This window comes from Accipiter gentilis, chromosome 11 (assembly GCF_929443795.1).
Source record: "Accipiter gentilis chromosome 11, bAccGen1.1, whole genome shotgun sequence".
Lineage (NCBI taxonomy): Eukaryota > Metazoa > Chordata > Aves > Accipitriformes > Accipitridae > Astur > Astur gentilis.
Genome location: NC_064890.1, coordinates 28,542,405 through 28,686,583, shown reverse-complemented (window position 1 = coordinate 28,686,583; position 144,179 = coordinate 28,542,405). Strand labels below are relative to the sequence as shown.

General features: G+C 39.2%; 1 protein-coding gene across 1 annotated transcript; it reads right to left on the bottom strand.

Annotated features, from left to right (window-relative positions):
* Positions 1-25,080: 25,080 nt before the first annotated feature.
* TFEC (transcription factor EC) lies at positions 25,081-117,885 on the bottom strand. The gene is made up of 9 exons (XM_049813561.1): positions 117,813-117,885; positions 117,492-117,616; positions 65,764-66,015; positions 63,381-63,476; positions 44,581-44,695; positions 43,659-43,715; positions 39,239-39,314; positions 31,669-31,816; positions 25,081-30,055 (listed from the first exon to the last, which is right to left on the bottom strand). The coding sequence occupies exons 1-9, from the start codon at positions 117,883-117,885 to the stop codon at positions 29,675-29,677; spliced, it is 1,323 nt and encodes a 440-aa protein (XP_049669518.1). The 3' UTR covers positions 25,081-29,674.
* Between the last annotated feature and the right edge of the window lie 26,294 nt (positions 117,886-144,179).

Below are 144,179 nucleotides of genomic sequence, written 5' to 3'. Positions count from 1 at the left end.
TCACGTGTTTGACCTGCCTATACTACTAGTGAGTTTAATAACATTTCTTGTTGTTTCATCGCCTCCAATGCACTTCCATTGGCAGTGAGCGGGAGGTGTGAGTGGGCAGCTGGCGGATTGGCATCCCTCTTTACCAGGGCTGGATCACGCCGAGGCTACAGCACTAAGCCGAAATACGCTGATGCTCCCAATTGCTAGTTAGGTTGCCTGAGGTTTCACTGGTGTGAGTGGGTAATTAAAAGAAATTTTAGAAGGCAATTTTAACAAAAATGCTGGTGCACAAAAGGCCTTGGCCTCTGGCTCTGAAGGAGGGTATTAGTGTTACCGATCAAGATCTCCAACGTTTTATTACATTGCAGTCTGCTTAGGCAGAAGATCTAATCTCTGAGTTTCCCTGACCTTGTGATCTTTTACCTCAAGTGAAAGTCTGTGTTCCATTTTAGAAATGTAAACATTATTAGTGCATATATGAAAGACCACCTCTGCTCTGCAATGGAAGATAAATAAATCCAGAAGAAAAGACCAAGGCCTAGGCTGAACCAGCTGCATGTGGTGTGAGCAACCAAGTTACCAGAAAGAAAAAAAAATTGTCTTTATTGGATTATACGAAAACAAAGGATGGAGAGAGTTAAACTAAGAACATTGAATAGTTAAAAAATGTTTTATCAAATTTAACTTAGATACTGCTTTCAAAAACCTCAGCTGCTGACTTCACACGTAAATATATGTTCAAATTCTACAGTTTTTTTACATATGTATCTGTCTATATAAAATCCTGTGTCTGGCCTGTCCTATATTAAGAAGTTTATTGATATTTCTTACTGCTTCATTGCCCACCAATACATTGCCACTAATGTAGGTGAGAAGTACATATATGTCTATGTACATCTATTTAGCTATCTACCTGTCCATTTACTGTAATGTAAATCTAATGACTGACCTATTTTTCTAATAGCTTTTATTTCTTTACTCTCTAAATGCATAACAGTATACAAATTCTGCTCAGCTGCTCCCCCACCGCCCCCCCGCCCCCAAATAATTAAAAATTCACAAACAAAAAAATTCCTTAAATGAGAATATCTGATCCCCCAAACAAGGGGAAACCACAGTCTCTCAGAGGAGCTGCACCATCAGGGGACAGGGTCTTTACAGAGGCCGCTCACAGAGAGCAGGTCTCCCCCAGCATCCTACACCTGGAAGGAGATGTTTGAGGAGAAAAACAAAGGTGTCTCATCTCCCTTCGCTTCCATGCAGGCAGCACAGTTCCACCAGCGCAGTGCAGACGTGTCAGCATTGCATTGCTGCTTTCTTCTTATCCAGATGCAACTGCCATCCCCAGAGGTCTGAAGGAGTTGACGTGAGTTGGTGAAACAGGCCCTTGGCCGGAGAAGCTGCTCTGCTGGCCGTGCCCCTTCCCGTCAGGGTGAGGAGCCCTCACCGTGCACAGCTCTGCAGCTCTCACGCTGGCCGTGGCTAGGTCATCGCTCAGCTCAGCTCTGCCAGCCACACCGGGTACTCTAGATGTAAGCCAGAAAGACATCGGTGATGGAAGTATCCGTGATTTTTCACATGTAACAACTCTTCCTAAGGACCTCTCATTCCTCATTTTTCTGATACTCATCCCCAGTTGCATTGCACTTACAGTGCTCGTTGATTTTTGAGCAATGCTGTAATGACTCCTAGCCATTAAGTTAAAAAATACCTGCAGTTTTATACCACGCTCATCACCATAACTGCCTGGTGACAGTAGCCCAAATCACTGTCTGTTCCACTAGTTTGGCCAAACATCTCAGCTTGGATTTACGGCACCAGTTTGCAACAGATTTACAGGATCCTTTTTTCAGTTACGCTGGGAAACACCCAGAATACTGTAAATACTGAGGACACACGAAGGCACCTCAGGTGACTGACACACTCCAGATAGTATATATATAGCGTACAGACCTTGTTCAGTGCCGCTTAATACATTTCTGAATGTATCATTCTGATATTGCCTCAATTTTTGTAAGAATTGTTTAGGTCCAAGTAGCATTTGTATATTTAATTATGTCACATATCCTTGGTGCTTTTAGATTCAAAACTAATTAGACAACATATTTCACCAGGGTATCTTTCTTCCACCATACAAAGCTCTGCTAATAAAAGGCATCAGCTTGGGAACCTGAGAATGGAAAAATTGTTTTGGATTGAGTTTCTAACTTTTTTCACTTGAGAAATGTTAGCAAATTGCCAGCTGAAGTATGGATCTGAAGAACAGGAAAACTGACACAGTGGCTATCCTAGCTTATTTATTAGCTTCCTCCTCTGTTGTGGAGGAGGAAAAAGTAGCAATGCTGCTGTGTAAATGCAAAAGATTGCCAGCCAGGTAAAGACAGAGCATTTCTGTTTCCAAAAAGGTTAATTCCATAAAATATTTTACTCTTCCAAGTATTCTCTGGTCACTGGCAAGAACCAGAAATGTTGTGTCTCTTGCATGTCATATTAATGAAGCCAAAAGCTTTGTGTGTAGAGCGGTGTGTGCTCTGAAATAGTTTGAAAGCTTAGCCCTGATACCCTGTGGTGCCAATTGAAACTGTGGGAGGAAAAGCAGGCCACTCTCCAGTTTTAAAACCTGGAAATGTTTTCCTCAAGTAATGTATGGAATAAACTACTTACTTATAATGAATGACTGTAATACTGCGGGAGTTTTCACTGATAGAGGAATGTGTGTAAGACACCCTGACATAAAAAATAAATCAGCTTTGGCTTCAATTATTAAGTGCTAAAAGTAACATTCTCGGATAGAAAAGGGTGGGCTTCCTGCTTTTTAATGATAAATATGTATGAAAAAGAGAAGTGTCACCATGGAAACCAAAGTCTTGCCATAGTTTTTCATACAGGCAAATGTTATAATGGAAACTTGTGTTCATTGCAAAAACAAACAGCTCGAGACTGAGGCGAAGGTAGTATTACAGCATTGTCAACTTCGTCAGCATGAGCCCCTTTGCAGTTCATTTTCTTTTATCCAAGTCTTCCTGTGTTTCCCATCTGGATTACACTGTCATACTTCAACCTGCTGTCTAAGGTGAAAAGTTTAATATTTTTCCAGTTCAATAAAAGAAAAACTTTAATAAAGATGAAAGGAAGATAAGTATCCAAAAATGCTTCTCTTCACCTGTATTTAATCATAATGACAAAAGCTACTTAAATCAATTTGAAATATTAAACAAACAACAAAAAAAGGAAATGAAATTAAGGCACTAATCCTACAGGCACAGTTCTTCATGAGTTTAAACTCCCGAGTAACTTTACTGTTGTGACTACTGCCTTTGTAATCAAGGAGATGTTTATGTGAGTGTTCATTAGCGAGCTCAGGACTTGAATGTATGAGTATAGAAAATACATAGAAGCTCACAGATGTCATTAAATAACGTAGTATACTAAGAAGGAGAAAACACGAGCAAATGGGACTGTTAACACACAAAACCCGCATCCCAAAATGCTGGCAAGGATTATGACCCCCTGTTGGCTACATTTGTTCAGTAAACAGAGATGATAAAGCATGTGCTAATTTGGAAGCTGTGTACTGGAGCAGATGCCTTTCAGCATGTCTCATTTGCCAAGACTCTACGCCAATTTGCCAAAACACTTTACCACAGCTGGGCAGCGCAATGTTGCTACATCTTACTTTCTTGGAGTCTAATCAAGAACCCATTGCCCACAGGCAAGAAACGCTATTCTCCCAAGGACTCCCTTTGGTTTTAATAGGTCTCATTGTGTGAATGAATAACCACCAAGGAATGTGAACGAGAGGCTCGAAATCTGGCCGCTGAATCACCTCCCTGTAAGCCAAGTGGACAGCCGGGGTAAGTAAGGGCCACTGCTGTCCGTGGCATCATTCCCTACCCTACGAACCCGCATGCTACGGGGCTCCCCGAATACCTTCATGATAACTTGGCTGACTTTCTATTATCAACTGTTCTATTTCTTCTATACAGCACAGGAGTTCTTTGAGTTATTATGGGCTATTATTTAAATGCATATTTAAATTCCTGTAGACAGGAGATTTTTAACCCCAATAGACTACAACTGCTCCATTAAATCTGTTTCAGCATTTCATGTCTATTTGGCTGCTGCACATACAGAACAATCTGTAAGCAGTTATGAAATTTATTATTTTTAAAATTAGGTTGTGGGTGTATGTGTGTATGAATGACCAGTTAGAAAAAATATTAGTTATCTGGCATTTTCAAAATAGCCCTCAACACTTCTCTGTCTTTTAAAGACTAATGACCTGCAAAATTTAATTTAAAAATATTTTTTTTAGTTTCATAAGCTAAAAAAGGCATCTAATATCACACCATTCCTATACTTTTCATTTGTGTGACATAATAACAGCTGAAACAATTTGCTTCCATTTTTTTCTTAAGATCAGCTTCATTTGAACTAAGATTCTATAGTTTCATCCCAGAGAAGACTTCAGCCTTGGACCTACACAATACGCCCAACCTTAATTCTATGCTCTGGGTTGTCTCGTTGCAGCTAGCAGGGCTACTGAAACAGAGAAAGCCACAGTACTGCATTTACAGCCACACTTAACTTCGCTACCAGGACTACTCTCAGCAGTCAAGTTAAGCATATGTATATGTTTTTTTCCAGGACCTGGGTCTAAGCCTTTTTTACAGGACTGGACTCCTAATGGTTTCATCATAAAAATCTGAATCAAGGAGTTATAAATGAAAAATACGACATAAATGTACCCGGAGTGGCACAAATGGCATCATCATAGTAATCACACTAGAGACTTTCAGGGAGCAAAACAATATAAAATAATTCAAATCTTTCTACTGAGGAAAGAAAAAAAAGAGTTAATTGAATAAAGTACTTCAGAGGATTGTAGCCCACTTATGTTTTCATTTAAATACACATTAAGATTTTTCTAAAAAGGCCAAAGACAGTTTTTGTAACGCCACATATGGATGTCGGCAGTGTATGTAAAATGGAGAGAGAACAGTTCATTCTCGTTAGGTTTAGTGCCATATTTTTCTAGGTAAGATCAGCTGTAATAGTGGTATTTCATTGTGATTTTGAACCATTAATTTGCTCAATAAAAAGTGCTGGATTTTTAATAAATGGAAACCTCAGAATACATGCATGTTCATGGTCAAGTGCCAAGCATGATTTAAAGAAGGCTATTGTAAGTCTACTTTTATTGTTCTTCATAGACCACCAGGATCAAATAGTGTGTGGCCTACAAAGCAATTAGGCATTTACAAAGGATTCTCTGCTGGAACAGCATGCCCAGAAACAAAAGGAAATCAGATTTGTAAACAGCAAATACTCAAGGTAGGAATCTGTGCTACAACTCTGTGCTCTTTATAGTCTGTAAAAATAGATGAAGATTTATGATATTAAAAACAGAGTGGTTATTGAAATTTTCTTCAGGTCACATAACAGTGGAAATTGTCTACTTGATCATATTATTTTGCATAGTGATGACTGCTAGGTCCTGGTGCCAGCTGGCGACAGCGGGAAAGTTTCATCTCCCTTCCTCGCTCTAGCTTCTCTCCATGCTCTCCATGCTCTCCATGCTCTAGCACCAGGCAAACCAATCTGAGGCCCAAATGCCTCTTTCCTCCAGTTGACCTGCATGGCTGTACAGAGGAATACATGCTACTCCTCCAAAGGCTGAACTAGTGCGTGTCATTCACCCCGGCACTCCTGGATTTGGTGGTCCTGGCTCTCCCTGTTTGGGGGTTGATGCACGGCCAGCGCAGGCACTGCGGTTGTCTCTTGTCCGTTTTCCCGCACGGTTTTACCAGTGGCAGGGCTGCCCTGCAGCCTGGCTGCAGCCTCGCTGCGCCGAGCACAGCCCCTGCCTCAACCAAGGGCCATATTCTTCTGGTGGTACTTGCAGCAAATAAGGCCTTTAACATAGACCCCGAAGGGTCATCAAAAACTACTGTAGACACACGTTGACTCAGCCATTGCTGGTAGTAGCACCCCTATTCTTTAGCACGCTGTCCCCCAGCGGTGCTAAAGACACAATTTTGTCTCAGGAGGAATTTCCCTATAAGGTGTTGTCATCACCAAAAATGCAAGGGGCGTCCAGGTAGGTCCATATACTCCTGACACCTAGTCAGGGACAGTGTTTAAGGTGACATCTGAGGGCTGTACGGAGAGGAACAAACCTTCACGAGAACTTGGGCAGCCTGTGCTTCCTATTACTCTCAGATAAATAAAGGAACTTTACTGTTTCTTGTAAACAGAGACAAGGAAATACAAACCAAAGTAGCAGCAATTCAAATCAAACGTCCAGTCTACCCAGTTGAGAATCTGCCCCAGCATACATATTTTTTAAAGGCTATACCTACCTACATGCTGAAAAGACTGTTAGGGTCTGAATGCATATTATTAAGGTACCATATTCTGATGTATGGTATCAAGATGAAAAAATACATGTGGCTTTAAATTATTTGTTTATATTCCTCTGAATTTAACAGAAAGTAAAAATTTAACAGGCAGAATTATAGCTGGTATAAATCAGTACAGCTTCACTGACTGTTCTGATTTATATCAACTGGAGATCTGGCCCACACTATTGCACCATCAAGGAAAACATTCTGTGTTTGCTTGAGTACTATACCCAAACTATTTTTTATTATTTAAAACCAATTTTTTTCCTTTCCTTTCCTTTCCTTTCCTTTCCTTTCCTTTCCTTTCCTTTCCTTTCCTTTCCTTTCCTTTCCTTTCCTTTCCTTTCCTTTCCTTTCCTTTCCTTTCCTTTCCTTTCCTTTCCTTTCCTTTCCTTTCCTTTCCTTTCCTTTCCTTTCCTTTCCTTTCCTTTCCTTTCCTTTCCTTTCCTTTCCTTTCCTTTCCTTTCCTTTCCTTTCCTTTCCTTTCCTTTCCTCTCCTCTCCTCTCCTCTCCTCTCCTCTCCTCTCCTCTCCTCTCCTCTCCTCTCCTCTCCTCTTTGTTGAAAATTTCCAGAAACACAAAATGCAACTTGTAAATAATTTTTGGCTTGGCAAGCTCTCATGTGCACTAACGGTTTACATATTGTTCTGATTAGGCAAGCTAAACATGGTACTAAATATGCAGACGTGTTTCAACTCATGATGACAGCTTGTGTATGATTTACAGCACCGGCTGCTAAAGGCAATTGTTCTGGTTCAATATTCCTATTTATTTATGCCAGCATTTTGCTGTAAACAAAGCCATTTATGTATCAGATGGCTACTGACAAAGAGTTTTTTGAAAGCTCAGTCCCAACAAATGTGCAGACATATATCCACACTTTAAATAAGTATGCTGATATTCTTTATACTTTTTTGGGTTGAAATCAAACTGAAGAGAGATGTTTCTATGGCAATTCAGAGGTTGTTTTTGTCTGATTCTGTTTCCTCATAAACAGAAATGTAATGCCAACCCAACAGACTGGTAATATCCCAAACATGAAAACAATGCAAATGTGATGGGTCCGGAGTCTCCATAGCACAATTCATACGGGGAAAGAAGCCATCTCAAATATTTCCTTTAAGTCAGAATTAATAAAATTCATTAGAATTTTGTTTCCTTAGACTCACAGTGGATCTCAGCTATACTATTATTCTTTTACTACCTATGCAGACCTATACATAAACGGACTGATAGTTGGTATGTCCCGGTGAAGTAAGGTTACAGACAAAGCTCAAAAGCCTTATAATCTGCTGCAAACCCTGTAACTATGTGACCAGAAGGCAATATTCTGGTTTGCATAGGCAGAATGGGTAGCTTCCATTAACAATGAATGACAATGAAAAAATCTACCTTAGGGAGAAAATTTGTGATACTTTCAGCAAATGGGATGAAAATAGACTCCTTCTCTCCCTCTGAAGCTCTCCATGGGTATTGGATCCGGGACCTTTAGTGGTTACACATGAACTATTACACCTAGTTTCCCAGGCAAAGGAGTTACTATACAGATAGGCTTTTCCCTTTTCTAGGCTGGCAATTGTAAAGTTTAACCCGTCTTTCAGTAAGAAAGTCACTGATGGATACCTGACCCCATCCTGCCAAACCAGTGGCAAGATCAGCAACTCTACCAGTCCATACAGCAGTGAGTAGGCTACCAGCTTGGATCAGAAAGCACCATGCTCTACCAAAGAGCAGCAAGAGCAAACTGAAGCCTCTGGAAATAATTTCTCTGCATCCAAATATAAGGATGTTTCTCCCTGCCCAATATTGTTCTCTTCTGAGCTTTTTAATTTGCAAACTTCTCTCTCCTCTTTTATTCTACAAGATGAAAACTTGTCTCCAGAGCACACATTCTCCACAGCATCTTGGGAGGGGTTCTTCCTCCTACTCTGGTAAAATGGTAACAGGTAAAAAGACCTTCTTGTGGTGCATGGTGGCCTTCTCCTCAGAAGCCATCCTTGGCCACTAGATATTCTCACAATTGCGACCTTCCCCAGAAATCTCCACCAAAGCCACTGTGAGGTCTAACATGCAGAGAAACATCTTCCCAAAGACGTAACATAGGTTAACACTGCTGCTAAAGAACATCACCTATAAACCTCCCACACTGACCATGTATTTTTTGTCCTACATGAATGTTAAAAAAAAAAAAAAACCCACAACCAAAAAAAAGCCCCTGCAAATCACAAGAGTGGGCTAATTGAAAGCTGTAGCTACTACTGACAGCAGGTGAGGGGTCTGCAGAACAAGGACACTTCCAGAGATAATACAATCCTTTCTCATTTTCCTAATTTATAGTAATAGCTAAGTCAGAGTCCAGGAAAAGATGAACTAAAAATATTGGGGTCACGGGTCTATTTAATGCAGCAGTTAGCAGCAATGGATTTATGGAAGAAACTAAGGGGCACATACTCTGGGTCATGAGCTGAAGAAAATGCTGCTCTCTCTGTATCACCATTGCAGCTGTATCCAGCTCTGGCTGAGAACGTGTCAGCCCTTCCCCATCACTTTCTAGGCTGGGATGTTTCCCCAAACAGGCGAGGCAAGGGCTCTCATCCTTAGCTGTCACTTTGCAGTCCAAAGCAGTACTGGGGCCGCTCTGCCCCAGGAGATGGGTAGGAGCTACACAGCTTATTGGGCAGACACTGGTACTTAATGCATTTCCTACCCCTGGCGCATGCCAAAGGCAGCATAGCCCAGAGGATACACTGCAAGTCGGGAAAACTGGGTTCTGTGTATGACCACTCTGTCTCTCTGGATTCACTCTCTCTCCCTTCAGTACAAATGAATAATGAATCTGGTCTTTCTTTCCCCTTCTGTAAGCCCTAGCAGTAATGACAGCCCTCAGGCTACAATGAACCGTGTGGAACTCCTGTAAAGGATGGAGAAATTAACTGCATTGAACATCTACCAGGATTTCGAAACAAAAATGGCCTCCTCATGCAGAAGGAGAGGATGAAGAAGGTTTCTTACCCCCACATTCCTCCTCCATAGTGGAAACACAGTGGAAAGACATCTGCAGCCACTGGGCTCAGAGGACTGTGCAGCCTTCTCAACCTCCCAGGATTTATACTGGTAGGGAAGGAGGGACTTCCCTCTCCACGCTGAGTCAAGAAGGTGCTCACTGCTTGCAGGAAAGCTCTGAGATCAGTGATCTCGCTCTCCTACAGGCTACTGATTTTACCCTCAGCATTGTCCTCTCTGACTGCAAACCCCTACTTCTTTCTTCACTTGAACAATAGAATTGAAACACGCGAGTGGGCGGCTGCACAATTGCCATTCCCCTCTGCAGAGGTAAAACAACGGTATCTCGTCAGGTGCCAGCAGCTTCATTAATGAAGGCCAATAGTCTCACAATATGTATCAGCCTACCTTAGCGTGGTCAGGGTGTCTGGCTCTGCGTAAGCCTCGTAGTAGGAGTATCGTGGTCCAAAGTTTGGTCTATTAAACATTTAAACAACATAATTATACTAAGAATTATGACTCCATGATTTTCTACTACCTAGCCCCTGCATAGCTTTATGTGCTCAGGCAAACTGAGTGCCAAGAGGTAAAATTGGGAAGGTAGCTTTCTACAACCACTCTGGAAAGGTGGGAACAGTGAGGGAGATGGAAATGGAAAATCAGGCCTGTTAAAACTTTTAGGGGAAAGATTTTTTGTTACTGAACAAGTAATTTGGAATCATAAAAGGAATACCGAGAATGTCTTTGTTTTTAAAATACTGAGTGTGATCTCACAGAACTGTAAATAAGCAGAAATTCCACTGAAGTTTCCAGCTGCACTACAGTGAAAGTAGTGTAAGTGCCATCAGAATCCGGATGTACACTATCATTTTAACAATCCCAGTAAGATATTGTGGGGAGTATGTATTCATGCTGTAACTCCACAATTTGTTAGTAGGAAATAGGCTTCAGCTTGAATTCTTTCAGCACAGCCTGAATGGTGCGATTATGGCCCCATAATATTTCTTTACAGTGCTTTCTTGCTCAATTCACAGTAATTTTTGCTACAGTATCCTTTTCCATAACTTTCTGGCTTTTTTTCATCTTGTAATTTTGGCCAGGTTGTAACACCCTACTGCTACTAATCCAAGCCCCTTTGTTTCCCCCCACTGTTGCACAGTGCCTACCTCCCTGTTTAACAGGGGAATCTCCTCCCTTATTCTGACTTTCTTCAGCATGATACCGGCATTGATCTACTGCAGTATGTTCCTCTTCACCTCCTACATGCAACTAACTCCCTGTGCTAAGAAGATGCTCTCCACCTGTCTTCCTCCGCCGTCCTTGGAAATTGGAAAATTCTTCCTATCCCATGCATATTGATATTGCCTTCTAGCCGGTATCAATGTACTTTGCTGTACTTTCTTCAAAAATGGTTTGCCTTGTTTATGGGGCTGGGATTCTGTTTGCGTTTCGTTCCGTTTTCTTCATGTCCTTTGCTTTTATTTATCAGAAGGACGTAACTTTACGTAAGTTGGATGACATCGTGTTTCATCTGTGTAGCAAGTATAAGGGAAGCGACATCCTGCAACAATTTAGAACAATAAGAATATAGTAAACAAAGAAGTTTGATGTGGTTTGGGTGGGGTTTTTTTCATAATAAGGTTACGATAAAAAACATTAGTACCACTGTTAATAAACCATTTTTTATTAAAAGAAAAATGCATGGCAGAGTGGAAGTAGTTACACACTAGAACTTTACTGTCAAGCCATACGGGAAAATACACCTTTTTTTATTTTTTTCCCCTTTCCCCAAAAAAAGCAGAAATGAATGTAAAAGGGTTCACGTTTGCAATTATGGGATCTAAGTTTATACCGTATCCTAGGTGTCCTCAGGAGAGTTTGAGGCATCGCGCTGTCTGTCTCTCAGTAGTAAGGCCCTTTTTACCGTAGCATATTGTTTCATCTGGTCAAATTTTCAACCTTTTGGAAGCCAAGGTGAAAGCTCAAACTTCTTTGCTGAAGTATATCCATTGTGTATTAAAATATCCAGGATGATTCATTCAGTCAAGCCAACATCTACTCATCAGCAGGAGAACAAGCTGAGGAGGCATTATATCTTTCTCTAGCACACCACTTAAAGCCAGGCATTCCAATCTAAAAGGCAGAATTGTTCCTTTGAGTAAAATAATTAACGAGCGCAGGAGCGGGAAAGCTGTAACCAGAGAGACCTCTAGCGGCGGCAGCACCAGCCCCGCGGCCCCGCGGGGCCGCCTTGTCCTCTGCCCCCCCCGCCCCGCTCCGCGCCCCGCTCCGCGCATCGCCCCGCGCCCCGCGCCCCGCCCCGCCCCGCGCCCCGCCGCGCCCGGCCGCGCCCGGCGCCCGGCCCCGGGCGGAGGGCGGGCTGCGCTTCTCGGAGGGGCTGCCCGCCGGCCTCTTCCTCCTGCCAGAGGACCGGCCGGCTAAACGGGCAAAAACCGCCTCTCGCTCCGTTTCAGGCGTTAATTTAGCGTGTTAGGCAGCAGTGCGCTGGGGGACGCGCTATTAAAAATTAAAACGTTGCTATAAATCCCAGGTGACTTTTTTTTTTTTTTTCCTTAAATACAAAATATTTCAAGGTACAGAAAATTGGTTTTGGTTTACAGCGCCTGTTTGTTGAGCCCTCTTAGACTTACTTGGGTGACTCATTTGGAAAAGCATAGGGGTTCGTTGATGCAATGTACATTCTTACTAACAAGAGCCTATCCTCTGCTGTCACACCTTAATAATTCCATACAGTGACGTCCTCTTGTTTACGGGAAGGATATTGTTTATTTTATTTTTCTATTTCATCATAGCAGCTCAAACCGCAACTATTTGTCTCAAGTCGTTTGCAGCTACAATCGCTATTCGCAGCCTGATCTCACAAATTCCTCTTTCTTCCTGGATGGAATGTTACTGCACGTGGTCCCATTGGTATCACGGCTGTTAGCACAGAGTCGTGTCCCTGGGACAGCTCAACCATCATGCCCAACGCAAAGAGTTTGCACAATTAGGCCCAAAGTGTGTGAAAACTAGCAAAAAAAAAAAAAAAAAAAAAAATCAGGGCTATTTTTTTTATTTTAATAAGTAGATTCAAAATATGCAGGGGCAGAGAGAGGGGAGACATGCAGTGTGTATTAAGTGCAGGTTATCAAAAAGAAACTGTCTCTGGATTATGTACAGTTTCACTTGACTGAAGCTTCATGGAAGATTAAGCTTCTTTTGTTCTCTGTGCTGTTTCACATAGATCAGTTGATGATGTGCAGAATAATTTTAACCACATATTAAACAGTGGTTAATCTAAGATAAGGAGATGAGCAAATATGAATAGTGAATAGTGTTTTTAGTGTTAATGCTAATTAGAGATGGAGGAAGCACTTTGTCAGAAATTTAAACTCTTTGTGCAGGGTTCTCAAAAATATGTGTATAAAGAGAAGGCCTGTTTACTATCACAATGTTTACCAGCCAGTCTTCTGTGCGGTACACATAATTCATAAAGGAATCAATCACTCCTCTCTGATTTATAGAGAATAATAGCACTGAGGTGACTGACTTCTGGAACTGCTGCAGACATGGAAAATAAAATAGGCAGAAAGTGTTAAAATCCAGGACGCTGTGTCAAAGAGTTGCGAGTATTAAGCTAGTTGGGTAGCATTTCTAACAGGAGAGGGAGGTGGAGTTGTGGGGTTCTGCAGCACATAAAAATAACACATTGTATTCTCCTTAAATTATGGCATTTCCAAAATATTACACTTCAGACTTTTGCTGGCCCCACAGGAGACCTTTTCAGTGCCTTTTCTCTTGTAAAGATTTAATTGATCTCTTTTGAGGCTAGGAGAGATCTAATATTTTGCAGATCTATTTTTATTTTCAGCTTTTGCCTTAATCCCCTTCATACACCTTTAATTTCTCCATTTGAATTAATTAAGCTCTCCTCAGATATATGAAGATGATGAGATTTCTCAACCCCATTCATCACACAGGTTATTCACAGTTCTTTCAGGAATTTTACCAACAGTTCTCAGCAATTTGCTGCGGAAACCTGTTTGTTACTTGTGTGTGAGTATCTCAGCAAGCCCATGAATCGGACAACTGGCACTTTGGAATTTGCAGTGAGAGCATTTATCTTTTTCAATAGGCTCTAATTGCATAAAAATTGTTCATATAGCTTTGTTTTCTAGGTGACAATAGGACATCACTGGGGAAAGGAATAAGTACATAGTAGTTTAAGTAAGCAATGACATTATTAAAAATGGGAGAAAAAGCTTGATTCCTTCTTTCTGAATTCACCTTTTTTTTTTTCTTCTTACTTTTTTTTTACTTCTCGTTTCCTTTTTCTTTTTGGAAGACAAAAGACAAGTTAATGGTACAGTTTACATGCTGTATTATCTCCTTTCAGCCACCTGCTTTTGCGCTCCCATCACATTTACTCTTATGTGGTGCATCTTCATTTTTCCTTCCTCATCCTTCAGAGGTTTATTGCATGAAAACAAGCCTTATCAATCAGTTCCTTGAATATATTGCTGATGGCAGAAGAACTATGGGGTCTACTTTAGTGAATAACTTCATCATCTTTGCCTCATCATCTCTGATCAGATAGGTGTCTGGGCTACTTTTCCCCTGTAGGTGGACTCCTCTCTAAATATTATTTAGACTATTGCTGGAGGTGGTCTGCTGCAAAAATGTATCTGGCACTGCAATCTTTGTGCATAAATTATATGCTGATCCTTTAAACATGAAAAGATTCATTGCTAGTCCTGCAAAAAGGTAAAAAATTTGAAGAAGTGTACCGTATTAGGAATGAGTAGGGAGAAAATGGTTAACCAAATGTAATTTACCAATCATTCCTATAAAGGGAGACACATGGTTTCAATTTTCTTATTGAAATTGAATTATTGGTTTAGGACAGGTTGGCAGAGTAAAACCATTTCATATGGAGCCATCCAATACTCCCTCCCTTTCTTTTTAATCTCCAAATATATCTGGCAAGTTCAGAGGCTGTTTTCTGGAGTTGAGGGATCCCAAACAGTGATCCTCTCACTGTGATATTTTTTCTCACTTTTTATTTTTTTATTTTCTGTTAATACAAATAAACAGGGATTTGTAAACTTAAAAAGTCAGAGAATTATTTTCCCTGCTTTTTGAGTATCCTTTTCTTAAATGTTTGTAGAGGCAAACAAACTCTGTTCCCACATCCCTCACAGGAGATGAATACGTTTAGGAGTATACTTTTTGTTGGGGATTAAATTAACCATGTACATCATCGTTACTTGAATTGTCAGGGAAAACACCTAGGAAAGATTTTTATCCCTTTTTTCACTATTACAAACCACCAGACACAAATATCCCAGTGTAAATGTGAAAAAATATCTCAGTAATCATTGACTTTTTATTAGCGTTACCAGGCACCTGAATTTCTCTTTAAATATCTGGGCAACATTTTGTAGCATTCACAGAGCTCTGATCATCTGTCTCCCACGTCTGTACGTGCTTCACATGCTTGCAACACAGTAGTGAGACATTTGCTTGCAAGATATCTGTAGCTTCTCAGTTTCTGAGGCTATTGGTGTTCACCTTCGCTACAGCCTCTTCAGCGCTTAACTCAAGTGAACCTGTTCTTCCATGCGCTGGAGTTCACCATCGGAGGGCCCTGCTCTGAAACCTGAAGGGTGACGATCAACAACTGAGTTGTGGTTACAGCTCCCATTGCCGTAGCTGCTTTGCAGATGAGGTTATGCCTACCCACACGGTTCCTTTTCACAAACATACACATAACTACCAAAGTCCTGGTGGTCCTCAGTCACTCGGAGCATCAGATCCTGTCCAAACCCATGGCCCCCTCCACTTAACCCACCAGTGCCACTTTATCATATCTCTCTAGTGCACATCTAAGCTGCACCAGGTACACTAAGACAAGAAGTCTGTGCACAGTAATTCAAAGAACAGCGCTCTGGGCATTCTTGTGGGATGTCTGAAACCCTAATGGCAGTAAATCTGAAAGAGGAGCCTGATCGGGGGTCCTTTGTTGTCAAAGAAGCTAGGCTGCTCTTACCACCAGGCTATCACCTAGTGTTGAGGGTTTTTAATAATAACTCCTGATTGAAAACGTTTCATGTCCTATTAAACCCAAAACCAAATAAACAAAACAAACCAAAACCAACCAACCAAACACCCCCTCAAACCCCCGAAGCCAATTGGGAAAAGATCTATGCCTTATTTAAAGTGCTCATCAGCGACATGGATGGAAAAAAGTGCTAAGCCTGACATTAAACAAGGCAAAACGAGTATTTCAAAGCCAGGTCTCTTACCCTTGGGTGATCGCCTGGGCCAGTTTTGCTCAGGAAGGCTTGGTGGTTAAATCTCGTTCTGAATTTTCATCGAAATGCCACTAATGCCTCATGCCGAGGAAAAATGAACGTCTGCGAGAAGAACAAAATAAAGTGCACCACTCAGGCACACACAAAAAGCTCGAAGTTCTGCCCTTTTTCTGGCGGGTTCCTCTGGGGTTGGTCAGTTGGTTCCCGGTTCCCTACCCTCAGATGCTTAATTGCCCCTCGTCTTGTTGGGGTGAGTTTGGGGTAGAGGCCCTGTGCACCTTGTTGCAAGCCCTGTGGAGGTGCCCAGGCTGCTGGGGAGGGAGAGACCGAGAGCTGCAGGGCACCCCGCGAGCCGTGAATCTGGGGTTGTAGGGAGGAATTTGCTTCAGTTGTTAGCTGTGGATTGCAATAAATGGTGTGGGGAGGCAAGTGGAAAGGTGCCACAGAAAGAGGAGAAAGGATGTTTAGTGAGAATGAAGAGCGACAGCTGATAAAGGCTTCCCGGTTTGGGTCCACATAGCCCATAAAAGGAAAAGATGTGGCAAACTTATTCCTGCACAGGGGTGCAGTGAGCACCATGGCTTTATTCCCTTACTTTCTTGATAACAACAAATGGCACCACAGTGCTGGTGTGTCTGAGCTCCAGAGTACAAATCCAGAGTTTTTTACAAAAATAAACAAAATAGAGCTAGGAGGAAAATAAGATCGTGGCTCACAAACATTAGATCAAAGGCTGAAGAGGTATTTTTTTCAAATGGATTTCTTTATTAATGCCATTCCTTAATATCTATATGAACAGCTTTTTGTTCATAAACTAGGGAGTGACTGATTAATAACTTTCACTAATTCAATCTGGGAGCAGGAACAACGTCATTATATCTTGGCAAACAATCATTGCCGTGAAAGAAATGCTGTACAGGTGAGGTAAAATGTGTGTGAGCAGACAATCGGCTGAAATACATTTTGATAATCCATATAAAACTTGGGAATTACAAATACCTCTGCAGAAACCAGGACTGTGAAATAATTCCCAAATGAACAAAAGCTAGGAACACATTTGTGACCAATTAAGCTATGTGATTGGTTCTAATATATATTATCATTTTCCCAGGTAGCTTTAAAAGTATGAAAAGATGAACAAAATGACCGTTTCATAATAACATACTTCCTTAGCATGATGGATAACATTTATTATTTATTTCATCAAATACTTCATTAACTCAATGAATGCTTCCACTTTCCAAAAATAACATTTCCCAGGGTTAAAGTCTCTTAGACAAAGGATCTGCGAACAAAAGTGAGAGCAGGTACATTGAAAGTAGGAGAGAAAATCAGAGAAGAGAGGGGTGGTGAATACAAGCCGTAATGCAGGATGCTCTCCCCCAGCAGGTCCCGCCGGTTCTATGAGCTGTTGCCATCACCCTAATGCTTTACCCGCCAGGCAGTCTCTGCAGGGGGTTCTGGGTGGGAGGGTGGCCATATGCCTTGGGGTGGGCTCCTCTTAATATTTCTTTTCACTGTTAGAAAGTAGTTTTTGCCTTAGCTAGCAGACTGTATTTCTAGGCAACCCTGTCAACATCTGTTATTTCTTTTGATTTCTATCGACTTTTGGAAATATTGAAGAATTCATAGATGCTTATACAGGTATATTTAAAAATTCATATTTTTTCTGCATTATAAAGCATCCCCTGGAGTAGCAGAAAACAAAATTATTTATAAATACAAATTATAGTGTATGCTTTCAGTGAAACTTAGAAACCTTGATCACATATACTTTCAAAATCTTGAAGAGGATATTTTCCCTAAATCTTGAAGGAGTATTTCTTATTTTAATCATACGTATTTTCTGTAGCACTTTCTAAATATAAATACACTTTATAATCCATTGGCCCTGTGATGAGCATCAAGTCTTAGTACAATTTGATCTCCTAAACAATTGTGTTTGGTTCATAAACAGTCCCGTTCATGAAGAGGATGATACAGACAAATAAAACCCTGCATTTGAAGCATGAGCAATTCAAAACCTGCCTTCCAGATTGACCTACAGAAACAAAGTTCTGCTCCAAGACCCTTAGAGGGAAAATGGCCCATTTGCCATATTACAGTTGTGAGTATTTCTTATTTTCCAGCCATTACTGAACATGTTTAGGATACTCATGCACTGTTTTGGCAGATACTTATTGATGCATTTTAAGTCTTTTGTTAGCTATAGTCTTTAGTCATTTTAGTACATTGAGAACTAATCTCCAAGTCTGTCAGCCCCATTTTGCATTACAAATCATTTGTAGTTTTATAACTGTCATTTCCAAGGACATGTGGAAAAGATGGATTTATGAAAGGTTATCGTGCATTCTAAGGAGGCCGGGAATTAGCATGACTTTGTAAAGGTTCTTGTAAATTGAGCAGCAGCCATCACTGGCAATAAGCTGTTTTCTGCTCTAGTCAAGTATCTTTATTTAAATATTAAGGAAGAGGTGTGACCTTTGGCCTCAAAGATCACTATGATACAGCAATAGCACAATCTATTAGCTGTCAATGAAGTATTATGGCCCTGGCTCTCTCAAGACACCTATTTGTGGACAGTGTTATAATAACCCTTCCATTAGGCATCCCCAAGGCAAATAACCTTGGCTTTAACAGAGTCAGTTTAAAATTCCTTGGAGTAACATTAAGAGAATATCTGGTTTGTGTCAGTTTAGGATCAACTACCAGCATTAGTCCTGTTCTGTAAATTGTAAGTAGCGGTGGATTTATTAGAATTTTTTTATACATGCCCACAGGTAAATATTAAATACAAAGGATGTGAAAACTCATATTGCTTTCTACTTCCTACATGGAATATATATAGATTAATGGACACCTGACAGGTCTGAGCGTTTTAAAACAGGATCCATTTTCTACTGTACACATTTTATTTCTTTTGTTGATGGAAATTACACAGTGCCACTAGAAATAAATTGCACCAAAAAAAAAAGAAAGAAAGAAAGAAAGAAAGAAAGAAAGAAAGAAAGAAAGAAAATAAAACAGTGAACATGATAAAAAGTAGTCTAGATAACATTCCTATGAGTTGGTATGTTGTCCTATATAAATAGTTAGGTACAGCTGCAATAAGATTAGAGGACTATCTAAAAATCTAAGAAATTTTCACATGCTGTGTCTTGTTTGTCTCCACTGCATTTCCTGCTCTTCAGGTATCAGTGTACTTAATACTCAAAGTTAAGTCCAAGACCAAGTATTTTTAAACTTGTGGGATGTTCAGAACAAGTTTTTTCTTCAGGTCTCCTCCATTGTTTAGACAAAATAAATCTGATTATGCTCCCCTAATATCAGCTGAACTGCTTTGAAAACTGCAGGAGTTGCCCTACATATATAAAACCTGCTAAGGTTGTTTTTTACATCTTCTGCAAGAGAGCAGCTCTACAGCCACCTTTCTTCAGAGGTAGCAACCGAGGTCAAACTCAATTTAAATACTTTGAAAAAAGCAGAGGTACCCACAAGTATTAAAAACAACCTACTAAAAATCCTATTAACATTTCAAGTATTTTGGCTAGTATGCCAGTTACAGTGTTTCTTCTGAATCCAGCTTTAAGGTCTAATACAAATGGCTTTTATTGCTGCAACACAGCAAACAATTGAATGTGCTTGCTGGTGTGAAACCAGAAGTTTGACTGGTTCTGCAAGTACAGCTTCTATACGACTTTATTTTCTGTTGATTTTTAGCAGTAGTAAGTCATTCCTTAGGCAGGAACAAAAGCATTTGTGTGAAGGGAAGCTGCAGGAGCTGTCCCCCAGCGAGGTTCAGTGCCTCCACGCCACCTCCCTGTCCCCAGAAGGCCTTTGATGGAGCCAAGGCAGTGATGGATCCCCTCCAGCCACTGCCCCCAGGACTCCTCTGCTCAAGGAAGGTTTACACATTGCAGAGGAAGAAAGCACCTGAATTAAAATAACTCAGTGCTAAATTGGCCAGTTCTTTCTGCTTGGTTTTGAAGAGTCCCCTTTCCACCCCCTCACCACCTGCAGTTCTTGACCTCCTGAGGGGATTTTATAGGAGGAAGGTGAATAAAGGGGAAAAAAGCTGTGGAGGCAATAGTCTACCATGCTGTGATCCACCTCCTAATGGGTGCGTTGGGATTTATCCCCTTACCTAACAAAGGCAGAAGAGACAACTTCTACCTGGGTCAAGACTGGAAATATTCAAAACTGCCGGTGCAGATTCATGCTACGGCCAAGGGTATTTGGCTCCTGTACAGATGTCATCACCACCCTGGGCAACGTGGGCTTCAGGACCAATCTTTTCAGCCAGGGACCTCCGTTCTCCCCGAGCAGGTCGGGGCATGGCAGCCAGCCCCTGGCAAGAGAAAGAAGCTCCTGAGTCAGACTAGACAATGCCAAAATTTTGCAGCAGCTGCTTTGGCCCTGACGGGCTCAGAGTTAGAAGCTGTGGGTCCAAAAACTGCAGCACAGTGAAAGATGGCCTCACCTTTCTTGTGACCCTGACAAGCTTATTTCAAACCAGTGCTAGGAAACTCCACATAGTTTCAAAGCAAACAATTAAGTTGAGGATTACAGCAGTTGTTTTCAAGTGTTCAGTTCTCACATATTGCACACCGTGAAGGCAATATTCGCTCTCAATAAAGGGCACTTGACTTTTGGTTCATTCTCCCTTTAGCACTCCTCTTACAGTGATATTGGATACAAAGCCATTTTCTTTCGTAGGGCGATACATGGCAGAATCTAGGATGTAATTTAAGGGTCTCTATTGATACCATAAATTACAAGAAGTCTGCCAAAGCAGTTTATGAATGGCAGTAAAAACCTGAAACTGAATTACATCATTAGAATCATGCACCACATACATGTATTATTATTTATAATACAGACATAAGTAGCCCTGTATTCTATAGACAGGAAAGATACCACAGGCCTTGTGCTAAACAGGAATAGGACTTCCACAGCCTCTTGCTAGCAGATATGCTCCCATAATGGAATAGAAAAGTGATGTTTCTGAAGTTACTTCATAGAGGAAAGAAAGCCAGGTCTCTAAGCCTGGCAAAGTGAGACATGACTGCAATGGTTTCTGCAAGATCGGTTCCTTGTGCTGCTCTGAGTAACATCTTAGCTCCACACACCAGCAGATTGAAGATGAGGAGGGAGGACGCTGAGCATCTTAATTATTTTGGTACACAGAATCTCTGTTCATGTTTCAGAGTACATACGTGAATCTGATTTGGGCAATAGCTGTCAAGCAGATCATCCTCCCTGTGCTTTTAAATTCTCTGGCAGGTACCAGAATCTAGCACAAGCACTTTAACAATATGGTTAAGCAAAGACAGAAAGAATAATAAGAAAGCTATAGTCTCACAGAAACGGTCTGTGAATGGTCCTGAATCACTTGCTCTCAGTTCACTTAAGAATTTAGTTCCCCAAAACAAAGTAATGCATGGCCTGTATTCAGACTCCAGACACCTGCTTCAGAAAATGGGCTTTGAAGGGGAAAGACCAAATAGACACATTTTTGCAAATATTTTCGTGTGAAATGTACTTACTTCTCTGCCTTGATACACTGGCAAAACAGGACATGAGGCTGATAGCTACAGTAATAACCGTATTTTTATTGGTCTAGCAAAAAGATACTTTTGTAAGCTCAAGCATAAACCCCCTTATTTAGAAGAAAGTCCTCAGTAAAGCCAACAGGCCCTTGACGTAAAGGGCCAGCCAGGTTGTCAAGAGCAAGCCACGTGCACCTCCTGGTAACACTGAAAGTGCCTGCAGCCCACAACCATCCAGTTTGGGACTTCAGGGGCCGAAGGGAACCAAACAACTATTTCTTACTGGACTGCAATACACTGGGCATCAAAACTAAGTTAATTCCTCTGAAATGGCAAGGCTTAAAGGGCACGTAAGTTTATTTTATTCCCACACTTGGTAACACCGAGGATCAAGATATGGAGAAAACCATTTCTGGCTTTTTAAATAATCACATAATTACTTGTCGCCAGTAGTCCATTGGCAATGTTTCACAGCTACCGACCTGTTAAACCACTGACGGACCTGCCAAGTTCAGCCGAGGCTGCAGCCGGTCTCTGACAAGCAGGAGGAGCTGATGCTCCTCACACTTGCACCAGCCGCTGGAGGAGGAAGAGCAGTAAGGAAGGGAGGGAAGAATATTTGTGTTCTATCCTCCCGAACCTGGCACAGTTTAAAAAGGGAGAGAATGATGTGAAAGAGCTGGGTGAGGAGAGGTACTCATAACTGACCCCACTGGAAGCTGCAAATACCGTGAAATAAGCTCCTTTCTTTTCTGCGGGAAGGGACAGGCTCTGCCGGAGCCCAGCCCGGCACTCCCCCGCCTGCTTTTCAGGCTGACATTGGCCTGGGAGCAGAGATCTTCCCTCGGGTGCACCAGATCCCGCTTGTGACATTTGGGGATCAAGAATGTACCTTCTTTTGTTTCCCATGCTCCTGAACCTCAGTTGTCTCAGGCTTTGCTTTCACTTGCCCAAAGGGTGCTCTACCCACTGCAAAAGGGCAAGTCAAATTTAGCGGAATTTAGAGCGTAAATTCCCAAGGGGAGACAACGCCCCTTGAGTGTTTATTGCAGAAGCGGTTTCTCTGGTCCATGCTTACGGTTGAGCAGGCCTAGTGTACTTCGCAGTAAGACTAAATTGCTCTGTGTGGGTTTGTTTTTATAGCAAGCTGGCTGTGTATATTAGCTGTCCTGCAGTAGAAACCATTTTCCAGTGGAAATGATGGAATGGTATTTCTGCAATGACTTTGGGTATTCACTTTACTTTCCAAATGGCTCTCTAGCAATGTAGGATTTTTTCTTGGTGAGGTTCCTCACCCTAATAATAAAGAAGGGTGCCTACACCACAGTCAACTAATTGATAAAAAGACATTTTATTAAGAATTTTTAATGCTGTCATCTTAGATTTTAAAAAGGCACATTTCCTTTAACTCAGCCTACTCCTGGGAGAGTATGTAAAATACTTAGCTAACAGATTTTTTTCCAAATTCTGTATATTAAATAATTTGGAATCATTTAGCAACCGAAGGCAAGTCCATTATAAGTAAATACAATGTACAAATGTGCGTTTATGTAAAATGCTTTAAAAAAAACCCAAACTCCTGTTAACCACCATTCACAAAATTAATGTTCTCCCAGGGTTCGTAGCAGGGAGACCTCTTGGCCTGTGCTGGGCTTTGGCTACCCTGTCGTTCAAACGCCCCAAGCTCAGTGGGAGGAAGCCTGGGAGGTCTGCAGAGGAGCCCAAGCGCATTGCCAAATCCTTGATCGCTATCCCCAGCAACCACATTGTGTAACCTCCTTTTTGCACTTATGGATTTTGAGCCTGCTAGGTGTTAGCAGGGTTGCAAGGTGATCCCGCTCTGGATTTGAGGCAGGACGGTTAGGAGACCTGTGCCAGCTCCGAGGAAGAAATCCAGGTGGAAAGTGGGAGTGGGGAGAGGTGTTCCTCTCTGGAGAGACGGGAGGATGGGGCTCACCGCCCGAGGCTTTGTTCGTTTGACTCTGCCGGCGGTGGGACTGGTTGCAGAGAAGAGTGATCGCCGTCACTGCCGCCTGCGTTGCACAGATACGCCGTCCTGGGACGTCCCTGGGGTATCGTCAGGGGGTGACTTAGGGCACATAAATCTTACATGCTTGAGCTCCAGAGGCCTTAAAGAGAAAGGAAATTTCTAATCCAAGGAGTCGGTTTTTGAAATGCAAAAGCACTTTGGGGGAGCCATTACTTTTTGAATGGTTCCTCTTTTGCAAACACAACGCCCGTCTAGGAATGTTTATGTTTTAATTCCAGAAAATCAATAGGTATAGTATCACTTGGATCAAGGTACTTCACAGAAAACACTGTTTATTGCCTCCTTTCACACAGAGGGAAGTTTCCAACATTAATGTATCTGCTAATCGCAGTAATCTGCGATGTAGCTTTCTGGATAACCTAGCAACAACAAAAAAATATTTTTTAATACGTGAAAATCAACATCTTAACTCCCACCAAGAAATCAAAGAGAAAAAGGTCTTAAGTCTAGGCTCTAGGTGCTTATGCAAGGACTGCTAGGTTTTCCAAGAAAGTAAGATGACTAGAGTAACTGGCCATCCAAATCTTTTGAGATCTACCCTGATATACTGCTGTGAAATAGGACAGTAAAAATACGAGTCGTGAAATTTTCTGACGAAACTACATGGCAGGTAAGGATGCCAACATACTAAAGTGCATGAATGAAATGAATGTATTAGCCATGATTTTAGCACTTTAGTACATATACTTAGGTACAGGGTTCTGATTTGAGGGGAAAAATGCGGTTTGCAATGTAACTGAGATGATATATCTCAATGAGGTTTGAAAAAAAATATTGGCTATTTCTTATGATTTGGGGCACTTCCCCTTCTCATACAAAGTGTTGTCTATCAAACTCATAAGCATATGAATCTCTTTGACTATACTATTGTTCAATCTGCCTGTTCATAACTTAGCCTCTTATTCCATTATAATGCTTGAATGATTCACATGCAATGTTTCCAATCCACTTTTCCTATCTTGTGAAACTTTTTAACGAAATGTTAGCATTTGCAGGCACCAGATGTTTTGACATAAGGAGAAGCAATATGTAAATTTTAATCCATGCTAGGAACAATAGCCTGGAGGCACCTTTTTCTTATTACATGAATCATATACTTAACCACAATGTGGTGGATTATATCAAAATCATCACCACCCTGAATATAGAACACCTGTCTTGTGGTTGCCAATTAATGAAACTGATATATATTTAACTTGATGGGTACCAGTGATTTAACCAATAAGCCTTAGCATACTTCACTGCTGCAGCCTCCTTTATAATTAGACTTTTGGTCTGATTATTATCACAACTTCATACATTTTCCTCTAATCTCCCGTTGGTTGTCATTACAAATGATGCTGACATTAATCCTGTTTGTCTGTCAATTGCAAATATCACTACTTTTAATCAAGCAGTGTATCATATAGTGCTTTTCTAATCTCTGAACTAACTTTTGATTTCATTTTCTGATGCTGTTTATTTAATCGTTAAGCGTCTGAGTCTGCAACAGGCTGGGGATTGCCTTTCTTCAAAGTGAACTGAGGGCTCTCAGTCCCTCACAAAGGAGCTGAGTACATTTTATGATCAAATCCTAAGTACATAATAAACATGTAAAAAAAGCAAAGCTTCCTTCCACGGCTAATCACTGAACTTTAAATAATATTTATAATAATATTCTGTTTTATGACTGATAGGAGTGTCTTAATGTTTTGATGAAATAAAGAGTCTGGAGAACATCTTTATTACAAACAGAATGTTTATCTGATGTAGACAAACAATGAGCACTATTTTACATGAAAAAATGAACTATTACAAAACTATAGCTGAAATATATATTACTACTCAAGAACTTTTGCATCATTTCATGCACAGAAAGCACCAAATAGCTTCTAAAGAAAGCAGCACTTTTGATATTAGGAATTCAAAATGCCATCCAAACTGGTACTTAATTCATTAAGTAAGAGTATCTTTTAGTGGCAAATGCTACCTAATTATCAGCTTTAAAAAAAATGTTTTACATCTTAAAATACAGTATTCTGTTTATCCTAGGTTGTCTGGGGAACATCCAGTACATTAAAAGGTTTTTGTAGAGCTTCTTAGTGATTTAACTGATATCATCGTGCCTGCTAGCAATTTTGCAACATTCTGAAAACACTTTCCATAAATCAAAGCCTTAGCAGCAGGAATAAGCAGATGGCAGGAGACCATATTAAAGAATGTATCAATTATTTTTATTAATGGGAGGCTACTGGATCATGATGTATCATAATGGACTCAATGTTTAGCAGTTGTGAAGTGTTTTGTCTGTTAGGTATCTCAGATGTTCTTAGCGGATGTTATTATATCATCTTGTGATGGCATTCTTTGAGGGACCCGATAGTGAAGTTTCACAAGGGACATATAAAGAGATGTTTTAATTTCAGCCCTTTAATTGTATTCATATAATAAACATAAAATACCAGCATGTATAAAATGTAATTTTAAAAAGATTGCATGTACAGTGCGCAATAAAGTACATTCTGTCTGCATACATTGACTTAGAAAACAAGATACTATACGGTTAACAATGAAAAATAGCAATTATTATAAAAATATTCTACAGTCTCATAATAGTAATGTAAATGCCTTTACTTATCTAAGAGACTTAACATAATTTTAAATTACAATAATTTTACATCCTCCATTCATATATACAGCCCTATTAAAGTCAAAAGGTATTATAATAACAATGTTCTTATTAAGATTAAATGACTGAATTATATTTAGTTATTTTACTATGTAAAGCAACTGTGTTCCTGTTTGTTAAAACTGTTTGCACTTACTGCAGCTTTTCACACTATTCACTCTATGCGCAATGAAATAATTTAGGTTTCTGTTCTTAGTATAGAATGTATATCCATTTCATGAATTAAACAGGATGTTAATATTTCAACTCCCTTTCCTTTTGTGTAATTATCGGTCCGCTGTTTTGTGTATTCTGTAGCAATACGTCCACTAGCTTTGAACAGCTGCTACTGAAAAGAAGCAAGAACTTCTCATTTAATACATCTTGACAAAAATAGCCAGCTCCCCTCACCCCCTGCCCTGCTTGAGGTCAAACTCTGTAAGTCTTTAAATTCTTTTCGAGGCCCAGAGCCACAGACATATTATGCATCTCTTTCATGAGATTTCATTAAACAGATCTCTGTAGGAAATAGCTAAAAAGTGTGTTTTGCTTGCACGACGTTTTACTCCAATAAAACTCGCATGGACAGAAAGAAATTCTGCCTGAGGAAGGAGGTCAGGATTTGTCCCGGTAGTCAGGAGATCCCTTTCCTCTGTGCAAGCCAGTAGGACCAGGCTCTGGTCTCCTCTAGCAGTCCTCTCAGCTTCACAGCAGCCTCACCGAACCTGGGGTGGGAGAGGGAGTGCTTGCTCCAGAAAGGTTGGATATGCTTACCAGCACACCTATCTCCTAAATACCTTCGGTACCACCTCTTCCTCCCCACAGCGTCCTCGCTTACTGTTTCTTGCACCCTGCACCACCATTCACTTTCAAGGGTGATGCTGTAACACAGGTTAGAGTTATTAGCTAAAATACTAGTTGTGATGACTTCCTACTAGCCGAAATGTAAAAGTAGTGAAACAACATTGTCGTCATGTACACCTACAGGTATGGATACATTTAGTGTTTTGGGCAAGGGGGTTGGGGATTTTGTGTGAATGAAGACACCTTGAGTGCGTTTAATGATAGGTTGTTGTATGTATATTGCAAAAATATATTGCAAAAGGAGCATTCACTATCTTCTGTTAAGTTCTCATGCAGGAAGAGAAAAAAAAAATCTGGCGCTTCAGACTGAAGCAATTGTCAGAAGAATGAAAATCAACATTAAAAAACCTAATGGATGCACTATAATGTTTTTTTTAGAACAGTGCTTATAAAAGTGATGAAATTCAGGATGTTATTTAAAGTCAATATAGTTCAGAAGTGTGGTCTAACTCCCATGTAAAAGTTCAATGGGAAAATCATGTAATACATTCATATTTAATTTCTTTTTCTCCATTATGAGCAATCCACACTGGTGTATTTAAAACTAATGTAGTAGAAACTGCAGTACAAGGACAAATGGCATTTGATATCAACCAAGTATCCCTTCCTTTCATCAGCTGAAATGGACAATACGCATCATACACGAGACATAATGTGGGCATAAATGTTACTCTTAATTCATCGTATTTTGTATTCAAATCTCAATATTAGCTAGTCTTTGGCAAAACTATGACAAAGTGGTTCATCTTTTAATGAGCCTAATTTATAGAAGCACTCAAATTAAAATGCTGATCAGCCCTATGTTCAATTACCTTTGGTTAATACTCATTCGTTTTCCATTTCTTTCCTCCATGCTACCAAAAAAAGGAAAATGACCAGAACCCTGTTTGTTGTTGTTATTATTATTTTTAACCAAGCAGTGGAAGTGTATCATAGCCTCTTCTGAGGGCTGGGCTGCCTGGGAATCCACACATATGCAACAAGAAGATCAGTTCTGCTCTGTTCCGCTTACATCCAAGTAGCTTGCACAGGCTCATAGAAATCCTTGGGTTTCCTAAAAACTGAAATATTCTTGTGAAACTGGATACTCCATCATCTTTCATAGCCATCTGGATGTAATTTGTCATCCCACTCCTACCTTTCCAATTAAGAAACTATCACGACACTAGCTGGGTTGGTCAGCAATGGGCTACGGCCCTGGAGGAACACAAACCTCATAAGGACTGTGAGGAGGACCCAGGTACCGTTAACAGAAGAGGCGATAGGGAGAGACAATTGCTCTGTTCTTGGATAACATGTTTAAATAAACTGAAAACGTTCACGCAAACAACAATCCACTTTAATCTCTTCTTACTATTTCCAATCCTGTGACGCTCCTGGGGTGTGAGACAGGCTCAGGGACAGCAAAATTAATACACACTTTTGAAATATATTTTGAATTGTTACAGAACTCCCTAATGTGATCTTTTGGTTTTGGTTGAGGAAGAGCTATGAAGAACCTGTGCCAGCTTATTTTCCCAGGTATTAATATTACAGTTAAGATGATTGCACTTAATGTCCTCCAGGAACATACATCGCTCTCCAGAATTTCACTATATATAGAAATTATGTGCCTTCTACCTGCCCTCTAACCGCCAAGCCTTTACTGAGTCACCAAAACACGTTTTCTGAATGCCCCCTCCCAGCAAGCTAGCTATGAGAAGCAGTGCATCACATCAACACTTCTGAATATCCCCTTCGGTTTCAAAAGTTTTCCTTTTCAGCTTTTCTGTAGTGAATCCAAAGCCAAATTTGAAATGAAATTCTTTTTGTTTCAAGCGTATGAAATGGGAATCTTGTCATTTCCCTCCATTTCCAAATGGATCAAAGGCATGCGTATAGATAGAGTCGCTTTGGAAAAACCTTCCTGTGCTGCCAAAGGAAAGCACTGTCCAGAAGCGCACTGTTGTGTCTCTGAATTCTGATCTCTTCCACACAAAAAAGGACACAGTTGGAATATTCTTGGAATAAGCAGCTGACATAGCACTGTTACCAGTAGTGCTTGTTTTAAATTGTGCTAATTGTAACATGGAGTACCTTTGTTGAGTCTTGTACATCCATACAGTCTTTCTGCTGAAATGTCATATCTTTTTCTGTCTGAGTTCGTTTGAGTTTCTGTCATTATGTTAGTTTCCATTTTTCTTCTGTATCATTAAAATATATATTAAAAGTCTGTTCTTTTTCTACAAATGAAATTTTTAAAAAATGGAATTCCATGAAAAGCTTAATGGATTTTTCTCTTTTTAAAAGGAAGCCTACACACTTTAAATTTCATGCTCACTTCACTTGTGCTAAAGCATTACTGTCTGTTTTTCCAGATTTTAAAACCTGTAACATCTTTACAGTTCCCAGCTTAAATAGTTCCCTGTTGCTTCATGTTTTGTAGAATTTTTAGTTATATAAAAAAAAGAAATTAACAAATGACTCACTGTTTATAGCAGAGAAAAGTGAACACAGATTGAAGAGAGAGTTTGAATACACTTTTGTAACATGGATTTTTCCTTTTGTGGTAACCATTTTCAGAGTGCTGTAAAAAGTCATGGAATGGTAGTAAAAACGTTCCCAGTGAAGAAAGATTTGTGCAAATGTCAGCTGTGAACAGAGGGTGCGAATCTGAGGCAAAGCGATATGAGTTCATGTCCATCTATCTCATTTTCTTGTGAAGTAAGGGCTGATTTAAACCCTTGTCATGTAGTAACTTCTCTTCACAGTGGCTCTCCTTGTTCATGTTTAAAATAAGCACAAACACCATGCTTATGTTCAACTCAGTCTTTTAGCAAGTGGTTTAGAGAAGTATGAGGCCCTTTCCGCTTTTATAAATCATCTCCATCGTCTGTGCTAAAGCTGCTTCTCCTGCTGCTCTCTTTCGACGCGGCCGGGGACGTGGAGGACAAGAGCGGGTCTGTTCCAAACGGCGACACCGTGTCATCCAGTAAAATTTCCTCTAGCCGTTGCTCTTCTTTTAAAGCTGCGCTGAAGGACAAATCCGTGAAGTGTGAAAGTGGATCAGAAAAGGCTGTAGATCCGTCGCAAGCATCAGAGTTTGGTCCATGCGCCAGAGGCATTTGTTGAGAGTAGTCTACAGAGTTCTCCTCTGCATAAGACTGTTGCTTGATGACCTGTGCAGCTAAATCGACAGCACTGAGTGAAGACATGACTGGAAGGCCGTGTGCACGTGCTTGGATCTCTAGTTCCTAACAGTTCAAACAAAAACAACGAGATAATGACTTTAAAAGACAAAACAGCGTCTTCAGAACTATTGCAATAAGGATGTGGGTTGTACATGCAAATTAATTATACATATATATATATATATAATATATTTTGCCCAGTTTTAAAATAGAAAATTGTTAATCTATTAAAATTTGCCACTCCAGTGTTTTTATTTCTCCTCCTGTCTTTAAGTAACTGTCCTATGGGAACGCAAGAGGTAGGACAGCCACTCTAAAACCACTGCGTACTGAACGCAATAAAGGTGAGAGAAAAATGTTGCAACCTTCTAGTTCATAATTCACTGCTTTCCAGAGAAACAGAAGACACTTTATTTGGTGATGTTTATGATATACAGATATATGTGTAAAACACCATATATAAGATGATTGATTGTCTGCCTATCTATCTGTTTCACCTTCATATGTGTCTACATTCAAATCTTGCATTTCGAGCCATACAGGGCTATGTTCTGCTGCTTCATGTCACAAGCAGATATAACATGGCGCACAACACCCAAGGAAGTGTAACATGTGAAATGGTTACAAAGGGAAAATAAGAGTACTGAAGAGAATTTGGTGTCCAATATTGATTTTTTGCTGCAGGGTGTGAGAGACTGAATTGTTACCTTGAGCTGTTTATCTCAAAGATTGTTAGGTGTGAGCGACTGGACTGTCACCTCAAGCCATTCACCTCAAGGACTGTTTGATGTGAGAGGCTGAATTGTGAACTGCTTATCTGGAGCCCTTTGTCTCTGGGATGGCCTAAGCAGGACACTGCTCTGTCCATAAGGACGATTACCAGGCCACTGGGGCATCCAGGGGAGGAAACAGGCTGGAGCCGACGATGCATGCAGGAATGTGGAGACTACCATTCTCATGGAAACTGTAGTCTTTGAGATAAGATACAGGTTCCTGGTGTTGATCACGCGAAGGTCGTGTGATGGACGAAACCTGCAGCGCGTGAACAGTACGCATGTGCATGCTTCATCGAACTATGCCCTATAAAAAACCGTGGAGACAAGCCATGGTGTGCACCCACCACCTAAGAATGGAAGACTGAGGACCACCGGGACACTGCTGGATCCACGGTGGTGACTATCCTTGCAACTCTATCCCACCCGCTTGCTTGATTTCTGCCCTTTCTTCCATTCTATCCTATTGCTACTATTTTCTACTTTTGATAATTTTGATAATAAAAACTCTTTTGGGTATACGGCATTTGACCTCGTTAGTGTCTTAATCTCGCTCCCAGGATCGTATCAAAACCTTGCCCGACACTGGATCGGGACACAGGGATATACTTTTTTTTGCTTCCTTTTTTATCTTTCTCTGGCTCTAATACATACATAAGGAAACTATTTGTACAAATACTTTATTAACTTTCCATGTATTCCTTTATGTAAGGTCTAATTATCAAAGGAATTTCCTAGAAATCTAAAAAATACATCCTCCCCAATATACACAGCGATAAATAGGGAAAGTCAATTCATTTTTAATAAATGCCATTTGGGGAAAAATGATATAGATTAATAAAATTTGATGAGGGATAAGTACTGAGAAAGCTTTGTAGTTCATGGCGACACTCTTATACAAACCTGAATTCGGAGTAGAAGTCTTCTGTTAGCATGCTCTAATTTCTTCTGCCTGTGTTCTAATTCTCTGGCTCTCTGTTGTTCTTTTTGTAGCCACTTGATGTACTCCACTGATGCTTTTAAAATAGTTCCTTTGTTCCAGCGCATATCACTGCAGAACGTAGAGATAACCTTTTCACAATTGTGCATGTCAGCAGAATTCATAAGAACTTACAAAATCTTTTACATTAATATGAAATAATGATTTACATGACTATTATTCACTCTTAGATATTATTGCTTCTGAATGGAAATTTTAATAGAATAGTTAAGAAGCCCTTATATAGTAAAATTAATCCCAGAATGAAAATAAGTGTCAAAAGAAAGTAATAAAGTGACTTTTTGTGGGAGAGCTAAATGCAATATCATGATTCTACCATTACAGTTTTTATATTTTTAGTGAAAATTGCTTTTATTATTAACTCTAAGATTAAAATCTATGTGCAGTATTTCTGCATTAATGAACTAGGAAATATACATTACTGAGGACTTAAGCCTAAATTTTTAAAGATCATTTTGAATATACTACTCCTTTTACCTGACTTACTAATGAGGTTGCTTTTATGCTTGTTGAGAAAAAAATGGTCTGTGCTGAATGCCACTCCTCATTGATGGTAGACCAGACAAATCACACTTTCATAACCGTAATGGCTATGGAATGACAAAAATCCCGTTCAAAAATCTTGAAACAATATAAACCAAGTTAAAATCCACAGCTACATGCAGACCCCAACTCAAAATAAAAGCCTTGCAAAAAATAAGATTAGACCTGTCCATCATTCAGGAAATCATGGTTTAACTTCCATCTTACAAGCAGTCTTACTAACAACAACAGGCTTGTTCAAATGCATCTGTTCAAGGACTTTCATGTACCCATTTATCAACTTTCTATGTATTCCTTCATGTAAGGTCTTGAAGCCCTTGGGACAAGAATGAAATTTGTTGAAAATGTTTAATTTCTAATAAGGTTTATGTTACAGGGTGGGCCCACCTCATTAAATATATAGACAAAAGGGTTTATCCAAACTATGTGCTTCAATGCAAGATGGCTTAGACCGAGCAGAAGATTGGCAGAGGTTTTGTTCCTACAAAACAACCCTGAGAAGGAAAAAGCTATTTAAACCAGTAAGAATCTGCGGTTGGGAGTGACAAGCAACCACCTTAGTGCATTTATTTATTTTTTTTTTTTAGTACCTATTCCAAATACATATACTTATACACTGGCGTTTACAGAGTCAAAAAGAAATATAAATTATACTCTAGGCAATCATCACTTTCCATTATTCCTTGGTTGCTTTAGTTAGTGAGACTCGCTCCCACTCACATGCTCACCTGTGGTGAGTAAAACTGTGATCTGGAGTGGATTCATTACAGAAGCACCTATGCTTTACATTCAGCTTGTCAAAGTGTCTAAGGAACCTTGCACCCTTACCCCAAGGCTAAGCATGCTTAGATACTTCCACCAAGGCAGTTCTCTTTCTACTGAATGTATAGGGCAAAAGCCAGGCAGGTACAGGATTTAGGGACCCAGACCACCTGGCCTTTCCTGATGGACTGTACTAGGGATAAAACCTTATGGAGTTGATAGCTTCAAAGATGCTCAGAAGAATATGCAAAATTATTTGTGATAAAGCATCACAGTGTTTAACCATATCCTAGGGTTTAGACCATTTACTAGAGATTTGGGAGAACCAGCTTTTAGATCAGAGAGAGCTCGAATCCACATCTCTGTCCTCTCTGGGCAGCACACAAACCATGGGACTCCGGCACACTGGGACCCCCCCTCGTCTCAGTGATGTGAGCCAGGAATGCACAGCTTTCGGGATTAGAAGGTGAGGACGTCAGAAAGAAAATAATCGTTGCCTCAGACCTGCTGTCTGCAAAGCCAAAACATCAGAGGCTGCTTGCTGAAGTGGGTATGTATTCTCATTTAGACATTCCCTGGTCAAAAAAACTAAAGCAGAGGTGGGACTGGGAGCCAAGAGCAGAACCTGTCTCCCTCATGACAGCTGAATCACCTCTTGGCAGTCCCTCTGTCTCCTCGTTCCTCTCCCTGTACTTCTTGCCCAGGTGGGAGGACAGAACATTTCCCTGCCAGCATCCCCTGGACTCCCTCCCAGGAGAGGGCTTCCTCCTCACGTGTGGGATACCTGTGTTCAAAGGTTAAGGAAGTTTTTAGTACGCATAATGCTTGTTTTCTGGACAAATCTTTGACTGCCTGTGACGGTCTGACAAATTCAATGTCTCAAACATCCGCTAAAAGAGCTTTGGTGGACAAAACAACCTCTGTAAAAATGCTGGAGTTTTGTGAACAGGACAATGTGGACAGAGGAGAGGGCCCCACGGAGGGTGGGAACGCACTTCTCCAAAGCCCCAATTCCTTATCTTCAGTGGCCAGGAGAAGGAACACAATTTATGCCTTCCTGGAGGAAGAAGGCCCCATGGAAGTTGGGACTGTGCTTCAATCTTAAGTGGTCATGCCAGCAGGAAAAGAGAGGCAACTCCACAATGAACACCCCTCCCCAAAGCTCACTAACCGATTCCAGTGAACCCCGGGAGTGGGAACTGCGCATGTTGAGATCTTCAGCTAACACACTATAAAAGAGGAGAGAACGAATCCTCAGCGCGCGCCCTCCGGAACTGGATCTCTACGCTGGCTGGACCAACGCTGGACCCAGGACTGGTGAAACCCCTCTCTTCTCTCTTTCTTTCTTTCTTTCTTTCTCTTACTCTCTCTCCCTCTTTTCCTTCTCTCTTTTCCACAGTCCCTCATCCTTTGAAACATAAACCGTTGACCAAGTCTGAGACTAAGAGTGGACCTAGCCGCCCCTGAGCTCCTCTTTGAGAAGGAGTCCAGAAAGCAAGGGGGTCTGCTCTGAACCTCGTGACGCAACGGGAGGGCTCTCCTTCGGGTACATTTCATGTTCCTTTTTCCATTTCATTTTCCTGTACTTCCCTCCTCTTCTCAAATAGCGGCTTAGTGACATGTTGCAAGGTTCATACTAACAAATTCATGTGTACTTGGACAAAGTTAGCTAGATTGAATAAATGTTGGTTGTTGTTTGAACTCCCCTGGTGTCGTTTCACCTTAATTCTGACAAAGGAAATCCACGAACCTGAGTCGCTCCAACTTTGGGACGCGACACTGCCATCACCACATTATAATCTCGTTTTCTTCGGACCTCTTTGGAAAGTTGGTGAAATACTGAGAGGTCCCTATTTACACCTGGATTGCCGTGGAGTTTGAAAGGCAGCGAGGTGCCTGTCTGTCTGCACCAGAGAGCTCCTGCATAAATAGGAGCGGCTAAAGCTAGGAGGACAACAACATTTCAGGCTGGGACTCTCCTCTGCCGTCTCAGATATGAACTACATGTGCTATGCGTAGCTCAGAATTACAGTAGGTTTTTGGTTAATTTCAAGTGGAAAGGACTGATTTAGGACATTTTCATGGCAACTTTGAAAAGCGCTATATATAGATATATAGATAGCATAAACTCTGGAGAAACACAATCTGCCTGGGCAAGGGGGCTTGGCTCTTCCTAGCATATAATCAAGAAAAACTAAGTCAGTTTTGGACTGATGGTCTGAACATAAAAATGTAGCACTATGAAATGAGAAATTAATCCATAGCTGGCAAAATGGAAACAATTAAGACATGTAACAGCAGGAGAAAAATATGCATGTATCACATATTTGGCAAATATTTCATAGTGATTTCACAAACAATTTCATGTCAGTTATAAAATATTACGAATTCAAAACCAAATTCAGACAAAAATATTTTTGGTTAGTTTTTCCGATTGACATATGAATAAGCTATATATTCATGACTGTATTTGGAACCTTTTTGTGATTAAATTCATTCATGTTACACATAATTGACAACCTTTGTGATATTGTTAATTTTTAGTTCATTTTGCTTTGATAGTTTAAATTTTTACATACATGGTAGTGATATTGTTTCTCATAGGTTGAAATGAATCTTCACTGGAGATCTAATTCCGAGATTCAAACTCCTCTAGGAAGGATGAGAGCATCTGATCATCTAAGACTAAAACTAATTAACACAAACAGAGTTTGGGAGAGGGCAATAGCCACAGAGTTTGCCAGCCACAGGGCAGTTACTAATAACAAATACATTTGTGATGTTGAAACTATGTTTGCAGACCATTTCTTTCCCTATTTCTGAGAAATTAGCTGTGAACTATGCTTGCTCAGAGAAATACTTTGAAGGACTTTGCACTTGTTTTGATGACCTGCACAATCACGAAGTCTATTCTCCTGAAAGAGGCAGCAAGTTTCCACCCTATAATAGCATGAGTGCACGCAAGTTTTTCCTTTACAGGAAACGTGGCCGTGCTGGCTGCTAGCAGGTCTGTCCACAGACAACAGAGAGAAGGTCAGGCACAGGCAGATGCAGAGAGGAGAGAGTGAGAGCAGCCCACTGCTTCTGCCCAAATCCTCAGTGGTTCTCTTAACACCCCAGTTCTGTAGAATGACTAGAATTCCTAAAGGAGAGATTTTTTTTCCTCTTAGTATTTCTGACAATTCTAGTCCGACTACCATAAAACACTTCTTGCGTAGGCATTTCCAGACTCCATCACACTTAAAGGTGGACTCTGAAAGGCTGAACACAAAGGAACCGTGAATGGAAAGGTAGGTATAGTTAAAGGAACAGGTTATGAGTTTTTCAGCTAAACATGACTGGGTATTTTGGGCCTTTTTTAAATTCTATTTTGAATTATTCTGTATAACTATTTTGCATTCTGAATCATCTACCACTTGGATATCTAAGCATTGAAAATGAAACAAAAGAGTCAAAGTTCTTTGCAATTTATACTTATCTCCATTTTCTAATGCTGATGAAGTGAACTTTAAACACCCATTCATTTAAGCAATGTAATCCACACTTTTCATCATTAAATTAAAAAAAAAAAAAAAAAAAAAAAAAGAAGTGAAAAGAATAGGGGTTTAAGCCAGTCAAAAGAAAGTCCCTGTGGAAGCTCTGCAGGAGCCAAACAAGTTCACTATATAACTAACAAAACAAAAGTGAAATAAAAACCCCCCACACCACTTCTAAGAAATATAAATCATAAAAGGTTTCCAAATAGCATCAAAAATGTCCTTTTCTCTTCCTGAGTCTGAATGTAATCTTCTTGAAGCAAGCCATCTGGGACAGGCATGCTAACCACAATGGCTTAGTTATAGTAGTATTTGCTCTTCAATGCAAAGGCTGATTTGCTTCACTGTCATTAGTCCAAGCATCAGTAAGGTTTCTCCTTTTACAGCTAAGTTCCCACTATAAGAAGAATCTTCTAAAATCAATATATGAGGTGAAAATGCTATGTGTGATAAAATGTTACAGATAAAGTATTGTAAGAGATGATACATCTCCTTCTTTCAAAGAAGAAGGGGGCAGATTGGGGGCACAGTAAGGTGTTATGAAGGAAAAAGCAAGAACTGAAAGAGAGGGTAAGGACACTGAGTTATGATTTGTCAACACAGGACCATACCAGAAAGAAATAATAATTTTGACCTGCTCAGCCAACAAAACAACATGGTCAAATTATGGTTTTCCACCTACAAATATATATATATAAAAAAAAAAATGTGTTTACACTTTGGATTAATTTAGCCTGGCACCAAGCTATAGCAAAGCTGTGTTACAACCTAGTTTTTCAAAAGCGTTCTGCACCTTTTGATGCCTCTTTTTTCTTAACACCAACTTGAAACCTTTTAAGTAGGCCAATTTTCAAAAGGAGTACTGATTACCAGCCTTTTGAAGAGAGCAGTCCTCAGAACCTGAAACACTTAAGTTCACCTTGTGCTTTTGTAAACATAAACCACTTCGGGGCTGTCGCACTGTTGAACTCAGTCATGGGTTTGCAGACTAACACAAGAAAAGGCTATTTCTTCAGGATCTATACCTGAATTTTTTTCATCAAGCAACACCACCAAAATCTGTGGGTAAAATCATTCACTTACTGGAGCAAAATTACAGGTCCAGGTCATTCATTTTAAGAAGAGCTTAAGTGCTTGCTCTAGGTATAAATGTTTTGAGTAAGTTCATAAACTAAGCCTGATTCCAGACCAAAACACGTAACTGAAATACCTCTGTAGGCCATCAAAAATCACAACTGGAATTTGTACCTCATGCCCGTTTCTAATTGCAGTATAACTTGCTTCCATTATTGCTTTATAGCTGCAAACCAACAGTGCCATCCACTGTTTTTCTGAGAAATCTTTCAATTATTTGCCCAAATGGTCTTGAATACTGAGAGATGCAACAGCAAATTTAAAACCCTTCTACCAGTCTGTGTTTGCAATGGATCGCATGTGGCCAAAACTTTATTTTGGTACTTAAAGCACTTCTTACTTTAACTCAGCTGTAATACCTAATTCTATATTAATAACAAGAACGTGCCCATTTATTTAATCTTGGGTGGATGCTGTAGAAGGAGCCGAGTTCATGAATCCTCTAAAATGGATGTGGTACATTAACTTTCTCTCTGGTGTTTTCACTCCAAGTGGCTTGTTATGACAACCTTGTACTTATGTAAGTCTCACACAGCTTTACATTGTTATAGAAATCCTTAATATAATCAAAAATTTCTTAGTCCTAAGGAAAAAAAAAAGGCTGAAATATCAATAGATGTTTTCATTTGAAGTATCATGCAGGTCTGTATTGACATGCAAATGATAAAGAGAAAATCCGTATAATCAATTTTATGTGAGTCACAATCATGCTAGCACATGGTCTTAAGGCTTCCCTGAGTGACATGAGAAATCTAAGGCTAAAGTTCAGCACTAAATATCACACTGAATTGTTATTGCTAATCCTGCAATGGGCTTTCCTACCGAGGCAGCTTTTTTTTCATATTGATGACAAATAAAAGCTTTAAGGGAATGCAGGTATAATTTAAGAAATATGCATTTCTGTTACTGTAAGTATATGTATTAGTATAAAATGATATTATTATAGCAGTTATTATTTTTATCCTTGCATTTTAGGACTGTTTTCCCTGCACTGACTGGAGGACATTCAAAAAATGCTCAGTATACAGAATCTTAAGCTGATTTTTGTTTTTTTTCTTAGGCAAAGGGCAGACAGTGACAACATGCATTTTGTTTTATCCCACTAGAGGGCCCACGGCAAGGGCTGAAAACATCACTCCTTCTCCAGAGACACCACACAATTGCTCCCAGGGACAGAGAGCTGGACTGTCTGTTGTTTGCCTTATCTTTTTTTTTAGTTTTGTTTGGGTTTTGGTTTTTTCCCCTGATGTGGCAGTCTCTCTTAAACATCCTGGAATTGCTTTCATTTTATTATCCTTTCACGTAAGTTTTCCCAACAGCCACCAAAAGGTTTGCTCTGTCAAAGGTTTGCTACTTTAACAGCCTAATCTGAGCCAGTGACCCGGCATGGAAGATTTTGTATCCCATTACTCAATCCTATAGCTAGTATATGCAACTGTCTTTTTTTTTCCTGTATTTAAACGATAAACATTATTATAGGAAAGACTGTTGAACTCACGGATCATTAGACTTGGGGATGAGTGTGCCAAGCTCCTTGATTCGGTAATTAATATTATACCTTCTTCTTCTCTCAACTGTTAAAAAGAAACAGTTACTATTTTTATGGTGAAATATTCTTGAAGAAATTCAACATAAAACATTTTAATTAGTTAAAAATGAGTCAGACAATGTACAGAACATTTCTTCCTCAAATAGAAGTCCCAACATGATCTCTTACCTCACTCTGACTTACTCTCAGGACAAACTCCATGATCAGTACCATCTCTGTATCTTACCCTACCTGTAGGTTCCTCCCCCATTTACAGCTAGAATCCTAGAGAATGAAATTGTCACATTTTGCCTAAACTGAGCTAACACTTCTTTTTTTCTGATGTTTCTATACTATTTCTCCACCCTGCTCCCACACAACAGAGTTTTCAGCTTAGTGTAGTTTTGCTGATGACTTCAACAGGGACACAAGACAACTCATCCAGCATTTCATATTTTGGCAGAACTCCTGCTACAGATCACAGTTAACAGCTTCACTATCCCTTATCTACAGCTATCAGCATTGCAAACCACAGAGAGGACATAAGGGCAACCGAATCGCCTCACTGAAACACAGAAAGATTGTGTCCCAGAAACACTTCATCCCCAGCACAGCTGTTTCCTTTGGTGATGGACAGCACAGATGTGTTTACAATAACTTTTAAAACACACAGGAGATGAAGAAAAACATAATTTAAACAATAAAAACATATTTTTGTGTTTATGCTTCTCCTAAGAAAAAATAGATATGGTATCTTGGTTTACTTGTAGTTTAGTTAGAAATTAAAAAGGAGAAGATAAGCCTCTTAGAATTAGTTCCCCCTCTCTGTGCTCTCAGTCCAGTTTATCGGCATTGTACCACTATCCAAACTGGAGTGTGTGATCCTTCTCTGTACAAAAGGCTCTGTCATCTTTCTGCCTCCCATTTCACCAATTTACAGAGAATTCTCCTCTGCTTCCTCACCAGTTTTTCTCCAGCTACTTTTACATGTAGAAACTTCACCTTTTCTAGTGGATAGGACATCTCATTGCTTTGGGGGGCTTCTTGTATATAATTGTGACATAGAAAGTATATTCAGCGAGAACGTAGCCCCATTGTGGTACTGGTCAGTGTCAGAGACCAGCAGTGATGGTCTACTGGCGTGACCTCACACTTTTGTCCACTCCTTCCACGTTGTACTTTAACTCAATCCAAACCTCAGTGAATGGACAGGATTCAGCTTTCGTCCGTCACCAGGACGGCATTTTGCTGTTTGTCTTATCCCTTGCTTCTTGGAAGACCTTACCTTGGGCTCAATATACTAATGCCGCTGTACTCTGTCAGAACAGACCCGGCCAGCCTAGAACACGGGCAGAATGGATACATGGTCCCCTCATCCATGTATGGAGATGTGCACTAAAAGTTTGATGTCCTGATTTTGAATACAAGTACGACAAGCCCAGTAGAGCTAAATTAGAAGTGTAAAGCCAAGGACAGCCTGGTGGGTCTTCCTAAGCTGACTTCAACCTTCTCACAGTCATACGAGCATATTGCTTCCACTTCAGCCCCTCCACATAGATCACTTTTAGTTCTTTACTTCTTCCAACACGTAAAGGTGTTTTTTTACTTCCTGTCTGTGTGAGGCTCTTAGGTTTGTGCAGCCGTCGGTTATTTCCCCTCTAGCTGATTCCAGCTCAGGAAGCTCCCTAGGTGTTATTATTTACCCTGATGAAGTGCTCTGCCTCCGTGAGATGCATTAACTTGTCTATTCTCTCTAGAAACAGGTATTTGACTCAACAGATTAAAGCATCTCAGGTTTTGTAGTCATGATTCACATATTCAAGAGACAGGGTTATAATTGTCCTGAGTGTACTGTTAAGTGACCCCTTGCATTCCATTGGCATGACCCTGCTGGATCTCGTAGGAGAACACAGTGTACAAAAGCACATAGCAACCAAACAATTTAAAAGATGTATTTCAGTTATGTTGGCAAAATAATGGCAGGGCAAACGGAGTTAAAGAATGTGCATTAACTATACAGTCATATGGCATAATAGCTGTTGTTTGATTAATATTTACACTATAGAAAAGCTCTGCAAGATACTCATCAAAAAGTAGTCAACTAAATGCTGGCAATAAAACAAGGCAAAGAAAATATTTTCTTTACAAGTGGACACTTACAGAATTCTTTTTCTTTCTGTTTTTGTAGTTTTTCCTGAAAAAAGCTTCCAATATGAATTAGGGGGGAAATTTTGGAGCTCAGAAACATGTTTCAATAGAGCTTTCCTGATTTACGTCTGTTACAGTCCAGTGGTATCCTGAGTTATCAATAATATTTCAAGTATCAAATTATACCAAAGGCAAACCAGAAAATTATTTTTTAAACTATGTGAACAGGGTGACCGTATAACTAACAAGTATTACACCTTTAATTCTTTGTCTGGAAAACGAAAAACAAAAATGCCCAATACATTTAGTAATGGTTTAAACTCTTGCTGTTACATGAAGAAGGGGTTCTATTTCTTAAATCTAAATCCCTTTTCATGGTTTCATTGAGGATCTAACCTTTCAGAAAGAACTTTTTTCTAGTTCCTCCTTGGTATGAGAAGGCACAAGAACATTTCTGTAAAATGCGAACCTGAAACATGAATGTTTGTGTAATTCTCTGCAAGTTTCAAAACCTGATTTTTCAGACTACCTCTAAAAAAAAAGGTACTCATAGAAGAGTAAATCACACTTATAAAGCCTTTATGTGTAATGCATTAATATGTCCAAGCCATCAGATAGTAGATCTATTGCCAGAGAGACTCCGAAGTATACACTTGGAGCCAAACCAGAAGAGATGTGGCATGTCTGCGCGCTATCGTCCTGGCATTCAGCCTTCACCTCAGTTGCCAGTGGTGAGGGACAGTTCTCAGACATGTCTTCTGTGTTCAGGAAGGATAAACTCAGAGCCAAAATAACCAATGGAGCCAATGGTAAGACCTGGCATCCCCAATGTATGCGTGTGCCTGTCTTTCCCCTTGCAGTTCCAGACAACTCCTACCCACCACCTTTCCTAGTCCAGCAAAAATTCCCCATTCCTGCCCAAACAAGACAGGCAGCAGCTACATTGGCACTTCAGAGAAGATGTGCTAGCAACAGGCCTAAAAATACACATGGTCTGTCTGTAATCCACAAAAACGTACAGACAGAAAAAAGGATGCCTTCTGGAAAGTCTAAGTAGTAGAAAGTTGTCCATGGTGGTTGCTAGCACATTGTACAGGTGAATGTATACTTACAGGTATAATTTCATGCAGGTAAAGCCATAAATCCCTCTAAGATTACCAGAATAGCCAGAGAACCAAGATATAAATAAGGCAACAAAGATATAAATAGCAGCTTTTAACTAATTACCAATTTGGGTTTAAATTCATAGAATCATACAATATCTCAAGTTGGAAGGGACTCATAAGGATCACTGAGTCCAACTGCCAGACTATTTCTGCTGGGAAATGTGGAAAGGAGAACTGGAAAATCCAATTGCTATATTCAACACTTTCCAAAAAGAATCCTTTAGGGGTTTTGTTTCAAATTACTCTTTAAAGGGAAAAATTGCCTAATTTTATAGGCATTCTTTCAGCAATAAAAACTGTTTTTTTCTTTCTGTTCTGGATAAACCAAATTGTTGTTTATTTTTATAAATTTAATATTTAGACACTGAACTATGAATTTTACTATGTTCTAAGCCTAAATTGACTGTTCCTCTAGAACTGAAATGCTTGACATCCATACATGGCTGCCTTGCTGTCCATAAAGGAGACAGAAGTGTAAACCAGCCTTCAAAGGCTGGGGGGTTGTGTATCAGCGCAGAGTCAGAGCACTGTGAGTCTCACCCAGTCCTGCCCTGATCTCCTTTTGTGACATACAATTTCCACAACTTTAAGCGCTTTACTAGTGTTTAGAAGTTGTCTGATACCCTCTAATTTTTTTTTTTCCTTCCCATCACCCATAGATATAGCCTCTCGCTTGGGTGCTTCAGGAAGTAAGGTATGAAGACTGTATTTTCACTGTTAGTTTTTTCATCATCTGCCTGCTTTCTTGTCTGTTTTACAGTGTAATTCTTAGAGACAACATCAAGTAAAGTGTGCAGGATACATGTACAACTGTAGAATGAAAGCATAGTGGCAGGAAACGGTATAAAAAGAAATTCATTACAATATGCAAAATATTTTGAAAGACAAAAGTGAAAAGACATTAAGTTCAGGGAAGAAAGCTCTGTGGCTGGCTGATTTTGCAGACTGAGTTCAATTTGATTACCCTGGTAAGATGGTAATCTAGAAGAAGAACAGAGATGTGGTTGCTAATGTGTATTATTTTTGCATTCCCCATACATTCCATTTAATGAGATGGAAGATGAACATATACTTACTGAGATTGTGGTTATCCTTTTTTTGTCTCTCCTTTGCCATTGCTCGTGTATCTGCTTCTGACAGAAAGTAACATTTATTAAAACAGTCCTTAAGTTGCAATTCCAGTACTTCTTTCACCTTTTCAAAATGGCCTCTTGTCACAAAGAACAGCCTTCTAGTCTTTTTACTTCATTATTCTTTTTATTATTAAACAAGACCATAAGCAAATCTATATTCTACCAGTACTAAATTTTGAGCTAGTCTGGCAGGTTCCTTAAGATTTTTTTATTGCACATTTTTTATTTAAGAACATAGAAATGCCATGGAGGGGTATTTTTCTCCGATTTGCTGTATTTTACATCAGGATAAAACTTACAATACACTAATGTGCGTGGATTTGTATATCCCATAATGCAAGAGTTAATCAGATTTGTAAGATATTGAACAAACTCACTGTTTCCTCTGAATGACACTAATAAACTGTACATGGTTGTTAGCATTCTTTGGATTAATTGAATGTAACTTTTAAAGTTGTTAATCCACTAATATAGATTTACCTTGAATAGCCTTATTGTAAGGTTTTAAAAGAACCATTTGTTCTACCCTGGAACAAATTTAATGGATGATAATTTATTTATACCCTTGATCAGGAGCCAACATGTGGAAGAATCCACTATGTTTCCTAAAATAATTAGGTTTATTAGAAGCAAGATATTCATAAAAAACAGGGGGCAAATATGGTGTCTGAATTGCTAAAGAGGAGAACAGAAAGAAAATCTTTCTCCTTGGTCTTTGTTCCTTTCCTTAAATGAAACTACAAACTGCAAAATGCTCAGGAATTTAATTATAGACATCTATTCATGGCTAAGATTTATTCAACTTTTAAGAGAAACACCATCACTTCTGCAATTATAAAATACTAAAATCTCAGAGTTCTTTTACCTGTGAGTTCCCTTTTTACTGCTAGATTAGCTGGGCAGGAAGCATTTGTGAGACCCATATTAGCTGGTGCCATTCCCTGGTCACTGTTATATATATCCAAAATGCTGCTAGATAGCTTGAGGGGTAGGGGGAGGAAAGAAGAATAAGAAAAAATATATTAAAATAAGTTAAAGACTTAAAAGATTTTAAAAAACCATAAATACAAAGAGCAAACTTTTTTTAATATGTCTGGTGTTCTTTAGAAGTAGTTGTGTATATGTGTCTTAAGGTAAAGCTTACCTTTATGTAGTATTAAGTAAAATTGAAAATGAAGCATCACAGTCTGCCACTGTTCCACAGGCAGCTTTCTAAGTGCCCTTTGTGTGGATTTCAGATGCAGAGTGATGGCAGGATACGGCTCCCAGTGTCTGTTTTTCGATTACTTCTATACCATATTTTCCAATAACAGGAATACCACAACTGCATTTCAAACATGAATTAGGTTGAAAGTAAAAATAACCTTGCTGGTTTTGACCTACTCCCCAGTGATTTTTTAACCACATCACTAAATTCTGAATTGGCACTTCATACTGCAGCTGGTTTAGCAGTATAAAGATTCAGTGACCCATATAGATGCAATAGTTAAAATTAGAGTGGACAGAACATCAAAGAATATGCTTTAAGGAAAGAAACTCTGCTGTTGTCAGGATAAACCAGATAACCTAATGGTTTTAACATGTATAACATACACGATAATGTATACCATTGCCCTTGTTACCTTCTAAAATGTAATATAACATTATTTAAATAAACCCATAGAATGCACTTAAAGAGAAGTAAGGCTAAATTATATTTCTATGGATTCCAGATAATTACCCAAATATTACTTTTACTTGAGTAATTTTACATATCTGAAATAACTGTAAAATGTGTAAAAGCTTAGTAAAGAACATTTCAGGTTTTGCTTAGTTTCTATGACCATATAACCAACCTTCCAGCGTTGATGATTATCTTATACATTTCTGTACATTCATATGAAAACAGCTGTATAAAAAGAGTCCAAGTCCAGACTCACAAAAAAAGATTTGTATTGCTATTGCCTTCTAAGGCAGTGAGAGCAGCATATTTTTTTCATTTTATCATGCATACAAAGTTTGTGCTGATATTTTTTTTTCTTGCCGCCAACACACAAGGACTCAGAAATTGAGTTTGGGTCCATCTGGCCAAGAAGAGAGGAGAAAAAAAAAAAGGGCGGAGGAAAAAGTGGGTGAAAAAAAGTGACGAAAATTGTGGGTAGAACTACTGACTTGAGACAGAAAAGCATGAAAGGAAATAAGGAGTTATTTAAGAAAATTGTTTTTCATAGAGAAGAAAACATGTTTTTACAGTTCTGCCCTGCACCCATGGATCCTGAAACACCCTGGAGTTTTTCAGGCTGGTCACTGAGACACCAACCATAGATCTGCTGGGAACTAGCTTTTTTTAGGCTCTGATCATTTCTTTTCTTGTAGAGACTGTGAGCTTCGCCACAAGCTGTTTTGAATGGAGAAACTTTTCCAATGAGATGCTTAGTGTGAAATTCTTCCATGGCAGTGCTTGCTGTATATTTATATTAAATCTGAAATTTTAAATGTTTTATTTTTAAATAATGATTTTACTACATTAACTAATAACTTTACTAAATTATCTGAGAACCTAAGACGTGTTAAATTCTCCCAGTCGTATAACCTACGATGAGATGAAGGAATCGGGATTCTTTCTGAATACACATAAATAACACGCTCATTTTTGAAGTAGCGGTTTATTACTTAGGAGAACTGACAATTCTTAAACACCATTAGAAATCACAACAGCAAGTCAGTTTTTAAAATCTGCTTACATATTTGATCTCTCAATGAAAATACTTTTTAAAAGAATGTTTGGAATTCAGTTGAGTATTACTCAAGAACAAGCTATGTTTAATATGCAGGATTTGAATGCTAAGCGCATTTGCCCGTTAAGCACCTTTGTTTCATTCCAGAGTGGTAAACTGACAAGTATTGCAGAATTCACTGCAGCTTTACCTTCGCATTTTCTTTGTTCCAGGGCTAGTATAACTATATTACAAGAGTGAAGTCATATTAGCTCTAGACACATATTTAATTACTTCCTACATTCATGTAAATAAATTTGGCTTATTGAAATGATATGAAAACAGAATGATATAAAAAATTGAGAGTCAATGTGACTCCTACACTTACTCCAATGGACTTTGGATAAGGCTGTTATATGGTTTAGGCTACGGTTTTTGTGAAATTCTAGGAAATAGTAACCACTGAATATAATATAATCTAATAAATAATCTAACAAATGAGAAATGCCTATCTATCATATTTTATATATTCCAGATAGCTGTGTACGTGAGGTCAATAACTTGCATGAAACTGGTGGTAATCTTTTCAATTTATAAGGTTATCAATACCATTAATGAAAAAATCACAACTGTAAACCACAGTTTGACACAAACACATGAGATACATCAAGGATTACTTCTAATTTGCAAACAGTGGTTCAACTTTATCCTCCAAATATAGTTAAATTTTTATAGTCTATTCACAAAAATGTGAATTCAAATGATAAGGCCCAAACCCAAGAGAAAAGGTCATGAATGGCTAACTTAGCTGGTAATGAAAAAATAATACCAACACACCTGAAAGTTCAGAATTGTGTGAGGGTTCAAAAGGGGGTGAGTGAACTCAACTTAAAACCACAGGTAGACATTTCAGCTGAATTTGATAACACAGTTGATGGAAGCACTTCTATCTAAAAAGGCTGCCATTGTCTGGAGTGATAAGAGTTCATACGCCTCCTTCCATCAGCAGAACCGCTGGGGCAGTGTCATCCCACACAGCCGGGGCTGCAAGCGAGCATCTGTCCATGGTCTATGTCTGGCTGCACTACTGCTTCCATCGAGCAGTGAAAGGCATGCAATATTTCCCCTATTGTCCCATATCATCTTTGTTTCACACAGACGGTCTCCAGAATTTTTCCCCTCATCATTTGGCAATTTTTCTCAGTCATTAGGAAAACAGAGTCATAACTCCATGTGGAGATGACGCAAATGAAATCCAAACCCAAGTCATTCATCGACTGATGGCTACAATATTATAAACTCACTAATTCAAATGATTCACACATGTGTTAATCCAGAAGGGATAGGCAAGGATGGAGAGGTGGTGGGGTAGCCCTGTATGTTACGGAATGTTTTGTCTGTCCAGAGGTTAATGATGGTGATGATCCAGTTGAGTGTTTATGGGTAAGAATCAGGGGGAAGGCCAACAAGGCAGGTATGATGGGAGTCTGCTATAGACCACCCAACCAGCATGAAGAGGCAGATGAAATATTCTATAAGCAGCTGGCAGAAGTCTCACAATCGCTAGCCCTTGTTCTCATGGGGACTTCAACTTAGCAGATGTCTGCTGGAAATACAATACAGCAGAGAGGAAGCAGTGCAGGAGGTTCCTGGAGTGTGTGGAAGAAAACTTCCTAACACAGCTGGTGAGGGAGCCAACTAGGGAAGGTGCCCAGCTGGACCTGTTGTTTGTGAACAGAGAAGGACTTGTGGGTGATGTGATGGTTGGAGGCTGTCTTGGGCGTGGTGATCACAAAATGATAGTTTTCGATTCTCGGAGAAGTAAGGAGAGGGGTCAGCAGAACTCCTCCCTTGGACTCCCAGAGGGCAGACTTGGCCTGTTTAGGAGCCTGGATGACAGAGTCTGTTGAGAGGCAGTCCCAAAAGGCAAAGGGGTTGAGGAAGGCTGGACATTCTTCAAGAAGGAAATCTTAAAGACACAGGAGCTGGCCATCCCCATGTGCCAAAAGACGAGCCGGCAGGGAAGAAGACCAGCTGAACAGAGAGCTTTGGCTGGAACTCAGGAAAGAAAGGAGACTTTATGACCTTTGGAAGAAAAGGCAGGCAACTCAGGAGGACTACAAGGATGTCATGTAGTTATGCAGGGAGAAAATTAGAAGGGCCAAAGCCCAACCACAACTTAATCTGGCTGCTGCTGTAAAAGACTGTAAAAAAAGTTTCTATAAACACATTCGCATCAAAAGGAGGGCTAAGGAGAATCTCCATCCTTTATTGGATGCAGGAGGAAACATAGTGACAAAGGATGAGGAGAAGGCTGAGGTATGTAATGCCTTCTTTGCCTCATTCTTTAATAGAAAGACCAGTTGTTCTTGGGGTATCCACCCCCGTGAGCTGGAAGACAGGAATGGGGAGCTGAATGAAGCCCCCATAATCCAAGGGGATTGTTTAGTGATCTGCTACACCACGTAGACACACACAGGTCTACGGAGCCAGATGGGATCCACCCAAGGGTACTGAGGGACCTGGTGGAAGTGCTCACCAAGCCACTTTTCAATCATTTATCAGCAGTCCCGGCTAGCTGGGGAGGTCCCAGTTGACTGGAAGTTAGCAAATGTGACACTTTCTGCCACACCATTAAAGAGAAACTTTGATCTAATGTTAACTGTCCTAAATTATTCTCCCAAACTTGGACATCAGAGAATAACCCTATTCAACAGCACTGTCACAGAGAGCCTACAAATTCTCACTCATTCACCTATTTTGAAAGCACTAATTTCTGAGCTGCAGAATCTGTCTTTCCAATTGAAACATTCACAGGTGTGACAAATATGACCATTTTTAATAACCCATAGGTAGGGTACTCTTGGGGAATAGACAATGGTAGGTTTGACCCTCCTTAAGTCTGTCATCATCTCAGCCAGTGCTCTGAAGGATTGGATAACAGAAGAAACAGTTTACTCATCTGGCCATAAAAAGGACACACAAAAAAAGGTTCTTTTCTTCATACCTACAACCCCTCCAGATTTAGGATTGCTGTCTCCCTTCAGCATTTGTCTGGATGATTCTGCTTAGTACAAAAGCAGGTGTGCCAATCACAGTATCTACTGCCTCTTTCTTCCTGTGCATTTAGTAGAAATCTCAAGTATATTGTAATGGCCACTACGATGGGTAAGTGGCTGCTTTGTGGATAGAGCCATTGGTGATCTCCCTTTGACACGCTGCCTTCATTCTCGGTTAGCCAGAACAGCATTTTCACACTTACAGTAGGGCAAAGTGGGTATAAAGCACCAGTAAATTAGACTGCCTTTGACAGTCGCTTCGCTCCTACAGAAATGGTGACACATGGAAAAATCTGCTATGAATTAGTGTGAGAGGAATAACTCTCGGTGTCAGGATTCAGGATCAGGAGAAGAAATAGGGGGTGATTAATCTGATCTGTCTTGGACACTTAGAGTGAACTGAATCACCTCTGTTTCTTCTTGACTCCAAAGAAAGCCTGGGGTGACTGTTGCAAGCTTTCCACATGTGCCTCCTCACAGAACCTCACTGTGCTCCTAATATGAAAATTTCCAAACAAACTCTTGTTTTAAAAATCACATAAGAACAACAAAGCAAACCATACTGGATCTTTCTTGACAAATATTCACATTTCTGATTATGAGGGAGTTTTAGAAATACAAAGTAAAAAATATACCAAAGTATTTTGTTGAAACTCTCTACCTCAATTTGCCCTCCATTGATGTCAAGCATGGAAAGTCCCAAGGAATTTCCTTGCTAATATTACTGAACACTGAGAACAATCTTAAAATAGAAATTGGCCAATTCTGATACAACATGAGGAAAGATACTTTTTTTGTCTGTCAGAGCAGGAAGCTCTTTTAGAAATGTAGACATCTGGGAAATAACAGATTTTTAAATTACAAAATTAAAATAAATAGCACAATATGTTAGAGAAATTGTGTGTCAAAATACATCTAGTTGTTTGGATATGCACTAAAACTCCATACACCATAATGCAATCTGTTTCTTACAATGTCATGTAAGCAGGGAAAGTTTTTACAGTACTGAGGCTTCAAGTACCTTCCAGTTCTACATTACAAGATAAATATACAGACCGACATAATCTTACAAAAATCCAGTGCAATCTTACTAAAAGTAGAAATCATTGCAATGGCATAATTATATGATATGTGTACAATGATAATCTTACAATTACATAGCACTGTCAAACCTGATGAATCCCAAAGCACTTTAAAACTCCAGCTGATTACACTGCATCAAACGCATGTTCTTTCTTTCAGTTTAGAGATGTGGAAACACAGACATTTGTGTATGAAAATTCATAAGTCCCAGAAAGTAATCTATTTATCCTGCAGGTGTCATGAGCTATATTGCTTCACACCTGTGTTGCTCTGAGAAGTCCTGGTAAGTCACATAGTGTCCAACCTTTCCCTTCGTAATGCACACGTGAGCACACGCATATTAAAAATAGCAGTATATAATTAGCCATTTTTCCTGCTTCTAACATACAGCCAGCTTTGGACAAAAGATTAACAACCTTTAACGCAGCAAATGGTTAAGTGGGAATAACCAGTGACAATGTGGTACAGGAAGAGAATAATACTATATCTAATTAAAACTGCAAGGAGAATTAAAGAAAGCAGACTGTAATTAATGAAGTTAGCATTTGGCAAGGACACTGGGGTTAACGTCCTTCTTTTTGTGTAGAGTGTCATGGGATCTTCAATGCCTGTGTGCAAAGACTGGAACATGAGAATTTCCATTCACGGGGCTCAGTCCTGAAAGATGCTCAACTTTGAAGCTTAGACTAATTATGAAAGCAAACTTCAGCTGAAGTACCTGAGCTAGAAGTGTCTGCCTTGAGCTCGGCAGCACCTCGCAAGGGCCCGTGACCTTGTGCTTGCTGGCAGTGTCCAAGACAAGTACTGTAAAGGCCTCATCCAGAGGAGCTTGTTATATTCAATACTTGGGTCTGAACTGCTATGCAGGCAGGATTGTGTGGCAAACATTAAGGGTTCATTACTTGCATGGATGTCTGGCAATGGACAGCTGTGATCACAATCTGCAGTCTCTAATACCAAGTTATGGCGGTTTTTTAAAGGAGAACATCACTAAGCCAGGAAAAACATTGCCTCATTAAGGGAAATCATGTGGTATTCCAAATCCCATAGCATGGCAGCTATTGGTAAATATCATGTAATTTCAAGGAAGACTTAAACCAAAGAGTATTTCCTTATCTTCCAGGAATGAAAGAGAAGGATTCTTAATATGATAAAAAAATATACAGATACAGGTTGTCTGTGTCTGTCACCTGTAGTCCCTAAACAGCTCTATGTCACGATAATGTTCACTTACATGATCACATACAATTGAAGTATTTTTCTGTTTTGGCTAATCTTTGCATGATGTGTTTGTCTTACAGTAACACTCAAGCCTCTAAGGATCATGGCTCTATCACAGGCAATGTTGCACAGCTAGAAAATAACAGCCCAACCCTCTCCTGAATTCAGCTAGATTTTTCTTAATTTGAAAATACTGCTGAATGTGGTAATGCCCAGTCTGGACTGGAAAGCATTTCCTGGATATTGGGTTCATTTAACATACCATCACGTAATCCGTTTCAGAAAGTAATAATGTTCTGTCTAAAATCAATTAAATCAATTAAGTTTCACATCTCCAATATTTTTATTTGGAGTATGTTCCAAAGGTGGAATGATTGCAAAATATTGTTAAAAATCTTTCTTTTTATTTCCATTCCTAGACAAATTTTGTTTTAGTTTTGTGTCACTTTTAACTTCTATAGTTTTCATTGTTTAACATCCCCATGTGATTATTGTGAGTGACCATAGCTCCCTTAAGCCTTTGGTTTGCTAAGTTGAATAGGCCATGCTTCCTTAGCCAGACTTCCCATGCTATGATGTGTCCTAACAGGCCTCTCTCTACCTTTCCTGCTTTGAATTAGTTTTTCGGAAGGGTGGACACCTTTATTTGTCTACAGCATTCTAAAAGTTTTGTACCCAGTGAATTCTGCAGTGGATATTTCCTTGTAATCTCTCGGAAATCTCTCTCGTGATGGATCCTAAGATCATATTTATCTCCTTTTTGCAGTCCCATCACTTTGATGGCTTACAGTCGTCCTCTGAGCAACTAATGTAACCAGATCTTTCTCTGTCATCTCCAGTTAATGAGCTCTCAGCTTACTGCAGACATTCCTGTTATTAGTATTTAAATGAATGACCTTGCACTCAGTACTATTACATTCCTTCCATTTATACTATTCTGTCATCACAGTCATATAATTCTTCCTCTATGATATCCTCATCCTCCTTTGTATTGGCAATACTTTCTACTTTTGCTACCTCAGTAAATTTCATCAGCATAAACGTATTTTTTGTACCAAGGTCACTAATGAAAATATTAAATAAACTGAAGCTGAGGATTGATTCTTGGAGCACTTCATTAATATCTTCTCTTTTAACAAAGTCTTTATCATCTCTTTAGCTTGCCCCTTAACCTGAAAAGAATCCTGTTCTGTTGCTTTCTATATAATCTCTATTGCATTTTATTAATATGCATTCATAAAAGAAGGATACAATCAATAAACCCTGGATATGCAGGACTAGCCAGAAAGACTAATTCCAGTAGCAGACAGCTCTCCATACATCCAAAAGGATGTCACGAATCACGGAAGTGATGGAGGATATATACAATTTTAAGGAGCAGACATCTTACATGTTCTCGTTGCCTAAAATTGCTAAATCCTAGGATAGCAAAAGCTTTTCACCAAAGGCATCTGGACTGTTCCAAGAGGTCAAAAAAATCCATCAGCTAGCCTGCTTTCCCTTGAGGGACCTGGGAACAGGCAGCAGGAGGGACTGACCTGTTAGTGGAGGCTTATTTCCAGCTACCATTTCTCTCAGGGTCTAGTTCCTCACAGTCACATTCACAAGCCCAAATGTACGATCAGAAGGGTGAAGATGCCCCCAGAAAATACAGAGGTCAGGACCGGACTGCCTCTACCAGAGCTCTTCATTCTGCCCAGGTCGGAAGAGCCCATGAAAAAGAGGGCAAGTGGGAAGCAAGCTGCAGGAATAGTCCTGCTAGCAGAAACTTCCTTTGCTACCCTCTTTTGCAGGGTTAATAACCGCAGACACGCAACTCACCAAGTGTGTCTACATGCCTTTATTTCCCGCAGTATCAGACGTACGGCAGAGCAGCTGTGCGTACGGCTGGTTCTGAGGATCATTGGCCCTATTGCACGTGGTCAGATTGCCTGTCCTGCACCTACAGACTCCGCAAACAGGGTAGCCTAAGGCGTGCTGCTTTACTGGTCACGAGAAGAAACTATGTAGCTGCCTAAACTGGAAGGTTGGGTACTATATCTGCAAGAAAAAAATCTCTTTTGGTGCTTGGTAAAAATCAGTACTTGCTCAGACTGCATCTAGAATGAAGTGTTCACATGTGAAATATTAGTACAATATTTTATCCTTTCCCACCCCTAAATATACCCCACTTAAATCATGTTCTCATGAACCTAATTGATAGCATCACTTCAAAGAACAGTTTTGTAAAATGAGGCTACTTCTTCTTCTTAGCCACAAAACATGTTAGCACCCATCTATTTCAGTGTGGTTCTTGCTTATTCATTTTAATTAAAAAAATCAAAGCAGGGATTTTACAAAGTTTTTGTACTATTATCCCATGTATGCATTCCAAATGTAGAAATCTAAATTTGGCACTGTGTCCACAGTTCATTTTACACATCAGGTAAAAGTTTGTTCACTATTTTTGTTACCAGGGTGCAAAACATAAAAAACACAAACTTAATTCCTTGTCATTCCTTTCCTATTTATTCATGACAGGTAAACAAAACTTTTTTCAATCTTTGAAGTTTGCAGATTAACTTCAAAATATGCACTGAATTTGGCCAAATAGTGAGTTGATCAATAAGTGTATAATAACCCAGTCATTGGAAATCCATTTTCTAAATAGCAATATCTGGTATACCGGCTGTTTCCAGGTTTTGACAAGGGAAAAACTGGAGTAATTCTTGTATCTTCAACGTGGGTTTTAGTAAATTGTGCCTTTTCACCTAATTCAAAGGTATTGCAGACAGGATGCATAATCTTGTGGGTCAATCCAAGTTGTACTCAGAAGACTGGGGTTCAACCTCTGCCTTTCTTTTGCAACTGCTGTGTGGTTTGAAGAAAGTTGAACAACATAAGCTGTGATATCTTTTTTCTTTCTAGGGATGTGCTTACACTGTCAACTGTCAAAAAAGTTGTAGTATACCGGTTTTAGAGTTTTAGGTCCTTCTGTAATTGCAATACAAAATACTTATACTTGAAAATAGATGGTCTTTAGTAAGAACTAATACCCAAATGTTCCAGTTCCTCTTTTTATTATCTAAAGAGAACAGCAGAAAAGCAAATGCTTCCCTTTTCAGACTTGTTTTCCTTTGAACAAATTGTATCTCCTTCTATATTTATCTTTAACATGGTTCATAATTACACACTCCTCAACCAGGACTTAATGTTCAGATATATTATATTACATATTATATATTATGCATGAAAACTGGTTCATTTTTTATCTTCAAATAATGATCATCAAGCTGGTTCATTATTCAACAGAGAAAAATGAACTCTGTTCATATTCCCAGCTACAGTACATTCCTGCCCTGATGGTATACATAGAAGTCCATTGTCTAGATAAATGTCTGATCAAATATGACCAAGCAAAGGAATTTTCTGGAGCATCAGCCTTTTGCAAGAGGGTTCTGTTCTTTCAACTGTCATCTCTTAATTATATGTTTTTAGCTGTTCTTGGCTTTTCTTGTTAGAACACTAACATAACAGACACTGACCAAAAGAGAAGTGATGTTGTGATACTGTCATCATCCAACCTGTGGCTGGAAATCAAACGTCACAGAAGTACTGCCCCACTAACATCCAGGGTCTGAAACCCAAAGATGACAATTAAATGACAGCTCCGTTAGCTGTTTTACTAAGATTATTTCACTAGCAACACCAGCTAATGCACTAAATCGTTGTTCAATCCAACTTCTATTTCTCTGGCTACAGTATGCAAATGCATATACCAAATCATTCAAATTCTTCCTCTAAAAACAATGAACAAATGTCAGCACAAAACCACAAGAAAAGTGAAACATTGAGACTGAGGGACAAGTGAAAACCAGATTTTTTTGAAGGATTAGAATATTGGGCATTTGATTTTAAATATAGGTGCTAACATGTCTATTACCAGTATTTATGTGATATATTTTATATATGTATTATATGCTTTGTATTATGTCCTCTTACATTTCACGTATCACCTAAGTATCTGAATACATTACAGTAAGGTATTTACTGATTTCTGCGATCTAGCGTGTTCAGATGGATTAATATGTACTTTGCAGAGTTTCATTTTGGTTGGAATTCCTTTCTGTAGCAGTTGATTTCTGATACATTCACAAGTGTTTATTTCTAGTGTAAATATAAATGCATAGTTAACTACTTCATAAACCACCGTACATATGTGGTAAAGGTCATAGAAGGCCTTGGTTGATGGAGAAGGAGGTGCTAAGAAAAGCAGTTGTATCTTTTAGGGTTTTATTTCTTAAAACAGCCTTCAGGAAATCCTTGTGTTTCCCACAAGTTAGTTTTATCGTGCAGTAAGAAGATTGACTATGCCTGGAGAGCAAAGTAAGTGGCCACTGTTGCTGCGCATGACATCACAAGTCTTTTATTCAACCTGTGTAAATGCCATTGACAGAAATTCCTAAAATTTAGCTCCAGAAGCGATCATAACCTATATGCTACAGACCCCAAGGAGCCTGATGTAGTCTTCTCTATTATCTGTCATTACTGAGGAGCTCAGGTCTTGCATTGCTGTATGCAGACAGCAAGAGACATGCAGTAGAGGCTGTGCATCAGGGCTTTGGGATAACACAGAGTCTGCCTGGTGGCCCCAAACAGCAGGAATTTTTTTGCAGATCCTGCTGCACAGGAGCTTAGAATTAGTGAGGAGTGCATATTAGGAGAACTAGAAACTTGTTTTACATCTCCTTTAGTTTTACGTCTGTTCAACGTGTGTTAAGCTCTGAGATGAAGACCATGTTTGTAAGAGGTACTTACATACAAACAACTGTGTGTTTTAGAGTAATAGTTCCATTTATATCTATTTACCTTTCTGAAAGAGAAAACCAAAGAGGAAAAAAAGGAACTTTTCCTTCATTTCATAGTTATGAAAAAATTTACTCCAGTTGCATGAAGCTTGAGTCTTCTGGCTCCCTTCAGCCAGAGGGGTCTACCCCCAAAACAGAGAAGGGTTATTAGACATTGTGCTGTTACACTGTTAGAGACGGTGCTGAGCTATTTGGGCATTTTGCACAGCTTTTGAGTCCTGCAGCTATGTGAAAGCTGACCACAGTTCTTCTCCTGACCCAAAGTATTGTATGCTCTATTCCATGAAGACCTTTTCTACGGCACGAGGTAAATTGTAAACACTCACACCCAATCTATTTGGAGTACTTAAAGCAGGCAAGAGAGCTGGACACTGCCCACTCCAGCCTCAAACTACTATATTGTGTGAAATACTGAAAACAAACCTTCATCTGGCATCCGTATGACATTCAAAACAGCAGAGGCAGTGATAGCAAAACACTCCTCCTGCTGCAGAAAACAGGCCTGAGGAGTTCTCAGTTTGTGCATTTCACTGTTAGTTCTCTGCAACTGAAAGACACAATTTCCTATCTAGCACCTCTATACTACTGAAGAAAGACAAAGAAAATATTTGCTCACCAGTTTTATTTTTGAGGAGTCTATTATTTCCTCAATAGCTACCGACTGTTCCTTCTCCTTCATTTTTCTTTTTCGTTAAACTTGGAAACGATACCAGGGAGTGCTATACAGGAGTTTATATACTTAGGTGAACTTTGATTCTTCCTTGGACTTTAAGACTAATCTAGTGTAGAATGTGATTGACAAAGCATTTTCATTGATGTTATGCAGCCTTTTCAAGTTACCCAACCTAAGCAAATGAGGTTGTTAATGTTTACTCTGGCCCTTTCTCTAAAATAGTTTTGAACTTTAGCAGATTTTATACACTTACAAAGGTTGCCAAATGACATCGGTATTCACTAAATAAAAATACTCATGATTATGCAGCAGGGGGCTGCCTAGATCAGCAATGCTATATGCACCTCTAATGGAAACCTGGTTTTACTTCATGACTGAATAATCACAGCAATTATTGAATAAAAGACTTTGGAGGATACTTAGTTGAATATCTTTTTTCTGTATGATTTCTGGGAATGGGACAGGCAGCAGTTTTTGTAATCCATCCAGATGGTAACCATCAGTATTTGACAAATAATTAATACAAATACAAATTATTCATGCCATGATGAGAAACTGTGACCTCAAAGACCTTGTACTAGCAGTGAGATTTTGCAGACAGAGTGCACTGTGCTTTTATCAATAAATAGTGTTGCCATAAAATCAAATGCAGAGTTAACAGATGTAATCAGAACTTTATACCAGCTGTAGTTAACAGAATCATAAAAATTAGAGAAGGAAAACATCTATCCTGTCCTGTCCTGATCTAACCTCTCTCTACTCCATGCCTGTACAACACAAGGTTTTTCCAAATGCCAGAGGAGCTCAACAAATACAAGTGAGCCACAGGGCAACTGAGGATTTTCTCCGTAAGCTGTTTTCCTGCAAGAGTGAATAGAAGCGGAGCGATCCCAACTGACTTGACTCCAAAGTGGACTTTAAGCAGACCATAGCTCCCAATCTTAATGAAATCGTGCGCTATGAATGTATGAAATGAAGTCAGGCAAGTGAAGCAACGAAGCCTCCCAGGATCCCTCAAGAGGTGACCTATTCCAAGGCAACGCCTTCGCCCAGCACCGCGCTCCCCGCTCTGTCACCTTCCCCACCCCGGCTGGCCCCCGGCGCAGCCCTGCCATCCAACGGCTAGCAAAACCTGGTGCTTTGGCTTCCCCTCTCTGCTAGTGATTTAATTCTTCTTTTCCCGGCATATAAAACCCACGTACATCAAGTCAGATTCAAAGGAGGACCAAAGAAATTTGCTTAGCTTCACAGATAGACAAAGTTCCCAACAACAGATTCATTGCTTGTGACAGCTCTAAATCTCTGAGGTGATGTGGACTTCAAAGCACCAGTGACACCGTAATGATTTCAGCACACAGTTAGAGCTGGAGCTGTTGGAGGAATTAATGCTGTTTCAAATCTTTAAATATTTCTTTCCTTTAAAGGAGAGAACCATTTTGGAAACTATTTTGGAGATTTTTTTTAAAAAAATAACTTGTTTTAACAGATATTTGCTGCAGCTTTGTCTAGGGCTACCAAGGCTATTCCATTCCCTGAGTGAGAATAATTCTTTAGATCACACTTATGGTGCATTTATCCATATATAATAATAAAATCTGTGCTTTCTATTGGTTAGAAGCCATTGCTTTTAGCAAACATTCCAGTTGGCAAGCTCATTCAAGGGGATAATTAAAGAGAACATTTCTTAAATATTATGAATAAATCAACATAGAAACATTTTTTTCTTGGGTCTATTTAGTACTGGACATGGTAAAAACTCAATGAAAAAGTTTTCCGTGGAGAAGCTTTCAATTTTCTCCAAAGCAATCCAAAAGGAACTGTTCCATTTTGTTTAGTCGTTCAATATTTACTACTTCAGCAACAGTCAGCCCAGTTGATTCAACATATCACCAGCTGGGCCGCTGCTGGTGATTTTTTGAAGACCAGTTTTATGGTAGTGCTCTGCCCCAAGCACTACTCTACACTGCTCCTTAGCTTTCACCACCACCTCTCTAATCATTACAGAGCCTCTCTCCCCAGGCTTCTTCAAGAATAATTCTGAAAGCTCTTGTTTTCTTGCACGCCAGAACAAAAGACAACTTAGAATCCTTGGAAATGTTCACAAAATTAAATTATTTTCTGGCCGGTGCCACCCAGCACGGTGCAAGAGAAGCCTGTGCCTTTGCAGAACATTAATACCCTCTCATTTTATTCTCATTCCAAGCCAGTCAATCTCCTAATGCGCTTGACGTAAGTTTTAGTGGACTGCATGTCAAGTAGAGGACATTATCCCAGTAGCTGTACTGTGATTATTTGGGCTACAGCAGTTATTTCTGAATGAAAGTACTGGTAAAATGCCAAATGTTTTCATAGAGATCACTGTTGTACTTGATAAATTACTAGGTTTTCTGGTGAGTCCTAGGGCTGTATACATATATCAGCAAAACAAAACAACATTTAGTAACAAGTAGAGGTTTACTAGGTCACACACTGTCAAATCACACCCTGAAAAGCACAGAGATCCTATTTTTTAACTCTGCTCTTTTCCGGCTCTCTTCACTGTGACTAATGCTCTCCACATCTGCCTTAATACAGCATGTTTCTTAAACTTCCTTTTTTCAGATATTAAAAGAAACGTAGACCACAGCTTTTTAGAACTTGCCCTAAACTTTTAATGATGGTGTCATACATGCTTTACATTAGCAGACCTGCACATCTACATTTCCTATGTTATACGCATTTGGAAGTTAATAAACTTTAAATTCACTACAGAATGTTGAATAGCCTGTGAGGATTTTGAATAGAATGAAAGTTTAATAAAAATGAAAAACGTTTACTTTTCAAATGTCTGTCACAGTAGCTGACATATGTAACGTTAATTTGCTTCTAAAACTCACTAATACATTATTTGTTTCATTTTTGTAATGATTCCTAGAAAGTCAGGAAGAAACCTGTTGCTCCTAGTATGATACTTAGAGAAGAAATTAATTTCTTACAATGTAGATGAATACGTTGCTGTCTGTTAGTAAACAGTTTCATAAAACTAAGTTATTATGAAAAGTAAAAATTACTTTAAATTGGTGTCATCTTCAAGTTTTTTTTAATTAAATCTTACCTTCTTTATGGTGAATAATCAGTTGTCATCAAATGATAGTTCATAAGAATAGTTATGATTTGATTTCAGCTATGTTTTCTGGACAAACATATAACTGGGTTTACAAATACATTCAGAAGAATCAAGACCTCTTGCATATATAGGGAGGATCTAGTCTTATATTTTAACTGAACTTCTAAAAAATGATTATAAAAAGTAGGTTTCTACCATTAGGGTACTCTTAAGACCAATAGAAACACAGCCAGAGAATTCCCTACTTTGAGCAATTCTTAAGTTACCACCCAAGCCCAGAGAGTTTTATGAAATTATGAATTTGGGTCCAAACACAATAAAAGCCAGACAATCCACTCATCAGAAGCTGTAATTATTTTAATGAGAGATGGAGGGAATGTTCTTGTTTTCACTTCTCTGATTCTACTAATACATGACTGTAATTCATTAATTCAGGGTCAGACAATGAGCCTCTGAGCAATTATTCACATGAGTGGTCTCATAGAATTCAATGTCCTCATTTAATGTGCCATTAAAATGGTACATGGTTGCATCTAACTAAAGCAAACATTAATTCATTGCAACACACAACAGGTAGCACTGCAAAGTCCCTAATCTCAGCCACTTTCTATTGAGAAAAATAAGAAAAGAAAATGGCTTCATGAGTTTGGCTTGTTCAAGAAAAGATTTTGCTGAAAAAACACCCTAGCCTCACACCACATTCTGAAAACCGAGAAAGTCAGATTTTTTTTCAGAATCTTAGAGAGACTACTCTGCACAGTTTAGGAAAATTCAAGACAATGCCAAGGAGGGAAAAATCTAAGATAAAATTCTAAAAATATTGAAGCATTACACTGGAGAAGTGTAAAGAGGTAGCAAACACCAAATCAGCCAGGTACACGGGCAACTCAGTCCCACTTGTGATCTCACTTACTTTATGTTGATGGCAGCCACCATAGCCAGGCGCCTTGTGCAGAAGTACATAAGAGGTAATATGAATCTTTGTTTAAGTAGAGCACAAAACCAGTTCCTCTTCTCAGGGGAATTAGATGTTCTCTCATTCCTGATCATGTCTCCTAGTCCAACACTGTTGTAATATATATATTTTTAACTCAGTTAAAGAAAATTTCATTACTTTTAATATGATAATGAAAAACTGGATCTAAAAAACTTATTTTCTACCTGCCTCTCTATCCTTCTCTATTGTACAGCTTATGACCAAAATTTTGCAGGTAGATTTAGGATGTTGCCTGAAAGATGCTATAAAACGGTGAGTCATGAGCTAAATGCCTGAAATCACCTCTATATGCCCATTTTTTTCATATATATTTGGAGTACACATTGCCAAAAGGGAAGACAGAAGAGGCAGAGACACTGCTTGATTGCTTCCACACTGACGCAGTTCGCATGCCTTGTTGAAGGCAGGCTATATTTTGCCATAGTATTGCAGAGAGATTTGGAAACACATGCTATTCCCTGGCTTACCTACTAGCCTGGTGACTTCCCCAGCACAAAAACATATAAACACCATTATCTGGCCCACAGACATTGCAGGAGTCTCAAACCTTTGCAAGTAAGATACCAGCTAACAGTAGTTGCATATTTCCTTGCTCATCAAGAGTGGGGTATTCAATACATTTTAGAGAGATATGTCCTTCATGGCTGAAGATAAAGGCTAATGAGGCTGGAATTAGCAAAGATTAACATCATCCAGTTTTAAGAGGTGTTGAGGGAGTATGAATCTAATCCAAAACCCAGAATTCATGCCTCTCATCACCATCCCACAGTACCACACCTGAAAGGATCCTCCCCTGCCTCATGTTAATTTAGGCCAAAATATTAAATCCCTCCCCAGTGAGCATTTCTTTGTTATGTTCTGTACTGAGGTATGTATAAATCAGTCTGACTGTATTAGTTCTGTAGGTGGCATGCAAATGCCAGTTATACATGGAACAATTAATTGCCCTTAATACTGGACCGTGTAGCGGGCAACACAGAGGCATAGAGATCTTATCTCCTAAGGTATTTTTGTAGCCAATGATGTTCTGTAGCCAGAAAAAGATGTTCCTTTAGTGGGTGATTAAGAGCAAGCACCTGACTCTGTATTCTGAAATGAACTTTGTAGACTGTCGAAGCCTGTGAAAATCCTTCTGCCTTCACCAGAGTGAAGTTTCCCTTTATCAGTACCCATTTTAAGGCCCTGAGGACAAAATCTGTGGAAAACAGTTCCCAAGATAAATTAGGGTTGAGAGGACAAAGAACTTCCCTTCTATGAAGTGTGTTGCATTACAGTTCTTGATAGGCATTGTTTTCACACATAATAATGCTCTATGCATTGTTGTGTCCAGAAAAGGTCCATCCTTCTTATTCAAATGTGTAACATATATGGAAATGTAAGCAGCCTTTGTTAATCCTCTGTCATTTCTTTACAAAAAGATGTTACAAAAGTATAAGTTTGTTACATTTAATCCTATAAAACATTTCACCTAAAAAGTTCCATTTCTCATCTTTGCCCTTAAAATTATTTAACTAAGAGCAACTTGACTTTATGAAAGTCAAGAAATAGAGCCCACCCTTGTTTCAGCGTAAGTCACTGGAGAAACTACTGTACTGTAGAAAATATTACATGGGAAGGGTTTTTTTGGGGTGAGGTAGAAGGATCTTTAAGCAAGACTTTAAAAGGCCTTCTAGGGTCTAGAGTCTCTAGAGTCTCCTCTTATCCATAGTGCTGCATGGTACTTAGTACCTCGAACGGGTTATGTGCCAGACCTGGTGCTGGGCTAGAACCCCAAATGCTATTGAGACCACTTAAAACAGCTGTGTCCCACCACGTTGGAACCCCTTCCTGTAACATTTGTTGACAAAAAGACGAACAACCGAAGAGAAAGGGGAATAGTCCACTGATAGTACTGCTTAAGCCTCTGAAGTGTGACGTGTGCTTGAATCACTCAGTGAAATTCTCTATAATAAACAGCAAGATGAAATTCCACAAAATACTTACAGTTCTTTGCATTAGTAGAGGAGTTTCAGAACAACCTATCCCTTCATCATTAAAACTTGATTCCATATTGATTATGTCTTCAATCACCTCTTCCATCTAATAAAATAATATTTTAAGACCAATCATTACAAATAATAATGGAAACAATGTTATTCTGAAAATACAGAGGAACTAATTTTGAATATTTATTACAGTGTTAAAACTGAATTTCAGAAGTTTACATTTTAAAATTCAAACAATTCAAGCATTTTTACACAATATTCACATTTTTTACTTCTTGTGGAAACAGTTTTTGTGGTTTAGCAAGTTACTTCTTTCCTCCCAAACACCAGCCCATTCCCCTTTTTTAACCCCTTATTGCAACACCAAGATCAGATGACAGGAGTGCATTGCTAAGTTGTAACTGTGAGCTGTCACCTTCATCAAATGTGTCATATCCACAGTGTGTGGTTGCATTGGTGCAGGAAGGCTGAAAGGAACCTGTGGTTCTGCAAGAGCGTGAGTCACTCAAGATTTGGTGGTACACACTGCTCTCAAGATTCAGCAGGCAAAGGTTTGTGTTGTGTTTGGCAGTACACTGGATGCTTCTCCAGACAGCCTTCTGGTCCTAATCTGAATCAAAAACTACTGAAGCAGATGGAATAACGAACAAGTTACTTGGGATGAAACAGTGAATACTTTGCAGACCTATCAACATAGATTTGGATGAGGTACAGCATGAGTTTTCAACGATAATTTTGGTCTGGCTCTGTTCACAGAGTAAATTGGGAAAGATCCCATGATGAACCTGTCGCTGTTAGCTCTACTGTCTGCAGGAGCAGTTGGGTCGTGCTCCGAGGCCTTTCAAGTGGCTCTTGGGAGCTGTCTGAAGAGCTGTAGCTGAAGGAAATGTAGAGGGTCCTATGCAAGGAAAGGCAGTATCACACTGGCCAGGGACCTTTTAACACAGGCTTTCGGGCCACCTGGCCCAGCACAGCTCATCCATGCACTCCTCTCCTTCTCTGAAAACCAGACACGTGCTGTCCCAGGAGTTGTGCCCAGACTTATCTAGGAAAGCGCTGTCAGGGCCAAAAGGACGCCAAGAAATGCCAGTAATTAGACAATACGAAGGACGACAGTTCACTGCACCAACCTCTGTGTTGTCTCTAAATTATTTGCTCCATATTATTTGCTAATGCAACTATAGCCTACACTGAACCACAGGGCACACCCGCACTAGGAAATTACCCTGTGCCAGTCATCTCCCTGAGGCCCCGGGATGGGATTATTCAAATCATTGGAAAGATGCCTGCAAGGATTTTGGCCAGCACCAACTGTCACTCTCCCAGTCACCACCAGGCACAGTTCAGGAGAGCGGTTTACAAGCAGCTGCCTTGCCCTCCCGGACAGAGAGCGGTACAAGGGCAGGCACCAGCTACTCCTGGTACACCAGTACGCAAAGTGCCCGAGAACGGTTCCAGCACGCTGCGCTCACCAGCACAGAGGTGACCACAGAGGCCTCCACAAAGGCCATCTGAAATAATCTTTGCAGGCTAGTGGCTCCAGAAATCCACAAGCCTGACATAAAACGTCAGTTGTCAATGCAGAAGGAATGGAGGACCCCAGATGAGCTCTCCAGCATGTGTCGGGTTTATTTTTTTCAGTTCCCTCGCGCTTAGCTGCATCACATCCAAATGCTCAAATGGGTCACAGTGTATTTGTAAGATTGTTCTGTTCTGTTAAAGCCCAAGGTATGATACAACATCTCTATTTCTCATTTCTGTAGGAATTCCTTTTACCTAATAAGCAGCCTCTTTTGAAATCTGTTGAAGTATTAAAGGCCATAATGATCCACATCTCACACTGGCTGAGAATCTGACATTGTATAATGGCTGTACCTCTATTAAAATCCATGTGGCACTAAAGTTAGCATATCCATGCCAATTTACCCAAGATAACCCATACATAAATATATCAGCTAACTGAAAAATGAATGAGCAATCCTTTCAGTTACATCTTTAAGGTAATCAGTATTTAACTTTGTTACGCAGCTAGGATAATACTTTTAGACAGAAATAACTCTCATCTGAAAAAAAAAAAAAAGTTTTGCATTGCGAAGTACATTTCAAAAAACGTACGGCAATATATGATGCATAGATAAAAAGATGCAATGGTACATTTTAACTGGCAGTAATTCAGAAGCCTGATCATGCAATAAGCTATTCATTCAAGGAATCACCCACATAATCCAAAAGGATTCAGGGATTAAGTGCTGCAACTGAAGACCTCATGAAAGTAAAGAAAGTTATCTCTTGCCCACTACCAATACAAGGTGGGTCACGTAATGTTTTTGTAGAAGTACGCAAAGCCCATTTCCCCATTCCTTTCACCGGCCCTGCCCTACCGCATTTTCGTGTTCGCCTCCAAGGGCCAGCAGCTTGGTAACGGGGCTTTCTGGCGTGCCAATATCGCTGACAGGAGGCATGTGTCCGTTTCGTAAAATGGAGGTCACTCCCGCAGGCTGGATTGTGTGGGAGTGCGACAGGGAGAGCGTCTGGCTGGACAGCTTGGTGTCGAGGGTCAGGTACTGCTTCACCTGGTGCCTCTGGCTTTGCTGTATGTGGTATCTAGACTGATTTTCCAAGTGTGTTTGTACCTGGGAAAGAATGGAAATAATTGCTAGTTTCAAGTTACCGGTACCAGTATTTGCCCATATGTTCACTTATAAAACTTCAAAGCAATAGATTCAGCTTTAATAACACTTGGATAGAATTCTTATTAACCTTAATACTTTTTTTTTTTTTTTTTTCAGTTTTGCACCCTTACACATTTCTTATTTGCATACTATTTTCACCTAACACAGCTGAATAAACCTTCTGAACAATTATCAAAGAAAAGTTATGAAAGAATTAGGAAAGATAAACATGATCCTGAGAAAAGACCAGAACTATGCTACACATTTTTCTCTTTTCATTTAAGAATGATGTCTGTTGAAATCGATAGTCATTACAATCGAATCTACATGTACTCTAAAATTAATATCAGTGTATTTACTCTTTCATACTTGAAAGAGTAAATAAATGTATAAAGAAAAACATAATCCAACCAACTTCAAGTAATATCAACAGCAGCAGATATTCATTCATACCTAAATCCACATTTGGCTCACCTTGTAGTAAGTACAGTCAGTTAAATGACGCATTGCTGTACTTTTGAAAAAAAAAACCAAAAACAAACAAAAAAAAAAAACCAAAAAAACCCCAAACAACAAAATGAAGAGTCCAAGCTATCGTCCTGGATGACTGTTCACTATTCCTCAAACTGCACAGTCTTCTCGAAGTGCCTCTTGAGGACAGAACACTTTTTGAGTTGGTAGGACTTTATAAACTGAGTGGTCATGCCAAAATGGCTAATTGAGTGAGACTTTGGGCCATCCTTTGATTACAGAGATTGACAGTTGCTACTTCAAACAGTTCCCATTTCAGATCAATGTCACATTCCTGCAATTTAACTACCAGAGGAGCACTGCATACACAAACCTTACTGTCATTTCAGCCCTGTGGCTTTCTCCTCTTCCTATGGCATGACTGGTCACAAATTTCTTGTAATAAATTTTTCTCAAGTGGCCTCTGTGTAAGCATGATTAATATTTGTTAAATAATAGCAAGACTTGCTTTGCAGCCCTTTTTTCTCTAAAAAAAAAAAAAAATTCAGTCATTTAAACAAACTTCTCTTTAATTCCCCTAACATACATAAGCAGAGATAAATAGCCCATAAAAGGAGTTTGCATTTAAATTAGCTGCATTTTTGTACAATATTGCAGTACCTATTTTATTTTTAATCATGTTATGGTGGCATGTCTAGAATTATTTTAATTATGTTTCTTTAAACTAATTTTCTAGTCATAAAAAAAAGATTAAGACGTCCAGTAATGAATATAATATTAATTATTTTGATGTAAGCCTTAAAGTTATTAAATATCATTCCATTAAAATATTGATATAAAATCTTAAATATGGTGTTTATATTTTCCTGGTTTATGTTAGGAAGGTATGCATCCCTTGTAAGGTTTTAAAAACTGCATGTGTATTTGGGATTTACTTAAATCATGACACTACTTGTCTTAACTGAGATCTTTGTGTTAGTTTTAGAAAGTGTATAATGTCCTGTTAATTTAAGCTCTGATTTATCACGTGTAAGGATACATGTAAAACCACCCCAAATCATTCAGATACTTGTGCATCTATTTGTTCCTTCAGCTTCAGTAAGGCTTAAGCTCATATTGAAAGTTAGACAATCAAGCAGTTTCTTAAATTAGAATCCAAACACGAAATCTACTGCATGCCAGTTTAACCAGAGTATCGATCTTGGGCGAAATGCAACGTGCTGAGCAAAAGAAAATATGTCCTGTTGTGTGGCCAGAGCAGGGATTTGCTGCGCACCCTTGTTTTCTGCTGCTTTTTCAGAAGCACCCAAGGACACTTTGTGCTTGTGCTGGACTCTAGGGTCACCGCATGAATCCACGCAAAGTGACCACTACCCAGACCCCTGCAGCGCCTAAACTGACGAAGATCTCTTTCCAGCAGTGCAGAGCACTGCAATCAACGGCTTTGAAAGTACAGCTTCTTCACATGGCATAAACGGGAGTGGGATCGATGCACAGGCTACAAATGCATCTACTACATTTCACCCCATCTACTTTTTTCTCTTAAATGAAGCTGGTGATAGCTCTGTAACGACCAATGAATTGTTGTCTTAGAAATTCTCTAGGTCTACCTGAAGCATGAAATTCAGAATATCACATATCTTCAAATTGAATGGGAAACATAAGAAATTTGCAGTGCCTGAAGTCTATACTACCTTGTTTTCAAATTTGTTTTTAATACGGGATTTCAATAAGGAAGTGGGTTCTGCCACAAGAAGTTTGCTGAAAAGTCAATGGCTTGCTCTTTGCTTTCTCTGGACTTCAGATTGCTAGTGGCAGACCGAAACCTCTGTGCAGACCTGATTTCCTAGTGAACCACCACAGGGCCATCCCACCAGGCAAGGGGAGGATCTGTGAAAGACAATCAGCTAACTGCTGACTAAGTAAAAAATCAAGTTTGTCAAATGTACTTATTTTGTACGATATTCTTTCAGTGCTTATATCCTGTCGGTACTGTCCTGAACTTCCACAAACAGGAAAAGAATTTAAAGCTTCGTTGATGGGATCTGTTGCTATGGTTTTGCAAGACTCTCTATCCCCTTTTCTGTGCCAGCCGCAGTCATTACAAAGCAGAACCACTGAGGTTAAAAAGACCTATGCCCTGATTTTCAAAAAGTACCTGAAGTTGCAATCCCTGATCTTCTTTATATACCTAAATAAGTCTTAGAAGTGAATGCTAATAACAAGAAGTAAAGCACTTTTGAAAGTCAAACCACTATGTAAAGACAAAGCAGAGCTGGAATCCTATTTTTATAATCATTTTGCTAGTGTATAATAAATGGGGGAAAAAAAGTCATGGTATGCTAAAGGAATACTAAGATTGCAAGTCAAGCTCGCAAAAATTAGAAATGACTGTTAAAACTGCCCATGCAACATGTTTGAAATAGGAGCAGAAACTCAAAACTTAATTTTATGAAACCAGATAGTCCAGTGTCAGATACCAAGTATGATTGGTTTGCTCTCCACTGGGGTGCTGGATGACTTCTATTATCTTATATCAGTAGTATTAAGCTAAGTTTCAGTTTAGGTTTTCTGAAAATTTTAGATTAAATAAACTATTTTAAATAACTATTACCATAATTACAGACATTAAACATTGACTTGATTTTGAGCTTCTTTTTAACTGTGTAAAAAGAGTGGCTAAGCACTGGCATGGGTTACCTAGAGATGTTATGGAATCTCCATCCCTGGAGATTTTCCAAACTTGACTGGACAAGGCCCCGAGCACCTGAGGAAGTCTAGAAATAGCCAGGGAAATTTGAACTGGTAGTCTAAATATTGAAACTCTGGAAAATTATTATTAAGACTGGGAAAAAAATGTTATCAGGTTAGGGGTTCAGTGAAATAAATGCAAAAAGTGAAAGAACTGAAAGATCACTTTCCAATTTTCACCGATCCCTCGCATAGGTAATCCCACAAATTAAACAGTCCAGACCGATATGCACTTAGCTGCTTAGAGACCTTGATCGTGTGCATATCTTAGATCCTCCAGATAAGGTCCTTCCACAAAAAATTGAAAAAAGAAAGATTTTTCAGAGTAGAAGCATCGTTATTTTGCCCAATAATCCTAGTACAGTATCCTCCAGCAGTGTTGGGAGACTAATTTTCTAATTCCTTTTGAGGAGTTCCCGTAATCTGTGAGACCATTTTGCCAGAGACTATGTGAAATTTTAAGGTGAGGGTGTCTTAAAGCTTCTCTGGAGCTGGGACTTGCAGCATTGATGCTGACATACCCTTTACTGTCACAACAGTCTGACTATAGGGTTACCTTTTTTTTTTTACCTCTCTCTGGGTCAATGAATATTTAATGATTTGTTTAAAGCAGAACAGCTTGAAAGGAAGACCCTGAGATGGTTTTCAGGGTAGAACGTCCAAGAAGCTGGCAGCTCCATGGAATCTGGCTTCTCGTCTCTGATACACACTAAGCAGTGTGATTTGATAAAGCATATCTTCTAGCTCTCAGCAGACCATTTTCTATTAAATGTCTCTCTGCCTTCCTATTTTTTTGTGAAATGGATGACCTTGCTTGTTAACATGTTTGATTTCTGGGAATCCCTAGCAGAAACAGGCACTCAGTGACCACCTGACGATCCAGATCCTGGCTCGGACAAGCCTCAGATACAGCCCAGGATTTAGCCTTGTCCTGCTGGCACATCTGCTCTAGCTCTGGGTATAGTCAGGGACCTGACCCTTCCTGACAAGTGTTCCTAAAGTTATATAGGCTCTTTTGACTATTGTGTGTGCAAGGTGTAACACGGTGACGAATTTGGACAGATGAAGTGCTGGTTCTCCTCCCAGGCATTCTCTTGCAGCAGCTACGGCCATGTACTTTAAATGCTAATTATTTTAGATTATTTGAGGAGTGAAGGACAGCATAAAGTTCAATAGTAAATAGATTATCCACTCCCTCCTAGACACTGCTTTTGTCTACTGTCTGGCTTTCCTAATCATGGTGAAATTAAAGCCTATTCAGAACCACAAACATCAAGCATGCAGGGAGCCAAAAGCATCTAGCCCAAACTCAAATATTATAATTCCACCAGAACAAAGCTAGAACAGAAATGAACACTTTGAGATGGATTTTTAATCCAGACAAGATCCCAATGCACATGTAACTGACTGTACCTATTTCTATTTTATATCTCACTGACAAGCCAGTTCTGAGAACAAGAACATAACAGCCTTTCAGAATTACAGGTGCATATTCAAACTTCTTCAATCGCTCTTTCTAATTTGAGCACACATCATCATGTTGTAAAGCTGCGGTAGAGTTGTGTAACGTCTTTTCCCACATTCTCACTAATTTTACTTTCATTTCTAATATATTGTACAATGGCATAACCAGGCCTTCAGTAGATTATTTACATAAAATATTTTACTTCCACATTTGCTGATGAGATTTTTTTTCCATTAGTAGAAGAATATCTAGCATGCCAAAAATAAGAAAGAGGGCATATTTAGGGGACCTAAAGGAGGCAATAACAATGTCAGCAGTATTCCGGCAAGTAGCAGTGCTACATCTTGTATTGGTATTCCACTGAGGGCAAGGAGGTGATACCTGTACTCCCATGCTGCTTAGCCCTACATCAGTCCTGAGAGAAATAATAGGAATACTGAAAAGATATTCAATTAATAAATTATTAAAAGATAGGAATATAATTAATGCTAGTCAACATAGTTCTGTGCAAAATAAGCCTTGTCAAACAAATCTACTTCTGCTCTTTGATGAGATTTCAAGTTAGGCTGCCAAAGGTAACGATGTAGGTATAATACACTTCAACTTTTGTGTGCCTTTTGACTTAGTATCATTCAATATTCTAATTAAAAATATAGCACTACACAATATCAATAAAGCGTGTTTTAACTGGATTAAGAATTGGTTAACGAACATGCATAAGAAAGTAATCAGCAAAGGCTTGGCATCAGAAAGAGGTGGTCTTCAGTCTTGTACTACTCAACATTTCCATCAGTGATTTGGGACCAATGAAAAATAAAACCAACTAAAAAGAATAAATATTTTTTAGACTAGTGATCCCATTGAAAGAAGATGTGTTCCCAGCCAGCCAAATACACATCTGCATATGCTGAAGGAAGAAATATAGGATGCAACAACAGAGAAAACTGAATGGAGAAAACACTGGAAACAACGAGTCTGTAAAGAATTTGGGGTCATAACAAACCGACAAAGCAGGAGTGTCCAGGTGATGCTATAGCAAGAAAGGGAAAATGGCATAAAGCAAGTAGTGAACAGGAGTCTGGCTTTACTCTTCTTTCATTTACGGCTCACGAGAGATCAATAATGGAATCCTAAAAATATTTCTACCCTGAACATTTTTAAAACACTGTTTAAAAGCCTGAAAAAATGCAGAAAAGAACTATGGAAGTAATTGAAGACCAAGAATAGTGTTTTGATGAAAGTTTAAAGAAACTCATCTATGTTCTTGCTGTCAAATTCAATTCTGTGAAATTTGTGGGAGATGCTGAATGTGGCAGGTTTTTTCAGCTACCACAGAAAGCATGGCAAGAGCCACTGGCCACAAGCTGATGTTAGGCAAGCTCATATTGGAAATTATGTGAATAAACAGTGAAATACTCAAAAGGAAATGCTCTAACTGCTGTTTTCTTCAAACTAAGGGTCGATGACTTTCTGGAAGAGATGCATTAGCCAAATCCAAGACATACTTTTATCAAACACATTCGTGGACTCAAAGCTGAGTACTAGGATAATAACTGAATGGAATACAAAGCCTGTGATTTTAGAGGAATTAGAATAAGTGGTCTAATAGTCCTTTCTGTGTTTAAATTTTATGGATTTTTTGGATCTGAGAACTGGCTATTATAATAGCAACTTTTTCTTTTGATGAAAATTCACTCTGAATTTAATAAACGTTTAAATCTGCTACAAAATAATATGCTTAGATATCGTCATAGTGTACTGGGCAGAACCCAGTAGACTTCACTACGGTTTGCCATTTATGTTGGATGTTCATTTGTTCCAGTGTTTTTAATAGCTTTTGAAGTAAAATTTCTCACCCCAACGGGATCACATCATTTATCATTAGTCCTGAACACAACACATCTCTGAAACTGTTTGAGTTATGGGGCTTCATGTTCTTTTCAGCCACTGTACCAGAAAATAAGCATCTAATTATGAACTTTTTAATTATTAAAATGTTCTGTAAGTACCCAAAAAGTCTAATTCCATTTTAAGATAAGAAACACAGTCACAACACAGACTATTTTAGCTCTATTTCTGAGGACTTTCAAATGGATTTTAAGGGTTAGGGGAAAGAAAGCATTTTTAGTGATGAAATAATCCGTTTTAACTTCTATTACAAATGAACATCAGTTGTTTGTTTGTCCTGCTCTTTCTATTAAACTTTTTGAGAAAAGGGTATTTGTGAAATTATTTCATAATAAAATGAAATTTCAATTTAACTTAGCAATTATACACTTCTATTCTATCTTAAAAACTATCACCAAATAATGTAGCTGTTCACTTTAATGTTTAGTTTATAAAAGCGTGTGTGATTATGTCAATTAATTACTTAAGCTAAACACAGTAATTAATTTTTAAATGTGAATATTTTTCTTATTGGAACTTTGATCTGACTAGATGAGACCTTCTCCATTAATATGCATGAAGGGAGAATACAAAGCAAAAGACATCCAGTCTGGCAACTCACGGCCGTGTTTAGTTGATGCCTTACAGTAGCTTTCAAGTTTAGAAAAAATTCTCATGTGACTCTAGTGCACTATTTTTCATCTTATTTAACCTTTGACATCATATTCATCAGGAACTTGTGAATGTTCTTTCAAGGGTGAAGAGGAAACATTTTAAAGTTCTTTGACAAAGGCCGTGTCTTCAACAATCACTACCGCTTCTGTATTTGGGTATCTCGGTGTCTAAAAATAGCTGATCGTTATAAATGTGGGGTGGGATGGGAGCAATCGGAAATTCCCCATCACACTGCCAACCATTATGAAAAGCGAGAGGAATGTGGGAGCAAAAGAACTGCAGAACGGACTTTGCAGAAACCCGTGCTGGGTAAGGAAAGTTTCTCTGCCCAGCGCAGGCAGCAGAACAGCATTCCTCTCGGGGACGGAAAGGCGGCCGGGCTCTCAGGGCCGTGGCTATTAGAGGCTGGATCTCACAGCTAGCCAGTTCCTCTCAACTCCCTGTGCAGACGCAGGGATTTTGATAGCATTTCCCCATTGTGGTATTCTCCAGCACTCACCGAGCATTGATGGAGCTCAGTCCTTTCAGGTATTCCTCTGTGCTAACCTCCTCGTGCAATCAGAAATGAGGTGGGGGAAGCCAACTACCTTGCACTGAGCAGCTACAGAGACATTATCAAAGCGAGCACTGCCATTTGCGCCGGTGTACCTGAGACACTCTTGGCTTCTTAATTGAACTCCTGCAGTTAAGATACACACAGCTCTGATGGCTCCTTATCCATCACCAGCTTGACTTCTGAAGAAAGGATCCCTAAGGTCTTAAGGCCAGCTTGTCATGTTTTAAAATAACAATGAGTCTCGATGACTTTGTGGTCTTCACTGGCAGAAAAGACTCAAGTTTTTAACATTGCACTATAAAAAACAGCCTATAAAGTTAACCAAAGCAAACTACAGGAAGTATTTTTACAAAACTATCCCTTTGATTTAAGTTAGAATCTAAGCTGAAAATCTAAACTGTGAATAAAACCAACCACAACAGTTAATAGGCCACACAAGCATAACGACGGACCACAATCAAATTATGAATCCCCGGCTAATATCCTTACCCTGACTCTGCACAGTGACCCTGTCCATGCTCTCATTGATTCACGAGATCTGTGAATATAATAAATCTTTACTGTTCCAGTTCCTCTTTATCGTTGATGTTATTAAAGGACAGTGAATGTGACTCTTGCATTTGAAGAATGGAAAGAAACTTTTTGTACGGCTAGCTATGTTTAAAGAGCTAGGTCCTGATACCTTTACTTAGCTACGTGTCTGTATCTTCAGAAGTTATTCAGATTAGGACACCTAATAGGATGCTATTACATGGAGAAGGGGGTCTCACAAATGTGTTCAAGGAAAATCAGGTTTGAATATGGAAAGTACAATCATCCGGGTTTTAGTTAAATATCGTCTGCTGATGAACTTCCACCAGTGCAGTTTGTTCGGTCCTTGTAGAATAAATAAAATAGCAGCATGAAAAGTTCTGTATTTGTCAACTGCAACAACTAGCACAGATCCATAAAAATTACACTTATAGCAGCATGGGAAATCCATAACTAGAATCATGTATTTTGTTCAGAGATTCGAGGTTTTCTGACAAATATTCTATGTCAAAAAGAAATCTACTCCAAAATATAGGATTCATATCATACAGGCTGGTACGGGGAACAGGAATAATGAAAAAGCTTGCAGACATGAAAGTTTACATTTTAATGGCAACATTTTTAACTACTTAGTTTCAGATGAAAGCACTCAGAAAAGACAAAAGATGGCTGTATTATGAAGATCCATATATTCTGTTTTGTCATCCATAGGTAAAGTTTGGAGTATAGGTCTAACATTGGAGAGAACCAGTAGGTATGTGTACTACCTTTACGTATAGATGAGAAAGTCAGTTGACCGAGCTTCAAAATGAATGAACCAAAAGAAGAAAGATCATTGGTGTGATGGCTACTTTAGTAAATTCCTGGATAGTTTCAAAAGGCTCTGGTTTGTTCTTTGATTTCTAATTGTTTTCATGTGACAACTCTAATTTTCTCACTTGTATCTCACTTTAAAGATTAAGAGAATTCAGAGAGAAGTCAGCCTTAGAGAGTATGAAGAGGGAGCATGAAGTAACAAGTTTCTCATTGTTTGCCACACATATTTTCTAGCTCCCCACATGAGCAGACGCTGTATGATTTGAGATGCAATGATGGCAGTAATATCCCTCCTGTTCAGTTAGACAGCAAAACAAACCTAGAAGTTAGATCTAAAAAGTGCATTTTCCTGGTATGTAAGGATATGGGCATCAAATATAATGCAGAAAAGAAGTACTGATGGTAAAACTGTAAAAGGAGAAAATAGTACTTTGGCATTTAAGTATACTGATATTTCTGAGGGAAGGGTATGTCTTTCTGTCCTTACTTCTTCATTCCATTGGACAAGTAGTGTTTGCACACAAAAAACAACATTCATAATGCACTTTCCAACAACTTTGTCGTGTTTTGGCAGCACAAGCTGAAGAAGAAAAAGACAAAACCTGAACACAATAAGCCTACCTCTGGCGCTCTATTCTTCTTCAAATATAGAGTAAGCTCAAAAGGTTTAGTGATTTTGGGTAAAACCACTGGTTTTGCCTATATCTACTATGAAAGATTCATGACTGTATGCCAAGGAGACTGCATCAACTTCCTCAAAAAAGTGAAACCCATTGGTTGAAAAGCACGATCAGTTTGTTAAAAGTGGTAAAAATTTCACCACCAGATGACAGCACTGCTTACTACTAACTTCTTTCTGTGTGTTTCAGTCCTCCCTCATTTTGAAAACAAACTGTACCGAGGTATGCAGCCCCCAGCCCACGCACTGCAAGAACTGAGGAAACAAAGCCAGTGGCATAAGGTGGTTTGGTGAGGTAGTCACATCAGGGAGGCTAATCTGTTGGACAAGTTATTTTAAGTCTGTGAAGGGTTATAGCTTCTGTAAAGACACAGACAAAACCAGCTTCAGCCTGAGAAATGTGCTTTCTATTGCTTTCCTCAGTCTCAGAATGATAAAGAGGGCAAGGGGGGAAGCTTTCAAAGTAGGCATCTTAGGTTTCAGCTTCACAACACGATTTTTGTGAAATCAAGGCAGCAACATCATTTTGAGCCAGCTTAGGATCTGGCCACAAAGTGTGCTTTCATACAAGGGGAGCAGATTGGGTTAGCTGACAGCAGTAGGTGACATTTCCATCAAAACCAGGAATGGCACATCAAGAACAGCTATATGAGAAAAAAAGTAACAAAAATATTTCGTATCAGTTATTAAGAGCATTTTTTTTTAAATCCACCTGGCCCATTTTGTGTTCAAATATATTTTATGGCTCTAAGTGGCAATGAGTCTGACCATGTTCATTCTTCAGGGTGCTGCTGGCATGCTCTTCATGAGGTTAGCAAACATTACTTTCAGTACTTGAACACCAGCTACAAATCAGTATATTCGTTCAGCAATACACTTCCACTTATGTTCTGAGACTAATAACAGTGGATTTTCAGTGCAGTAACTACATGGCCCTTGAAATACTTTAATAATTTCATAGGATTTATGTTTGTCACTATTTGTACAAATAAGAATTACATAAAGACCCTAGCTGTTAGTGAAAAAACACCTCATAGTCCCAGAAATTATAATGACCATAAATTTTTTCTTGAAATTGTATAATTTAGTTAGAGGAGTTTTTTCTGAACTATAGTTTTGCATGTTTGAGTCTGAAAAGATACTTTTCAGCCTAACACTGATAAATATCTGCTAAAGAAGCGAAAGGAAGCTGAGAAGTCATTGAGAGAACACTTACAGAGTGCAAGGCTCCAAACACTTCTGTTTTGCTGTACTCTGCAGTTGACTGGAAATGTCACAAAAATAGCATAATTGGTACTTTCAGTACTGAACTGAGCAAGCAGTCTTGCCTTTTGATGTGTATTTAAACTAATCTTAGTTCACAACATGTTCTGTTCAGCAGTAACTCAATTAGCCAAAAAAAAAAAGAGAGAGAGAGAAGATCCTAATACCATTTCTACTGTACAACAGATCAAAATTCAGTTCCTTTCATAATCTCTTAAATTCTGAAATCAGCCTTTAAAAATCTTTAGAACAAGAACTGCTGTAAAAACACCGTAAGTGGAATCGAAAGACAGCCTGGCAGAAAGAGGTACATGTCCTTCAGTGTGAGAGTTGTACATTACAGCATGTCCATTTCCATTCAGGTACAGCAAACATTTGTGTACTTAGTAGGCACTACACAACAGGAACTGGAGGAGTATTATTTGGGTAAGCTCAAACTACGCAACAGTTTTCACCCAATATCCACTAAATAAAAACATGTTAATTAACAAAAGATGATTGATTTTACTGGGATTATTCAAGAAAAATTCCCACTTAGTTTGAATGAGAGTTCTGTGTGAATATGGAATTAAAGATTACAACTGGTAAGTCATTATTAAGAGTATTAATTATAAGCTGTGTTGTACAGAACAAGTATTTCAAATGTAATGGTCCTAATGTGGAAAGGAATGTACAAGTTAAAAATAAGTTGCTAGGATTGCCTAGAAAAATGACTGTCATAGCTATGTATCTGTGTGAAATCTTTCTGCCCCCAAAATAATGTTTTTAGTTGAAAGTAACAATATTTAATAATGGTAGCAGTATTTTAAAGAGTCTTCAGTATGTTGTCACAAAACTTTCAGCAGGAAAACATGTCACAGTGTTTGTACTGCAACAAAGCGGTGTGCTGTGAATGTTAACACTAAGATTTAGTAAGAGAGTTTATCAGTATTAACAAATGTATTTAATTATCAAGTCAGTTAATGAGCGTTTATCAGCATAATCAGTAGGCCACGTTATGGGAAGAAGGCAAACAGTAGCCTCTTTGGTCTGCCTTAAGAAGATGGCAGATAAAACCGTGATTCCGTCACACGTGCAAAATAAAGCAAGAACCGATTAGCCTGATTTTCATCACACAGTCAAAGTGCAGAAACATTGGTTTGCCAGCATAGCTACCTACCGGCAGTGCCTGGATTTCTGTCAGCTTTATCGCCTCTACGAAACAACATCACCCCAGAGCCCAGGTACCCGAACACAGTGGGGGGGCAAACAAGAAAGGTCTAGTACGAATCTGGCCATGAATAATGTATGTCACTGTTTGTATATCCAGTTGGTTCAAGGGAGAGAAAGGAGAAGTGGTTCATAAGGGTATTTCCTTAACTCTGGCTGGAATTTCAGTTAAAGAAGAAGAAATGATGCAGCACTTTTAAGGAAAGAAACTTCCTGTCTGTGTCTTAAATGCATTATTAACTGAAGAATAGATGTGGAAAGAAATCAACAGCATAATAGTATGGCCATGTTTGCCGTTTCCTTCAATCACTTTGTCAGTCTGTCATCACTGTTGCTATTCAAAAGGCCACAAAGCCTAAACACGGAGGCAGAACTCTTCCTATTACAGTCTTTTATTATTATAATATAGAATGAGCTAATTAACTGTAACATCAAACACTAGGGTTATTCTCAAGCCAGTTCACAGTCCCAGTTTATTCAGCACTGTTTCAAAGTAGTTTAACAACATAATTTACTGAAATTTACTTGAGCTTATCACCGCTTCTGTACCTGTATGCAGAGCCTATATGTAAGACAGTTACATTTTGATAACACCCTTATTTTTCTCAGTCAAGTCCAGATTTTGTCCTTATGCTGGTGGCCCTCAGGACCATCCCACTGAATGAGCAGGTGCATAAATGCTTGCCAGAGTGGGGAAGGCTTTCTTACAGAAAACTGACAGAGAGGACAGCATAGGTAAATGTGGCTTCAGACTGCAAAAGTGCTGGTCTCTGAGCTGTGGTTCTGCCTTGTCCCTCCTTCTTTGACAACAGCTGCACGAGTGCACAGCTCACTGTTATAGTCAGGATGGTCCCTATAATGGGCAAGAGTGTCCTTCCCTAAAGATTATGAAATCCCACTACTTGAAGTTCAGAATTCCCGCTGTCCCTCCCCCACAGCTGGATTTCCAGCAGAAGAATTTAGCTTGTCACATTAATCCATGAGTCTCCAGCCCAGCTAAATTTAACCTGCATTTTCAATTCCTGAAGCAAGATTTGCATGTCGACTACTAAAGTTTCATTTTCACTTCCAAAGGTACACATTACAGTATTGTAGCCTTTCTGTCTTCAAAAACATTTGTAGTGCAGTTGAGCCGAAATTTACATCCGACAAGGTAAGTGAAAAGGTCCTTTTCAATTATATCACCAACCCCCTTTTCTCCTGCACAAAGGTCTCCATAAACCTTGAATGAGAAACTAAGCATAGCGGTATCAGCAGAGAATATTCAAGTCACCTGAGATTTGCAGATGGCATTATCCTCCTATTTGCTGGAAAGCTTTGAGGCAGTGATCAGTGTAGTGGGAAGAGCAGGAAATGCTGACTTGGGATGAATAGGTGCAAAACAAGAACTGCATTTAACATGATTATGAAAGGGGATAACACTACGACTAATAAAATTTAGAAAATTTAGACCAGCTGGCTAGATCAGGCTGATAATGTAAATAGAAAAAAATTGGGCTTGATAAAAGCTGTCAGAAAACTGAGCGATGGAAAGAACATTAATTTCAGTTTCTACTTAAAGATATTTTGCATACCCCTGTATTCCTAGACAGAATACTTGAAAGCAAAGATAAAGCCCTTCACCAAGAAAAGAGGGAAAATAAAACTGTGAAAGAATAGAAAGATGAGTCTGTCATCATAATAAAAACTAAACAATCTTAAAAGAAGAAAAGGGAAATCAAGATAAGACAATTACACAAGGTGGGGTGTAGACAAAACAAAAACAACCAGAAAATGTTGGAACATAATAAAAAGAAGAAACTTAGACCCTATTCCAGTTTTCTAGTGGATAGTTGACTTAGGTGCCAAGTCTTAAACTGGTCCTGGCAGTAAGCAGCACGAAGCAGTGCTGCCATAATAAACATAAAGGATTGGAGTTCCCGGTTTGGCACAAGAAAATGTCCTGGGTGGTTAGGTAGAAGAAATATTTAACTATTAAACAAAACAAAGAAATAGAAAGTGTTCAACATAAAACCAAGCTTGGATGCAGATAATCTTCATGAGCTCACTTTCTGTATTTGCACAGAACAAAGGGTCCTGAAGTTACACCTGAAGCTGAAGAGACCACAGGAGTACATCAGCCAGAAAGCCCTTTGCTGTCGTGGGCTGGGGATCATGCAAAAGACTACCAGCAAATCCAGACACGCTGCTAATCCCCACCAGGCTTTTGATCATCTTATGGATCCAAAGTGGACCTGGTTGTTTTGTTGCTAGGTTTCTCTTCAAGATGGCAAAATTGGACCCGACAGTGAATAGGCAAGCAAATAATTTAAAGCTTTAACTGCTGCATTAAAGAAAATCCCAGTCCGTCCTCCCTCATAGACAAGAAGATGGTACCAGCTTTCCAGTTTCAGTGTTTAGAGGATGTATGCAGAAACTTATCTGAAATAGGTTTTATGTCAAAATGTGCAATGTATGTGTCCAGTGTGTAAAAACTGCCATGGATGGGAGGGGAAAGGTGTCTCATGGAAGAGCAGCCCTGGGCAATAACTGATTTGGTTACTAACCATACTTCAAATACTGAGGAGTGAGGGACCAGGAGATTTTTTTTTTTTTTTGGCTGAGGATTCAGTAAAAGCCATAGAAAAAACTCCATAGTAAACATTATTTCTCCCATTCCCAGTATACAATCCCAATTTCAGTGTACCAGGTGTCCAGTAGTCCTAGCAGTTAGACCTCAATAATAAAAAGTGTGTGTTACAAGAGAGATGAACATGGCTATTGATTCCCCAAATCTACCTTTAAAGCACACCATCTGGGAGGCCTGATGTAAGACACTCTGGGATTCCCTGGATGTGACAGATACAGAAAAAAGTCTTTGCATTAAGTCTTTGCAAGACAAAGTTAAAATGATTCATGGTACCAGTGACTGCTGTACAGCAAAATTCTAAGTCTTTTTACTGTAGGCTTCAGATGTGGACACCATTTCTGAAGAAAATGTGTGGAGAGTAAAAAAAAAAAAAAGAGAAAGGCTGGTAAAAAGGTGAAAACAGGATTACAGCAAGAAGTGGCCTGCACAGCAGTAGGAAATAGATGTCTACATATAATCCATCATATATAGATATCATTCACACTCTGATCAATGGCATAACTTCCAGGTGCTGTTTTACAGCTGTACAGCAAAATCAACCAGTATTGAAATAGAGTATTGCAGATTAGAAAAAAAAGGGACCTTTCAGGGCTGTGACCTTCTCTACTAGTGAGCAATGGAAGCTGAAGGCCTTGTCTCCATCCTCCCAAGTCTGAACTCAATAGTTTTAACAACACAGGGAAGACAGAAGGTGGACACAAAAGCAGTAGTTGACTTCAGGTAGGATGAGAAATAAATGTGTTTAACAAATATTAATTCTCAAGAATCACTTAGTTAATTCCATTTTTCTGTTTCTCTAGAACTTTTTGTGGTTGCATAGTTTTTGATTTCACAATCAAATAGGTTTTGTTTAACCTACTTATTTCCAATTTCCAAATTTCCTGTTAGCTAATTAGGAGCTTACTTTGTCTCTACCTACTTCCATCTCATTGGGGGCGGGGGGTAGGAGGGGCGGGGGGAGAGTGGGGGGATTGTTTGGGTGTGTTTAAGCACTGCTTATTGCTACCAGAATGTCTTTGTCATTGCTAATACCTTTATAGTCCCTGATCCTGCAACTACCTACACTTCTCCCATTTTATCCTATCAAGGTCTTTCACTGATTTCAGGGGAATACTCACATGGACAATTATTTACAGGACTGAAGCTTTAAGCAGTAATTGTCAAGGGCATCCTCCATTACTGAGCTGTGAAAGAAGTCCTTAAGAAGTATACCACCACTCTTCGGTTGTGCAACAAAGAAGTTATACTTTATGTCTATTTACTGAGAATTGATCATATAAACTTTTTAAAAGGATTTTCAATTTTCAGTTTATAGCTATAATGTATTATGAGATCTCATCTTCTGCTCTTGAAAAACAGTAAAAATTTTGACTAGCCAAGGGACATGTATGTCTTGGAAGAAGCAAGATGACAAGCTAGCATTTCTTGGCTTAAGTTAACATTCTTTAATCACCAGACCATGTTGTGGCTCCACTACACTGGGTTCTTCCTGAATGCAGCAAAACAGTCATGCCATTCATAGGAAAATCACTCTTTCCACAACACTTGCCAGTAATTTAAATTACAGTGGATTGGCACTCAGGAGTTCTGTGTATTCAGTCCCTGCCCTTGCTACGTTTTCCCTATACGACCTTGAGCAAAATGTTTAATTTATTTTCCTTGATAAATGTGAATTAGTAGTATTTATTTATCTCTATGATTATATCTTTTTCATTTTGGAAGATCTTTGGGGTAAGGATTATTTCAGTCCCATTGGGACAATGGCACCTCCTCTTCACTGGGACCTTTATTTGAATCATTTCTTCTACTACTACTACTACTCCTACTACTCCCTTACTTATTCCCAGTAAAAAAAACACATTAAGCAATTTTATTTTTCAAGATAAGATATATGGCTTTGAAGCTAAATATAAAAATGCAGTCTTTTCTCTTGTATGACAACCAATTAATCCGTGTTAGTAGACTGATAGCTTATGGACAAGACTAGACATGCAAGTATTTTCTTACCAGTATAAGATTTATCCCTCCAGAGTTCCTCTAAGAGCCTATTACGAAATAAATTGTTGCATCACAAGAAAATTCACTGCAGCCTAAGTTGGTTTTCTTTTGGTTGTTTTTGAACTAGCAAAATATGTTTGCTTTAATATGTTTGCAATGTAAACACCAATGTAGGTTTAATTTTTAATCTGTAAGGGCTTGGCAACAGTATATAAAAGTCTGGGTATACCTTTTCATTTTGTCCTTTTATTGATAGAATTTGATGTTTCTATCCTTAACTAGAAATGTCTTGCCTGCTCATGTTTATGCAAAACAGATTTTTTGGAAGAGAAGAAAAAAAAGAGGTACTGTAACATCAGAAGGAAACATCAAAGGACTAGTGGCAACATCTTAAGGCTTTTATCAAAGTAGTGAGGGAATGCATTAAAGCAACACTATATGTAGCTTACAAATGATAGGACTATCAAATTCAACAGTATGTCCGACGAACATAGAGGACATGTTTTACATGCATTCTTTGTTTTAAAAGAAAGACTCAAACAGTGGTTTTGCTTTCAAAACTCTGAGAGAAATATATAAAAAAAATAATGTAGACTCAGGTCTTTAGGTTGTGTTAATCAATGCAGCTGCAGTGGAGTCAAAGGCAGCCAAGCCCACTTACACCCGATGTCAAGTTACACTTTTATATTTTTTAAAGTCAGTGTTTTCAACATAAAATATATAAATTTATTGGGCTTTTTATTCCTCTCCACTTATGTACCTATATGAGAGTTGAGGATCAGAGTACTGGGATCTGGCCTAATGAATAAGAAGTGTAGATAGTTCCAGTAGCTCAGAACAAGTCTGTTATGAAATGGTGGAATGTGTCCACAAAATATCTTTCTGTCAACCCTGCTTCCCAAAAGTATCTCAAGAATGTCTATGTTGGCTTCACTTATTAGGAAAATGTTATTCATTGTTTCCTATTTGTCCCTAAAACTTGCATTTAAAAAGCTTGCTTTGTACAAGTAGCAGAACCACCACCACGCAAAAAACTCCAGGACTGAATGAATTATACACAGTCTCACCTTGACCCCAACCCCTGTGTGGAGCACAGCTGCCTATTCTGTTTAAATTTACAGCTTTTGCAGCCTGCTGTAGGAAAAAATACAGATTGTGACTCCACCCCAGGAAGACATGGCTTCTCTCCCAGTCCCTGCAGTAGTAGTCAGGTAGGTACAAGTCCCAGCTTACCCCAAACCCAGACCCCACGACTTGTGGTCACAGCAAGTCCACCAACTGCTCCTAATATTTCACGACTTCTCACTGCCATGAATATGCAAAAAGGCTTAATACGTTGGGGGATAATAACTATCCACCTGTTTTACAGCTAAAATAACTGGGAGTTCATATAAAGCTAGTTTAGATAGAGCTGGGATTAAAACCTAGTTCTGTTATACGTGTGTGTGTATATATATGTATATTTATTTATTTTTTAATAGCCTAGTCTCAGCCACAGTGTTACACCGAGAATTTAGAAGTAGGCCTGCCCCTCATAGCAGCAAGACAACATACAGAGAGGCATGGGAACAATCAATTTCCATAATAAGAGATCTGGCTATTTGGTTCATGGGAAGAGTACATGTTAAAAAATGTTTTGGTCTAGTTCTTGCAAATGATTCCTGCTGGATCATTATTACAGCAGTTACGTTTTATGGAACCATTGAACTCTGGTCAAGAAGGACAAGGAAGATAGAACAAATGTTCAGCATCACTGTGCTCCCTCCGCATGTCTGCTTCACCCGCCAGTGACGGGCCGTGCGTGTGTTGCTCTGTGTAGGGCGATGTAGGGATGCTAAGCAGCTGCTTTCTATTGATTTGCAGCTCTTACAACGTGTTCTGTGGATCTGAAGGCTGTAAGTTCACAGGCAGCTGCTAATCCATGTGGAGGTGAAAAGCAATGGATAAAAATCAGCGTAGGGACTTGGAAATAATGGACAGAATCACAAACCTCAACTGCTGGAGTTCTGTTGCAAAGCACAGAATTTAGAAAAAAAATCTGACGCTCATGGGAAAACCAGGACATTTGCTTATATGTATCTCGTCCCCAGACTGATTAATGATCACTAAGCAGAGATTTATGGATCTTTCTTTCTAATAGCTTCTCCGTGAGCCCAGCACAAGATGGGTTTTGCACATCCTAACTCTCTCCTCACAAGCTCTCCACCCATTTATACTACTTCAAAATGTCAGCAGGCCAAAATTGTTCATTAAATCTTATTATTATTTATTAATTGCACTATAGCAGCACAGAGAAGCAGTGGTAGAGCACAAGCAAAGAATGAAATGGGTTTCCAGCCCATCATCACCACTTATATCTACCTCCTGCCATCTTGGCAGCCCAGCACCTGCAACCCACTTGATCAATACAACTGCACTGCATGGACGCTCAGTAGCTATGTCACTCCTAAGAGCTTGTGATATACCAGAAACCCCTCACGCTACACATTTTGCAAACTCAGAACAAAATTTCAGGCTCTGCCCGACATCGCAGGTTGCTCAGGAGGCACAATCAGCCAATAGTTATAACCACCAGCTTTACAATGTGGCAGGTTTCCTGCTTTTTGAACATCACTAGAAATTTTTGAGCTCCTGGAGTGCAACTCTGATTTTGAAATAAACTCTGAAAGTCTTGTTTCTGTAATACTGGTAAAAATCCAATATATAAAAACCTCTTTGTTAAAACTGAGGAAGTCAAAAGGGCTGAGAAATTTGACAAACACCCATTTCTGTCTATCTATTGGAGCTCTTGATTGGGATCTCACAGATTTATGAAAGAACTAATAATAAATACAGCTCTGAACTAACAAGAAAGAGAGCAGGAACGAATGACTGGGAATACACATTCAGTGCCCATTAATTGCCTTGCTATACGGTCCTCCATGCTTGTGGGAATTCATGGTTTAGAAACATTTATGGAGATATCCAGCAGAGAGCATGATACTCTTTTCAGTAGGCTTACTCATACACCTGCAACAGCTAATGAAGTAATGTCAACTTTTTATGAATATTCAGAGTGCTTTTGTTAATGAAAAAAGAAGGCATTACAATAGCCAGCCATTATGTAGGCTGGCACCAACTGTTCAACTTTTCCAACAGAAAAAATAACGGTGTGTGAATTGTATTGCTCATGAAAGTGAGACAGATATAGGAAGGCAGGCAGACACCGCAAACACTTGCATCCCACCTCAGGCTCCACCTGGAACACCCGTTATTCAATTACCGGGGCTTACCTCTACAATCCACACAACCTTATGCAGCATTTGTACAATATGGATATGTGGCTAAGGACTACTTAGTATATGCAGAAAAATTTTAAAAAACTACAGCACATTTGTAGACCTGCATCTTTCAGTGTAGGAATTCTGAAACAATAGCATTCAGTAAGATCGAGACCAAAAAAATAATATGTTGTCTATTTATGGGCTAGTTTAGATCCAAAATGTTATTTATGTAAAGCTTTACATGCCTGCAACAGGTATCAACAGGGCTACAGTTTCTAAAAGCATCTAAGAGGTATGGTAAACATGCAAAGGCACAGTGACTCCTGCATAAGTGTAGCTCCTATTCTAGAGAAAGTAGAGTGGATAAGCTGCTGTTCATGAAAAAGGCTATTTCTGGCAGTCTCATTTGCCCTGCAAAAGGTGGTTTTCAGTTTTAGATGAGGGAATTCTGAATTCAGATACATAAAGGGGTGTAGATATCATACAGGTGAGCAGGCAGTGCCTAACTTGAAGACATCTGCCACTCCTTTCCCCCTCCACCCTCCCTTCCAAACGAGAACTCTGTCCCTGAGAACAGAGCAAAGGCAGACAGACAGACATTTAGAGCATTCAGAAGATTAATTTAATTTTTTTTCTAATTGGATCTTACACACTTATTGGAATTCCTCCTTGTGACTGAGTGAACTGAATTAAATTGCAATGACATAATTAAGTAATATTCTATTAATAAAAAATCAAACAAACAATTTGTATAAATCAAAGTGTCTATTATTATTGGTGGGTTTGTCTCCTACTCTGACCTTTTCCACAGATATTCTTCCTGTACAGGCCCTCTTTTCAGATCCAGTTCTACCATGGTGCTGGAAACAGATCCCCCAATGGGAGACGATCAAGCTGTAGGGCAAGTCAACACAGCTGGCCTTCACTCAGTCATAACGGAGAAAATCTCCTTCCCATCTTTCTGTCCAGTAAAGAATGAGTAAGTGAAATGATAACCTCAAATGGTAATTTATGGACAGTACATATATAATACACAAATACCTATGTTTGTATTTCTCTCTGTTTCTCATACATGCCTTCCTATAGATGGGCAAACACACAAAGAGCTTTTAAAGCAGAAAAAAAACCCTTGCCATTTTCCTCAAAACTCTCCATGCACTTGAGTTTCTCATAGTATTATATTAATTAATCTTATTGGCTTCAACATTTATTTTTTATATCCTGAAATAAAAAAGTGAGGTCTGTTATGATTACTGATATTTCTAAATTAGCTTTCCCCTCAAATTGAGACAAAATTCTGCCACCTTTGTGTGCTTCAAGTTATGATCTTGGTTCCCCGCTCACTCTCTGCAGACAACAAAAGCTCTCTCAGAGCGGGGCAGGAGTCAGCCCTACTAATCAGTCCATGATCACAACTAGAAAACTACAAAACACAGATTAATGAGCATAAGACATATCTAAATAAACCACACCCAAATACCTGAAGTAAGTACATAGAGCCACTAACTCCTCACGCAGTCAAAACTTTAGGTGGGCCAAGCACTATTTAAATTCCTATCCAGTGAAAACAAGATGCAAAAACTTCAAGGGCTACTTCAACAACCCCATTGAACAGACTAAACAGACCACAATGAGAATGAGATTTTCTTCTGCATTGCGGAGTTTCATAGGATGCAAGTACACTGTTAGTCTTCAGCACGTGTTATACACGGGGCAGGACACTGACTGACACGTGGAAATAACAATCCTGACATCGCTTCATAGAATCATAGAATTATAGAATCATAGAATCACAGAACGGTTTGGGTTGGAAGGGACCATTAAAGGTCATCTAGTCCAGCCCCCCTGCAGTGAGCAGGGACATCTTCAACTCGACCAGGTTGCTCAGAGCCCCGTCCAGCCTGACCTTGAGTGTGTCCAGGGATGGGGCATCTACAGCCTCTCTGGGCAACCCGTGCCAGTGGTTCACCACCCTCATCGTAAAAAACTTCTTCCTTATGTCTAATGTGAATCTGCCCTCCTTTAGTTTAAAACCATCACCCCTTGTCCTATCGCTACAGGCCCTGCTGAAAAGTCTGTCTCCATCTTTCTTATAAGCCCCCTTTAAGTATTGAAAGGCCTCAGTAAGTTGTCCCCAGAGCCCGCTCTTCTCTAGGCTGAACAACCCCAACTCTCTCAGCCTTTCCTCATAGGAGAGGTGTCCCATCCTCTGATCGTTTTTGTGGCCCTCCTCTGGACCTGCTCCAACAGGTCCATGTCTTTCCTGTACCGAGGACCCCGAACAGAACGCAGTACTGCAGGTGGGGGCTCACCAGAGCAGAGCAGAGGGGCAGAGTCACCTCCCTCGACCTGCTGGCCACGTTTCTTTTGATGCAGCCCAGGAGGCGGTTGGCCTTCTGGGGCGTGGGCATCCATTGCTGGTTCATGTCCAGTTTTCATCCACTTCTGAAGTTGCAGATCAATGCACTTCATACATGATGGAGCAAAATATTCAAACTCATGTCTTTTGAGAGTTATGTTTCATCTTTTCTTTAGGACATTCCGGGCAAATGATTCTTACAAGTATGGAAAATCACCACCATGGAAAGCTATGGGAAGTCTGGATATAAGACAATCTTAGCTCAGGCATTAAAGACCATACGCAGACATGGCACACGAAGCTAGCATTAAATACGTGCTTCTGCTAGCCTAGACATCTGTTCTTACACCTGGGGAGTAAGTGTGCTTTGAATTTCTTAGTCAAAATTAAATTAATTAGCATGCTAACTCTCAGAGATTCAGGTGACCTGTAACATTAATTGCATGATAGTATTCATTAGATTTTGTTTTGGTTTAATCCTGCTAAACTTGAAAATATGCACACTTAAAAAAACCCCAACAAAACATAACATTGACATTCAAGTCAGAGAACAAAGGCCATTATAGAACAAAGTTAGGATCACTCTCTGAATCTCTTTTGTCCTGGATGCAGGTAGCAGCTTCATGTTCTGTACAGACAACAAGTACTTCAAGGAAATGTGAGGGTCAGCAGAAAGAGGAGTCAGGTGTTGATCTTTACCGTGCAAAGACAAACATGACTGATGCAGACTGATGAGAATTCCTTTGAATACTACATCCAGTGACTACCCAGCTTCACTGAGCTCTTGTGCATACTCTCAATCCTACTGTTAGTTTTTATGAGGATTGCAATAGTTCAGCAATTTGTTAGTTATTATCACATTATATTATTCTGGTCTTTGCAGGAGTCATTGAAATATCGCTTCCGCCATTTGTAATTATATTTTCTAGAGGCATTAGTGTAATTTGAAGAGCAGTGTGTTTGTCATGTCCCATCGCCAGAACAAGAGAGCCCTATTCCATGCCCTGGTTGGATCACTCCTTTTTAAATACTTAATTTTTCTGGAAGCCAGTAAAAAACGATTCCTAAATATACCCTAAGCACCATTGTCGATCTGTGCTTTAATCCTGTCTCACGAATTAAATATATATGTACTTCTCTAATCAGAATTTGATTTGGTCACTTAACCTTGATTTCCTACAGTTTTTGGACAAATCAGGCTCAGTTTAGGCAGCTTAAGCTAACACACCACTGAGAAAAAGTAGTCCAACTTATCTACTTGTCTCAAACAGTATCCATTTTCAGGTATTCAGGAAAAGGAAGGAAATTATATCATCACGAGAACAGCCATATAGGCAATCCAAATAACAACAGGATTCAATGAGCTGAAAGTTAGTGACTGGCAACTTCCAGCTGAAAGTTAGTGATGGTGAAATAGGAAGTTCTGCATAGAATCTGTCTGAAGATGTTTTACTTTAATGTTCCATAACATTCAGTTATGAATATTCCTCACTTGCGCAAAGTCTACACATCTGTAGTGATGAATTCCACAGGCATATAAAGTTATGTTCAAAAATCTTAAATAACAACATTTATATGATATTTTTAATTTCCTTGACAGCTTTCCTTGCACCTGTTTGACAAAAAAAGGAGCAAAAAAGCAATGGTACTCCCAGACTTTCAGTAGTTGCTGAATATGTATGACTTTGAAGCTATCTTATTTAATGTCACTTAATAAACTTGTTGACATTTTCCAAATATGAAATTGTGATTGTCCTCATAGTCACAGGCTCTTGGCACAGCCCCCTAACATACAAATGTGACATAGTTTCTCCTCAGCTAAAATTGAAAATAAAATCTAATTGCAATAGTATGAATACAGAAATAGCAACGTGGAGAAAAGTAATGAAGTCAATAGAATTAACATGAAAGAAAATCTTTAAAATTAAAGTGGAAAAAATCAATAGAAAAATGTTTATGCATAAAAATAGTCAACTTTAAACAATATTCAAACAAACAGAAAATAAATTGTTTCAATTCTTTTCTGACATAAATAATTATGGTAATTCCAAAAATTGAATTTAAAAGAATTAAGTTTTATCATTATGTATGAGGTTACATTATTAAATGTAACAGGAAATCTACAGTTTGGATCTAACCCTGTAGAAAGGCTTTTTATCATTTAAATATGATTTGAAGGAGGGGGAGGCTCTCCTGCATGTTACTGTCTTCTATTTCATCTTTAATTTAACCCTTTGAGCATTTTGCAGAATGAAACAGGAGTCATGTGCATCAAAGAAGAAGATAAATTTGATTAATTCAGTTTGGTTAAAAAGCAGGAGTATTTCAACTTGCTATCATGTTAGTAACTATAAACTAAAATTCCTGTTGGTGTTTATAATTGGTTGGACACCTTTTTTCAAGGACTTCACTATAAAGCGTGAGAAGCTGCAGACCTGATCAAACATCTGTAGGCACTAAGGTACTGTAGGGATCTCCTGTAGGGAGCCACAGGCACATCCAGAATGATTTACTCCTCAGGGGAGACAGCCGGTATTTAGGTTCTCTCTTTTCTCAGGGACTCTTTCTTAAAAGAGTAACTTTCTTTCCAGCTGCTGAACAGCTCCTGGGTGTTCTGAGCAGCAGCCCCAACTTCATCCACTCTGAGAGGGAGCAGAAAACACCTTAGAGGCATTTGGCACACATACAGCAGAGTCAATCCCGGTTGCCTGTGGTTCCCTAAATAGAGAGGGAACCAGCTCCTCTTACTGCGGTACCAGCCTCACGCCTATCCCCACCCTCCTTGAGGGGGTTCTCCAGCAGGCAGATACCGGCAGCAGGACTTATGTTACCCCAAAGGTCCTGCAATGTTTATGGAAACAGAATTAGAACATTTCCCACGCTGCAGTGGAAAGGCTTTGTTCTATCATCATTAAACATATTAACACCAATGAGCTACAGATGCTGCCAATTATATGGTTTGGGAGTTATCTCACACGAGTAAGGTAAGTGACCGCCCTTATCTTTGTATGCTGGTCACACTGGCGGAGATCATGACTTGCTATAACTCGTTTCATTAAATCCTGAGATATAGTAGCCGAGTATCTGGATCCCCTTAATTAAAGTTTATATGGCATCATAATTTATACAACAAAAATTTGAGCTGTCTTTACCAAAGTTCTGCAAGAAAGATAGGCTAACATTAGCAATTAAAACTGAACAGAGGCCACCCTTAGTTTGAGTTGACAGTGGACTCTAAGAAAAAGTAGTCTGAGTCATGCCATTATTGCTCAAAGTCATTACATTTCACTATCCTATTTTTAGACTTTTTTTTAAACAGATGTCAAGCCCAGAGACTGGAGATTGAGGAAAGTTAAGATGAAAAAGAACACTCAAGTTTTTCATTAGAAGATTCGTTTCAAAACAGGGAGGCAAAATTTACTTGATTCACAGGTTAAATTTCATTTAAGTAAATACTTGGAAAGCTGAGTTTTTAAATTTTATCAACATCTTTCTTTTTATTTCATTCTATAAATCATTCCTAAGGCTCATCTTTTGAGTCTGCCATCTCATCCGTGTTTCTGTTGGGTGGTGAATGGCCTTGTTTTGAAACTATTTTCATTTTGTTTCTGCTTTTCTTCCTTTTTTTTCCCAGTGTGGAACGCATCTTATGTCGAAGATTGACAATATAGTCCGCTGACCTTTGTATTTACAGTCACATACCATCTATGATGCAGCTAAAGCAATTTAATTTCTGGAAGAAAACCCAACAAAACAAAACTAGAAGAATATTTCATGCTTATAGGCATATTGATTACATTTAGCCAATGGAAATTGAAAAGAGAAAAAGTGCAAAGTGATCTGAAAGGTATTTCCACATTTCCAACCCATAACCCATGTGCTATAGATTGTGAATTTCCACTTACAGCACTGTACTCATCAGTTTATATAATAATCAGAAAAAAATAAATTTTCCCTTGTTTATTTGGCCATTTTCAAATCAGTACAAGTGAGAGCAGCCGCAGTAAAGTCTGTTGCCGAACTGGTTTGCAGCAGACCTGTGTTTGACTCACTGCATCCATTAAACTGGCTCTGAAACTAGCTGCAAAACAAGGCTGAACTTTTTTTGGAGGGTGTGATTATCTTGCAAAATTTTCAGCACTTCCTTTTTCAGATTAGGCTGTGAAGTGTGAGAAGTCTCCTCTCATCCTTCCTTCCCCCCTTCCCCACCTCCAGGCTTTCAGCTATTGCTTAAGACTCTGACTTAATAAGGAAGTTTGGAGGAGCATGGCGAAGTTAATAATATACACTAGATTAAAATGGATCCAAGATATACGGTGAAGAGCTTTGTCTCAGGACAGCAAGGGTGTATTCCCACTTTGGCCAATTCCTGCCACCTCCGTGTGCCGTCCTTCTGCTGCCCTTTTGCCTGCCTTCCCTAGATAAATGATAAATTCTTCAAGGCAAGCCCTATTTCTTGCCACGCGTTTTTACCCGAGGGGATTCCTCTTGACCGAGTTTAGACACTTCAAAGTCAGACATCTCTACCCACAGTGATCCTCTTACTGACGAGAATTCTCCAGGAGGTGATTTGTTTGACCAGCCGTGGACAGCTAACTGAGGACTGCACAGAGGTCTCCCGAGTTCTCTCCGCTACTCTATTTGTTATGAAGGCAACCTGGTATTAGTAACTCAGGCTAAGACATCCAACTTCTGGACACGGGCATGAGAGCAGATGAAGTCTCTCTAATACAGCCTGTGTGGCCATTATAGACACTTAATACTACCGTAAGTAAAGTTTTATCTGAATTTGGTTGGATTTGCTTTAGTTGAACAGATTTACTCTTCATTTCAAAGTCACAATTCATTAAACAGCTAAAAAGGGGAAAATGATTCTGTGCTGCAATATCTCCCTTCATCCCCTAAAGCCTTTGCAGCACATCCAGCCATGCACAGAGGTGAAGAGGGGGATTCCACTTGTGCAAGGGCGGGCAGCTGGACTGAACACCCTCTGAAGAAGGGAGGCTTTGAAACACCATGCGAAACTGAGGAAAATGGCAAGTATTTCCTACAACTTGTGTAGCCTGAGACTTGAGAAGCAGCTTTCCCTTGGACTACACTTAAATTTTTCCTGAAAGAAACATCAAACCAACAGGTTTTGAACACACCTATACAGTCTCTGTCAAGATGAAAAGTTAATAGATCCCAGTGGGTATGGCTGGCTTGATCAGCAAGGTTATTTTGTGCTTGGCTGTGCCTGGTTTTGCAAGCACTCCTTTACTGAACCGTGGTATAATTATCGCTTGCAGGAAAGAGTTTGTTCAGTTCCTAGCCTTGCGCTGACAACAGCCTGCAGCCCTCTGCTGCTTCCCCTGCTTTCACAACTCAGCAGAACCTGTCCCATTGGAACAAGGCCAGGTACAGGCAGATGCGCCCACAACATTGCCCAGCCCGGATTACCTATCATCTCTAGCTGGGCAACATACTGGTACAGTCCCAAGAAGCCTCCAAAAGTATCAGAAGGACTGTGACACAAAACCCGAGCCTCTGCCCGCTTGCTCACCACTTACTGCTTCGAGGTGGCTTTGCAGCACTCCGATGACACAACCCTCCCATGCCTTTGTGCAAAAGGATCCCCGCAGAGATGTTCCCGTTCGCTTTTGGTGCAGGGAAAACCACTGCTAGGGAAAATTTACAGCCTTGTGCACTGGCAGTACAACTCTATAAAGGTGAAGCAACATAGGGCGATGGATTAAAACACAACACACCAAGGCAAAGCACAGCTCAAGGGCAACCTTGACCTGGTTTAGAAATTTCTAATTTGCACCTTCGTTTTCTTAAATACATTTGCATTTACAAATGTGTACGCCCTCACACCTGCATCCATCCGACACGACCGGTCACCCTGGAGCAGAGTACGTAAGTGCTTCTCTACTAAGCAACTGTTATTCCCCAAGGCTGGTGGTCACATTTGTGTTCTCCCATTCGGCAAAGGTGTTGGCTGGGCAGCATGCAGTAGGTCAACAGGAAGAGAAAAGAATGCCTTGGAATCTAACCTTGTTACCATTTTTTTTCTTTCGCTATGTTTCTTCCATACAAATGCATGTTGGTTCCAGAATACAAGTTTTGGATTGAATTAGGGAGTTGTGTCCTAATTATGTCTAAAACAGGCAGATTGATGGCTCTGTGCTAGATCTTGCTTCTCCACAATGACAACCGGCTTAGCCCGGATGTCAAACTTTTAGAACAACCCAGATAAGATGAGCAAACTAGGAGCAGCTTTATCATATGACTTGGGATAAATAAGTATGGATTTTTTAAATTTACTTTGATTTAAAATTAGGCATCTAAATTAGCACGCAGTCCTGTCAGTTGCCACAGTAGTATGAGAATACCTTTGTGTATAGCTCTCCAGAACTCAGTTGCTCCCCTAAGCATTGCAAGGAGCATACTGACTTTGATGTGAAATTATACATTCAGGATATTCTTGGGAGAACCACAAAAGTGACTCAAGAATGCCAGTCCCCACTGATCTTATTGTAGACTATGCTCTTAAATCACTCTCAGGCTTTGAAAATTCATCTATGTCTTGGGCATCCAAATTGGAGAGATTTGTCCATGACCGTGGAGGCAAAAAGACCAAGTATGATTTAGATACCAAATAGTAATTATAGGTTTGGGGGACAGAGGGACGTTATTGTTTTTTTTCCTTAGATCAGTGGGTTTTATTTTCCTTTCCCTTGGGGACAAATTGTCTATATTTAGAATCAAGTTTTTACGGTGGAGAGTTTAACTGTGAATGAATATAGCTCTCTATACATCCATATACATGGACTTAACATCTGAACATACATGATCGTTAAAGTCCCCATGGTTCTAAAAATTGTTTCATAATTAACTATTAAAATTGATGAGGGGAAAGGGTAAACTGCATAATGGAGAAGTGCGGTGTGATGTAAATATCATTTGAATACAGCCTTGCTCTGAAGTTTTCGGCAAAAATTCCACTGAACTAAACAGAAGTTTTGTGTAAATAGGCAGTAAAAAGGGTGTACGGTTTTATGTAGTACAACAAATTAAATTTTATAGAAGAGGGAAATGAAATCCTCTTGTCTCCTCAGAAAGCAGTTTATTAAGTTAATGGTCTAACTTAAGCCCAGTTAGCTATGGTGCAATGCTATGTCTAGGGAAGTACAATAGTTTAATTGTAACGCAGTCCAAATCCAGATGGCACTGAAAATATCTTTTTAACCAACCAGTTCCTGCCGCAAAAATACACTGCAAGTTCAATGGCGGTTCAAATACGAGCATTAAAATCGATTATTAATGACTACACAATGAAGCCCTGTTGTGCAGTCGGTCGCTGCTCTCGCACACCCCCGCCACGAAGCGGTTCGCTGCCCACCAGGCTGGCATGGGCACCGGGGCTCTCCCCACGGCTGGCACCACCGCTGCCAGACTCTGCACCCTCTCCTGCGGTCCCTGAAGCCAGGTGAGACCCTGCCAGCTGGTTGTCCCCACCACCGAGAAGCAGAATGGTCCCTGGAGGCCGGCGCTTGCCCGTCCCCGTACTCACCCCAGCTCCTTACCCATGGCGCGGGGGGCAGCCGTGACCGGCCGGCTGGAGGTCAGTAATGCCGAGGGAAGCAAGCACCCGTGGGTTTCACAGATCCTGCTTCCTTTCCCATGAAGGGTGGGGACAAGGTTGACCTCTTAAGGAACTACTAGAAATTTGGTTCTATATTTGACTTTCGATGGCTGTTAAAGAAAACTGCTCAGGGCAAAGTTTGCGTAACACCACCTTCCTCTCGCAAACAAAACACGTTTTTTGGAAGCGAGGTGGAAATTTTAGCTATTACTTTAACAGCTTTAAAATTCTCAGAAATATAAGAGAAAAACCTGCCCCAAAAGCTATCGCATAATAATAATATTCCATGTACCGAGACAAAATTAATACAAGATGAGATGACTCTTTCATCACAGCAGGGAGACTCGAGAAAAAAAGCCCTGAATATGGATCAAGGTTTTGGGTATTTAAAAGGGCAACTCAGGTGTGTGTGGTGTTGAAGACATGTTTATCTTGGGCTGAGATTAAAAAGTTCTGTAATCAGGATAGGGTTTTGTAATGCAATGATTTCCTCCAAATTATGAATAACTTGAAATCACGCTAAGTCCCCTAAGCTTTTTTTTTTTTTTTTTTTTTTTTTCCCTTAAAGTAGTGCCTATATGCTAACGCCTTGAGGGAAGCAATTTTGTCTCTTTTAAGGCCAGTTTTTATAACTGCTGTAAGTGTTATGGGCATATTTGAATTTTCACATTCAAATACTTTCAAAGGTGGGAGTTACATCCCCAAGTCCTGTTCAGGAAACACCCATTTTCTCTCACACTGTATTATTCTCTGTAATGTTAGAGTAAAGGATTCATCTAACCCTTCATGAGAAGCAAGAATTGGGATGCACGAGAAATGACAGATGAGCTACAGCTAGCATGGTATTTTCCTGGTTTAATTATTCTTTACCTGAAAGACACTAAAACACTTTGAAAGTTCTCACACTCAGTCAAGTTTTTGGTGCAATGCACAAAACCAAAAGCAAGGGGGCTGAAGTTCAAACAGCAGCTCACAATTTTTAGTAACAGTACTGAAAGAAGTTAATAGTGCCTCTGATCTCACCAAGCAAGAAAGAGGTCCAATATGGCAAAAAGTTATGCAGGGACAAAACCATCTGAGAGAGATAAAACACTCGGACACTGTCCACCTTGGACACTGAAACAGAGCTGCTTTCTCTTAAAGCTGCTGAAGAGTCCATTGCTATTCTCACAGCACTGCAAAACTTAAAAAAATGTCACGAGACCTGCATTTGCCTTCACCTGAGCTCTGCTCTAGACAGGGACAGCCTAGCTCCCCGTGGGGCACTTGAAAAGCTGAGGTGGATTCAAAGCTCCGCAAACAAGACAACGTTCAGCAAAGTGGGGTGGGAGGAGTTGTGAGAAAACCTGTTTGGACCTTCAGCCAGAGAAATTCTGGCAAGTGATATAAAAACCATCATGGAGGAGCTCAGGGTGGCAAAGGGGACAGAAATGGAAGCCCTGGCCTTAGGGGAGAGAGGAGAGCTGGACTAGTCACTTTATTCTTGGTTGGCCAATGACACATTAGCAGATACCGTATCTAATACATTCTCCTTGAGTGTTCCCTGTTGTTTCTGGCTTCCACTTCACTGATTTCCATGAGAAATGGCTGATCAGGACTCTGTTCAGCATCCCTGTGCCCTCCAGCATCCTGCCACCCTTTTCCTTGAGATCCAGAGGTGATTCCTTATTCTTTTGTTTAAGGAATGCACTTTGAGAGAAAGTACAAACAGTATTGATAACAGAGGTCAGCTCCCTCCCCTCCCCAAGCTATTTTCTTTTTTTCACCGTTAGAGACGTAACTAAATTAAAATGTCATTGCTGTAATATTTCCCTGCTACATAAACTTTTCACCTAAGAATCTCAAAAGGCTTTGTTCTGGTAAATATTGTCATCTTTGAGAGGCTTGGTAATGAAGTTGGTATATGACACAGTTTAGGAATAAAACTCAGAAACACAGATCGCACCCCCTAAGTCTAATTACTGCCATCCTATGCTTTTCTCTTTCTGGCACCTAAAAATTTGAAAAAATATGATTTTCTCTCCCAGACCCATTTAGCCCGTATTTTACTAATAGTCCCAGTAATGCACTGTACAGTGGATAACAGGCCAAACGAAACCACGCCAAATGAAGATAAAAAAATCACGTCCAAGAAGAGTCTGGATTTTGCTAAGTTTACAGCCTTTGAGATATTCAAGCACATAATATCAGCCAAATGAAGACGCTACTTTAGAAAGCATCCAGTTTTTAGTCAAAGACACCTAAGGTTATGCTGAAATGCCTTTTTTTTCAGGGAACAGTGATTTGAACGGAAGCCTGGCACTTCCCTGACCGCAGGCCAGCGTGGATCCAGCCCCTGGGTCCCTTCCTATGGGAACACAAGGCAGAGAGACCTCTTTTCAAAGCAGGTCAGCCTTTGAAACAGGAACTGACCTTCAGCAACCAAGACTCCCCTCTCCTTTGCAGCCTTCGTGCAGTTTCTATTAGAAAGCAATGCAATGGGGTATATTCTAATTCTCGTCTGCTGAACGTCCTTAAAAGCATGCAGTTGTTCCTGTTCTCACTAAAAGACAGGAACTGAGCGCTTTTGAGAGACAGGACTGTCCCTCAGCTCCTCTTCTTCTGCCTTTCCCATATACGGTTAGTTCTGCTATCAAACCTAATCCATTTGCAGTGTTTAAGAGTGATTTTGATCATCGGGGGTAGAAAGCATGAAGTCCCTGCCTGTTTCTGGGAAACTCCCTGTCGGCTAAGAAGGATCCAGGCAAATGCCCAGGCACGTTCAGCTTGCTGCCGTTTCTCTGGAGAGGAAGAGGAGTGGGTGTCCAGACGAGGGGTGCAGCTGCTTGCAGGAGGGGAGAGCAGGGAATCACCTTCTGCCATTGTCACTTCCAGGAGAGAGGAGAAAAGCAGGGGGTACCTGCTGGGAAGGATGCACTCAAGGGGGTCCGGAGCCCACATCCCAGCCTGGAATCCAGACTTGTATCCAGCTGCCACAGTCAGAAATCCCACCCTAAATAAAGATGGGCTTCCTTTCCTAGTGACAGAAAGGGGAGCTGTTTAGGTAAGCCCCACATCATAAATGCATTGTGGTACCTACCCAAAGTGAGAATAGCGCTTTTTCCCTGCAAGAGCAGCTGCTCTTTTGTGGAGGTTGATAGGTGAGAAAATGGAAAAGTTTTACATTTCATTTAAAATTGAGCCACAGAGCTTTCTAAATCAATATTGGTGCCCTCAAATCTCAGACCAAAAAATACCTGTCAAAGGAAGAGAATGACTGTTCTCATCATTCTAGCCATCAAAGTTATTTTGATCAAGTCTGTGTGTATTTTTAATAACGATTTTCCTTCTCCCCCAAAGTCTTGTTATTCACTTGAAGGTAAAATTATACAAAAGAGGAGCAACTCTCTGAAAAAGTGTGAGAACCTCTGGGACAAGATCAACCAGTATTTTGTCAACTCAGGGTCTTAAATTATATGTGTGACAGAAGGCGCTGTGACTATAGCTCTTCACAATAGAAATAGTTTTAAAATATTTATTTTAACGACATGTAACAGTGGCAAGACTACAATAAATCACAGTTTTCTGTTTGTTTGCCATCTTTAACATTAATGATTGTGAAGATGATATATTTACATCATCCATGTCCCAATGTAAACAGATGGAAAAGACTTCCTCAGTGCTAGGAAAAGCCTCTCTAAGAACTAGAATTCGAACTTAAAAGAACAACAATCCTGAAATTGTCTCAAAGTGTTTCATATATCATCTAAGTCATGCTGAGATTTACACAAGAAACCCCCACCAAAACCAGCTGGAATCAGGGAGACGGGAAAGCAAACGTTCTAACAGCTTTGTCACGCTGGGCTTGTAGCACTGTTCCCAGTGCTAAGCAGTGTCCTGCTACAAATATTTGAAATTTTAAAAAAATTCTAAGCATTACTTAGAATTTGTCAAAAACAACTACTCAATTTAGAATACGTGCTAATAAAGCTTTTCTAAAACCGGAATACTTTTGTCCATGGCACGGACAAAGTTACGGTTAAGGCATGTATTCTAATGGATGAATCTGCATGGTAGAAGGTAACAACAAAGAACTACTACACACAGATCAGTGACAACATTATTTCAAACAGTATAAGTGCACTTAAAGGGGGTGAGGCTGCTGGACATGCATCATATTTATAGCTCTATTTCTTCACTGGTAAATCATACCTTTATCTGAATATTTCATAGATAACTGTTATTCTCAGAAACATGACTAATACCAAAATGAAATACCACAAGTTGCACCAGAAACTTTTTATCTAACTTTATTATTATTCAAGATTCAACCTTATGATTTCACAATTACAAAATACTGTCCTCTTGAAATGAAATTCTGCATAAATTTTGTTCAAGCTATTTCAAAAAGGCAGTGAGGTAGCTGAGATCAGAATCTGACATGTAACACTTAAGCAGCCAATAGTTGCACAAGCAGCTACCTCCTAACAGACTTTTCAGTGGTATTGGGAAGTTCTTAGATTGTTGTCCATAAGTATATGGAGCACAGTTTGGTGTTTAAAACATTTACAGCATTTTGCGTATTTGCTATGAAACCAAATTCAAAGTAACGTCTCAACTTAAAAGAAAAATAATTTTACATCCATTTGTGCTCATAACCATCCTTCTAAAATTTAAACTACTTCTCAAGTTTCTCAACTACTAAACCAAAAGGGCAGGTTTTAACCATACTGCCCTACAGTTTTTTAATTGTAAATGTAATTGTTTTTAATGTGATGGTAATAAATAACAAACAACATATGCTATAGCCTGTAAATAGGGAGAAACAATCATGCCAAATGAAACAGCAGAGCAAAATTACACATCATTCACTCATTGAAGACGACTGCTCTAATATTCTGCTCTTTCTTCTATTCCTTATGAAAAGCTATTCTAATTATTTAAACACATCCGCATCAGCTAAACCGACATCTTACGACAGCATTTAGCTAGAAACAAAACAGAACAGTGGAGATTCCATTTCTGATTTTGGCCAAAAAATCCCTCAACCCCCCAAGTAAAATTTTGCAGATCAGAAAGATATTTTTAAGCATTAAAAGTAATTAATTTTCCTTTTACTGCAATGCTGCCAAAATGGGGAGGGGGGGGGGGGGGGAGGGAAGCCTCTAAACTGTCTCCATTAGAATGCAGACAATGTCATGTACATGTGACACATGATGTCAAGAATTCTATTTCATTTCTTACAGCTGAAGGAACAGAATATAGATGCTGCTGCTATAGTAGCATTTGAAGTGGAGTTATACATACCTGCCCATACCAACTGTATTCCAGCATTGTAACCTCAGTGAACACCAAGTCTTAGAAAACTCAGAGCAAATTCGTGAATACCAACTGTTTCATGTAAGACAAAGCCTATGACTATGCTGCTGCTTTCCCTTTCAAGGGAGTGTGCTACAGTCTACAACTTTTTACTTCGCCACCAGCACTGCTACAATCGTAGCTTTGTTGAAGTGTTGTGCTCTTGCAGCTAAAACCTGTTGATAATGAACCTGAACCCATTATTTTGAGTCAATGAATTGAAAGAAATAGGGCAAAGAATGAAAGCCACAGGGCCAATTACCAGCATTCTTTGATGTATTACTTGCTAGCACCCACCAAATCACTTTGTGTCTTTGTCTTGATCCCCTCTGTTATTCATTAATTATTCTGGAAGGGTTAGAGTTCAGATAGCTAATTGCACAGACAGTCTTACTTGGTGGGGATTCTCCCTACACTGACACTTTCCCCAACTGTGCCCAGCCACCTTGTATTATGCCAATTAATCCAATTCTTGGCATTTTTGTACAGTCCTCCAGGTTCTTTTAAAGCTTTGCCTAAAATGTTTTCACTCAGGCTTGTACGACAGAGGCTGAAGAAGATTTGTGAGCTGCATAGATAATGTTTTACAATTGTCTTCTTCATTCTTTGTGGAAGTCACTGGTCTTAGCAACCCTGTTTTCCTCCCCCCATGCTTGTTTCTTTATTTACAAGCATAGCGTCTCATACTTTTATTGCATATGTAGAAATAAGAATTATTTCACAATATTTCATTTTTCCTCTCCCTGCCCCTCCCCACTCTGCATTTTTGTCAGAAGGGATCTTTGTTGAATTGAGGGGTAGATGTCACTTTATATCTTAGATAATTTCCAGGAATAGTCTCGTAGTTAACAAAAAGAAAATATCACATTTCTTTGTTGATATTTGTGTTAGGAATACTTCCATGTCCAAAATTTCATAACAAAAAAAAAAAAAAAAAAAAAAAAAAAAAAAAGAATAAATTGTAATAATGAGAATACAAAAAAGGGAAATAAAAACTTTCTCTTCTGTGAGGTCAAAGCCCAGGCTCCTGTTCACAAACTCAGTAACTGTTCATGGGTTTCCAACTCCAGAAAACACACGCTCAGGACTCGCCATTTTCACCCCAAATGGGAAAGGAAACATCTATTGCATGGGTTTGGCCAATAATTCCATGTTTGTTATTCTGCTGCCACAGATACCCACATTCCTGCTCCTACAACCCTAGAAAATTAGGAATTTGGGACAATAGTTTGGGGCCACAAATCAGAAGGGACACAGGTAGGACCAAGCCTATTTACAGTTAAGTATACCGTACTTTTTAAGTAGTTCCACTGCAGGCAATGTCAGTAATTTTAGGTCCTCATAGTCACTGCCATGTGGCTGGGAACTGTGAAATCAATGGCTCTACCTGAAAAGCTAGAAGCTAAAGAAAAGAGGTAAACCTGGGTCCTCAGAGAGTACTCTGAGATTCAGTGTGCACAGACAAGAAGTCCTTTAAGAAAGTGGTCACTGAAATAACCATAAAACAGCAGCCACAGATAACATGCTCTAATTATTTTAAATCATAATATTAGGTACATAAGTAATTATCCAACTATGTAATTATTGTTTTTTCAGAGAGACCAGTTAGTTTATAACATTGTACTGCAGGTTTTAGAGTGCTTAGTAAAATTTTACCCAGGGAATGCCATCCTCGAATTACACTAAACAGATATTACAACGAGTTAAATGTGAATACTGAAGTCCAAGGTAGGAAAAAAAAAGAAAGATTTTGTAATAAATCTGTTTAAAAAAATTAGCAGTGTTTTAGCACTTCAGGTGATCTGACTGCTAATCTCCATTTGCAGATAACAGAAATCCAATATCCTTCAAGCAACCAGGTCAAAAGAACAGTTCAATAATTACAGGAGTCTTATATAAGAATCTGTAAAACACCCAGGAGCATAGGGTAGTTGAGGAAGATTAAAGAAAGAAAGTTTGTTTATAGATTTCATTTTTCTGTCACAAGAATCTAAATAAGCTTAAGGTGGTGCTTCTTTCCCTTTAGAAAGTCCAAACAGAAAGTTATTAATCACCGTGCTGTGAAAGGAGTTATGCTTTGCATATATATCAGAACCACTCAAGCTCCATCTTCAGGTGAATGGTGTGCAAAATATTTCTGTAAGTCTAAACAAAATACTTTCTCCAACTTCACTTCTTAGGCTGACCCGTTGACTGGACTAATGCAAAACTCATCATCCATGAATTCATACTTATTAAGCGTTCAATTTCAAATTTGGTTTCATAAGCTATGTTAGCATCAAGACTAAAAGCCAGAGAGTTCTGTGAAGTAATTTATCTTTACATAGTTGTGTCCATGCATAAAATATGGATCTTTCGCGCTCCATGACTTGACTTTTTCCTCATTAAATAAGCCAAACATAAGGTTTCTCTCTCCTTAATACATAATTCAGGTAAACCAGATATCAAGTCATTTCTCTTCAAAGAACAGTAATTTTTTAGTATCTGAAAATGAAGGTAGTTTACAGAAATAGGAGAACGTTTTCTAACTTTAAAGCAGAAGAGTACCTTGAGTTGGGCTTGTGATACTATAAAGTTAAAAAATTCAAAAAGCAAAAACATTCTCAACGAATTATTCCTTGAAAGAGATAGAGATTTATGCCAAATCCATAAACTGCCAAAATTGGCTTTGGAAAATCTAGCCTCCCGTTTCTGACTCCCTTGATAATGCTGAATATATCACATAAGAGGGGAAGCCACCACACGTTGTTACCAGCAGCTGTGCTGAGGAACACCTTCACCGGGTGGAGGAGGAGCTCTGCTCCTCTGGGATCCAGCCTCAGAAAGCTGCTGGCAGAAGCCTAGCCACAGCTCAGCAAGTGGCTCCTTTCTCCCACTTAGTTTCTCCTCTCTCGCTTGAAAAACACAGCCGGCATGACCGCTTACTTTGCTGCTAAATTAAGGCAATGTCACACAACCCTCCGCTGCGGGGGCATCCCACCCCGGAGGCTGATGCCCCACTCTCCTGAACCATGTCACAGCACTTAAAGCGGGGATGAAATAATCCACTCTGGGGCAAGACAGTGGAGAGTTTGCAGACTCTGTGCACCAGATAATTTCTCTACACCAGTTTTCTAAATTTCTAAATATTGCTTTTCTACACTGAAGGATCCACTGAAAAATACTTTGCACAGAGTCCTAGCTTTTAAGGAAGATTTCATTGTTACAGGAATATTTCAGGACTTTCCAGAATCCCCAGCCCCACTCCTTGAAGTAAGCCCCAGAGATGAGAACAACTCTTCATTTCAGAGAACAGTTCTTTATTTTGTGTATAGCTCCAACTACCTTTTTAACGTAGAAAAGCAAGACATTGCCAAAGCACTTAAACAAACATACAACTTAAGTATCTGCATTGACTGATTACTGCTATCCTCTCCACTTTTTTTCTGTGTTGCTGGATTTGACATTGAGACTTTAGAAGTCTAAGATGTGCTTTCTGTCAATAAAGTCCTTTTTAGCTGTAAGGCCCTTAAGGAAGTGGTTCACTATGTCTGTATAATGCTTTGCACACTGGGGCACTGATCTGGTTGAAGAAACCAGAATTATCCAATAACTTCTGACTACAAGCTCTTTCAGTCACGGCTGGGGCTTCTGAAAGTGCTGTGCTGCTGAGGTCAATACAATTCCTTACAACTTCCACAGGAGCAGCCCAGTGCAGAGGTCTTTCAGCAGTCCCATCTCGTGTGGTAGCTAAGTTTGGAAGTCTTCTAGACTCCCTTCTCTATAAATAAAGCAGTATGAAACGTAAATTATTTCCTCCTTGAGTAATCAGGAAGGAAAGAAATTCATATGTGAATAGGCTTATTACAGCTTACAGATTAATATTTAACTCCTAAATCAGAACACTTTAATAAAGGGCCTCCAGGAGCCATGACATAAGCTGAACTTGCACTAGATATGGAACACAGCAGAGAACAGAAGTAGGGGTTGATTCCCTACAAGAGCAATCCATTTGAACTTGAAGAAAAGTGCAAACAGCAACAAAATTGCTCGGAGAAAAAGTCCAAGTTATCCTCAACTAGATTCTTAACTGTATGTAACTTAGGTTGCCCTGGTGGACTCAAGCCTGAGTATCTGAACCTCGTATGAACTGAGCATCATTAGGTTAAAACCACCTGTTTTTTCCAAAGTGGAAACAAATTAAATATCATCTCAGTAATACAATAAATAAGATACACTGAGGATTCTATCAACCTTTTCCTTAAATTAATTTAAAATGCTGTAGTCCAAAGTTAGCTGTCTGCTAAACACAGCAAAAATATTATATAATTCTGAAACAAGTCACATTAATGCATCTTTCTTCTTTCAGTAACGTCATTCAGAAATTGAGCTTTTCCCCTGGCAATTGCATCTTATTTTTAGATCTTCTCTCTTAGCTAATAAGCAGTATGTCTTATTTAAACAGTGGCAAAAGCCTACCATTCTGCTTTTAAAATATTGCCATTTGTTAGGAACTTTTCCTCAATAATAATTACAGGAATTATTATTGTTATTGTTATACATTCTCCACGAACTTTCTGCACTGCACGGGACTCTCATGAAGTAAATGAGGCACCTCAAGTTTTCAGAGGCAAAGGATGTCTATTTTCACATGTAGAGCATTTTAAGCATAGAAACTAAATACAAAACCCAAGTTGAAAATCAACACACCAGTCAAAAGCATTGATTTGTTACACTACCTTAACAACCTGCAGCACAAAAATAGACACAGACGATCAGCCTCAAAATGAGTGTGAGCTGAAGAAATATGATAAATAAAATGTAGCAGGTGTCCCTCTTCTCCTGACGATGATACATACACACAACATAATTTGAATGTTGCATATTAACGAGCTGGTCCGTGAATACTGAAACTGACACAGTGTTGTTCCCCATGGATTTCTGTTATATTTCCCTTACAGCTTTCTTTCCCAGGACTCCCAGTTACCCTCTTTTGGATTGTTTCTCGTCATCCCTGCGCTGCTCCTTCCAAGGGTTGATCACATCTGCTGCCTGGGAAGGGACCTCGCAGCACACGGGCTCCTGAGCCAGAGCCCCCTGTTAGCCCGAGAGCCCACCCCACACACCAGCCTCCCTTGCTCATCACTTTGCGGAGTCATTAAAAGCTTTCCTTCCCTGTGGTGCAATTTATGCTTTTTTCCTTACCCGCCTGTGGATTTCCATGTCACCTCAAGGCACTTCTGTTGAAACTGGCCTGCAGGTTCAAGAACTATTGAGATGGAAGGAAAGAAAGGTTGATGATGAGCAAACAGATGGCAACTGCCATCAAAAAAATGCCACCTTTCTTCAGAAAGCTACGCTAAAAATGATCAAATATTGCTGCCCTGTGAAAGTGATGGGTGCCGCTTTGAAACTGAGCCTCCTGGAACACCGCTTCACTATAAGGCATATTCAAAAGTTTCTTTTTTATTTAAAACAACACAACCTGAAGGAGCACCGCAGACTTTTTCCCTGTGGGAGGCAACAGAAGAAAAACTGGAGTTCCATAGTATACTTCCTTACAAAAGCAAAGATCAAATATGTTTACTGAATCTGATTTTATAGACATTTTAGGGGGTTTACCAAAACTACAAAACTCTCAACTGATTTCAGAGAAGTTACGAAGTCACCATGGTATCCTTTGAATCCCAGAAAAGCTACAAGACCACATATCTACAATGATATGAAGATGAGACAATACGGAAGTAATAATATTTTTAAAGCAAATATTATTGTTTTGAAAAGCCATTGCGTTTTCTCATAATGTGAGGAATTCTTGTGGAACAACTCTCTAATGTTAACATTAACTGGAAGGTAGGAATAGATATGATGGAGAATGCAACTTCAGTGTTTTTAATATGTAGCAAATAGCAGTCAAAAAAAGTAGAAAAGGTTTTAGGCAAGGGCATGTATAGAAGAAAAAAAATCTGATGCAGTAAAACACTTATATTAAAAATACTTGAGGGGAAAAAAACCCACCAAAACCCCCTGAAAATCACATATGAATCAATCTACACTAAACTGGATTTTCAAGCTGATGAACAGAAGCTCAAATCTTTCTATTAAATTTCTGAAGTATTAGAATTTGTTCAAACATACCATCAGTGTCTTGTATGATCTACTGGCTGACTATTATCTAATAATTGAAATTATACTGACTTGCTTACTGAAACACATTGCATTAAAGAAGTATATTATATTTGTTGAAGTCTTGAAGAGCACCATTTAATACTTCACCTGGGAAAATTCTCTTTTCGGTGAGTATTTCAGAAATACTTTCTGAAAGAACTAACATGCATGATGAACTTAAGAGCTGCAAAGAAAGCCAGTGAACCGAATGGCTGCATACAGCAAACAATGACAGCAAGGAAACTGCATAAGAGACCAACAATATGCTTATATTTGGAGAACATCATAGAGATATAAAGAAAATCCACTTTCACCTTTCAACTGTGAAAGAAATAAGTGTAGAAAAAAATAATTGGTAGTGTAGTGCAGGTTAACTACATAAATGTTGCTGACACTTCGGAGAGATTTAGATATTACTGCTGAATGAAGAAAACTAAAAATTCACCTGTTTGCTGCATAATTTGGCACTCATTAATTAACTAAAGTCATGGAGACTGCATTTCTAAGTCATGTAGGCATTTTTGAGAATCTCAGCTTAATGTGCCTCATCTAAGCATCTGCTCTAGGAGTTTAATTCTGAATGTTTATCTTCTACAACCATAAACAGTGGGTCAATTCTAGCCACTGGCTTTCTTTTTTTTTTTTTTTTTTTTTTAAATAAAAGTGAGAAGGTAGTAAATACTGTATTGCAACCACCTTAACAGCAATCATATGTTACTTGTTTGGTTTGACTACCAGGTGCTATGTGTGAGGGAATCCTTATTTCTCTAATGAAACTGTTGTTGATCCATAGGAACAGCCAGGGATCAGACTCTTAGGTAGCAGACATTTGGGGGCCCTAATTCACTGCTCCTGTGCATATTTATGGTGTCTCATACAATGGAGTGACAATAGGCCACTCTTCACAGCTTTTGACTTTTATTTACACTTCCACACGTTCACACATACTTATACAGGATATTTTAAGCAGATATATGTATGTGTGGAGGGTGTGATATGTATATTTATGAATTAGGTAATATCAAGTAATAAGGAGAAAAAACGATTGGCAAGAGCCCACCCCTTCTAGTAGATTCTCTTTTTATTCTTTTGTCATTTTTGAGAATAAAGTCCAGTTATGCCTCATTGCTTCCAAATCTGTGCTCCACAGAGAAGTGTTTTAGTATTGTTTTTTGAATCAATGGGCATAATGCAGAGAAAAAGGTTTCTGTCTGCAGAGGATCATCACATTTTTAGAAGCAATACTGCTGTTATCACAAGAGTGGCCCATTAACTGTAGCACAGCAGTGAGGGAATCACCTCTGAAATGTCATCAACACTTCTTTTGATGTGTGCTTAAAATAGCTCTGTACATATGCAGGCCTGACTTGGTATAAAGATTTCAAATAAGAATACAGAAAAGTTTTGTGGATTTGTCTGGGTTTTTTTCCTTTTATGTGTGTTCAATTTTATTCATACAGACACAGGGCTTTTAACTGCTGGGTTCCCCTTAGTTTTGTTACCTATAATCCAAAATAATACCTTCCATAGCATGTTTTTTTAATAATGATTTAAATACAAATCAGCAGAGTGTCTGATCAGACCAAGTCTCTTGGAAGTATCACTGGCTGGAATGCTTTCAAAATGTTTTCAGGGTTATTTTTCTTTTTGAACACAGGATGGTCCTTCTTGTAACCCTAAAAATGCTGCTTTTGTAGACTGGAAGTAAAGCTCAATAGAGTCCACTTGTTTTCAGTAGACGTTGGAATTAGTCCCAGGTCTTTCAAGTTTGCAATCCTTAGCCAGGCCACAGGGAAGCTACATTTGTTTTACTGCAGAACTACTGTAGAAAACTTCTTTACATTGTGAATACTGCAGATAATTAACACTCAGTATCTAGCATGAAATACTTTGTGTTAGATATTGGAAGATATCACATTTACCAGTTCATCTTGTCCTACTTCTACCAGTGGTCACCACCAGAGGAGCAGAAGGCTGTAAGACGAGCATACTGGCAGGCAGGTCATAAAGTTGCCCACACCACTACCCTAAAATATGAGCTTTAGCATCCCACGGGCATTTGTGGGGCAGTATTTGTTGTAATAGGTGCTGATCCTCCTGTGAAAGATGGAAGTACGTATTACTGACTTGAAGAGGAGAAAAGACTTTCCGCTTCACTTCGATATAAGAGAAGTGGACTGAGTCTCTGGAGGAAGATCATCCGGGTTGCGAGAAGAATGGCTCAGTGGTTACCTGCTACACAAAGACTTCAAAGAGTCTGGTGCCATTTCCTACCTGAACATGGGTCCCTGGATAATTTTGAGCATTCATCACAGGTGACATTCATCTCTAAGAGATAGTTTTCTAGTCTGAGTTAAGAAAACGTCTGTCTTTTGGACAATAGCAACAGAAAGGACCTCCAGAAAGTGAATCACTTTCAGATACTTCTGAGAGACTTTATATAAAGGCAGGAATTTTTTTTATTATTATTATTTTTTATTCCTCTGGACGTGCCTCTCTTACCATTAATCACAGAGGGAGACTGGGGCAACTGGCTTTAATTAGACACCTATTATTCACCTGACTAAAAGGTTGGATCCTTGTAGGTATTTGTGGAAGCTAAGCCTTATACTGAGCCTTATAATATAAGGAGCTGAATTTGTGTCTGTGCATCTTAAATTTTCACCTGTAAAGTGCGACACCTTCCTTACAGTGAAACTGTGGGGGGTGAAACTTCAAAATTTATATCATACTGTGAAAATGTCAGTGGGGGCCAGAAAATCGCTTAACATAAATACATAGGAAAGGATGCTGGAGGCAATGAGCCCCAACCCCCAGAAGGTATGAACTGAATGTTTGTATTCTAATGTTGTTGCCATTTTTACTAACTAAAGGAAAAATCTAGAGACAGGATTAAGTTTGGAGTTTGAATGAACTGGATGATACTTCGAGCACTCTGTATGAAAAGTCTTTTAACTATTAATATTATCACTTAAGCCTCAAAATCCACATTTTTAGTAGCACAAAGTGGATGGCATTGCTTATTTGTATTCAGTCCTACTGAATTTTTCAAGGCAAAATTTTCAATGCATTTTGCAAGGCAAAATTCTCACTAAATCAGTTGGAGGTTGTTGTAGCAACATTCATTTTTTTTCATTCTCTGTGTGTTCGATACCATAGCTTATCTCAAGACCTAATGCAACCTATTTTTAATTATTCACAACCTTTGGCCTGTAACTGTAATCTGCCTCTTTCGATATTAAAAAGGTAAGACACAGTTCAATTATTTATGGTTTAGATATGAAGAAAATATGGACTCTCTTCTTTAGAAATATGTCCATGATTCATAGTAGCACTGATGAAAGTTACAACCTTATATTTATTATATGGTTCCAATCCTGTTTTAGTTTCATAATTTTTTGTAAAAAGAAAAAAACAAAACAAAAAAAAAAAAACAAACAAACAAACAAAAAACAGGAAAAAAAATCTTCTTATTTGCTTTAGAAAGTAATTGAGATCCATTCTGCATAAGGAATTGTCTATGACTACAGTTGTATTAATGCACCTCACAAAGTTACTAGACCTGCGTGGACCCCAGTTTGGTCCAACCTCGCAAGGTCTTTCAATGTAACAAACTCTGCAGAAATTAACATAAAATATTAATGGGAAAAAAAAGGCATATAAATAGACAAAGCTTTGATTATCTGTACATTGGTTTGAAATCACAGTGCACAGAGCAAGTGCTTAGAATCAAGTATCTCACTCTGGAACCAGCTTTGCTATGAATTCTAGTTATACATTTTGGCCAAATGACTTGTTTAGACTATCTGCAATGTTCATGTGATGGACTACAAGTTTGATAGGAAAAATAAGCCACGATTACCACATTTTATCACATCTAATGTAAAATGAATGGTGGAGATATAATATTCCAGCTTTGTCCTTTTTGCTCTGCTGTTTTCAATGTTTTTCTCTCTGCCTAATTTTTCATCTCTTCTTAGCTTCCTTTCTATGTTTTGATCTCTTTGTTTACTCTGACCTCCAGCATTACTTCTTATAATTTTTCTTCCTCTCGGACACCTTTTTTTTTATTTTCTTCTATTCATAGTATTTCAGCAACATACAGTTCTGGGAAATATAGTTGCTACTACTATGCTGCTGGAATGATTCCTGTGTTGTGGTCTCTATCCAGTTTGATCTCAAATCATTGATTATAGCAGTCCCAAGGGTATAGCAGTGAATATGCACTATGGGTATGATTAAAGCAAGAGCCTGTAATTCCCAATGAAAAAAATCAGAATAATAGAGAAAACAAAACTTACTTACAGAAATTCTTTGTTAACGAGTTTTCCAAATATTCTTTAATCAGGGGGTTAAAAATTATTTCCAAAGCCACCATTGTCAATGGACATTTTTCTTTTAATTTCTTTGGCCTTTGAAAAAAATTAACCATTTGTGTCTCTGAACAACTTATTTTAGGCAAACAAATGTACTTGTTTAGGGATGTGAAATCAAAGGGGTGGTCTTTGTCCTGGGTGGTCTTTGTCCTTATTTTCAGTCATAAGCAATTAATCCTCCATTGTGTGCATATCTTATGAGATGTTCTGCTTTAAAATCACAGTCATGTAAAAAGTACTCAAATCCAAAACATCATCCAAAACTGGCACACTTTCCAGTTACCTGCAAAAGGCTAAATGGAAGATTTGAAACAAAATAGCTCCTGGGTTAGAATCTTGTATGCTGTATTAGCCTTGAGCAAAATTTTACAGTGCAGCTACTTAACCTACAGGCAAAATTTCATAATGGGAATACTGAGAGACCTGTAGCTATAACCAGTACTACTGGGCACCAGTATAATATTTCATTTACACTTCTTACAAAGCAATTTCTGTTAATCTTGCTGCATGAATGAAAAATCTCATCCCATAGTCTCCAATTCACTACCCTCATGAACTCATAAAAAGGTCTTTTAACCACTGCTGTGATTTTCAAGTGGAAATAATAAAATGGCAAGAGTTAAATATTAATATTCAGTTCTTGCATTGTGCCTTTCTTTGATACCAATTACAACTTGAACTTCACCTAACTCAGAAAGACTGCAGACTTCACTCAATTAGCAGTAATAGGATTAAAACATAGCTTTGGAACTGAAGATTTAAATAGGAAAAAAAACTTGGCAAATGTACACTGCATGTACCAAATTAATCTCAAAATAAATATGCAGCCCTGGGTGAAATAAGTGGAATGTGGAATGCTAGAGGTGTGGGGGTTATTGTGGTTTTTTGCTTTCTTGACAACCTCTGCATTGCTTTGCTTTGCTTTGAAAACTGTCATGGCTGTAGAATAACAGTATTTTTTCTTCCTTTAGGTTTATGGACACTAGAAGAAGTTGCTGCCATTCACAACAGGTATTCTCCTTTGAAGAGTACCAAAGCCCCTTCTGTCTGTTACACTTTTCTCCATTACCAAATTTGTATGGTTCTCAGCTCTGTGAAATTTAAGCAACCCCACAGATGCAAATTACTCCATTCAAATAGCTGTCTCCTGAGAAAGGATAAATATGCCCTTTTATAGGTGAAAAGTGTCATGGCAAACAAAGCTATACTACAGATCTGAACAGCAGTCAACTGAATTTGTGGAAGAGAATTCTTGTGTTACTTTACCCATGCTGAGTTGTTTGTGGTTTATTTTGTACTTGCATTTGATGGACAATGAATCACTTCATTTTTACTGCATTTTGAGTATCTGCCTCTACAGTGTAAGATACAATGCCCCAAACTGATGCTTTCCATTTTAGGGAGTACATTCGACTTCTGAGATAAAATTGGAATGTCCTAAAATTCCTTGTCAAATCAAAAATTGCTTGACCTCGTTGTAAAGAGCTATTTGTACCCTTTTCTCAGAGGCAAATATGAAAGATTTACATCATGTTTTACTCATCAAAAACTCATACAGTGGGACATTTGAAGTACAGCTAAAGAGATCCAGAACCAGCTGTGGGTCAGGACAGAAGGAAGTGACACACTTAGCTTTTCTTATTTCCTTCCAACTAGTGGAGAATCAAGCCCAAGACTGGCCACAGGTTTCTGTTGACAGTAACCATGTGCTTCATTTCTGGAAAAATGCAGTTCAGGAAATAGCAGAGAATGACTAAATGCCCTTTTTCAAAATAGTACAAGATGCTACAGAGATTTGGAAATGAACAGCAGCAGTTGCATATTTCCAAAATCTGGCCCTAATATTATGACAGATAACAACTCCACAAAAGAAAAGAGTAGTACTTTCATGGGTAAAGCTGATTACCCAGGTGGGTTGTGAAAGACATCTTTGTATTTAAATTCACTAATAAAAGAATTTCATGGGAGTAGGTATAACAACAATCAGTATGAGGAAAGATAGAGTAGACAAGATCACAACATACCAGAGACCAACAAGGGTTTAGAAGAAACAGGGTTGGCAACAAAAGGAGCAGAAACACCATGATGGAAATACAGAGCAATACCTCGGCTCATATGGGCAACAAATTGCAGCACTCCAGAGTACCACGAAAATGGTCTGTTCAGCTCCGAACCTTCAAAATAAGGAAAAAGTGTGCGATCTCGTGAATCGGATTGGCTTCAGTCTCTGTTGTTTTGCTGGACTGCAGGTAATCACAGACAAATCATGACATCTTGACACTATTTCAATCATATTTAAGTTTGATTTCAACTACTTGTAGAGGCTATCTGGAGTTTCCATTCATTTCAATCCCTTTGCCTCTCACTCCATCCAAAGAAGTTAACCTGAAATCAATTGATCTATAAATTGCAAGGATTCAGTCTGGTTTTTGTAGCAAACATTTTTAATGTCCTGCCTCTGAAAAAGTATTACTTTCCCAAGTTTTGAAGTGCTGGCCTCCACAGGTCCTAGATTTTTGCTCAGAAAATAATGTATAGAAGCTAATTCAATTATAATATAGCTTTAAATGAACCTAACCCTGTCTGGCACTGCTCAGAAAGTAGACCAGCCGCTTAATTAGACAGGATCATCTGCCTCATGGTAAAAACACACTGAACTCTTGGGGATGGTTGGAAACAGTTTTGAATGAATGTATGAGATGCATTACCTCCATTGCAGGGCTAGTAAATGGCAGGTGAGATATAGCAACATTCTCCCTCTACACAGCCAGATCACAGCTTAGGCCAGAGGTCTCTGGCATATGCAAATAAAAATCTCGCTGTCTTCTTTCTAGAGTTTGATTTTAAATTCCCCCTTTATAAGGCAGAGAATCACCTAATCCCCTTCTCCTATCTGTCCAGCTACAGAAGTGACCAACACAAGGAAAAGACGGGCTGTAGAAGTTGATCTGGACAGATGTGGAACCGATAAATGCCACTTTGGTGAGGAGGGGAGAAGGACGGGATGAACACACAACACAGAGACTCCAGCCGTTTAGAGATGGTTGTCATTCTTTATGAAGATTAAGGGACTTGTAACTCTGCATTCCTATTTTAATCCAAAGGCCAGCCATTGTACAGGCTGCCAGAGTATAGGCTTCCAGACACCGCGCTTGTGATCAGAGCCTTGAGCTAAATGGACTCCAAACTCTGCCGGATTTTTTCTGGCTCTGCTATGTTAACTTTACATGGCAGATAAGCAACACTGATTGCAAAGATCTTTAGAAAACATTTGAGAACAAAAAGACCAATAAACGAGGGCAGCTGAAGAGGAGTCTTTCATGCAATGGCCAGTTTACTTGCATATTGGAAGAATATAACCACATGAATATTTTCCAAAATAAGAAAGCTCTTATAGTAAGAGATAAGAGTCAAACTGTTGGACAGCTTGCACATCTGATTTGCTCTAAGGAGATCTACGCAAACTGCAGAGCAAATGAACTAAAGCTCACAGAATAATGCATGAGGACACAAGTGGGGGGGGGGGGTGTATTTTTAATATATTAATACAGTTGAAAAGAAAACAAATAATCCTGATTTTTCTAGGGAGGTAAGAGAACCATAAACACTACAGGGACTTTGCCCCTAGCATCCAGTGATTTACATATTTTTTATAAAAGTCAGAGTTGGTTTGAAGTCACAAGAAGTAGACCAACCACTGTTAAAATGATTACTTTTTCCCTGTTATGCCTGGGTCCAGTCTATGGCATCAGATTCTCACTTTTATGAGCAATATAAAATTCAGACACCACTTCCAGTTAAAAAGGAAACCATTTCTGCTGGCTCTTCATAACAACCAACAGCTCCTTCCCTTAATTTTTTTTTTTTTTAAACTCAGTGACAATTCTGATATCCAAAGTGGCAACTAATTGCCCTGACAATTAAATGGTATTGCCACAGCATAGCCTTTATGCATTTGTCCTAATAAATGTCAGATGAAGCTCAACTGCTCACTTCAGCAGATGCTAATTTAGGTTGAATACCACCAGCTATTCAGAGAGAGAATTTTTGCTTTAAATAAGATTAATCTCACAAGTGAAGTGTAGGTTTCTTCTTATAACAAAGGCCATTGGTTATTCGTTAAATCTGAATTACAGGTTTAACAAACACTTGCGTAAGAATCATTAATATCATCTGTTATGTAATTACTAATGTAGTGTATAATACTTAATATCTCAACAGTCAGGTCTCTTCAAAATTCAATTACTGTAGCCCTTGTCATAAAGACTAGTACTATGTTTCAAAGCTCCTTTTTCCCTAGTGACCCTTCAGTTTGACTACTTCTTGCTTGGCTGCCATTTGTCAGTTCCAGAATAGTATGACCGTCAAGACAAGTATAGACTTATATCAGACTCCTAACTCCCACCATGGTTCCTACCTTTCTGCTGAAGTCAACAGGAAACTGGGAGTCCTGTTACTCTTTTAACCCTGGGCCAGAAGCTCAAAAAAATGCTGATCTGCTTTGCAAGTCTGTGGAGTGATTCATTTTCTCTGTTGCAGGTGACAAGAAACTGAGCCTCCTTTCATTACCACTGGAAAAGCCTGCACACCCTCAAGGTAGGGCCAGCAGTGTTTTCACTATCATTCCCTGCTTTACAATTACAAAACCTTTGTTAATTCCAGTTGGGACCTGTTAATATTCCCCATGTAAAAAAAAAAATAAAAAATTGCTTACCTATCTTGCAAATGGGTTCTACCCCTATTTGCACCACCCATTTTGATATATACACTGAAGAGCGCATTGCTGTCAAAGGAAAAGTTTTACAGGACCCTCTCAAGCTATAATTTTATTCATAAAATTGATATGCTTGGGAATGGCAGTGGGCACTGAGCCCAAAAGTCATGGAAGAGCCCACATCAGTGTCAGTAAATCTCTACCAACTGCAAGAACACAACTATTTGCAAAATGACAATTACGAACTGTCCCAGGACCTTGTAACTTCCAAACCTCACTGAGGGAGAGCACTAGTTGGCATAGGCCAAAACTGTGCCAAGAACTCTTCTCAGAGTTGCTGAGAGGATGACTGCCTGGACATGACCTGGACATACTTAAATGTACAAGTGTGGACAGACAGCTCACTGCTGCTAGGATTCTGAGCTGAGAATACATGGGAAGAAATCAAGAGATCCTGTGATTAAAGCATGACTATTTTTCTTCTTAGACCTGTCTTCTACTTTTCTTGGCCTCCTTCATACAAAGAATCACAATACACTTTAGACTGAACCATCCTAACGGTAGACAGCTTCAAGTCCTTAGAGGATTGTTACCTGTGATTCTAATTTTGAGTCAAAAATCAAATTTTGATCCAGCATTAATGCTTTCTTCAAGTGATGAAGGTGATGGACCTGCTGAACTTACTCTCTCAGTAGCAGCGACATCAGTGATTTCCATGCTACGGGAATTATCGAACAGAAGTAGGTCAACAGCTGTGCTCAGATGTGAAGAGGTGTGTGCAAGAATAGACATAGCAAAAATAAAAAGGTCTAAAAAAATAACAAAAAATGATGAGGTATATGGGAGGAAGAATGGAGACTGTGGACTTTACACACTGTAAGGTTAAAAAGACGAAGTCTGTGAAGTTTGAAAAGGAGAAGAAAAGAAGAGATATTATAAAAGTCCACAAAATAATGAGTGAGCCTGAGGATCCTACACAGATCTCTCTATTTATTTCCCACTTACCCGTATCTTTTGGTCTCCATTCTGCTCCTCCTCTTTCCAGATCTTCCAAAACGTATTTTGCTCTCCTTCCCATTTCCCTTTTCCCTCTTGTTTCTGAACCCCTTCACCTCATTTCCACCTTTCCTTTTCTTTATACACTCTTTCTCATGATATACATATCAATACCAAATATAAGGGTTTTATTAATATCAGTAAATCTAAGTATTATATTAAAAAATAATATTACAGTCCACAGAACTAAAAAGTAACATATTTCATATGACTGCCATGAAACAATCTGTGAATTCAGCAAACACACAGACAGCTGTGCTGCTAGAAACTGCTTCAGCAAACAGTTCAGGAAGACTTAAAAACGCATAATAAACTCAATTACTTTACTTGTGGCAATGTGACATAAAATTAAATTTTAACCCTCAAGCGTCAGCTCATAAGCTAATTTTAAAGTGGAATCAAAAAGTTTTGAGACTTCTGTCCTTTCTCTGAAGCAAAAGACATAGAGGTGGAATTCATTTGACTTTGTGTGTATGAGAAAATGAAGATGCCTACATCCAGGCTAATCATCTAGACTTTTTTTCAGTCAACAGGGAGAAAAAGAGAACTTTGAGGGTGCAATCCATCTTACTTGAAAGTAAATGCCTAAGATAAGCCAGACAAATTGGATCTCAAAAGCGCTTGCTTGCCCCACTGCCTACAAAAAGTCACTAAGCATCTAGTTCAGGTTTAGATACTTGTTTCAGAGATGGAGGAGATCCCAAGGAAGGCATTCCGAAACAGATTATTGAGCTATATGGACAGCTGATCTATTCTAACTTAAGTATTCTTACGTTCCTATGTGCTGCTAGTACGTCATTCACACAGGAGCTGTGGCCCGGAGCAAAGCCCTGAGATGGTATTACAGAGCCTACAGAGGCAGGTGAGATCTATACCTGGATCCGAAAAGGATCTTGGATATATAGCGCGTCTTCATGCTTTCAAATGAAGTATTTTTGTGGATGTAGTAAGACGCTGCCATTCTGTTCTCCCTTTCATAATGTCTCCTATTCTGTCAAAATTCTGTCTAATTATGTGCCTATCCACCAATGTGGGAATTGTGGGAGTCATTGCAACCAACAGGGGACATCAGAAAAGGAACTGGAAAGATGTCAGTGTAGCAGACAGAGAGTCCCTACATGGGAAATACAAGGCAGGCAGCGCAGGACTTTTAAGTATAACAGATATTTGTGACTTTCAGAATACTTTATAAAAGCCATGACTTCCCTTCTAGCAATGTCTGGACTGGACCTGTTCTGGTTTGAAACATAAAATATGCCTGCAGAAAGGTTCTAAAAGAGTAAGTATTAGAATTAACCCCAGCAGCTTTAAAACAACTATTTCCAAAAGAAATGTAACCATTTACAGACATGTTTGTGAGAAGCTTACCTCCAAGCTTCCTCAGTGTCCCAGGTCACTGCCATAGTATTATTCTCCCTAGCCACTCGCACAGAAGACTGTAGTAGGGTAGAGACTTCAAACTGGTTAACAGACAGACCCTCATGCAGAGCTTTTCCCAGTCTATGCAGGCAAGCATTATTCTGGCCTCACTGGGAGCAATGGGAATTTAGCAAACACCTACCTTGTAGGTGCCTGAAATCCAGTGAAAAGATTCTTATCCAGGGACTCCAGCTTTGGCTTCCAACCACTGTCCCCTGCATACCTTTGCTGTGTTTATTGGAGAGCCTGTTCTGAATGTTTTGGTGTCTCTAGAGCTGTTGGATTTTCTGCAGGTCGCCTTTAAACTTCATTTTACACTACTTAAACAGATGGTGCTCCCCAAATCTTTCATGATAATATAGATCTTTTTATACTTTAATAATTTGCTGGAGTCTTTGTCTAGTCCTTACCTTCTTACCAGTTTCCTACTGGATCTGGGGAGATCTGAATTGACACAGCATCTGGTAATGGTCAGACCAGCCCCAAATACACAGGTCAGCCAGCATCCCTGGTCCTATTCGAGGATTATCTATTTATATATTTATATATATATATTAGATATACAAATTCGATTAATTATTTTGCTGCAATGCTGCTCTGGCAGCTCATTTCCACTTGATCAAGGTCTCTGACTCCCACGTCTTTGACAAAAGTTACAGGTTCCCAGGATAAAGTCCCCCATCTCGTTACGGCCTGATAGAGCTTTTCATTTTCTGGAGGTGCAGGTTTTGTACTTCTCATTAAAATAGACATTATTTAGTTGTGCACACAGTTTTGACAGTTTGAAAAGCCCATGCTATTCTATACCAGTGACATTTTTCTGCACTCTTTTCCACTCCCTCAGCAAAGAAGTCACTTACACATGTAAACTGTTTTCAGTAGCTGATAATATATTTATGTAGCACTGGGCCAAGAACTCATTCTTGTGCTACTCCAAAGGACTATGTCAAAATCAGCAATGATCCCCTATTTCCAAATCCATTTTCACATCTGTCAGTTATTTAGTTTATTAATCCAATTATTGCATGGAAAGTTAATTTGACATGGGTACTAATCAAACACCTTGAGGAAGTCTGGCTATATTATATTAACAGTCTTACCTCTATCAACCAAACTTGAATCAAGATCAAGACAGATACAAAGTTAGTTTGACAAAATCAATTTTCCACAAGCCGCATTATCTTTCTTTTACTCTTTGTTAAGTGCGTGCCATATCAACCATTCTTTTGCTATTTATGATTAATAACCTGTTAACTCTTTTAAAATATTGCCAAAACCACAGAGTTCTTCCAGTCATAACATCTTCTCACCAGGGAATATATTTTGGTTTGAATGCTTGTGTTGTAATGATTATTTCTGGGTTTAGCAATGATAACTACTATAATACAATATTGCTCTTTTTACCTTAAAGTTGCCGATGGTCTTTACAAAGGACATGCACTGTCCTGAGCTTGTGAACGCACAGTTCATCACTGACAACAAAAAGGCATGCCATGGAGAAGGAATATATATATTAATTAAATAATTTAATGTCCACTCAAATGTATCCATTAAAGAATGAGCGAGGGAACAAGATAAGTGGCAACCTGAAATGTTAAATAATTAGTTTGCTTGGCTGACTGCTTGGAGAATAAAAGACACTAAAATTTCCACCAAAAGTAATATTTGATAAAAGCTATTCCTAAATAAAATAAATTTTCCTTCAAAGGGGGCTCATAGTCTTTATCTAAGCTGAACGTTGACTAAGATACTGAACACTCCTGAGAAAAGGGCAGCAGGGTGTAAACATGGAGAGTAGGAACATGGCCTTTGCCCACTGACTGAAGAATGATATTTCTCACTACATGTTGCCCTTCACCTCATCAGGCATTTATTCAAGAGCAGAAGTCACACTTTTTGAGTCACAAATGGCATCCTACTTTCCTCTGGATTTTCTTTCAAAATCTCCAATCCAGATGTTTGCTAAAGCCAAAGTTTCTTAGTTTATAGGGCTTACAAATACTGCAGGAGAAAATCTGGTAGCTCTTTTACTGCCTCTGGTATTTCTGTAGATTAACCTGCCTTCCTGGAGAGTATAAGCGGCTCTCCTTGATCAACACAGAAATTAATCTGGACCCAGATTTTGTGTCACAAAAAGAGGCCTCAGCATGAGGCCTCAGACTTCGAACTCTCTTAGGCCTTTGCTACTGTTTTTCTAAAGTACCAAACTAACCCTTTCTTGCTACCTTTCCAAATCCTTGATCTCAATGACAGTTTTCTCAATGGTATTTTACAGTAAAACTTCAGTCAAGATGGATTCCTCGTTAGTCCTCACTCTGGGCAATGAAACACTGCTTTAAGATTTTTTTATCACTTGACTGCCTTGCAATCGTGCTACACCTATCAACACCAGAACTTCTGTGCATGCAAAGAAAATGCAGGACTTTCAGAAAAGTATAATGGTCTGTCCTTACATACAGTTAACCCCAGGTTCCCACCTGAGACTTTATAACCCCTCAGAGATTTATAGTTCCTCTATTCTTTCCAACAAATCCCTTTTCACCTTCCAGACAGCCAACAAAGGACAGATTGGCTTTGCTGTGAAGCCTCCGGTAGAAAATGTACTCAATCATAAGTTGTGCTACAGAGCAATGACAGTCAGTCCTTAATGGCATGCTGGCAGCCCACAAATGGGTGAAAAGAAATCATGTCTAGAAGTCAACCTGTCTATAGGAATATAACTTAAAACACTGCTACTTAATTATGGATTGGGCATGATTTCTTGTCTAAAACCTGAAATCTGCCTTTGAAAAATTCCTCTGGTGACCTGATCTTCTTTGAGATCTTTTGGAGATGTTGCTTCCTGTCTACCCTGACTTCTGCACAGGAATATTTTTAGTTTTCTCAATATTTTTTCCTACTTCTAGTATTTCTCTTCAGTTATATATGACTTTCCACATCTTTTTTGTCATTACTTCTTTATTTTTTTTCTCTCCTCTTATTTGGTTTTTTCCCCTCAGTCCTTCCAGTGCCCCTATCTCCTATTTCTTTCACCATTTCCATCTCCTACCCCCGCCTTGCTTTACTTTTGTGCAGAGCCCTCCTTACTTTTTCTCCACCTTTTCCCATTTCTCTTTTCCTTGTGATTGCCAACCTGCAAAGAAGTGCTATCCCCACAGGCTCTTCAGCACCCTTTGATCACCCGCTAGCCTCTGCAAGCAAGCTCCTCCAGCAGCTCCACCTGCCCCAGTTAACCCCGAGACTCCAAAGGGGTTGAGAGGGACTTGCCTTCCAGCAGGAGCCAGAGGAGGGTTAGCGCTGCCCTGAAAGTTGAAGTAGAGAGGGTCAGTTTGCCAAAGCAGGGAGATAGGCAAGAAGACATGGTGCCAGCCACACGCCGCCTCATTTGTGTTCCCCCCAATTAAAGCAGCCTGTAGGGAAAGTAGCATGCCACTGTAGTGCACTGGTGTACTGACCCCTCTGAGTGCTTGTTAGCGCTCACCATACTCAGCATTTCCTCTCACTGATTGATAGGACGATACGTGTGTGTATGGCAGAGAGCAGATTCATTACAGCACATTAGCCAGACAGGCAGACAAATGCCCACAGGGGCAGAAAAGCTGTAAGGAATAAATAAAAACTTTATTATTTTTCTTAAACTTCTTTTCCCCAGGCTACAGTGAAGAATACTGGAGGAACAGGAGAGCAGAGGGAGCCCAGAAGAGAAAGAAAGTGGCAAGAACTGGAGGGAAAGTTTATTAGCAGTCAAAGAAAGGTTTAAAATATTCATTGTTGGATTCAGAGTTTGGATGGTAGCTGAATCTCTACTTATCTTTTTGTTTTCCTTCCCACTGTTAAACGAGAAAGAAAGGGTCAGTGCATCAGATACCAAGCTATCGGAACATTCCTGATGTAACATCTCTGAAATGGCTACCTGGCTGCTCCACTCCTTGCAATTAATCATTCCTCAGTTTTAAAAATGAAAAACAAACTAGTGTCAGCCTTTATCAACAGCTGCCACCATGTGGTATCTGAAATACCACAGTTACTTCCCATTCGAACAGAGAGAAATATGGTGGCGTCATCTGATCTGTTCAGCAATGGTTTTAAGCATCTGTTCTGCAACGCATACCTCGCAAGGGACGGCACGGCTGACGCGCGGCAGCTCTGCACCCCTGCGCGCGCCCCGCTGAGGCCGAGGAGTTGGCACCCTGCACCCTGGCCACTGTACCAAACCACATCCCCATCGCTCGTCCTTGGAGCTGGGAGAACAGACCACAGTCCGGGACCACCCCAGGCTGTCAACCGCAGCGCATCAAAAAAATGTATTCCCAGATGGCTGACGCCAAAACCACATCTGCCAGGCACAGATTTACCGGGAGGCAGCATCCTCTCTCCCCATGTCCCGAGAAGCTGCCGGCTCTGCCATGGGGTGAGGGACCAAACGTGGGGCTGCTGGGCCCTGTTCCCACTCCCCGCTGGCTGGACCTCAGCCTGTCTGTTGCCTGGAGATACGGCATGATGTGGAAAGAAAACTCCAAAGACATTCCGCTATCCAAAGGGAAGACGGAGTGTACGTTGTCAGCCCTAGAACATTAGAGAGTTGATCCTAAGATTAATGATTCAAGGAGCATGTTTTGAGGTAGCGTGGGGATAAGACCTAGTTGGTTAATGCCCCAGCATTTGCTTGCTTGAGCCCTGCGCATTTTTTAGAACACGTTAATTCCAAAAGCTTCACCCCTCACCTCCCTCCTGGATTTCATTTAGGTGCCCTTCAAAATGAGCTAATTACGTTACAATTAAGAATAGCTTTCTGCAGGTAACACAACATTCAGAAATCTGCTTTGTAAACATCTGTTGGTAATATAGGTACCTCTGAGATTGCTGGAGCTTTGTTTGATGAAATGTGTGTTCCCACTGGAAAAAATCCATTGAACCCAGGATACTGTGAAACTGGCATGTGACACTGTGAATAATGTGCATGGGCTTCTTCTCGAGGGTGCTTGTCTGTCCACTCTTGATCCTGTAGCTTTCCTCTGAGCTGAAACTGTAGTCCAGTCAGTGCCTGCAGCATTGCTCTATTTCTTCCCTTTCCACTATTAGCAGAGCTGAAAAAATCACTATAAAACACACACACAAAATAGAAGCAGCAATTTAATTTCTTGCACAATGTACCTCTACTATTGAAAATAAAATAAAAATCCTTAAATATAAAACCAAATTAATGTTATGGTTATAGGGCACCCATAAAGACACAATCCCTAACATAGTACTGGGAAAAGAAAAAAAAAAAAAAGATGAGAAGAAACAGTTGGCATTCAGTTAACAATCATGTTTGGAGGTTTGTGACTGACTTTGTTATTCCAAGGGAAGCCAGGTACCAGTCTCTTGGGATTAGGTACAAAGGCGAGAAAAAAGTGGACATGTATGAATCTCAAAGGTGACTGCTGGGTTAATAAAACAGTCTGTTGTCTGTTCACCCACTCTTCCTCTCAGTGTGCAAGTACATTAAAATATGTCAAAAGGAAAGCCATTTGCTGGGGAAAAATAATTCAGCTAAAAGTCAAAATTTCCAGCTGGCGTATTGCCTTGGTGTGTGCATGTGCGCTAACAAAGTGACCCACACATCTCACTGGATGAAAGTTGGTATCCTCATTAAAGTAGAAACAAACACTTGAAAATAGGAACAACTGCCAGTTATAAAAAAAAAAGACCGCAATTGATATGAGAAGCCTTCATTTTTCCACATTCTGTTTCCTACTTGCTCTGTAGCAGATACAATATATATTTAAGTAACCTCTTGAAAAGTAATGAAGGTAAAACTGATTCTGTATGCAGTAACCATTCCCGTTTGCTGGAGGAATTGCGTTGCTAACAACCATCCACATTACCATTCTATGTTCAGAAGAAGAAATATTTTCACAGTCCAGTTTCTAAACTGCCACATACAACACAAGGATTGGTTCCTGTGAAGAGTAACCCTTTCAAAAGTGAATAGCTCTGGGGGAGAAAACTTTATATCAGAATTACTCACGCTAGAAAAGGTTTGTAGGATCAGCCTCCAACCCTTTAAAATAAAAGCACACTTATACTGGTGTATACTGCCTTCGCCCCCAGGAAACACAATGAGGCTTGAACACCATTACTAATTCACCGCAGTGTGAGCATTTTTTGTAATATGGACAGCATGAGACATTAGATGTCCTGTTTCTTGGCTCAGGCCCTGGCAGAAAGCATTATGAGATAAACAGAAAGCAAAATGAGGGAAGTGGTACAGCATGGTGTGAGCCACCTTTTTTTTTTTATTGATGACATGATTCTCTCTGCGTTAAAAAAAAAAAAAAAAAAAAAAGAATAAAGACGTTTTCCAAAATCTCTAATGACAGCAGAGTGTATTACAATGAACTGTCTAAACCACAGAATCCCACCATGGTGAGGTTGGAAAGGACCTCTGGGGATCATCTAGTCCAACTGGCCTGCTCAAAGCAGGGTCAGCCACAGAACATTGCTCAGGGCCGTGTTGGGTTTTAAATATCTCCGAGGACGGAGACTCCACAGCCTCCCCAAGCAACCTATTCCAGTGTTTGACCACCTTCAGAGTAAAAAGTTTTTTCTTACGGGGGAATTGAAATTTCCTGCCTTTCGGTTTGTGCCTATTGCCTCTTGGCCCATCATTGGACACCACTCAGAAGAGCCTGGCTCCACAGTTTTTACTCCCCCCCACATGAAGAAGATCCTCCTGAGCCTTCTCTTCTCCAGGCTGAACGATACTAGCTCTCTCACCCTCTCCGCATAACTCACATGCTCCAAGCCCTTCAGCATCTTTGTGACCCTTTGCTGGACTCCCTCCAGTACACCCATGTCCCTCTCAGACCAGGCACCCCAGGACTGGACCCAGCACTCCAGCTGTAGTGTAGCCTCCTCGGCGCTGACGAGAGGGGAAGGATCACACCTTTAACTTGCAGGTGAAGCAGTGCTGTTCCTGATGCACCCAAGGAGAGGCTCTTGGGCTTCCCTCTTGAAAGGGTGCGCTGCTGGCTCATGGTCCACCAGGACCCCCAGGGCCTTCTCTGCAAAGCTGCTTCCCAGATGGCCAGCCCCAGCCTGCACTAGTGCATGCAGTTATTCCTGCCCAGGTGCAGGACTTGGCATTCCGTCTGCTGAATTTCTTGAGATTCCTGTTACCCCATTTCTCCACATTGTCCCTCTGAAGAGCAGCACAATCACCTGGTATAGCAACCAGTCCTCCCGATTCTCTGTTGTCTGCAAACTTACACTCTGCCCCATCATCTAGGTTATGAATGTAGATTTTAAGCAATATTGGACCCAATATTGACCCCTGAGGGACATCACTAGCTATGGGTCTCCAGATAGTCTTTGTGATGTTGAACACACTTTGAGCTCAGCACTTCATCCAATTTTCCATTTACTTCACCATCCACTGTCTAGTCCATAATTTGTCAGTTTGTCTATGATGATGCTATAGGAGACAGCTTCAAAGGCCTTATTAAAGTCAAGCTAAATAACATCCATTGCTCTCCCCTTATCTACCGAGCTCATCATCTCACTGTAGAAGCCTATCAGGTTGGTCAGGCATGATTTAGCTTTTTCCTTAGTCTGCATTTTGCTGTTGATCTACCTGTAGAAACCCTTCATGATGCCATTCACGTCCCTCTTCAGATTCAATGCCATAAAAAATAAACCAACCAACTTCACCTCTGAAGTGGTCAGGCAGTTGGACTAGAGGATCGTTGCAGGTCCCTTCCAACTGAACTGTTTGGTTCTGTTCTAGCCTAGTCTACTCTAGTCTAGTCTAATAAACTGAGATTTATTAATTTAGCCAGTGTTTCAATGTATATCATCAGGACCTTTTAAAATGTGTTTTATGTTTCTGGTGCTTCAAATTCCTTCCCCTGTTAAGCAAATGCCTGCTTAGGGTCTTTTTAAATATGCATTTTATGAACCTATTAAATTACAATAGCCATTAAATAGCTGTTATGAGCTAGGATGTCAATACATATCCAAGAACATAACAAAAATTTTAAAACATTACACAGAACATTTTTGGTAGTGCCAGCAGCAGCAGTGGAGAAGAAAGCCTTGTATATTCTTCCCTTTGATCAAGGCTTTTTCAATGTATTTCTTACTGGCTAATATGCACTCAAGAGTGGATAACTGTAATTGAATAAAAATGTAAGTTTTAACGCTCTAACATCCCCTCTTCTTTTTGCTCACAAAGTAAACATCACTTCTAAAACTTATTCCAGTAATGTTGACCCCTGCAATTCTGCATAGAGCACTCCTTGAGTGTCCAGAATAAACGTCAGGACAAGGATCTGGCTTTGTTCTTTCAGAGCATCTTCAGCTGAGGCTCTGATGTAAATACATCACAAAAACTACAGCACTGCTTCTCACAGCAGCCTCTTCTAATAGATACAAGCAAGAGGGAAAGCTGAGGAACCGTTTAGCTAACTCATCTGTGCTGATTCAAAAATAAAGTAAGAACAGAAATGTGCTGTATCTCCTAACTGCTAACGTTGTTCCTTACCCACAAAGAGTAAATGGTTAGTCCTTTTGTATACAGCCTTTGATCCATTGTGCCTAGATTAACTACCTGCTTTGCAGGTACGTGCATAGTCAGCTCCATACTAAAGCTCAGCAAAAACTGAAGTCTTCCCATGTTCCGGGAAGGTCACCTTGTTCTTGTGTCTGAGCACCAGGCTGCCTCAACCATGGGACTAGCCAGCTTTGTTTCCTAGCTGGTTTGCAGTGTGAAGGGTTTCTCTTCCTTCCCTCGCTGGCCGTCTCTCCTGTTTTGGTCAAACTGCTCCAATGTGAATAGCTGCAGTGTTCTGAAACATGAAAACTGAGAAGATGGCTGTAAGTGCCCCTTCCTGGTCACTGCAGTCTTATCATCCCTGTTTGGTGGTCACACTTGCATACTAAGAAGCTGATCTTGCAGTCCTTTTGCAAGAAAAACTCCCCATTGACTGGTATGTCTTTGTATTAAAAAATTTACTGGATATGCAGAGCAGCAGTTCTGAACAAAGGAATTTAGTCATTTTTCTTTTAGTTTTCCCCTTCAAAAATGCCCTAAGGCGGTCATCTATTTCAGTCAATGGAAGGCTGAAAATGTTCAATCAAAAAAAAATCTATTTTTGAGCAATAGAAACATAAAAGACATCTAAAACCACAAATATTATTTTTGTACACATTGAGGACCAGATTTCTTCACATTTCATTGACCTTTTTGTTAACTCTTTGCTTGCCAACTTTTTGCCTGGAGCAATTTTTGACAGTGAAGGAATTCGTGTTTATTAAGGAATGCATGCTTATGATCCCTTAGTTATATTAGTGGGGGAGGAGAAGGAGACTCATATACACAAATGTTATGTATAAAAGACATATAGAAACTTCAAGTATATTTCCATTTATAAGTTTCATTTACATCAGCAATTTTGCAATTAAAAAAGTAAAAAGTAAGTTCAATTAATATTTTGAAAGTGAAATCCAACTTAACTTATATGAATGATTTGTACAGTAGCTTACAAATAGCTAAACAAAGTTAATTCTACTTAATTTCTGTGGTAATTTAAAATACAGTTTGTCTCTTCCCATGCTTCTTTCTTCAGATCTGATCAAGAAGTAGCAGTTAGAAAATAATAATGTAATATCTTTTTCATATTTTTGTTGTTGTTGTTGTTGATAGTTTGAGGCTTTAAAAATTTTCTAGTCAGACCAACAAGTCAAGGAATTCCAATAGAAAACAAAAATTGAAAGATGTGTTAAAATTAAAAGTATGTATGTGTTATTTAAGAGTAAAAAACCTCATAGGAATTTTGCATGAATGTTGTGTCGAAATGAAAGGTAAATATATACTGGTTTGGAAATATCCAGTGACTTTATCCAAAGAAACTTAACTCTGATCTGCAGCAATGCCAAGCAATAAATGTATATTTATGTTGATAGCTGCTTAGTCTTTGCAGCTCCAGAAAAGATTAAATTGATTTTTAAAAATTCAATATGGTTTATGTAACTCAAAGTCTGGCTTTTTTCTTTCTATTATTATTTCCAGTTTGACTAAAACACAAGATACAGAAATTCTGCAAAAAAAGTTTTATATTTTACAAAAGGGCATAGGGAAATAAGTAGGATGAGTTAGAATATTAAATGATGACGATAATGAACAAGTGGGCTTACTTGAGAATTGGAAGGATGATTCACTAAAATAGAATTTCAGCAGCGTGTAAAAGGTATATTGGTGCCATAAAAGACAAGAATGAGAACTGGTCAGAGAGCTGCATTGAGCTATAACCGGGGACACCCAGGAGATTTAGAATTACATATCCAGACGCATCACATTATGACTCAGGCAAAAGCCTTGCTGTAGAACATTAACACCTGAGAATCACATCTAGAATAATCTAATGAGCAATACATAACTTTTTGAGCAGCCTATACCAGAAAGATGAATTAAGTGGAAGGAAATTAAATGAAGGCAAACACCAAACATTGATAAGGGGCTTAGGAGCTGACTTATGAAGACAGCTGGGAAGAATTGCGTGACAAATACAGTGTTTTTAACATGATATATATGAAAAATATGAACACCAAGAAAGAAACAATTGTTACGAGAAGAAAATAAGTTACCCTTGTAATTATGGTGATATTGGGAATATTAAGTAGAATATCATAACAATTCTTCATAGAGAATATGAAGCAACAGGGATATATTGTCCCAAAGAAAGTGATATAATCCCCATCATTTGATTCGTTTAAATTGAGACTTGGCAAAACATTAGTGAAGTTATTGTACAGTAGGTCATGATCCTGTATTGGCAGGGGATGGACAAAATGACCTAGCAGGTCTTTTCCCTCTCAATCTTCTTTGATTCTAAAAGGCTCTAAGTCAGATGTTTCCATCATTTGTCTAGGAGATCAGCAGAGCTCAGAGCTACCACAGGGAGACCCGTAAGGGTGAGGGTGAATGTAGACTTGACTAATAAAATATCAGAAGCCCATAACAGTCAAGAAATTCTTTCTCTTTTATCATTATAAATATATATGTATCTTCTTTTCAGGGTTCAGTGTGAATGACTGCACAGAAAACTAAATTTTAAGACATTGAAAGGCAAAATAAGTGTAGAGGTCACTACTGCAGAGGGATCAGGCTGGAGTAGCAGCAAAAGAAAATGTACAGTCCCCTGCCATCAACTTTTTGAAAATGCAGGTCTCAAAGGTAAGAGAGTAGCAGGATTTCAGGCACAAACTTTTTTTTCTTGATTACCATTCACATAGAAACAAGTTTTTGAAGAAAAGCTCCTGCCAAAAGCTTCATTGCTGCCCATCTATGCTGTTTCCAGTCTTCTTTTAACACTTGGCAGCGATAGAAAGTAATGTTTGAGAAATAATCTAAATTCAACAAAAGCTATTTCATTTGAAGGTCTTCAGGAAAATTCAATACCCTGATGACAGTTAGGGTTTCTTGTTATGGTGAGACAGGAGAGCAGATAGGTCTGTAATGCCCGGGTCTGTCGTGACCATAGGGTCTGACCATCAGCCCTAGATTTCACTGAGGGCTTCCTACCTCCACTCTATATCAGCAGTGTGCTCAAATGCATTGGGTGGCAGCCTAACGGTGCGTGAATGGGACAAATAAATACCTCTGCGGACACCACCATTAAGGCTGTGTGTCATGCTGACCTTGTGTAGGAGTGGCCAGCCTAAAGCACAAGTGTAAAAAGACATAGAGGAAGGGCAGCATCAGTAAGCCTCCAGCTGATAACCTACAGAACTGGAGGTGGCTGTGCATGTAGCCACCCTATTTCGCCTCCTTCTGAAGCTGAGGAGGAAGCCCTATGATTTGCTGCCAGCTTCATCTGAGGGAAAGACTCTGTTAGTTCTTTCTTAAACTGACTTCATGTGTAGATCCGATGTTCATGCCAGACAAAATGTTAGACTTATAAAAGGGAGACTGTTAGACACATACAATACCTGTAACAATGTAAGGAGATAGAGCTGATGAGGTTTTTTGCTGAAAAAAAAACCTGCCTTACAAATCTCTTAGATTTCTTTGAGGCAGTCACTGAGCATATGGAAAAACTGGAGGCAGATTGCACAGTTCACTGGGATTCCAATAGGCTTTTAGAAATTTCCCTCACCAAAGGTGGCTAAAGAGGACAACGGTGCAGAATAAGAGAGCTCCTCACGAGGATTGGTATCAGGCTGAAAAATAGGAAACTAAAAGTAGGGATAAATGGTCAGTTTTCTCAATGAAATTAGATTAGAATAGAATAGAATAGAATAGAATAGAATAGACTATTTCAGTTGGACGGGACCTATAACAATCATCTAGTCCAACTGCCTGACCAATTCAGGGCAGACCAAGTTAAAGCATGTTATTGAAGGCATTGTTCAAATGCCTCTTAAACACTGACAGATTTGCGGCATCTACCACCTCTCTAGGAAGCCTGTTCCAGTGTTTGACCACCCTCTCGGTAAAGAAATCCTTCCTAATGCCCAGTCTAAACCTCCCCTGGTGCAGCTTTGAACCATTCCCCCATGTCCTATCACTGGACATCAGGGAGAAGAGACCAGCACCTCTGTCTCCACGTCCCCTCCTCAGGGTGCTGTAGAGAGCAATGAGGTCGCTTCTCAGCCTCCTTTTCACCAAACTAGACAGGCACAAAGTTCTTAGCTGCTCCACACAGGACATTCCTTCCAGCCCTTTCACCAGCTTTGTTGCCCTCCTCTGGACACATTCAAGGACCTTCACATCCTTCTTAAATTGTGGGGCCCAGAACTGCACACTGTTCACGGTGAGGCTGCACCAACGCTGAATACAGCGGGATAATCACCTCTTTTGACCGGCTGGTTATACTCTGTTTGATCACCCCAGGATGCAGTTTGCCCTCTCGACTGCCAGGGCACACTGCTGGCTCATATTGAGCCTGCTGCCAGCCAGCACCCCCAGATCCCTTTCTGCAGGGCTGCTCGCCAGCCACTCCTCTCCCAATTTATACTTGTGCCGGTGTTACTCCGTCCTAGGTGCAGAATCCTCCATTTTGACTTGTTAAATTTCTTCCCATTAATCATTGCTCAATGCTCCAATCTATCTAGATCCATTTTTGCCATTAGCAAAATCCCAGAGGTATCACTGGATGCTCTGAATGTTCAGAAATAGCCTCTAAAAACTGTAGAGGGGAAAGTAACAAAATTTGCTGGTTATTGAAGGTAGTATAACTGAAGGGTCTCATGACAATGACTGAGCAGTTAAAAAATGGCAGATGAAATTCACTGTCAGCAAAATTATGTGCTGTACTTGGGGGAACACATTTCTAACTTTATACAATATTGGCAGAGGCTCTTATAGAACTAGATGTTACCACTTAGGAAAGGGTTTTGAAGCTAAAAGGTTCTCTAAGATGGCAAATCCAATGGTCAGTGCTGTCAAACTAACAAACAATATTAGAAACAAACGACACAGAAAACAAAGTAATGTCATGCATTAATTTCAGTGTATTCATAACTCAAATATTGTGTCCTTCTCGTCTATCTGTGCAAAAACAACACTGCAGATATGGAAAAGTGCTAAAAAGAACAGCAAAGGTGGTTGAAGGTATACCATGACTTCTTCATGAGGATCAAGTAAACAGACAAAATTCTCCATCCTGGAGAAAAGACACCTCAGGCAAGATAGGATAGAGGTATGTGTAAAAGATGCATGGAGTGAAGAAGGCAAAGAGACAACACTTCATACTTTTCATTAGTTAAGAAGTAGGACTGTCATGTCCATGATGAAATGACCACAGGACAAGCTCAGAACAAACAAAAGGAAAACGTTTTCACTTATGTCTAAACTGTGGTATTTTTTGTTGGAGGATTACGTAGAGAGGAAAAGGTTACATAGGTTTGAAAAGTCACTGGGCTAACTAATTGAAAAACATCAGGGGCTATAATTTACAAAGATACCATATCTCTGACTCAGGAATTACCTGAGCCACAGATTCCTTGATGCTGGGATTGTTTCCTGGAGGAGTATGATTGCTTTCTGGAGATGTCCTTTGACTCTTATCTAGGCTTCTACTACCACTGACTGCTGAAGACTGGATACTGAGCCAGAAAGATGTCTGATGTCATCCACTATGGTCATTTATTACATTCTTATGAGGAAACAGAGAAGAGCATCTGTGGGGAGGTGGGATTGTTTCCTGTGCAGGGTACATCGCCAAAACCTTTAACAATCAGCCAACTGTATAAGGCCTCAGTGCACCACAGCAGTACTAGCCTTACCAAAGGTATTCATATATCCCAACAGCTACTGAAAATCCTTCAGTTTCCTGAAAACCCACCCAGTTGCCATAAATTTCATTAAGCTTTAATGTGACCAGTAGGACAAGAAAATTATTTGGCTTCTCTTCCAGTTTTTTCAAACTTGAAGATCCTTAGCAAGCCATGCAGCTCCTACGTCCTCTGTGCCATAAAAAGAGGAGAGAACTGGCTTTGACATAGCTTTCAAAGGCCAGAAAAATTGTTGCACAGGAGTCACTGAAGCACAGAGAGGTTAAAAATAAATGTGTTTCTTAACTTGTGGCATTAATGTTTAGCAACCAACAGCAAACACATCAGAAGACTAATAGGCATTTCAGCTCAAGAGGACATTTTTAAATGCTTCCAAAATTATTTTATTTTGGGGAATTCAGTAAGGGTGGCTTTTATATTGAGGATAATGGGGTCCATCCCCACCAGAACTTAATAACCTCGCTGAAATCTTTCTTTGTCCTCCTGTCATAGCTACTGCATGTCACTATCAATGACATGCAGTAGCAGCATAACCCAAAGAAAATAGCATACAAGGAAGAAACAATGAAGGCAGCTCGTAGGAAGTTCTAACATGTTACAATGCATAGCAGATTTTTTTTTTTTTTTTTTTTTTTAAACTAATGCTTAAAGGCATTGCAAAGTTCATGTGTATTTGCAAACCTGCAGAGTAACCTTTGGGGAATTTTACTGGCTAACCTCAACCTTGCAGAGACAAAGATGTGGCACCTTGGGCTGAACATGGAAAGGAGTACATAGGATGAAGTCACAAAGTCTTTTGCAAGTAACAGCTATTTTTTCTATTTTCCAATTATAACAACAATATATTGCACTTTATTAGCATTATCTTAATAAGGAATAGCCTATACCCACTTATATTCTATGATATTGTTCTATTTGACTTTTGGTGTGTTTTTTGAATGTGTACATGCACACTCATGTAAATATATGCACATTTTCCACCCAAGCTAAAAGGCATTGTAGCCACCACTGGTTTACAATCTAAACTACATTTATTAGCTAACATAATGTTGTGGTGTAATTCTAAGTAGAATGTTTCCATAACAAAAGTCCCCCTTGCCTTTCGGTAGGGCATGTGCTCCTCGGTCAGCATGGGGGTTTGAAAATTCCACATCAGTGCCTCTTCCTGCCTTCAGCATCAATGGCAGATTCAGGATTACAGGACATAAAATCCCAATAATTTATTCAAAGCAATATTTTAACACAATAGCAGGTATCAGAGACTATAATATGATTAATAGAGAACTTCGAATCACCACCTCTGGGTACCCTCAGCTGTCACAGCACTTGCCAATGTGGAGTGTTCAGAACCTGCCAGGAGTTTTTGTTCCTTAGAGTATTTGTCCCTGAGTCCTTGACATTAATCCATTCTCTGGACTACCACAAAAAAAAGTGTTTTCTGTTTTTTTAAATTAAAGACAATCTAATCTCTTAGCCTGAAAAACATGCTAAAATGTCAACATTATCTTTTTTTTTTTTTTTTAACTTATTTTCTCTATTTTCTTCAATTGGATATCTGCATATATGGTGTTTTTGCGATAATTTCATGCATCACTCCTTGATATCTTACAGACTAGCAACAATCCTCAGTTCATTACTGAGAAACATTGCCTTACAGCACTCAAAGTGGAAATGAAGACAGCACATAGCCAATTAGTATATTAAAATGCTGATAAGTACTGTCAATTTTGTTAATGAAAACATTAGGGACTCTGAATATTATTTATAGGCTTCTCTTTTAAAATATTATAGCTGATGTAAATCTGCTGGATATTGACACTAAATATGTATTTTGATTTGAAAAGTTTCTTTTTAGCTTGGGAGGAATCTGGTTATATGCTGAGATTTAGGTTTCCAGCCCTCAGAGCCAAAACCAGAAGATCTGGTAATTACCAGTACAATGGCAACTCTTCTGTGTGAGGGCTGCTGGGGCCAAGACGATCCCACTGTGCTGGGCAGTTCAGCCCTTGGGAAAGGGCTCCTCAGCGCTGTTTGAAGGAAGGAAATTTCACCAGCATTCTAGAGTCCAGAGATGAATGAGGTAGCTCTTCAATTTAGTTTACTATTTTCTTCCATTTATATAACTCACTAATCAATACAGCTAGTTATGTTTAAAAATGTAAAAGCATGCATATTAATAATACAGCCTGTAAGGATACATGCTTAAAGAACTGCATAACTCCATGCAAGAAATTCGTGCCCTCCACCACCACCAATAAAGGAATAAACACACAGCCCTTTGATCAATAGACTTGATACTGTCAAGACAAGAGTGTCCTGTCCAACTCAAACAGATGGAAGAAGTAACCTCTCGTTCCTGATTTGTGGCACCACGTCATGAAGCAGCAGGATTAGTTTACATTAAATGCCTGGGGCTATACATAGCCTAGAGATGGTGAGGAAGGCTCCACACAGCACAGCCCTCTCCATCTTCATTCCCACAGCTTACCTCACAAGATAGTCCACTTTTGCTGACAGTCTGCACACATCCTGATCAAAACTAAGTGTATTGCCAGAAACTCTGATTCTGGATCCCTCCAGGGGCTGCTTCGCTGCCCAAGCTGACCACGTACGACCTTTGCAGCCCTCCCACGGCCAGACCATGGACACCACCACACTGCAAGCACAGTGGCACACTAGCACAGAAGCATCTCATTAAAATCAAAAGGCACAACCTGTGGTACCCTCCAGAGTTCCCACTTCCACCCAGAAGCAGTCACCCTTATGTTGGTGGGGATGTCTCCACACCACGGGGACAAGGACAGGCGGCTTCCTGACCCAAAGTGGGCCTCCTGCAGTCCCTTGGGTGTCCCTTCAGTACGGGCCTTAGGACCTCCTGGTCAATGCGATGCAATGTTCTCCATGATCTCTGTTAGAATAAGGGTCTTTCAGATGAATGGAGAACAAATTCACAGGCTCTCTAATGAAAATACACTGTATCCAGTACAGAGTACAAATTCAGATCATGACAGTCTCTCCTTACCCTAAGTATATCTAAACCAGTGTTATGAATCCATTGAGTTCAATAACTGTAAAAAACCCCATGCTATTTCATTAAATAAATTTTTAAAAAATCATAGTTTGGGTTTAAGCTTCTTAACTCTTCAGATTTTTTTCAGTCTCAGAAGAGCCAAAAGCTTATTTCAGAAGAGAGAATGTTTGAGATACTATTGTATTCACATAATTTGAGGAAGTGAGGCATTAAGAAAAACAGAAAAGAGCATAATACTAACAAAAATACCTTAATTGTACGTACAATCACACTACTTGTTAGGGGCTGCATCTCTGAAGTATTTTTACACCAAGTATTAAGCTTCTTTAGGCCAAATATTGAGGGGGGGGGGGGGGGGAAAGGAAGTAACACATTCAATAAACAGGCATATACAGTTGATAAAAGCTACTGATGACATGAATAGTTATGCCATGTTGTCCCAAAGAGGCCTTGCACTCTAATACATTCAGAGGGACCTTTGCATAGGAAAAAAATGCTCTAGACCATGGGCTAACCTGGCAGCAGCCAACGAGAGAAATTGAGAACAAGGCAGGATCCTGTCATTCTTACATTTTTGCTGAGAAAACTGTAACAAGGTGTGCAGCAGACCTGCTACCAGAAGCACGATTGCTACATATTAAATAAGATGAAGAGCACTAGCAGACAGGCTAAACTACACAGTGTGAATACCTGCTGGCCAGTTTTAAGTTCCTGACATTTCTCAACTTTTCAATAGCTGACTTTCCTGCTTCTAGGTTCTTCTCCATCTCCCTGTCTCTGTAGCAACGGGAGTCCTGGAAATGAAGCTGAAGTATCTCTTTTATCTTCTTTCTGTGACCTCCAGCAGGCAAAAGATCAGCTGTGCAAAAATTGTTCCTTAATCTCTGCAACTATATGCTGAAGTAACGCTCAAAGTGATACAAGGGTTTTGTTGTTATAGTTTAACAAACCCCAAGAGATTATATGCAATCTACAAGTATTGAATCTAATAACCTGGGATTTTTATTTTTTTATTATTATGGGGTTTTTTACATATGTAAGAGCTTTCTGATACTCCATAGCCTGCTGGGCAAATGTAAAGTACCATCTCCACCTCATGGTAACACAATTTCTTTTCAAATAGAGAGCTATAAGAGGTTTTAACGTTGGCCTAATATATTTTCTCCATAGCCTTGCTTACAGAAACCATGGTGCTTTGTCTACAGAAACTTGCCTGGGGCCATGTCCAGCAGTGAGAACATTTCAACACTAACAGTTAATAGTTCAGAAACAATCACATGGTTAACAATTTGAGACAATCTAAACAATAGATGCTGCTGTCAGGTTCACCAGAATACACAGATATTTTAAAAACACCTTTAATGCACCCCAAGTATTTCCTCCTGTAAGTTTCAGGATAACTTTTATTCTAACGTAACAACTTCAGGCATTGAGCATAATACCACTGTCTAAGGGGGCCCTACCCTGACAAATACGTTTATTTGTGCTGTCTTGCTTGCTTGCTCAAGATCTCTTTTCCCTCATGGCAGGTGCTGGCATGACAAGGTGGATGGTTAGATTTAGTGCTGAGTTATGTTATGGAGTAAATGCTGATATATACTTCTTGCATTCAGAGCTCACTTCTCAGGACACTTGATCGCTCGTAATTCTACTCCGATCTATGATGTTGTAAAAATGATATATATAATTTTGCAGCTTCCTTGCCAGAAAGTTATAACATCTGCAAAAACTGTCAAACTTTAACCTGGACAGGGTTATAAATATTATTTTGTGAATACAGCAAACTGCTTTAGAGGAACAAAACCCTGATGTTTTTACCCTCCTCTTGTTACGCATGCTTCATTTTTGCCTTCTCAACTCTGAAGAGTCATGGCACATGAATAGAAAAGCATCTCCCCGGGTAGCTGAAAAGACTTAGGGATTGTCGATACTATGTACAGTTTCTCATTACTCATATTCAAAGCTTAGAGAGTGAACAAGGGTTTACATGCAGGGCACACATCCCAATTTTAAAACTAGGATATGTGCCTGCAAGTCCAAGAAAGAGAGAAACAGAAAAATGTCTGAAACTTTTATTTAATATAGGTAGGACAAGTGTCCTGCAGTAGATTGGAAAGAAATATAAGCAAATGCCACCTAACTTCTCATTCTGGGTGGTGTTGATATGGTATGTGCATGGCACCAGGTAGAATTTTCCTCTCAACTCACCAGAAATCAGCCATGGAGTGAGACTCAAAGTGCTAAAGAAGAGGATCAAAGCCTCTGCCTACCCGTAGTTATGACCATTTAAATGAGTCCTAAGACCAGGAGTTTAAATCTTAGTGATGAGGTTTTAATAAATGCCACCACTGATGCATAGTTATGACGTTTAAGCTACCAGTTTGAGTATGAAATTGGCAGCATCAGGCTAATAACATCAGTTATGGGGATCTTGTACATTCTTTATATGTCTCACTCTTTGCCTTCCCCCTGGGTCTATCTCTTCTCTCTTATTATTCTCCTCGAGTAATATTCTTCTGTGCTGGACTGACAGGGATAACAGGCCAATACTTTTTACTCAGAGGTTTCCTTCTTGTTCTTCTTCTGGGATACAGTTTATTTTCCCATGACTGTCACAAAATGGAAGTTTGGCCTCCTAAATTACTGGATCTTACGACAAAGTAGAAGGCCATTTACCTTCACGTACCAGGGCCCCTTCAAGCACTGTGCTGCTCTTGCCTCACTGCACTTTGACTGTCTATTAGGTTGCTTCTGTTAGATTTCTGAAAGATTTTCTCCTCATCTCTTTCACCTTTCAGTCTTTGAGCATGAACCCACAGGGCTGCCTGGAAGGAATGTGCAGAGGGTCCTGAGGACAAGCAGAATTACTCTCAAGAGAAGACTAAATGCCACCCAACTGCTCTCTGCTGATGGAAGCGGAGATCAGTGCTCCTGTCTTGGCACTCTAGAAACCTTGGACCTAATTAACTAATTAAGTGATTCATAACACATACACTGTTGTGTTATGAATAAACATCAAGGTTTAAATACATATATATAAAAATAAACATCAGTAGAAGAAACACCAGTTACTGAGGTCTTAAGATTTATTCTGTATTAATTACAGCTTCTAGGATCCTCCTTGTTCACCTGTCTCAAGGTACCTATCACTAACAGGTTCTTTATGGAAACACACTTTAGTAATGGTCTCTCGCATTTATGTACAAAGCACTGCTTTCTAAGGGGGTTGCAACCTGTGACACATTACACCTTTTTACAGAGAAAAGCAGCACTGTGCAATAGGCTACAAACTGAGAAACCCCATGGATGTATTTTCTTGCAATAGTAGACTCTAACCAATTCATCTGGAGTTTGGTTAGGGTACAGGGCTCAGCACTCTTACTCCTGCTAAAACTACCATGTAATCTGTGGCAATTGCAATGAAACCCAGTCTTAGGTTTATGTTTCATCCAAACAATAAGTCAGCAATGCATAATGTCTCACAGCTCCCTATAATAACAGTGGTACTTTCTTAACATAATGAACTAAGCACCTACTAAATCACTTCCAGAGCAGCATACAGCACCTAGACTGTCCTTCTTTATGTCTCACATTCATAAAATACCTTTCATAAGTCCTGACAAGATCATAGGGCATGCGTGGCATGATAACATAGTATGCTATTTTATGCAGTGTACAGTAATATACATAGATGTATACATCTGCTTGCTAAGCACTGCTCAGGCATAGTTCACTGGAATGATCTGTTTTCACTGACTTAAAATTTTAAGGAACAGCCCAACAAGATGTGCAGTATACTGGACTTAATCTGGCAATATTAAAACACAGGTGCAGTTACTTCGGCACCAACAGACATTTCCTTAATACCAGTAGACATTTAAAGTGGCACATTCATAGAAAATGCTGTGTTTAAAACATCAAGTTCTAGAATAGAATGTTCCCAAGAAACCTTTTTTATATTACAGAGATTGACCTTCCTTTTTCAAGATCTGCTGTAATACTTTGCCCAAAATGGCACATAAGTCTCTTTCAAAAATATTACAGACTTTTGTTTACTAAAAAAAGAAATTCACACTGAACACCAAAACTGAATGAAATGAAGCTGCAAAAATAATTTTGATACAACTATCAGTGATTTTCCTGTACAATTTGATAAAATTTCAGAAGAGTTGTATAAAGATATGAAATTTAAAAAATATTTCTAAAACTTTTAAACAAAATGCTTATGTAAGCATATCTTAAGTCACTAGTCAAATGAAAGAATATCAAATATTTTTGAAGACACTCTGATATCAAACTACAGTTCATGTTTTGATTAAAAAGATAAAATATATGCACGAAAACTATAAACATATTAATAGATAGCAAAACACTAATAGTGATACAAATAAATACTCAACTAACAATAATACATAGTTCTATGCATATACCATGGTATTTATACAATCTTATAGAAAGTTTATGTATTATTGTATTTTGAGGATATATGTTTGCCATTTAATGAACAACATCACTTCATTTTGATGAAAAAAATTAAAATAATGGTTTTGGATGTTGGTATGGGTTTTGTTTGTTTTCTTTACCCAAAAAAGATTTTGACAGAAGACTGGTATTTTAAACTCTGATGACAGCAAACATATATATGTTTTTTTCCTAGATTATACCCTAGATTATTTTATGGCTGCCTATAAGTGTGGGTTTTTTCCAAAACTTACATCCTTATGTATCAAGGAACAGGTTTTGATTTTGTTTACATCAGTAGAAATCTGTTGCAGTCAGTGAAGTTATTCATTGGATTTAATGGTATTTAATTCAGGAACATTCTGCAGTGTCTTGGTTTATGACAGCTATATAAAAGTTTCCAAAAGCTGCCCACATTTCCTATCAAAGGACCCTACAACACTTTTGCATTAGACAGAGAATCATTGATACTCTAATTATAAAAGCATACTTACTAGTAAAACTGCTCCAGGATTTCTACATCACAGCTTATCCACTGAATCAAAGATCCTTTTCTCCTATCATGTTGATTCGCAAAACTTACACTTGTCATTACTGCCTGTAGATGTAGTTTGGGATAATTGAAAGCAAAATTCAGAATTTCAGAATCTCCTTTTCCTTCCTCTCTCTTTTTTAACATTTACTTTTCAATGCTTTGCTTACAGCCTGTAACAAATACTGCTACCATGCTGGCTAAAAACTCTATGCATAACAGCTAATTGGCTATCTAAGACATCTTCTTTCAGCAAGCAATGGTTATTGAATAGAATACAGTGGTATTCTTGGGAAGGAAAGAAGAGAATAATGGGCACTAGAATGACAATACAAGAAGAGGAGAAATCTCAGATTAGCCCAAACTCCCAGGCCCTAATCACTGACAGAAGAATCTGGTAAATCAAGGAAAAAGACATCAATCCATTCAAACAGGATTAAAGGTTTAAACTGAAAACCAACAAACTTGTTAGCCTTTGTGGGAAAAATTTGCATTGGGATTTTTTTAGACGTGAAACAGACAACTAAAATATTTCCAAATGTCTATTCAGTGCCTCGTGAAAGAGAAGAAAACTATACCACAGAAAGTAAAATCAGTGTAAAAGCTTAAGTAAACTGATTCATGGGAGAATGTGGCAGGGTGGAATGACCTGTTAATCACTAATATTTAAAGTTGTAAGATTAATAGCATAAAAATAAATATTTATTACTAAAATATATGTGTCAATGAAAACATGTCTTTGTTAACAAATCCGTATATGTTTCTTTTTTAGTCTTTCATTACTCAGGCTAGAATTACATACTTCAAATGGCGGACAGTTGCCAGTGCTCTTTGCACCTAAAAAAAAGCTGAGTGGAACCACTATGACAGATATTTCCTTTCTGATTACAGAAGACAGTTACCAAATTCATTTTCTCCCTTTATTTGGTGGGAAAGGAAGAGACAGGTGGCATACAGTATGGTTTATGTTATCCTTTCTTCTCTTAACATAGTGATTATAATTTAAAAGAATATGTAATGAAAAAATTACAATAGAATTTTTAAGGCATGAGCAATAGTCCATCTACACCAGTTTTGTATCATTGTTGCTGCTGCTGTTCCAAACGAAATTTTATTACAACTATTCTAAAAAGAAAAAGGGCTGGTTTGTAATACAGCTTCTTCTATTTTAATGAATAGATAAGTAAATCAATTTTTAGTCAAATTATTAACTATAACACCTGATTTCTGTACATTATTTGACATATATTTGTGTTTTTTCTTACTGCTAGAAAGCTTTGAAAAAGAGGTTTAGAAATCATGATTTTGATACCAATTTCTTTCACAGGAGCAATTGTTTATCAGGAGTAAATACCACTGTCACTTGCTAGTTACTGGTATTTTTATAATTATTGGCAATGCTGAAGTCATTCCAGTTGTGAAATTTCTGCTAATGACGCCCATAACTCAGAATAATTATTTGATTTACGAGTATCTTTTCTTTGCTAATAGTCTCTCTAGATATTCTCAAGGAAGCTTTTTTTTCCAATAAATGCACTGTAGTATACATCTTATTTATTAAATTTACAGTGGACTTCTTCAATCCTAGTCAGCATATACAGTATGCCACAAATTTAAATAATGACATTCTATGTGGCACTTGTTATTGGGCTGGGGATATTTGACCTGGAATGCCATTAACTTAACTTATACATTTTAAAATCACGTTTGAAATGCTGCAAAACTAAGATTGTAGTGAATTTAATTTCAAAGTCATTTTGGATGTCCTTTCAATCTGTATGTGGTAATCCTTGATTTTTGCACTGATGCTAAATGTTAATGAACAGAGCCACAGTGTACCATTTCACCTAGAGCAATGAAAACATTAAAATGTCTTTAGAAGACTGAATAAAACTTTATTTTATAAATATAATCCTTGTTGAAGCTCTACTATTTCACTGTACTTTTGAAATAAGGGCACATGGAAAATATGGAAGAGTTCCTTTGAGATAGCTAACTAAAGCTACAAAATGAGCACGGTACAGTATTTCCAAGGAACACGGTTCAAAAGTTGTACGATTACTACTAAGGTTGTTTTATTCTTTACCACATTTGGAACAGGAAGTCTGTGTTGTTCTTGAAGAATTCTGAAAAGCAATGTCACAGTCTGATGACCTCTTCTCCTCATTAAAACGTTCCCAAAGACAGCTCTCTGCATGATGTTTTGTAGCTTCAGCAGCCATGAACTAATTTGTACCTCTTATTTTGATCATGCACTGGTGAAAGAACCAAACAATATTTTTCTTTAAACACAGAGAGGTCTTTCAACAGCTCAGCATGCACTTCTACCCTCTTTTTAATCTTGGAGCACCTATTTATTTGCTCTTTTCACCACTAAATCTTCTTTGCTCCTTTCTGCCCCCCTGCAAAGCTGCTAGTTAAAATCTTCAGTGTTTTTTCTTCATAGGCTTAAACCATTAGAAGGGTATTACCATAAAAAGGGAGACAAGGACTTAGAGACATGGTGCACCAGAATTTGCATTTCTAATTTTTAATCCAATTAAACTAAAATAATATTTATTTAGCTACAACCTTTCTATAATGGGTATAAATT

Bases quoted from the DNA above. Each gene is read 5' to 3' on its own strand.
- TFEC (XM_049813561.1), bottom strand. From the start codon at position 117,885: ATGGGAAGGAGAGCAAAATACGTTTTGGAAGATCTGGAAAGAGGAGGA. The intron at 117,617-117,812 runs GTAAGTGGGAAA...TTATTTTTTTAG, and splicing joins ATGGAGACCAAAAGATACGG to ACCTTTTTATTTTTGCTATG. The intron at 66,016-117,491 runs GTAAGTTCAGCA...ATTCTTTCCCAG, and splicing joins ATGTCGCTGCTACTGAGAGA to GTACAAACACACTTGGAAAA.